The sequence below is a fragment of the Periplaneta americana genome, chromosome 1, assembly GCF_040183065.1.
Source record: "Periplaneta americana isolate PAMFEO1 chromosome 1, P.americana_PAMFEO1_priV1, whole genome shotgun sequence".
Taxonomy (NCBI): domain Eukaryota; kingdom Metazoa; phylum Arthropoda; class Insecta; order Blattodea; family Blattidae; genus Periplaneta; species Periplaneta americana.
Genome location: NC_091117.1, coordinates 190628281 through 190772459, shown reverse-complemented (window position 1 = coordinate 190772459; position 144179 = coordinate 190628281). Strand labels below are relative to the sequence as shown.

Here is a 144179-nt window from a genome sequence, read left to right as displayed (position 1 = left end):
GAGAGTCGGGTAGTATCGGACATCGGGTAATATCGGACAGTGCGTTTCTTTCATCTACTACCATATGATAGTACCTGAATGACATGGTTACGTTTCTCTAAGCGACATCACAGAAACGTAACCATGTCAATCAGGTACTATCATCGTGTGGTAGATGAAAGAAACTCACTGTCCGATATTACCCGATGTCCGATACTACCCGACTCTCCCCTACTTACCGGTAACGTGGAACGGTGAATTGAGCACCTATTTGGTAAAAACGTTCGTTACCATTATTTTTTATGTCTACGCGCATCTTCTGCAACATTATTATTGGAATAATAAATGAAGTTAAACTTTCCACACAGAAAGGAGAAGAAACTTAAAGAAAAAAGTAGAAAATTTAAATGGTAGGATTTAAAATATGTATATATGCTTAGAAATTACTACATTTAAAGGAGAAGAAAAAAATAGATGTAATAAAATGTATGACTTAATGACAATTATCACTTTACATTATTTTCATATAGGCCTATATTATTCGGAGGGAATAAGAGCTTTGGGGAGGCCGAGACATAGATGGGAGGATGGAATGGAATGGAATTTAATTGAGGGGGCACGGATAGCCAAGCACTGCGACCTATTGAGATCTATTGCGCTAACCCTCGATATGGAATGAGTTGCATGCCACAGACCCCCTACGCGCACAGTCCTAACCACATGACTCCCTTAACGATCGGTCTCTACAGCCGACAGAATCCATATACCATTTCTACTTCGGCAAATTCCCCCAAGGCCCCCCTGTCGGTCCGAGACGAAATAGATGGGAAGATAATATTAAACTGGATTTGAAGGAGGTGGGATATGATGATAGAGACTGGATTAATCTTTCTCAGGATAGGAACCGATGGCGGGCTTATATGAGGGCGGCAATGAATCTCCGGGTTCCTTAAAAGCCGTAAGTAAGTACAAATGTATTTTTTAAAGCATTTACTTCAATTTCTAGCGCATATTCCAATAGTTATTACTGTATAGTTGCATGTATATTTTCTGTTTCTTTTAGTGCATAAATTTCCGCGGTCTACTAATAACCTTAGTCCTCACGCATAACATTCTGCGAGTCACGCACTAACGACATGAAATCTCTAACAGCATAGACAAGAAAGCTGATGGCACCATGTTCAAAACTGTAACCCAGGTGAGATAAAATCTACCCTTCCCTTTGTACTTGAGATGGGCGTCATTAACACTTGGCATTTCACATTGTCTACCTTCGTGTCTGAGTGATTCAGCAACAATCATTCATAAATATAGACAGCTGTGATCGCTTTAACGTAAATTAAGTCCACTTTTTTTTCAGACTGCCGGATAGCATAGTCTCACAAAACCAGACACTTAGTAATTATGGTTCAGGCAAAAATTCAGAGTTAAATAATGGAAATCAATCTACGTGTTCACGAAGTGTTTCAACATTCATGTAGAACAATGGATGTATAATCCACTGAACACACGGCGTCTCTCTTTTAATCTTTCGTTGTGAATTAAATTACTGTATAATGACTGTGTGCAGGTTCTCTTCACCATTAGTAGGATATTCTTCCAATTGGGACATGTTTAAACTTGTTTAAACCGGCTGCAAAACATGAATATGTGACTCATTTTCCTATTACCCAGAACACCATCTGGCGAACCTGAGATCGCAGGAAAATTATAAATTCCATAGTGCAAGAATGACATTTCAGATGCGAAGATAACTAGAATTTAAAGAAAAAAAGTAAGAAAATGGCAACGAAGTGATAATGCAATCCACGTTTATGACCAGTAATCTCCTAAAGATGTTAAAGATTTAATTTGAAATGGAGACATCTGTAAAAACGAATAATAGCAAGGCAAGTACGTAATGTGTAGAGACAGTCAAAATTCGTGACTGCGAAATCGCGAAAAACCTAAAGACGAAATAAACATAGTTTAAAACATGGTCAATATAAAATATCATATAATTATACGTTTCAACTCGCGAAAAATCGCAAAAATCCTATGACTCGCGAATTTAACATATTTTCTGTCGTTATTCGCGAAAAGACGCAATTTTTCAGCAAGTAATACATACATTATCTAAATTTGGAAATTTTACCATTTCTTTTTCAAAAATGCACACAGTTAAAAATAGTCCTGGACTTTCAGTGCGAGAAGGTTTGCTGTCGTTACGTGAACATCACAGTGATTTTGTGGACGGAGCACTCCAAGCTATATAATAATAATAATAATAATAATAATAATAATAATAATAATAATAATAATAATAATAATAATAATAATAATGATTTATTTAATCTGGCAGAGTTAAGGCCATACGGCCTTCTCTAACACTCAACCAGGAGTAAAACTGCGTTACAAAAACACTACAAATTTACAAAGTACAGTACAATTTTACACACAAAACTGAATAAGATAATAATAATAAAATGTAGACAACAAGTAAGTAGAAATCAGACATAATATATAACATACAGAAAGAAAGAAAAAAGCATAATAAAATGTGAACAGCAGGTCAAAATAAATGAGACATACAAAGTATAAAAAATAAGACAATTATTTATGATGATGATGAGTAGAGCAAGCGAGTAGAGCAAAAAGTTAATATTACTAAATTCAATATTTTGAAATTAAAGGACGAGGAAGCTAAGCAAAATTATCAGGTCGAAATTTCGAATAGGTTTGCCACTTTAGAAAGTTCCGACGAAGTTGAGAAAGAATTAGATGTTAATAGCGTGTGGGAAAATATCAGAGATAGTATCAAAATTGCAGCTGAGCAGAGCATAGGTTATTATGAAACTAAGAAAAAGAAACCGTGGTTTGATGAAGATTGTTGCATGGTAGTAGAAAGAAGGAAACAGGCAAAATTGAAATTCTTACAGGATCCAGTTGAGGAGAAGAGAGATAATTATTTCAATGAAAGACGGGAAGCAAGTCGTACACTTAGGAATAAAAAGAGAGGTTACTTGAAGGAAAAACTGAATGAGGTAGAAACAAATAGTAAGAATAAAAACATTCGAGATTTATATAAGGGTATAAAGGAATTTAAGAACGGATATCAGCCAAGGGTAAACGTGATCAAGGATGAGAATGGTGACTTGCTTGCAGACTCTCCATCAATCCTAAACAGATGGAAAAACTATTTTGCGCAACTACTAAATGTACATAGGCCAAATAGAAATGATCGGGACGAAATTGAAATACAAACTGCTGAGCCATTTATACCCGAACCCACGCTTTCAGAAGTCGAAATTGCGATAGAAAATCTGAAAAAGTACAAGTCTCCAGGTATCGATCAAATTCCAGCAGAATTAATACAAGAGGGTGGGAGTGCATTATATAGCGAAATTTATAAACTTGTACTTGCTATTTGGGAAAAGGAAATTGTACCAGAACAATGGAAGGAGTCCATAATTGTACCTATTTTTAAAAGGGGGGACAAAACCAACTGTGGTTAATTTCGAGGAATATCACTTTTGTTGACATCGTACAAAATTTTGTCCAATATTCTTTTGAGAAGATTAACTCCGTACGTAGATGAAATTATTGGGGATCATCAGTGCGGTTTTCGGCGTAATAGATCGACTACTGATCAGATTTTTTGTATTCGACAGATAATGGAGAAAAAATGGGAGTATAAGGGTACAGTACATCAGTTATTCATAGATTTCAAAAAGGCTTATGACTCGGTTAAGAGGGAAGTATTATATGATATTCTTATTGAATTTGGTATTCCCAAGAAACTAGTTCGATTAATTAAAATGTGTCTCAGTGAAACATACAGCAGAGTCCGTATAGGTCAGTTTCTATCTGATGCTTTTCCAATTCACTGCGGGCTAAAGCAGGGAGATGCACTATCACCTTTACTTTTTAACTTCGCTCTAGAATATGCCATTAGGAAAGTTCAGGATAACAGGCAGGGTTTGGAATTGAACGGGTTACATCAGCTTCTTGTCTATGCGGATGACGTGAATATGTTAGGAGAAAATCCAGAAACGATTAGAGAAAACACGGAAATTTTACTTGAAGCAAGTAGAGCGATCGGTTTGGAAGTAAATCCCGAAAAGACAAAGTATATGATTATGTCTCGTGACCAGAATATTGTACGAAATGGAAATATAAAAATTGGAGATTTATCCTTCGAAGAGGTGGAAAAATTCAAATATCTTGGAGCAACAGTAACAAATATAAATGACACTCGGGAGGAAATTAAACGCAGAATAAATATGGGAAATGCCTGTTATTATTCGGTTGAGAAGCTCTTATCATCCAGTCTGCTGTCCAAAAATCTGAAAGTTAGAATTTATAAAACAGTTATATTACCGGTTCTTCTGTATGGTTGTGAAACTTGGACTCTCACTCTGAGAGAGGAACATAGGTTCAGGGTGTTTGAGAATAAGGTGCTAAGGAAAATATTTGGGGCTAAGCGGGATGAAGTTACAGGAGAATGGAGAAAGTTACACAACACAGAACTGCACGCATTGTATTCTTCACCTGACATAATTAGGAACATAAAATCGAGACGTTTGAGATGGGCAGGGCATGTAGCACGTATGGGCGAATCCAGAAATGCATATAGAGTGTTAGTTGGGAGACCGGAGGGAAAAAGACCTTTAGGGAGGCCGAGACGTAGATGGGAGGATAATATTAAAATGGATTTGAGGGAGGTGGGGTATGATGATAGAGACTGGATTAATCTTGCACAGGATAGGGACCGCTGGCGGGCTTATGTGAGGGCGGCAATGAACCTTCGGGTTCCTTAAAAGCCATTTGTAAGTAAGTAAGATGATGATAATAATTATTATTATTATAATGATAAAAATAAGAATAGTAATAATAATAATACTAATAATATTGGTAATAATAATAATAATAATAATAATAATAATAATAATAATAATAATAATAAAACTAATAGTAGAAATAAAATAGTGCAGTACAAAGCATGCAGTGAATACAATATTTTTAAGTACACACAGTATATTGGTTCCAGTTTCTAATGTTGACTGTGAACGGTTTTTTTTTCACAGTTCTCGTGTGTGCTAACAAATAGAAGAACAAACCGTACAATGACAAACTCAGTAATGTTGTCTGCATACAACTTTGACTGTTAAATGATGTTAATCATCTTAGAATTGTTGTCAACGTAAAACTTTGAATATATAATTTATAATTGTCAATTATCGTAAGCAACATAAGAATACAATAAAACAGGGTGAAAATTTCAGGTTTACTCAAGAAATTTTCGTTTTCACTCAAGAATTGTTATCCTTTTTAGCCAAGAATTTTAGCCCCATTTATTCAAGAATTTTGACTGTCTCTAGTAATGTGTTTGGTGATGGAAAGGTGAAGCTTTTAGTGAAGTGATGTGTTGGTGATGATAAGGTGATGGTTCTACTGAAGTGATGTGCTGATGGTAAAGTGATGGTTCTAGTGAGGTGATGCGCTATTGATGGTAAAAGTGATGGTTCTAATGGTATTGTTGATGGTACAGTGATCGTTCTATTGAAGTGATGTGTTGATTGTTTAGATCAGAAGATCTATTGGTTATGGTTCTATAGAGATGGTGTTAATGATGATAAGGTGATGATCCTAAAAAATGACGTGTTGATGATACGGTGATGGTTCAAGTGAGGTAATGTGTTGGTGATTATAAGGTAACAATTCTAGTGAAGTGATGTGACGGTGATGATAAGATGACCGTTCTAGTGAGGTTAAGTGTTTTTGATTAAATGGCGATGAATTTAGTGGGACGACGTGATGGAAAGGTGATAATTCTAATGATGTGTTATGATGATGATAAGATGATGGTTATAGTGAGGTGAAGTGTTGTTGATTATATGGCGATAAATTTAGTGGGACGACGTGATGGAAATGATAAGGTGATGGTTCTAGTGATGTGTTATGATGGTGATGATAAGATGGTATAGTGAGGTGAAGTGTTGATTATATGGTGATGAATTTAATGGGGTGATGTGATGGAAATGATAAGGTGATGGTTCTAGTGATGGTGATGATAAGGCCATCAGGCCTTCTCTTCCCCTCTACCAGGGGATTACAACTACGATATTAAGAATACAATTAAAATTATAATTACAATTAATATTAAATTTACAAATACAATAAAAATCGAAGTACTAAAAGATTAACTGATTAATAAAGGCTAAATAGTTTATTGTAAAAGTTAAGAGGAGAGAACATTTTTTATTAATTAAGTAAAAATTAAACCTACTCTACGCAGTAAGAAAATGCCTAATAAGTTTGTTTTTTTTTTTTCGACAGTCTCTGATATCACTGGGTAGGGTATTCCACAAGCACGAGAGCGAGATTGTGTATAATGATGAATACGATGATGACATGTGTTGGTAGGGCTAGTATGCGGCTTTTTTGCGTGCGTGTGAAGAGATTGTGATATGATAACAGGTAACTGAAACGGGAGACAATGTAGGTAAGTGTAGAGGTGTGAAGGACTTGGAAAAGGAGAAAAATGGGAATGAAAATATGTACGTTCGTTAAGCCGTAGCCAGTTTAGAGTTTGGAAGGATGAGATAATGTGGTCAGCGCGACGGATATCGCAGACGGAGCGAACACAAGAATTATGAACACGTTTTAATCTTTGCGATGGTTATTTATTTCATTTTAGTGGGTTATTTTACAACGCTTTATCAACATCTTCCGCTATTTAGCGTCTGAATGAGATGATCGTGATAATGCCGGTGAAATGAGTCCGGGTTCCAGCACCGATAGTTATCCAGCATTTTCTGATATTGGATTGAGGGAAAACCCCGGAAAAAACCTCAACCAGGTAACTTGCTCCACCGGGAATCGAACCCGGGCCACCTGGTTTCACGGCCAGACGCGCTAACCGTTACTTCACAGGTGTGGACAAGGTGATGGTTCTAGTGATGTGTTTTGATGGTGATGATAAGCTGATGGTTATAGTGAGGTGAAGTGTTGTTGATTATATGGTAATGAATTTAATGGGATAACGTGATGGAAATAAGGTGATGGTTCTAGTGATATGTTGTGACGGTGATGATAAGACGACGGTCATAGTGAGGTGTTGGGATTGTCGGCCTTAAGAATACCTACGAGTAACTGTGTCAGGTTCCATGCATGTCCGAGGACTTGACATCGGTGTCGAGAGTATGTGTACACAAGGCGAGGCATGTACCGACGCTCCTCCAGAAGAAGACACCGTACGATGTTGATTTACAGACACATAAAAGTCAAGTCCGTGTTTTACTACACCCAGCTAATGAAGCAACTTGAGCTCCCTTATAAGTAGCCCCATATTTTTCTTGCTGTTAAACTTGGCTTTGAAAAGAAAACAGACTCATAAAAGGATCATCCATATTGTGTTACTGAATATCTAAGTTCATCATGAAGTTTCTGGCTTTGAACTGATACCAACAAAATGTAGTACCAGTGTAACACTCACGAACGATGGTTCTGCTTGATTCTCTATTTATCAATTACTTATAACAGGCCCTGAAACAAAATGTTCAATCAATCAGTAAATCAATCAATCAACAAATCAATCAAAGGACATTATGGAGCATGTCGACTCCATATCGATTTCACAAAACGCTTCCACTCTGTTCTGTCTTTTGCTAGATCCTCCCAGTTGGTATTTCCCATTTGCATGCAATCCTTCTTAATTTCATCTTTTGTTGAAACGAAATAAAAGTATTCCGCTTAATCAAATATTACTTTCACCAAAAAAATTAACGCTTATTGATGTATGTATGTATTTATTTACACTGCAAGTGAGCAAGCACCCGGTGGTAGTGGCATACACAATATAAACAATACACAATAAAATTATAATACACAATACAATTACACAATATAAAATACAATTATTATATACACAATACAATTTAACACAATAATTACAATTAATAATAATAAACAATTAATAATGAAATTATAATGATGAAATAATTTGTAACAACCAGTTTTTAATTAGTTTTACAAATGACAATTGAGGGCTTTGCCGGAAGAAAGGCGGATAGACCTATACGCCCTTCTTCGGGTAAAGGTTTAAAATGTAGTGAATAATTATAGTAGCGAAATTTTGTTTTGATTGTACTGTACATACCTGCAGGACAGGGCTGCGTGCGTGTATAACATTTTATTCAGGTGCGTTTTAAAATCTTAGATTGCATGTATCTCAATTCGTCATATTGACGTATACGCCCTTTTTCCGGCAAACCCCTCAATTATGCCTATAACAAAACTTTTACTATAAATTTCTCTAAATAAGCATTTGCTCTCTCACGCTCACCTTACATCTAACTCCTCAATTCTTAATTCAAGAAAAACAAGAAACAATAAACTATTTCATTTCGACAATACATCACTTATAATATTTATTTTAGTGCCCTAAAATCGCGAAAAGTAACTGTGTGTCTTTCTCAGCATATTGCCTTTCCTCCTAAGGTAATGGATGCACATATTTTGAATTGAGCCTCTCCTAGATTAAATTATCTATGCAAAAACATGTAAACTAAACATAACAATTCGTACTAAAACTAACATAATACGCAGGAAAACATAGTACAGATCCAAATTAACGATATACACGAAATCGGACGTAACTATTGTTTTCTTGATATTCTGTCAGAAATAGTGTAAAATGAAAGCATATACAAATATTTGTAGTACAAATTCGTAAAGTTTGTCTTTTTGGTACTAGTCTAAAGCATTGGTTTTTCTGAGCTGACGCATGCGAGTTGCGAGGCCCGCTTCGCACAAATCCGGACTACACGAGAGAATTTGTGCGATGCGGGCCTCGCTCCTCGAAACTCGCATGCGTCGGCTTAGAAAAACAAGGCTTTAAGTTTGCAAAACGAGGCGAAAACTTTACAAATATGTATCATACAATGTTTTTTTCTACGATGGCATAAATTTACATTAAATAAATATTTCAAGTTGGAGTGGTTATAAGATCACGATTTCACGGCCTTCTAAACTCAGAACTATTAAGAAATACTCATGGAATTACAGCCTGTTTTATTTACGATAATGATTTCATGGCCGACAAGCCGGCTATACAGAGTGTTCGGGTGAGTGTGTGACAAACTTTGAGATGTGATAGGTGATATCAAATAGAACAACTTTTGCTTATAAACCAAATCCGCACCAGTACGATGTTACATACAGTTGAAAGCAGAGAGTTTTACCCATATAGTTTTGATTCATCCTTTTCCTGTATTAAATGCCTGCAACTTCAGCAACCTGTCCATCTTTGGTTGTGCAATACTAAGGGGTTTCAGTACTTTGTGTAGATATTATTTGCTAGTTGTTTCTTACACGTACCATTAGGTTACGCTAAGAGAATGCAATACGTATGCATCTTTGTGTAAACATTCATTCATTTGTCTACTGTACTACGTAGCTGTTAAACTTGCTGCTAGTTTTAAATATTCTCTTCTTTCTTTTTGTAAAAATGTACTGACATGTGATCATTTGTAATTTATGTAGTAGTACATTTTGTTATGTGAAAACATGTACGCACTTTAGTTGTAACTAAAGAGAAATGAAAAGAGTCACCTCAACAAAACAGTTATTTCCTCGTTCCACGCATCCCACCCTGCAAACGAGAAAAAACTAATTGAATAATAGTCATGAGTGAAACTGAATTTAAGGTTATGTAGTTTTGTACCGGAGCGCCGCAGGATATGGGTTTATAAGTAAAAGTTGTTGCATTTGACACCATATATCACACCTCAAAGTTTGTCACATACACACACACACACACCAGCAGTGGCGTAGCGTCAATGCAAGCTAAAAAGCTTAGCTTTCATAATAAACCTGCAGTTTACGGAGAAAATTATTTATTAATTTTAATAGAATTTATATTTATGCGTTAAATATTGTGATGCGGCAGCTCAGGATGATTTGTGATGCAGCAGTAAACAAGAAGCCTGCACACACCAGCTTCCAAGCAGACTGGTTTCTTCTGTGTAATCCACCCCGCAGATTTTCCATCCCTTTCTAACTAAACTACCCTAGTCTCAAGGCTCGCAAGAAGCTAGCTTTAACATTTAAAATAAGTAGTTTCCGAGTTATCCCTTTTCGTCAGGTGTGTTCAGTTGAAGTGTTAGTGTGCACTGTGGCTGATATAATAAATAATGAGCGAAATAACAGTTCCTGACACTAATTTACTTGAATTTTTTTAGGACAATTGTATTATCAAGACTGACTTACGAACAAAAGAGTGATTTAAAAAACAAATGACCGACTCCCTTGCTGTCAATGAAGGACACAACCAAAAGACAGACGCATACTTACGTAACGATACTAATATTGTGATTTCTCTAAGTATGACAGGGAGTGAGCTAATGTTATACGTATACGTGTATATTTGTTAAGAGATATGTGTGAACCGTGAAATCATATTTTACTACGTATCATTTGAGGTCATGCCTTATTGGTGTTACTTACGATGTTCCAACCAATCTTCGACTGCTGACTTGAAATTGACTACTATTTATTTTAAGACTGTATTTTTGTAATACGTTTTCTCATATTGCATGAAAGACAATTTGAGTTAGCTTCCCCTGCTCAAAATTTCATGCTACGCCACTGCACACCAGAACACCCTGTGCAATCAACAAAGCTGTTAGGAAAAGTTGAATCCTATATCTTGCTGCAATGAGTACCGGTATTACAGATGTAACTTCAGAATAATACGGGCTAAAATGTAAATATGAATGTTACATTTGTTACTTATTTGTGTTAACGTGTAATATTTACGACATGAAAGATCGATGTAATGCATTAATTTCTAACTGAATGAAATTTGTACATTGAATATTGCATTTTCTTTGGCAGTGCGTAAAATGAACAGCTGTGCGTAAAGTGATTACTAGACTTCGTTGAATTGCCACACGCAACATGCAATCAGGTTGCCGATGTACAGTAGTATAGAAGAGGTGAGCGACCTCCCGGTCTCGTAGTGTAAGCAGTTCATATTAAGAGTTGCGACCTGTCCAAATAGGTAGAGCAGCTACACCTAATGTATACCTACGTAAGTACTTGTTTTTTTTTTTTTTGCATTACTGTGGTTGGAATAATCAAAGCTTAACATTTGTTCAATGCAGACAAGAATTCAATCAAACATATTACAATGAGAGTGTTGCTGTTACAAACAATTGCCCCTGGAATACCCTTACCCCCGCAGCCAGTTTTGACCCGTTGGAAAACGCTGTTAATTATTATGCAAAATATTACGGCAAAATAATGGAGGTAATTGATGCATTGGATAGCACAGACAGTTCTGCTGTTCCAGCTGTAAAATCATTGCCTTCTGAACAGCTATTGGAAGATATTCTGTTCATTGATTCTAATTTTAAAATCGTATCCAAAAGCATCACCCTATTAGAATCGTCTAAACTACAACTCTCAGAAGCTCTTAATATAGTGTATAAAGTATCACAAACCGTTATCCAAAATAACAATTCACTAATTTAAGAAAAAGTGAAATGTAAGTTGAGAAACATTATTGCTAAAAATTCTGCCTATTCATAACTTCGTATTTCGTATTATAAATTATGTACTATCAGGTCACGACAAAACGACTGAAGTTGGTGTACTAAAAAGTAGTGACTTTGCGTTCTTCAAATATGCACCTATTACATCATGTGATGTTGAACGTACATTTTCTCAATATAAAAACTGTTTAAGTGACCATTGGAGGAGGTTCACTTTGCAGTCGCTCAAAATGTACGTAACTCTTCACTGCAATGCACATATTCAAGGATGATGTGAGTATATTACATTAAATTTTAAGAGTTGATATATCTCACTACAAAATAATTGTGTATTTACATGTTTAGACGTTTCCTACTTCAATGATCATTCATTATATTTCTTGAATGCAGGATACAGATTTTATTGTAACCGCAGTATACTGCTCAGTGTTTACATAAGAGGCATACTCCATCCGTTGCACGTCCCCTTCTCATACAGTCTGTACCGCGTGCGTAGTAAACCTTACGATTCTCATGGCAATTCCACGAAGTCTAGTGATTACTTATTGTTTTTACGCACTAGTGTTTTAAAGGTTCGCTTTACGTACTGATAACAGTGGATAAAATGCAACTTTACGTACTATCGTAGAAAAAGACTGTTATTATCATCCATACCGTACTCAAGCGCATGCATCATCAAGTAGCCGAATTCAGTAAACAATTTTGGCACTGCAGATCAAGGTTGCGTGCGTGCGTGTTGTGACTAGACGAGTTGGTGTTCAGCGTCGCTTTAGGACGCAATAGGGGCGTGAAGCTCCAGCATGAAAAAGCTTCTGGTTCTGGAAAAACAAACTGAGGACTACAGAAGTCTTTTATGTTTCATTTGGATATCTTTCACCTGGACATCCTATAAGCCTAATTATGTTATTTAGTTGTTGCTGTCGCATTTGCTACGGCTTTGAAGAATATCCAACTCATGACATTAATGTTACTCTTAGCAGAATACAGTTTTATGATATATTATCATCATGGGAAGCGAGAACTATTACACACAGTTGAGTTCAAATTGAACAAAGCAGTAACACAACAGGCTAATTAAAACATTTCTCACAACTTTGCTGAGGAAGTTCAAGTAATAAAACAACAGGTCCTAACTCTTCACATTCTTGTGATGGTTTTCTACCCAGTGTTGCCGCCTCGACCGACAAAACTATCGGAATCGAATTTAACTGAGGGGGGGGGCACGGATGACACAGCACTATGACCTATTGAGATCTATTGCGCTAACCCTAGATATGGAATGAGTTGCGTGCCACAGATCCCCTACGCGCACCGCCCTAACCACATGACTCCCTTAACGACCGGTCCCTACAGCCGACAGAAATCTATATAGGCCTACCATTCCTGTTTCGGCAACTTCCCCTTGTCGGTCCGAGGCGAAACTCCTCCCCCGAGTAGGTCCGCCTCGGGTGCTCGTTGCAGAAGCCATCCAACGTCGCTGAACTACATACCACGGAGGCCGGTCGAGAGAGTCAGCAGCTTCGGGAGGCCGTTTGTAGAGTGATCTGAAAAACCAGAAACGGGATGATGAGGAAAGGATAGGATGGTGGGAGAGGAAAGGGAGTGGCGAAAATGAGTGGGGTTCCAATCGCCTGATAAAGTTACCTGCTATTCATCCATAGGAGTGAAACAAACCTCACCCAGGCAACTCGTCCTCGCCAGGAATAAAACCCGGAGCTGCTGGGTTCGGAGTTAGACTCGCTAAGCCCTCAGACACAACGGTGGACATAAAACTATCGGACAAAACGATAATTGACTCTTTTACGATGTACGGAAACGTCCGTCAGATAATCCCTTATTACATGATAGTTGCGAAATTCAGAATATTCGTTTTTCCTTCCAATTTCTTGCAAACGAGGTAGCAATACTGGTTTTAGTCATTTCTTACAAAGACCATCCTACTGATGAAACTTCCTAATATGTGGGAAAGGAACAAACCAAAGAGCACAGAATAATTAGAATAATATTGCTGTAACAATTATCTTTGACCACACACTAGCGCGCACTATCGGATGCAATAGAAAACCTCAGTTATTCTATTAACTTTCGTAATGAAGTAATCACGAAACTATGACGTAGCTGTGTAACAGTTGTACTGTTATACACGACGTATGTAGTGATTATTAGTAAGAAATTTACACACGTCTTATAAATTCATTGTTTAAGTATAAGACAGTTAAACGTCTACAAAAAAAAATGTTTTTAAAAGTAAGACCACCAGTCATTTGTTTCTAACATTCATAAGACCTAAATCATACCAAAACACTGTGGGCCATATTCATAGACATTCTTAGCGCGGGCTTCCGGCGGATGATCAGCGAACTAACGTTTTTCGTATTCATAAACCAGTGTTAGCGATATGATATGAATCCTGTACAAGTAACCAGTCGATAGCCGAGGCTAGTTTAGCACGCTCGTAGCACGGGCTAGCGAAATGTCTATGCATAGCACCCAGTATTGCTATTCTATTCTAGTATAAAGTATGTTTGTTGTTAAGGAATATGTCCATTGTGCACCTTAAACTGGCACATTTCCAAACCACACCAGCCAACTACGCCAGGGACGTCAAAGCGCCTGCACTGCGTGCTCTCAAGAACGCGCACAACATTTCCTTACGAGCGAAGATTGTACTTTATCTAGCTGAAAAGTGAACCATGTTGGATTTGTATTGCTTGTACAGGGACATCATTTTATTTATACTCCAATTTTTATTGTACCTGAGTTTTTTAATGTACTTCACTCCCACCCCTTCAACCGTCTTCCACACAGATCCAAGACCGCATATACACTCATAGCAGCCACAGGACGTTCCAAAAATACGTTCGCATTTTCCAGTGACGAAAGAGCTTTCAATATTGAATCATTTTCGCACAGATACTGTCGTCCATTTGCCTACGTCGTATCCCGGTTTCCCCAACCAGCTTTTATTCGCCAGCTAGTGGCTGGGCTGTCTCAGCTCTTTTCTGAGAACATTAATTTCTGTTAGGAATTGGACGTTTACGTAATATTATACAACTGTTTAAAATAACTTAAATAAAAGGGCCTCGTTAAGTAATTAACTGTCACGTGATTTCCCTCCTTTCTACGGCCCTACGACATAACCACTTGGACGGACAGTAGATAGTATGTCTGAGTAATTTTATCTTTTCTGGCAGAAGTGAAGATTGAATTTACAGTACGTAAGGTACTCTTTTATAGAGTAGGTACAGAATTATTTCAACATGAGTTACTAGTACGAAGAACTGGTTTTTAAATTTTTTAATTGATTATTTAACGACGCTGTATCAACTACGAGGTTATTTAGCGTCGATGGAATTGGTGATAGCGAGATGATATTTGGCGAGATGAGACCGAGGATTACGAAGAACTGGTAATTGGAATTAAGTACAATATGCTATAGTGCGATAATATGCACATTAGAACTGAAGCCTGTATCGAAATGTGTTTAAATATCCATATTGTGATTATTTTTCAATTTAACTTCATTCTCTATAATGTACGCTAATGTGTTGTAGACAATATAATATACACTGCATAATGAATACGTCCACATGGACAGCTCAGTTCGTGAGTAAAAACACTCATTGTTAATACTATACTGTATTTTGATTAAACAAAAAATGAAAATTATTAAACTCAAAATCGCAATATTTCCTAGTTTACGTAAATGGATGAACTACTTTTCTTCCCTCCTATACCTAGTAAAGTGATTTGTTTGTATATTACGTCAGTATCATCGAACTCCAGTCGTGGAAGGGAATAGGAAACGGCGTTGATCCAGAGGTATAGGCAAATTAATATTAAAAATGTTAGTAAAAATAAAATGATGTCCCTGTAGTATGAGCACGTAATACAGGCGCTTTGACATCCCTAAACTACGCTAAAGTTCGTTGAGTTTCTAGATTACGAGCAGATAAACGCATTTGTACCTAGGCGATCAGGGAGTGCTATGGAATGATGATGGAGAGTATATGAGACACAATTATGTTGATTCTTTAGGTGGGGAAGTGACAGAACTCAAAAGAAAACCCAACTGCGATCACTATTTTTCAATACAAAATCCCTGAACTGACCGGGATTCGAACTGAAATATCCTGCGTGACAGACCGATGGTTTGCCCACTTTGTCACAACAGGAGTATAGTAAAGTGTTGGAGTAAATACTATTAAAGGTTATTGACATAAACAAGATTGTAATTATGTTACAACCAGGATCTGATGCAGCTGTAGAGGAATGATGACGTCAAATGATACCAGAGCAACATTTCAAGTCCAAGAAACAGCCTCAGGTCTCTCGATGCCCCTCCAAATGGATATCGACCACGGAGGACAATAATTATTATCTGCAAGCAATCAGCCGCAACGCTTATAATGCCTACCTACCCACCTACCTACCTACCTGACTGAAGACTTTTTATCACGAGTGTTAACATCTCATCCAGATATAAAAAGATTAACAGTTAGTGACCTTACTGACCTGCCCCCAGTCACACAAAAGACAATAAAAGTTCAAGTAAAGATATTAGTTAGTTCTTGCGCTGAATACTGGAGTTGATTAATTAGCTGTACTCACCAGTACTGCTTGTCTGGATGACAACTGGGCCACCTATAACAAAAATATAACAGTTATTCTGGGCTAGAGCCTGCTGAAGAAGTCGCGGTAACTTCAGACATAATATTACATCCGCTTCAGAGATATTGCCTGACAAGACAGACGTGCAGTTCAAGTAAAACCTAAACATTCCTGGAGAAAATATGTGACAGAGTAAAATATACACTATAAAACAGATACTATGTGAACAGTAATACCTTTAACGGTACGACGTTATACAGTGTGGACATCATCATTACTATACATCGAATGTTAGCAGATGCTTATTTTGTTTCAGTAGAAAAGGAATAGTTCAACACTTAATAATAATAATACTTACTTACTGGCTTTTAAGGAACCCGGAGGTTCATTGCCGCCCTCACATAAGCCCGCCATTGGTCTCTATCCTGAGCAAGATTAATCCAGTCTCTACCATCATATCCTACGTCCTTCAAATCCATTTTAATATTATCTTCCCATCTACGTCTCGGCCTCCCCAAAGGTCTTTTTCCCTCCGGCCTCCCAACTAACACTCTATATGCATTTCTGGATCCGCCCATACGTCCTACATGTCCTGCCCATCTCAAACGTCTGGATTTTATGGTCCTAATTATGTCAGGTGAAGTATACAATGCGTGCAGCTCTGTGTTGTGTAATTTTCTCCATTCTCCTGTAACTTCATCCCTCTTAGCCCCAAATATTTTCCTAAGAATCTTATTCTCAAACACCCTTAATCTCTGTTCCTCTCTCAAAGTGAGAGTCCAAGTTTCACAACCATACAGAACTACCGGTAATATAAGTTAACTGTTTTATAAATTCTAACTTTCAGATTTTTTGACAAAGACTAGATGACAAAAGCTTCTCAACCGAATAATAACACGCATTTCCCATATTTATTCTGCGTTTAATTTCCTCCCGAGTGTCATTTATGTTTGTTACTATTGCTCCAAGATATTTGAATTTTTCCACCTCTTCGAAGGATAAATCTCCAATTTTTATAGTTCCATTTCGTACCATATTCTGGTCACGAGACATAAGCATATACTTTGTCTTTTCGGGATTTACTTCCAACCTAATCGCTTTACTTGCTTCAACTAGAATTTCCGCGTTTCCCTTAATCGTTTGTGGATTTTCTCCTAACATATTCACGTCATCCGCATAGACAAGAAGCTGATGTAACCCGTTCAATTCCAAACCCTGCTTGTTATCCTGAACTTTCCTAATGGCATATTCTAGGGTTAAGTTAAAAAGTAAAGGTGATAGTGCATCGCATCTCCTTGCTTTAGCCCGCAGTGAATTGGAAAAGCATCAGATAGAAACTGGCCTATACGGACTCTGCTGTAAGTTTCACTAAGACACATTTTAATTAATCGAACTAGTTTCTTGGGAATACCAAATTCATTAAGAATATTATATAAAACTTCTCTCTTAACCGAGTCCTACGCCTTTTTGAAATCTATGAATAACTGATGTACTGTACCCTTATACTCCCATTATTTCTCCAATATCTGTCGAATACAAAAAATCTGATCAATAGTCGATCTATTACGCCTAAAACCGCACTGATGATCCCCAATAATTTCATCTACATATGGAGTTAATCTTCTCAAAAGGATATTCGACAAAATTTTGTACGACGTCAACAAAAGTGATATTCCTCGAAAGTTACTACAGTTAGTCTTGTCCCCCTTCTTAAAAATAGGTACGATTATGAACTCCTTCCATTGTTCTGGTACAATTAATAATTAATTAATTAATTAATAATGATAATAATAAATGACGTAATGCAGTCGAACGCTTTTCTTAAATCACACAGCGTAACAGATGCATAACTCTTATTCTCGAAAGCCATGATACTTTTGACAAGATACTCTATTGTTTTAACAGCTGACCTTCCTTTCTGAAAACCAAACTTGTTACTTTACAACGCTTTATCAACTGCTGCTGATGGTTATGTAGCGTCTGAATAAAATGAAGCGAATGCCAGCGAAATGAGTCCAGGGTCCAGTGCCGAAAGTTACCCAGCATTTGCTCTTAATGGGCTAAGGAAAAAGTGCATAAAAAACTCAATCAGGTAACTTGTCCCAACCAGGATTTGAACCCGCGCCCGCTCATTTCTCAGTCAGACATGCTACCCGTTACTCCACAGCGGTGGACGTGAAATAATAATATAATGAAGAAAAAATTTAGTACTTGTTTATACATCAAGGATTCTAAAAATAGCATTAATAAAGAAGCATAGTGGTTGGTATTTCTAACGCCTAACAATATATTTTCTCAAAATTAGTGCTTATTTTAACTTTTCAGTCTTTATCAATGCTTACTTCTAACATACATAACTATTTATCTATATATATTAGGCGGTAAGATCCTGGAGCCGACCATACACCCTCATTCTAATGTCAAGATCATAAAAAACATTAACTCTACCTCCATATCCCCCACGCGCTTTAGAGTCTAAAGGGAGATGCCTTTACCTTCACCTGTGTATATTCACTGCTACGAACATGTTGAGTAACAGAACCAAACCTGATTACTTACAAATAGGTTTTAAAAAACCCAGAGGTTCATTGCAGCCCTCACATAAGCCCGCCATCGATCCCTATTCTGTGCAAGATTAATCTAGTCCCTACCATCATATTCCACCTCTCTCAAATCTAATTTAATATTATCCTTTCATCTACGCCTTAGCCTCTCCAAAGGTCTTTTCCCAAAATCAGATTATTATAGACTATTACACTCTTACTACGTCATACTACTTTTGACCAATAAAACGGTACGAAAGGACGTATTTCAATCAATCATGGCTGCTTATCGCACAATTTTATCGCGTCCCTAGCATTTGTTTAATTTTATCGCGTCCCTAGCATTTGTTTCTTTGTTTGCCAACATTTGAAACTGCGCTGGTCTGGACGTCAAAAATATATATAAAATTACAAACCACTCCAGTCGATGCACAGCAGTTTCAAATATGACTCGCATTGGCATTCAAGAACTAGAATTAATAAAAATCACTGATCATACCTATGCATCTTCTGAAATCCGATTTACAAATAAATGAAGAGCACCATTCGGAAATCCTGAAAAGTTGAATACACCATGTAGGCCTAAATCAACGAGTTCCACTTCTATTACGCACACGTCCAATATAACATCAATTGAACCACCGACCACATTCAAATTTGAAAATTGTACATTCAATAATTATTCCTTTTAAAATTATTCATTCGGAAATTATGAATAAGTTGAATACACCATGTAGGCCTAAATCAACGAGTTCCACTTCTATTACGCACACGTCCAATATAACATCAATTGAACCACCAACCACATTCAAATTTGAAAATTGTACATTCAATAATTATTCCTTTTAAAATTATTCATGTTTATTTTTTATGTCATCGTCGTTAATTAAAACTTTTCTAACACTTGTGTATATTAGTTAGGTTATGTTATAGTTTCTGCTATATGATATTATGGATGGTCATGTATCAGAGATTGTTTAATATTACGATTTATTGAAAATCATCTGTCAAGTGACGTTGATTACTGGGATTCGGATAATTGAAGTGGAGTGTTGCATTTTAATAAAAATTAAACTGAATCAACAAAGCCTTCTTGACTAGTAACATTGCCATCGTGTATAATAGATCGAGAACTTCTCGACGAGAAGGCATTGCTCACTACTGCCATCTAGCATGCATCTAGCGTAATATTTGTAATGTTGAGATGGTACAATAATACATTTGAAGACAGTTGTATTTTCGTAAGTCATTGTAAGTTATTGTATTGGAGTACTTCGTTATTTCTAATCTTTATATACTTTCTTCTAATCGTGTAATAGTCAATTCAATCCCACTCGAGTTTTGATTTTCTCTAGATAAATCAAAACGTCTAGTGAGATTACTGTTGAATAAACACCGACAATAAAATCATTATTGAATGTGCATAATAAATTAAGTACAAAAAAAAATAGTTCGAAAAACACCAGCAGTGAAAACAGAATAACAATAATACTCAAGTTAATACACCAACCGTTACATTAAAAACTATTGGACATCAATGATATTAAAGTTATGAAATTCAGATTTCGCAAAAGTGGAATTTGATTCATACATAATTCCTCAAGATGAAATAAATCTTAATATATTCAGATACTCAAGTAACAGAGTGAAAGTGAAATAACCCTTCAGATTGAAAGGGACGATAAGGTACACTTAAATGAATAGAAAATCTTTATTACGTCTTGTGATTAAATACACGGTTAATTAGAAAATTAAGTTTGACGTTGCAGCAGTCCAGCAACATCGCCGCTAACACACACTATTCGTGATATAGATGTAAGAGGTCAACGAACTCTGTGTCTCGGTAGGTGAGCTGCTCTCTGTCTCCTCTACGTTGCCACTTGCTCGCATCATGCAGTGGCTTGAAATGAGAGATTTTTTAAAATTAAATTTACACGAAAAGCGTGTTCGCTATTGAAATACGCCAGAGGGATAAATTATGCTTTATTAGATTTCTTATTGGTATGAACAAAAATTGTACGTGACCTTGACCCGCCAGTTCGAAATGTGCTAAGTAGCCTATAGTTTATACCTGCTCAATATCAGTAGTTGGGTCCTTGCCACATCGTTCGTTGCACAAAACAGTGAAGAGCGTAGATTTGTGTTCACTAAACTTGTAGTTCAATGTGGCCAAACACTGGGTTCTAGTTATCACTAATTCCATCGCCGCTAGGGGACCGTGTAGTTGATACAGTGTTGTTAAGTAAGGAAATTAATGCATCGCTATTGTATATTTTCCTATTTTCTACAATGCCAGTGCGCATTATCACTTGCTTCGTAACGCTAAATTCGCTCAAAATTAAATCTTACAAATGATGGTCGATGACTTGCAGTTGTTGTGGTGACCCAGTCTGGACAATTCCATGTTTTCTTCTGGAATTAACACCTTCAATAAGTGACAGGATACCTATTCATTCGATAAGGTTTTCCCTTCTTTTGGGTCATCACACAACAAGCTGACCAAGAAACCTCCAAACTGGATTCTTGCTCACGGCGTTAGTGTGTGCACATTTTATTATTATCTCCTACACAACAACGTGAATGATTCAGTCAGTAGCCACAAGCAGTTTTACTTCAAGGAAAATAAATAAAGTCACTTGTAGGCACAACGAAAAAGTGCAAGTATTAACTCATATGCAAATATGAACTCGGAGACGTGAAATAGAGGGTAAATTAATATTATGGTCTTTTCCGGAAAACGCCTCTGCAAACAATGAACTAGTGGAGCAATTTATGAACACATTTCATTGCTTATGTTGTAGTTATCTTGTAAAAAAATGATACAACGTTTGTAGAAATACAAGAAGATGTAAACTTATTCAAAGTATTAAAATCCTTCAGTAAAGAAAAACACTACATTTAATATTTAGATACCTATAGCATGTTATTCAGTAACTGAACAACTGATTAGATGAATAATACAAGTGCACACAGATTTAAAAATCTCAATAAAGGAAAAAACAACAAACTAAAGAAGTAACAATAACTGATTCGATCACTCTTTAAGTCCATTTCTTCTAGATATTGTACTGCATCATATAATTCAAGAATTACCACAACATTTGGAGTATAAATGAGAAACCAAATTTCATATAATTTGCAGACGATGCAGTTATTCTTTCAGGAATAGAAGATAGCTTGCAAATGTTACTATGCCGATATTACGATATAGATACAAAGCAGAAAAATTGTAATTTCCATATTGTCATCGGGTGAACATGTTATTTTTAATAAGAAAGAAGCCAACTTTAGGAAGTGACGTGCCCATCAAATTGCGGCGAACATGTTATTTTTAATAAGAGAGGAGCCAACTTTAGGAAGTGACGTGCCCATCAAATTGCGGCGAACATGTTATTTTTAACAAGAAAGAAGCCAACTTTAGGAAGTGACGTGCCCATCAAATCGCGGCGAACATGTTATTTTTAATAAGAAAGAAGCCAACTTTAGGAAGTGACGTGCCCATCAAATCGCGGCGAACATGTTATTTTTAATAAGAAAGAAGCCAACTTTAGGAAGTGACGTGCCCATCAAATTGCGGCGAACATGTTATTTTTAATAAGAAAGAAGCCAACTTTAGGAAGTGAAGTGCCCATCAAATTGCGGCGAACATGTTATTTTTAACAAGAAAGAAGCCAACTTTAGGAAGTGACGTGCCCATCAAATTGCGGCGAACATGTTATTTTTAATAAGAAAGAAGCCAACTTTAGGAAGTGACGTGCCCATCAAATTGCGGCGAACATGTTATTTTTAACAAGAAAGAAGCCAACTTTAGGAAGTGACGTGCCCATCAAATTGCGGCGAACATGTTATTTTTAATAAGAAAGAAGCCAACTTTAGGAAGTGAAGTGCCCATCAAATTGCGGCGAACATGTTATTTTTAACAAGAAAGAAGCCAACTTTAGGAAGTGACGTGCCCATCAAATTGCGGCGAACATGTTATTTTTAATAAGAAAGAAGCCAACTTTAGGAAGTGGCCCATCAAATTGCGGCGAACATGTTATTTTTAACAAGAAAGAAGCCAACTTTAGGAAGTGACGTGCCCATCAAATTGCGGCGAACATGTTATTTTTAATAAGAAAGAAGCCAACTTTAGGAAGTGACGTGCCCATCAAATTGCGGCGAACATGTTATTTTTAACAAGAAAGAAGCCAACTTTAGGAAGTGACGTGCCCATCAAATTGCGGCGAACATGTTATTTTTAATAAGAAAGAAGCCAACTTTAGGAAGTGAAGTGCCCATCAAATTGCGGCGAACATGTTATTTTTAACAAGAAAGAAGCCAACTTTAGGAAGTGACGTGCCCATCAAATTGCGGCGAACATGTTATTTTTAACAAGAAAGAAGCCAACTTTAGGAAGTGACGTGCCCATCAAATTGCGGCGAACATGTTATTTTTAACAAGAAAGAAGCCAACTTTAGGAAGTGACGTGCCCATCAAATTGCGATGAACCGATAGAGCATTCCCACATCTCGCATAGATGAAAAAATTAAGTACCATTTCTGTACTTCTTTACTTTACTCTTCTGTATGGCGATTTGCTCAAATGTTTATCACTGTAATTGGCCCACTCAAGCGGCCTACATGCGAGGACAGTCCCCGGAGAGTGGCCATCTCTTCAAGAACTAATAGTTAGAAATCAATATTTATTGTAAAAATAAGTAGGGCTAACCACTGTCCACCACCTTGGAATAACGGTTAGCACGTCTGACCGTAAAACAAGCGGGTTCGGATTAAAATACTGGTTGGGGCAAGTTGCTTGGTTGAGGTTTTTCCCGAGGTTTTCCCTCAACCAATCGAAGCAGAATTACTGGGTAACTTTCGGCGTTGGACCTCGGATTCATTTCGCTATCATAATAATATTATACGACTCCTCTTTCATCATAAACTCCGTTTCTTTCCTAGGTTTCGGGCTTGCTCCGATGTAGAGTAGACTGCGGCCGCCACCGAACTTGGATCCCGTGAATATGTGATCATTCGTTGTTGGTGGTAGCGCTATGCACCGTAGACTCTCCATTGGGCTTATGGTAACTCGTGGGATCGGAACTGAGGGACCGCGGTGATGCCTATGTGGAAAAGTAAAGGTTTTATGTAGGCTGTAGGGGAGTTCGGAGGCGGCGCGTAGGGGGATCTCTAGGGCGGGGGACCTTAGGGCATGAACACCATTCCATTCCGGTTAGTACAATTGGCCCATCCAAGCGGCCTGCATGCGAGGACAGTCCCAGTCCTTGCCCCCCCCCGAATGGAGAATAATAGGTGGATAAGGCTACATACTGGTCATTGCTGTTCCACGCTATAACTCATTATTTTGTAGTAATCAATTTACTATTTAATGTGACGTATGTCTTATTGTTTCTCTACATATACAGTCAACTCCGGATATAGTGAACCTCTGCGGACCAGAATATTTCGTTCACTATATCCGAGGTTCACTAAATCCGAAGTGTCTCTCCCCTAATCTTAAATGACAGTAATGAATGAAATTGTGAACAAGAAAATAAAATACTATACAATAATTAACATATTTCGTTTTTGTGGAATGGATTACACTGTATACTGTTACTCATAGTTGATTTACTTAAACTATGTTGTTAACCCAATTCCGCTTGCGAAACACCAGGTTCAATGTTACTCATAATATTCGCCTTATCTTCCAAAGAAAACACTTTACGCTTCGACATTTTTACACAGTAAACTGATCAGGTATAAATGACAAACGCTCTTATGGTGTGATTGCGTATCAGCCTTGGAATTTCCCGGGTCACTCAATGGGGGTTGATCGGTTGATGGAGTTTCAAATCCATCGGAAGCTTACCTTCATTTATGCTCTGAACATAATATCCGGGCCCCTTTTTTAATAAAAGCAGGCAATTTCATTTTCCGTTGTTTCGATATTATCCGTCATATTGAAAATGTTTCTGAGAACAGATTGGCAACCTTCTGACAGTGGAGTGAGGCAAGGTCGTCACGCGTTGTCTGGATTTACACTTGACTAAAGGAGTAAGAAACTTAGAATGTTGTTCTCAACACATTCATTCAATTTATACAAGAATGACTGACTTCAAATAAGAATTTGTCAGAATACAACTCTTGTAACTTCAATGTTTAAAGTTTACTATAACCGAAGTGAGGGTTTACTATAAACGGAAATATTAATGTACTTTATAATGTATGCGGGTCGGGACCAACGATTTAGGTTCACTATAGTCGAATGTTCACTATAACCGAGTTTACTAAATTCAGAGTTGACTATATTAACTTAAAAATAAAATATGCGGACTGCATATTTGTAAATCTTGATTAGAAGAGAAGAGCAAAGATTCCCATTTCTTCCATTTTGTGGTGAAAATTGTTATTAATATGAGGAGCAAACTTTAAAAACCTACCACGTCCATTTTCAGAAAATGCTACAACTATATGCCTCTGTGATGAAAAAAAAATTTTTATATTGAAATTTTATAAGAATCTGTAGTGAAAAAATAATCTTTAATATTTCACCAGAGAAAATATTTTGTTTATTGCAGAGATGTGCGTTCTTGGCATCCGAAGAGTATTTTCTGAAAACGGAAATGTCAAGTTTTGAAAATTGCTCCTCACATATTGTTTTATAATTTATTAAGAAAAAAAAAACCGAGTTCGAGAATCCCTTATATTTCAGCCAGAACCCGGACCCGCGCAGACCTATGATGCGAGCCTGAGCTCACAGTGCGCGGTGTAATTCAAGGAGTTCCGCTGCTGCTACAACAACATGCACTTGTAAGTGGCATGAAATAGGTCGCAGCAGTCCGCCAGATTGCCTTCGTGTCTCATTATCGCTGCAAACAACCGAGTAGATTCCCACGCAACTTACATTGCGGTTGTCATGGAAACACTCATTGTGGTTATTAACAAAGCTTAAACAGAGCGATAGTAAAACTCTTCTGCCTAGTGAATTATAAGTTCTTGTTGACAAATGTTGAATTGCTTGGGCGTGGAGCAACATGCGGGTTTGTATTATGAAGCTAGCAGATGGATGATTGACATCGTCATTATCCGGGAAGTCCAACTTGCTACCGTCTAGTGGGCCTACAAATTTAGTCTCTCGTTGTATTAAGTATGAGAACTGGAATATGTTATTTATTTATTCACGTATTTATTTATTTATTTATTTATTTATTTATTCACGTAATTATTATTCACGTATTTATTTACTCACGTATTTACTTACTTATTTACGTATTTATTTATTCACGTATATATTTATTTATTTACGTATTTATTTATTTATTTACGTATTTTTATTCACATATTTATTTATTTACGTATTTATTTATTCACATATTTATTTACTTATTCACGTATTTTTTTCATTTTTTTCACTTATTCACACATTTATTTACTTATTCACGTATTTATTTTGTATTTACTTATTCACGTATTTATTTTTTATTTACTTATTCACGTATTTATTTTTTATTTATTTATTCACGTATTTATTTCCTATTTATTTATTCACGTGTTTATATTTTATTTATTTATTTACATATTTATTTACTTATTCACGTATTTATTTATTTATTTATTTATTCATTCATTCATTGATTCATTTATTTATTTATATGAAAGTACACAGGCATTATTGTCCACAAAAGCACCTTCTTAACATTTTTATTTTGCAATACAAAAGAGGAAAATATTTAATAATGTAAAACAAATTTATATTCGCAGCAGAGTATTAACATATACAATGGGCAAACTGAATAATCTGAATATACTGTATATAATGAGAGAGAGAGAGAGAAGTAGTTTCTTAATTAATCAAATTTGCATAAATGTGTTTCTTAAGTATATCATCTGTTCCTGAAAATAAATCAAAATCATTGAGATTATTTAACTTATTATAATGGGACAACATTCTGATTAGGTGAATTTTCATGACTGATTTTCTTTGATCTAAGAATATGGAAAAGTACTTTTTTACTTGACTTCTGAAGAAAAGGTTTTGTTTGTGAGTATTCTCCCGAGAAAAAAATTGCGCATACTGATCTCCAAAGTTGGAGGGATTTCATATTAAACATTGATCTTAGCTGCAATGTTGGTGTCTGAATAGGAAAAGAGTTTTTAAACGATTTAAAATACATAGCCTATATCCTAAAAATTTATTCTGAATAATTTCAATTACATGTTGTTGGTCTTCATGCATTGGATCATGACTACATTTTTTTTTTTTGGTGTGAAAATTTTTTTCTACTATCTCATCTGATTGCAAATCATGTGGCAACGTTTATTGTGAGCTAGGCACTAGAAATGACTAGATGTCAAACGACGTCAAAGATCCGGACTATTTAAGCCTTGGTTTTTCTGAACCGACGCATGCGACGTGCGAGTTCCGCCTCGCACAAATCCGGACTACACGAGAGATAGTGAGTGGTTTCTATGGCTGCGAGGTGCGCAGACCTCGTATCTCGCAGTTATAGAAACCACTCACTATCTCTCGTGTAGTCCGGATTTGTGCGAGGCGGACCTCGCACCTCGCACGTCGCATGCGTCGGTTCAGAAAAATTAAGGCTTTAGCCTTCACGTTGGGGGTAGATGTCTCGCGACGGCCATAAATTTTTGTGTTATTTTTAATTTGGTGTAAATTTGTGTTTGAGTAATTAGTTTCGTGATTTGGAAGCTTCATTTGATAAAATGACTTCGTTCATGTCGAGAAAGTGGCTCAGAATAAAAAAAAAAAACAGTGGAATTCATGACAGTTACTTCTACTGTTAGACGAGCAGTAAGTAATGACAGATAAAGGAAAGGAAGGAAGTGCATGTCGTATTGTAGGTATACAAGGACAGTTTTGTGTAAGTATGACCTCTACTTCACCAGCTGAGGTACAACCGGTGAACAGGATACACCATGTACTTCCACATAAGCGGTTTTGTTACGGAGTGCCTGTGTCCCTCATAACTATTCTGCAGAGTTGAGATTCTTAAGAGTTACATGAAAGAAACATAAATGGGGAGATATTACAGACAAAGGTACACTGAACGCTCACATCAGCCAGATCTTGCTTGTGATAGCTCACACTGAGTTCTCAGTATGTAACATTTGAAATCCATGTGAATTCTTAAGACAATCATTTAAATTTTTCCCCTAATATAAAATAATAATAATAATAATAATAATAATAATAATAATAATGGCTTTATTTAACCTGACAGAGTTAAGGCCGTAAGGCCTTCTCTTACACTCAACCAGGATTAAAACTTGCTTACATAGTTGAACATACAACTGGATCGGATTTAAGTAATTACATACTGATACAATTTAGGTACATAATGAGATCAAAAGAGGTAGTTACATAAAATTTACCTCATGAAATAAAAATAAACATAGTGGAATACATATTAATGTTGTTAGAATCAAATACGAATCACATAAAAACAGAAGCCGATAATTCTATAAAAATGTACACAGTAAAAATAAAAATAAGCACATTAGTATACATATTAGTATTAGAAGGATTCACATAATTAACCAGAAACCGATAACTGAATAAAATAGACACAATAAAAAAATAGATTAATAATAAAAAAACACAGTGGGATACATACTGGTGTTAAGTGATATACAAACACGATTTGCATGATTAAACAATAAAAATAAGAAACAACAAAAAAAAAAAATACAGTGGAACACATTACATTAAATATTTGCAACGCGTTAGGTCTGGCAAATCATCAAAAGATATTTTTCTAATTTGCATTTAAAAGAAATTAAAGTTCGGCAGCCCTTGACTTCAGGCGGCAGAGAATTCTAGTGACGAGAAGTAGCAACAATGAAAGATGAAGAATAAAGAGATGTTGTGTGGAGTGGTATTTCTAGCGTGTTATCATATTGTGAACGAGTATTTAAGTTATGATAGCGAGAAAGACTGTGGAATCGGACAGATAAGTAAGAGGGAGTAGGCCTATGGCAACAAGGACAACGAAGCAAATACATTGTACAGAAATACATTATATATATATATATATATATATATATATATATATATAAAATATTGTTAATACAAAATAAATAGATTTATTTAATTGGCATGCATAAACACTTGAGTGAAATGTGTGCATAGAGGGAAATGTTTTCTCGGTCCCTTAAAGCTTTAAGGTATTTAGACAGGGCATGAAGAACGTAATACATGAATAGTGAACTCCATTTTATAACAGCTGAGACTAATAGAGGGTAGATAGAGATCTGATTTTTGCCTAGAATTAAAATTATCTTTGTTCTATATGGCTGTGAAACTTGGATTCTCACTTTGAGAGAAGAACAAAGGTTAAGGATGTTGGAGAATAAGGTGCTTAGGAAACTATTTCGGGCTAAGAGGGATGAAGCCACAGTTACACAGATCTGCACGCATTGTATTCTTCACCTAACATAAATTAGGAACTATACATCTTGATTACACAACTTTTAACACTGTATCACTTCGGAATATGTATGATAAGATTTTCTTGTGTTAAATTCTAACGTACCTTGTCTACAGGTTTCGACCTATTTATGGGTCATCCTCAGAACTGGTCGTTGTTGGTCTTGGCGCCTCTTGTTCTGTTTCCTGTGAGGGTGCGTTCGTGTGGTATAATGCAGAATCAGAGAGTTACAAAGAACACATCACAGCCATAACAAAATTACAAAACACCTCCACATATGCAGAACACATCACAAATGCTAACCACACCCACAGAGACATCAACACAGACATGGAAATACTACACATCCAACCAAAAAGCCAGAAACTAAACATACTGGAACAATATGAAATATACAGACACACGAAAAACACACCCCAACGAAATTCTCAACACACAACTCAATTTCAAAACACACACATTCTTTGACTCTACACTATACCACACGAACGCACCCTCACAGGAAACAGAACAAGAGGCGCCAAGACCAACAACGATCAGTTCTGAGGATGACCCATAAATAGGCCGAAACATGTAAACAAGGTACGTTAGAATTTAACACAAGAAAGTCTTATCATACATATTCCGAAATAATTAGGAACATTAAATCTAGACGTTTGAGATGGGCGGGGCATTTAACACGAATGGGCTACATATTTTCAAGTCAATGTTTATAACATAGACGAAAGGTACTTTATGTTAACATTAGGGCCTATATTTATAACTCAGACGAAATGTTCTTACGTTTACAAAATTTTTAACCATCCCAATATTTTTAGTCCTAAGCCTGTTAAATGCGAAGCAAGAGCCGATACCACCAGTCTTCAGTGTTGAAGCAGGAGCCGAAACGATCGACCTTCGATGTTACTGCGGAACCAAAACGACCTCACCCATTCATTCAATCATTCATAGTGGCGGAGTTAAGGCTATAAGAGCTCCTCTTACACTCTATGAAGTCATAAAATACATAACAGTGAAATTAAAAAAAATGATTCTCATAGTATTATCTGACATTTGGCGTACAGTTGGAGGAAATCTCGGAAAATACAATTAGATACGAAATGTATAATTAGATATTAGCTTAAGAAGATTTCGAACCCACGCTCAAAGCAGTCCTGGATCATGAGTTCACGGTATAAATTAATTAATTTAATTTGGCATGAGATACAATGAGAACGCGCGTCCTTGTAAAAAAATTTGGAGCTGAGGGGATGAATGACGCAGAGCATAATCCCCACCACGACTGAACGGAGAGAGCAGAGTTGTCGAAGATACTGAAACCCTGGGCAGAGCAAGGGGCGAAAGGAGGCGCCACTATCCTCGCTAGACAAGGGAAATGTTAAATGTTATGTTTTATTTAACGACGCTAGCAACTGCAGAGGTTATATCAGCGTCGCCGGATGTGCCGGAATTTTGTCCCGCAGGAGTTCTTTTACATGCCAGTAAATCTACTGACATAAGCCTGTCGCATTTAAGCACACTTAAATGCTATCGACCTGGCCCGGGATCGAACCCGCAACCTTGGGCATAGAAGGCCAGCGCTATATCAACTCGCCAACCAGGTCAACACTCTAGACAAGGGATCTGAGCCTTGAAATGGGATAGTGACGATCGAGGAAGTTCGCCCGAAGTGTCTAAGATGACATGAGAAGGCTAAAAGCTCCGATTTGTTAAGGCTCTAATTAGAAAAATGATTAAATTTATATCGGGGAGCCTGTAGTTCCGTGGCCTATCCATTAAATTTTTTTTTTTTTTTTTTTTGGATGATAGTGATTTACGTAGTGGTGGAATGACAACAGAGAAAGCGAGATTATCCCTACAAAATTTATCAGCATTTTCTTCCACAATACTCTTCACTTGTAACAGCCAGAGTCTCAATGCAGATTACCTGTGTGGAGATTTAATGCAATGCAATATCGATTAACGGTGTTTTAATAGAACAACTGAAGTATGATGTCTGACCTCCTTCTAAAGAGTCAGTGATTTCAAGTCAGAGACCCCGGTAACTTCTACATCGTAAAAACAATCGCCTTGTAAATTGTCTGTCATGTCGTAAGAAATGTCACGTCGCACACATGCGATTTTCAATGATGACACGTGCATTCAACGAGTAAACACTGTTATTACCTTATTACTGCACTCGAAATGCCTTTAGCGTGTCGTCTGTGTGTCTAGCATGCGTTTTGGGAATGAAGGTGATCCTTCATCAAGCTATAGATTAGATTAAATGACACGATGACGACGGACAGCGGTACCGAAAGTACTAGATGTGTTTATACAAAATCTTACTGCCGCTTTCTTTGTACCTCTGTTTATACGGGCACATCAACAATGGCGGCTTCAGAGCTTTCAAATTGGGGGAGGACAGTGCGCTGAGGTGGACGTACAAAAAAATAGGGAGACAATGCAAGTGAAAAAAGCACATTACATATATGAGGATTATCTGTAGTGTTTCTCTAGTATCCATTGTAGATCATTATTTTCCAAGCTTGGTGTATTAACATTGACGTCCTTATATGCCTTGAGCTGCATTATTTATTTATATTAAAAATAATTTGTCTAAATACATTTTTGGCTCTAATTTACATAATTATCCAACACGAAACTTTTCAAATATTTATCTTAATAAAAATAAATTCAACATTACTCAAAATAGTTTTGAAACAGTATCAGTCAAGTTTTTAATAATTTACCTATTAATGTAAGGGAATTACCCATCAATGATTTTAAACGCAAGCTCAAGACATATTTGATTTTAAACCCTCTGTATAGTCTTGATGAATTTTGTAATATTAATTTTTTATATTTTTATTTTTCTTACTAGCCGTACCCGTGCGCTCCGCTGCACCCGTTAGAAATAAATATAAAGTAATTACATAATTAAAATAGGACATTTGATCCAGGGAACATTCGTGTTTGATAGAAGGATAAATCGTTTAATATGTTACTTAATTTAAATTGCATCCAAATAATTAAAATGCGATCATTTTGGTCCAGAGACACTCATTTGGTGCAATGACTATTCCTTTAACATGTTTCTTAATTTTTATTACATGCAACCATAGTTTAATGAAGATTGACATCATTTAGATTTAATGTGTATATTTTATTTTACTTGTTATAGGTTTCCATTGAATTATGGTAATAATTAATTTTAACCCTTGTTTTCTACGTATTCAGTAAATGGCGCTTGGGCCACTATGGTTCTGAACCCTTCAAATAACTTAAATTAGCCTATATTACATATTATATTATATTATATTATATTATATTATATTATATTATATTATATTATATTATATTATATTATATTGTATTGCATTGCATTGCATTGCATTGCATTGCATTACATTACATTACATTACATTACATTACATTACATTACATTACATTATATTATATTATATTATATTATATTATATTATATTATATTATATTATATTATATTATATTATATTATATTATATTATATATCAGAAGTTACTGTAATAACATTATAGTATTATGTCCATCTAGAGAAACTACACTTTCCAATGGTGAAATAATAATTAATTATACAAATCGGTTAATTTAGCTTCCGATATTACTTCATACAAACACAGAAACTTTCTCTGTAGGCTATCTTTCATAGCTTTCGATTGTTGCTGTCCAAGGCCCCTTATAGACGAAGTCATTTGTTTTTTAATTCATTACACGGCCTTAGATGGCAGTTATTTTAATTTTAAAACTCATTTATCTCATTAAATATCAGTCCTATCAAAATTTTGCATAGAATAAAACTTATCGGACACTATTTTTAAAGAAATTTGGTTATTTAATATTGTTCATAAAAATTACTAATAAGGGAGATATTCCGATTTATTTAATTCAAGCCCCCTTATAAACCCCGTTTTAAATAAAATATTTTGAATGCCATATAGTCTAGCCTAAATTCTAAGTCACAACGAACTTAATTTTTATTCCAATTTTCATATAAATCGGTTCAGCCATTATCGCGTGAAAATGTAACAAACATACAGACAGACAGACAGACATACAAACAAAAATTTCAAAAAAGCGATTTTCGGTTTCAGGGTGGTTAATTATATATGTTAGGACCAATTATTTTTGGAAAATCGAAAATTACCAGAAAAATTTCGGCTACAGATTTATTATTAGTATAGATTGACGTTGCTATGCATTGTTTGTAATGTCTTCAGCATTAATAAAGTGTCTGTCTGTCTGTCTGTCTATCCATCTATATATCCATCTATATATCCATCCATCCATCCACCCACCCACCCACCCACCCACCCATCTATCTATTTATAAATAAATATTCGCACGAAGATATGACAGTTTCAATCATATTGTGCTATTGTAGGTCTGCACCACCAAACGACCTATAGTATCGTGTATATTACTGTTTTTGTCTCAAAGACTAACCCCTGCAATTAATGATATTACAGTTCACTCTGTATACCCAACATGGTGGTCGATATAGCAAAATCATATTCCAAAGAAGTATTTTCCGTAAGAACTAGTGTTCTAGTGAACTTCGAAGCAAGGAATGACTAGCGCCTAGCGTGACTATGTGACCAAGACTTTACGTAGGGGAATACCTAATCACCAGGCGATAAGCAAACCTCCATCGGTGTGGCCATAGCCTTACAGAGTTCCGCCTGCAATTCTGTTCTAGATTAACCTCAGCAGACTTGTTTATTCTGTTTGCCATGGTTATTTTTTTTCCATCATTCAAAAATCCCTATACCCTATTGAAAGTATAGAAACTTTTGACTGGAAAACATCTAACATATTCTAGCTTACTTGTCCTTCTAGAGTTCCTGAATGCTTGTCAGCTAAGTCACAGCGGCGTTGCCATAAAAAAATTCCAGAGGAATTATTTTGTTTTTCTGTGAGAAGCGTTGACTGAGAAGTGACTGTTCAGTCTGTAACAATTCTGGGGCCTGTTTCTCAAAACTCACGGACTAGTAATACTAGTCTGTACAGTAGTAATATTAGTTTATTTTACAAGTCTGTGTTTCTAGAAACTACAAGGGTAAAGTAGTAGTTACCAGTTCACAGACTAGTAATAGTCTATTGGTCGATTTCACCAGTTCATAAGTGATTCTGTTTCTCAAAATGCTAATCTAGTTTATTACACTAGTATTCAACAGGAATATCCCTACAAGACTCTAAAGACCGATGATTTCTATATTATCAGCTACCAGTGACAACCTTTCTCAGATAAAACAAAATATTGTAGTTATTTTCTTTTAATATCTGGTTTGGTGATTCCGATTGAAGTGATGAAGAAGTTGTGAGAAGAGCTAAAACTATATCGAGAAAGAACAATTATTATTCCTTTACGGGAGCATTGTTTAAATATAATGAACGGTTTAGGTAAAGTACTGAAAAGCTTGAAGAGTTGTTAAATATAGTGGGACCTGCCATAACAAGACAAAAAAACAGAAGTCTTGCATTACCAGAAAAGCTTCAAATACAAATTGATCTACAAATCGGGATGTTGATTATTTTCCAATGCCATTCTAGTCTTTCTGTCCTAGACCAGCAACACTTGCAGAATTTTTTCTTAATAATCTAATACCAATTCATCAACTGCAGTAATTTTTACTGGCCTTCCTCCTCCACTGCCAGTTCTTCTGGCATTGTCAACTTTAGCCTACGAATTAAATATAAAACGACAATAATTTATGAATATCAAATATAAAACTGAAAAAAAAAATTAGCGAATTTTTCATCAAGGCATAAGTGGCATTCATGTTCATACTACGATACTGTGAACTTGAATTGGTACTTATCAAAATTGCTTTCTTAATGTTGAGCCAGTAAGTGTCCCTAACGTATGCATAATCTTTGTTCTGCGGTATCAGTTCTATAGCCTCACATATTACAACACTTTTTGTCCATTCGTTTACTTCATCATTTTTTGTTAACATGCTTGAAAAAGCACCGAATAATATCCTTTGATTCATTAATCATATTGAGTACGGTATAGTTAATTTGCTTTCAACTGATGGAATTTCAACCGAAAAGAGAAATCGAAACCAAAACACAAACAACTTAGCCTTCTAATATCAAATAACAACACCTACCAATGACTATAAACAAATGAACTCAATCAGCTAAACAGATCATGTGACTAGTGAAAAATTGTCACAAGTTACTAGACTGGTAAAATAGTTTGAGAAATAGAATCTACTGGAGCTGGTGAAATATACTCTGGTAACTAGTAACTGGTGAACTACTAAACTAGTATTTTTGAGAAACAGGCCCCAGGAATCAAAATTCTTTACTTTGAAATATTGGGGCTCATTTACATCTGAGGACAGCACGACAAAAATGTGCATATTAACGAGAACTCAAACCCATTTAAGTGGCACAGACTAAACCACGAAGTGTGTGTTCGTTCTCCCTACTGTCTTGAATACTGATCAGACAAACATGTGTGTTTGCTTAGCAGTTGTCACCCATTCCCGGAGATGTATGGAGGGGATACAACGAAATATGATTGAAATATGTAGATGTCAATGAAGTAGAGAATAAATAAAAAAAAATATGGGAAAACAGTAAAAGAAAGAAATAAAGACAGAAAGAGGTAAAAATGGAGACAATTAAATCAGTATCATCATTATCGGGTCTAAAGCCCAACATGAGCCTTGGTCTTCATAATTGTAGACCTCCATTCACTCCTGGAAGTTAAATAACTAAAGAAATGTATAAATTGGTAACGACAAAATAAAGAAAGATGTAAGTAATCGAAAAAAGATAAGGAAGATAAAAGAGGAAGAGAAAAATAAACAAGTGACGGAGAAAGCAGGAAAGAGATATAAACTAAAGGAAAGGACAGAAAGAGAAAAAATAAGAGACATGATTGAAAGAGAAGAACATAAGGAAAGAAAGAAAGAAAGAAAGAAAGAAAGAAAGAAAGAAAGAAAGAAAGAAAGAAAGAAAGAATAGATAGGCAGAAAAAATAAGGAAGAGAATGCAAATAAATAGGATTAATTACATTAAATATAATAATGAAGAAAATAACATTACGAGAAGAAAACGAAAAATTAGTCATGAAAAAAAATATATAATTTATAAACGACTAAGATATACAGAAGTGTTAAGAAAATGAACGAAAATGGAGAAGGAAATTCGTGCAAATCTAATACTTACTTACTTACTTACTGGTTTTTAAGGAACCCGGAGGTTCATTGCCGCCCTCACATAAGCCCGCCATTGGTCCCTATCCTGAGCAAGATTAATCCATTCTCTATCATCATATCTCACCTCCCTCAAATCCATTTTAATATTATCTTCCCATCTACGTCTCGGCCTCCCTAAAGGTCTTTTTCCCTCCGGCCTCCCAACTAACACTCTATATGCATTTCTGGATTCGCCCATACGTGCTACATGCCCTGCCCATCTCAAACGTCTGGATTTAATGTTCCTAATTACGTCAGGTGAAGAATACAATGCGTGCAGTTCTGTGTTGTGTAACTTTCTCCATTCTCCTGTAACTTCATCCCTCCTAGCCCCAAATATTTTCCTAAGCACCTTATTCTCAAACACCTCATAAAAGCTATCCTTTATATGGTCGTCTTTCTCTTCTGTAGGGGCATGAGCATTTATAACTACGATATCGCACCATCTACCCTTAAGTACTAAATACGATAACCTATCACTGATAAATTCGACCTTTTTTACTGCTGATTTTATTCTTTTATGAATAAAGAATCCTGTTCCTAATTGGTGATTATCGTTTCCTTCCCCATAATACAACAAATAATCTCCTATTTGTGTTATGCCGTCCCCATCTAACCTAACCTCCTTCACTCCCACGAAGTCTATTCTATATCTAGCTAGTTCTTTTGCTACTAATGTTACCCCTCCTGTTCTATATAGACTTGTGACATTCCAAGTACCAAATCTCAAAACCTTATTCCTTTGCTGTGGTCGTGCCAGAGACTCAGTCCCATTCCGAGGCTTATTTGAAGAATTCGTAACAAGCTGTTTTTTTACGGTGATCGGTTGTTAGCCCTTCGCCCAACCCCTAAGCTGGAGGACCACCTCTCATCGGCTGTCCGCGACTGCTTAGCAAATCTAATACAGAGTATAAAAATATAGCAGATACTTTTCATATACTGAGATGTTACTAAAAATGCTACTCATCTGTTATTACATTAGTGTGATTTACTTAAAAAAGTTAAATTTATTTATCTTAAACCAGACTAATACTAACTAATAATTCATCGCTATGGAGTACCAGCATGCCTGACTGTGAAACGAGCGGGCCCAGGTTCAAATCCTGGTTGGGACAAGTTATGTTTGAGGTTTTTCCGGGGTTTTCCTTCAACTCATTAAGAGCAAATGCTGCGTAACTTTCGACGCTGGTCCCTGGATTCATTTCGCTGGCATTATCACCTTCATCTCATTCAGACGCTAAATAACCTAAGATGTTGATAAAGCGTCATAAAATAACCTACTGAAATAAAAAAATAAAAAAAAATTATGCGGGCACCCAACTCTGATATAGCAATGTAGGCATGCTCACTGTTTTGTAGAATAAACTCTTGCTTTTAGTATAATTTTATTTTCCAGAGTTTTGTGTATGGTGCCGCAAATCATCTCAAATTTTGTTAATTTTGTCGTGTCTTCATCATTAGTATTAATAATTTAATTTCCAAGCAAATACACGATATAACGTTTTTTTTTTTTTTCAATATTATTTTAGGATGGAAGAGGAATTTTACTCCAAACGACAATTACTTTACATTTATCTTTCGTTATTTTAAAATCATACATTTCACATAATATATTTCCTTTAATTGCTGGAGAGAAACAAAACAAAGAGGGATTTTAGGAAGTAAGCAAATATCGCCTATTCATTTTAATATACATACCACCTGGCCACATTATTATAATCATTCACATTTTTACTATATTTTACATATTACTTCCTCATTTGAACTCTGGTTTCCTTTCTTAAGCATAATTCACATTACATATTTAATTTTTAAAGAATATTAAGTATAATTACAATTATAACAACGTTAATTCAAGAAATATTGAATAATAACCAACCACACCTCATTTTTACAGAAATTTCAGTATTTCGTACGACGCCCTTTGGCTTTAATTACAGTTCAATTCTCTTTGGCATGCTTACAATATGCTTCTGTATTATTTCCTGGATCCTCTCATTGTGATTCCAAACATGTGTCAGCTTTTCAATAAGTCGAACTCTGGTAGTAATAAATTCTTTTGTCATCTCTATTTTACGAGTTTCCAGACGTTCTCAACGGGATTCAAGTCCGGTGAGTTTCCTGGCCATGGCAGAAGTGGAATGTTTTTGGAAGCCAGAAACGTTTTGACCCTCCTAGCAGTGTGGCAAGGTGCACCATCTTGCAAAAGAAATATATTTCTCCCCAATTGGGAACCATTCGTTTAGCTGAAGGATAAGCCTGTTTTCCAATACCTGGATATATTGATCTTGTTTCATTGTTCCCTGAACAATGTAGAGTCGTCCTGAACCTTTGCCTGATATCACAGACCATATCATGACTGATAATGGGTGTTTAACTGTGTTAACCAGTCATCCAGGAGCAAAATGTTCTCCCTTTCGTCGACGAACAAACATTGCTTTGTCCATCAAACACTGAAAGGTTGATTCATCGGAGAAGCAAACCTGAAAATTGTCAAAGAAACTGATAAAAACTCTAAATTAAATACTGTATTTAATACTTAAAGACAAAATTTAGAGTTTTTATCAGTTTCTTTGACAATTTTCAGGTTTCTTTCTCCGATGAATCAACCTTTCATTTCCAAAATTAAACGTAGCCTAAATATTTTTGCACATTGTCCAATGCTCCTTAGCGCTCTTTGTAATCAAGGTGGCGTCATTGCGCAGAACCTCAAGAAACTCGTCCGGCATGTCTTCACCATTATTAGACCTATAATCCCATCATGAGCCTACCAGCTCTCTAACTTTATATAAGTTACCTTGGAAGTTCCCTCGAAATGCTAGGTATTACTACACACAACATGTGAATATTTTTGTACCTACGTATATGACATTTCTAGTCCGCTAAGTGTCTCTCGTGAATGTGTAATTACTTCGTCTACCGCGGGCACATCAGAGTTGTGTTACAACTATATCCATATATTTAGTTACATGAATAATAGCAAAGAGAGAAATTTTGGATTTAAGGAAGTCGACATTGGAGTGTACCGAGAAAACTTTCCAAGACGCAAAACTACATTTGAACTCAACATGTTGTGAACTTAGGAATGTCGACGCATTAGCTGTGAATGTTTAAAATTTGTTAATTTGTTGCAGTGCGATTATTGTCGAGAACTTTGAAAACACCAGTGGCGTTCATGACATAATAAGCCATATCCACTTTACAGGTAAAGAGGTTACATACACGGAAAACACTTGAGAGCAACTTAAGAGGCACTTGCAAACAACCTTCGATGACTCCGGCATATCCACTGCAGAAATGCAACGTAAATATTGTCTTATTATAAATTATTCATATTCTGTAAGGGCGACATGAAAAAAAATGAACTGCGTTTGAATAATAAATATGAAGGAACAATGCGTCAGTCATAACATTTATGAAAGAAACAAAGAATGCGCTTTTGAATATCTACGTACTAGGTATTAGAAATAATTGTGTACACAAATTTGGAGTAAAGAGGCAGGGAAATACGATTGTAATGCTTTCTAAACTCCAGCACTGAAAGGGGAAGATGTGTTCAGCACTATTTTCCGCCATTTTCACCATATTTAGTCGCACAAAATTCGGAGGCGAAATATAAAGAGGATTAATTACGTAACGAAAACAAAATATCGGGCATAAAATGGTCATAAATAACATAAGAAATTCAGGTACTGATCAAATTAATGTTTAATATTAAATAACTACACATACATACATACATACATACATACATACATACATACATACATACATACATACATACATACATACATACATACATACGTCCACACCTGTGGAGTAACGGTTAGCGCGTCTGGTCGCGAAACCAGATGCCCAGGTTCGATTCCCTGTTGGGGCAAGTTACCTGGTTGAGATTTTTCCGGGGTTTTCCCTCAACCCAATATGAACAAATGCTGGGTAACTTCCGGTGCTGGACTCCGGACTCATTTCACCGGCAATATCACCTTCAACTCAATCAGACGCTAAATAACTTATGTTGATTTTTCTTCTTCTTCTTCTTCTTTCCCTTAGTTTATCCTCTCCCTTTTAGGTTCTTATTACACGACCCACGCCACCCGAGCCTTACAGGGCCGCGACCTGTCGGGAGAGGAATTAACATATGGATCACATACACACAAGGACATGGAGGGCCTCCCCAGATGAGGGATCAGCTCTATGCCAGGGCCACCTCCGATACAACACAAACATTTAAGACATTACACACCATTCACTCACACATATGAAAGGATTAAGGGAAGCATCGCCGTCCATGGCCGGACTTTCAAGAGGTACAATCCTGGTATTTGCCTGGAAATAACTGAGGAAACCATGAAAAACCTCAGTTAGGATTGCCGGCCCCTAGGATCGAACCCTGGACCTCCCGAATGCAAGGTCAGCCCTCTACCACGCCGCTAGCCCGCTCGGTAAGATGTTGATACAGCGTCGTGAAATAACCAGAGGATGGTATTTTTGATGAAAGATGACTGAATTTTAAAAAAATCTTTAAAATACTCTGATATGTTTGGATCGTCATTTTTAAACTTCCTGCATTATGGATTTTTAAATCACTCGGCCACTTTTATTGTTGTCTCCGGTAAATTAGACTTTCACAATTTTTTTTTCTTTAAAATACCCTTTGATATGTGTGGAATGCATTGCATAACAGTTTGTGGGTATTTGTGCCCTTATCGGATGTTGAGACGTCATTTTTAAACTTCCTGCGCTATGGATTTTTAAATCACACGCCCGCTTTTATCGGTTTCCAGTAACTTCATTTTTTTTGCTATATTGCCAGACAAAATGGAAATAATTTCAGAACTATTAAAGATACATGCAAGAAATTTAGAAAACACATTCTTTAGCCTATTAGGACACTTTTCTCTGTAACAGAATTTTGTTAATTGATTTCATTTTAAAAATACGTCCGTTTTTTGCAAGAAAGGAAATCAGAAAATTGTTACTAAATTTTAATTGTTTATTTTAAAAACGTAGGGACTAACATCAAAATTCTGTTACAGACAGTTTGTAGAACATACTTTTGCAAATACATTGCAAAAACTGCTTGAATCTATCTGTAAAAACGGTTTAGATATATCAGTTTTAGTACAATCCTGCATTGGGTATATTTTTTTCAAATTTGGGCCCCCAAATAATGTTTTTTTTTTTCAAAATATTTTTATTTGGTTGAGTTGCCACAGCTATGAGCTCTCTACATACAAAAAATTAATAATTTACATCAAATAGGAAAAAAGTTTTAAAAAATACCATCCTCTCCCCTTAAAAAAAAGGTGTCAACAATAAAATTCTTTATTTTTACAGGCTCTCCAAGGAATTGCGTTCCGCCTCTGTTTCCAGGATTGTTTTTTCGGTACCCATTCAGTAACTTGCTCTTAATTGATCTTGTTGCAAAAATATTTAATAATAATCCATGTACAAGCTTTGAACAAACAGATTTCTTTATCATCACAAACACTTTCTTCGTACATTGGATAATGTTAAAATAATTATAGGGTACAATAACATGCACATGACAATCAAGTATCTGGCTTTCGCTCTTCAGCTTATGTAAAGCAGACGTGAGAAGAAGCAAATGTCCCCTACCCTGCGCCACAAAATGGAAGCATGTTAATCACACATTAGTTAATATACATATTAACGGTTTCCTCGAGTTTTCAGTTTCAAATCAATGCGGTATACACTGCTAAAAAAAATGTAGGTATGTGGCGCGGTGGTTTACCTTTGCAACGCTGCTAAGACGGTCAAGTGACTTGGTGAAGCGGGTGGGAGAGATAAAAGACGAAGACGTGGAGGGAGCGGGAGAGACAAGTCTCCGCAATACAAAAATAATCAGCATCCAGCGAGCAGGCCACAACGTCCCGCGAGCGGCTTCGCAACATGAAGTGATACTGTGGTGTCTGCGGCGGAAGGATCTACCTGACAGGACACGAGACAGCGACATTTCAATCTGCTATAACAGGTGCGTGACATATCGTGTGCTTGTGCGAGTTGGTTTATTCGACCGGTAATGATGTGAAGCATAAAGTTAAAGTTTATGCTGTTGCTAAGGTTTTCGTAGTATATACTACGATCTTTATGTATAAGAACTCATAGTAAATTCTTTCCCGCGTAGCAGAAAGTTGTTCTAGAAGTGTTTAGTTTATGCTAGAATTGGTGATATAAACTACTACTTGTATGCAAGAGAAGGACCGGTTTTGTGCAGAAACTTGTCCACGAACATTCCCTTAATACGTTGACGCAAAAAATCGATCTTCCTCTCGCTCAGTAGAATTGTAAAAAATTATCAAAAATAACTATCATAATATTATCACAATATTACCAACCTTTACCCTACGTACTTTGCATACTTCCACTCGGTAATGAGCTTTGGAATAATATTCTGGAGAAATTCCACAGATAGTAACAGTATATTCCTACTAAAAAAAAAGTAATTACAATAATAGTAGGTGCCAAATCTAGAGAATCGTGTAGGAATATTTAAAAAAAAAACTATAAATAATGTCCATATATTGTCAATATATTTTTTCACTAATAATCTTCTTCGTATGTAATCGTCAAAACTTTGTAACTAAATCAACAGTTCTTGGCATAAATACGCGTTAAAAATGACTTTCATACTCCACCAAAAAGTCTATCGTGCTATAGTGCATTATATGGCAGTAAATAGTACATTATGCAACGAGCCTATAATGATAGTAATTAAGACGCGAGCATGTTTGTTTATGAAACTCGCTTGCGCTCGTTTCGTAATTTTCATACGAGTGTCTTAATTACCATTATAGGGAAGTTTCATACGACCTTTTATGCTCGACCATATTTCTAACTTGAAATTATTCAGAAGTAGGCCTATTCATTTTATTCGCATCTGACTGAAGATCGGAAGTGACCTTGTGCATCGCTCGTATATTGTGAGATGTGCGCAGACGGGAAAGTATTGATTTTTTCCGAGGAACAATAATGTCATTGACGTTGATATAATCTAGAGAATAACATGAACTAATTTTGATATAACCTGGAAATTGATTTAGAGTTGAAAAACGAGGTGACAAATTGAATTTATTTGAATATTTACAATTAACGCTAATTATTATAGTAACAGAACATAACCTTCTGCGGCAGTATTGGATTTCCAGCCTCCGTGACGTTTCCCTCGTCTTTCCATTGCATATCCGAGAATAATCGAAAACCTGAACTTTAATGAATAGGTGTACTTTAATGGCATGCATTAAATTACTGCTACCAGGTGTATAATTACTACATTTCCGCATGGTCGAGCATAAAATGTTTAATAGTCTCCCTATGGATATAAAAAATGGAACTCAAAACATAAGATTATTTAGGGCCAAATTAAAGAAGTACCTAATTTCTCACGCCTTCTATTCTGCAGGTGAATTCATAAAATTCAACAACGCTTCATGAATATTTCTGTGTTGTATTAAGTATTTATACCAAAACTTAGTGTTGTACTAATAGACTATATTGTAAAACTCTTCTGTATATATTTCAACTAAACTGTGACTATAATGAAGACTTATAGTACTATTAAGATTTTTTTTCGTTTGACATGTCCCATATTCTAGCTGTGAAGCAATGTACGAATATAATAATAATAATAATAATAATAATAATAATAATAATAATAATAATAATAATAATAATAATAATAATGTTTTATTTTCGCTGGCAGAGTTAAGGCCATAAGGCCTTCACTTCCACTCAACCAGTCTTAATCAATTCAATACAATACATATTTAAATTACGAATATTTACAGTACACTTAAAAAGTTCTCCAGCAATATTCTTCACTTAAGTTTTAACGACTAGTAACTACATATTCATTTAAATTTAGATAAACCTAGTAACTTAATTTATGAGCTAATTTAATTCAATCAATTATAATTAATTTGAGATTTGAGATAGCTAGTAAAATGATGAAAATTAATTTAATATAAGCTTACTAGAACTATGTTACAGGGAGAAAAAACAATATATATATATATATATATATATATATATATATATATATACATAATATATGTATATATATAAATTTTTAGTAGGTTATTTTACGACGCTTTGTCAACATCTAAGGTTATTTAGCGTCTGAATGAGATGAAGGTGATAATGCCGGTAAAACGAGTCCGGGGTCCAGCACCGAAAGTTACCCAGCATTTACTCATATCGGGTTGAGGGAAAACCCCAGAAAAAACCTCAACCAGGTAACTTGCCCCGACCGGGAATCGAACCCGGGCCACCTGGTTTCGCGGCTAGACGTGCTAACCGTTACTCTACAGGTGTGGACTATATATATATATATATATATATATATATATATATATATATATATATTCTATAATGAGAATATTAATGTAATTGCCATTTGAGGTTTTGCAAATTTATTTAGAGAAATTAATGATAATAAGAATTGACAGATGTTAGTTTCATTATAAGTAACAAATATTAATCAGCAATTAATTTGTTAAGAATTTATGTAATTTTGACCTCAATGAAGTTATTGTCCAACAACCCCTTACATCACTCGGTAGCGAGTTCCAATTTCTAGCAACTGAAACTGTATAAGATGAAGAATATAAAGATGTCTTGTGGTAGGGTATAATGAGTAAATTGTTATGATGAGATCTTGTACTTAGCTGATGATATGCGGATAAATTTTTAAAACGAGAAGCCAAATAGATTGGGGTAGCTGTGCGCAGAATTTGAAATAAGAGAACAAGAGAATGCAGGGCTCGTCGATCTCTTAGCCTTAGCCAAGACAGAGTTTGGAAAGACGGGGAAACATGATCATACTTACGAATATTACAAATATAACGGACGCACGCATTATGCACACGTTGTAGCCTGCTGCTCAAATTTGCATTTAGGTTACTTAATATAATATCGCAGTAGTCGAAGTGTGGCATCACGAGTGTTTGCACAAGGATTAATTTTAATTTATCAGGAAGAAAGTGTTATCATGGAATGTAAATAAATACAATACAATACAGAACGTAACGCCCACAATAGTTTTTAGTACTTCAATTAAGCTGTTGGAAGATAGAACGATATTTAAAAAAAATACTAAACAGTTACGTAAGTGCTTCTTCATTTAAAAATATAGGCCTACATGACTTGCCTCATTTAGTATGTGGTAAAAATATTACTTTTCTTTATTTACCACAAAGCTACCGAAAAATTGAGCCACACGTGAATAATAAATTCTCCCCCACAGTTTTTTGTGAAGACAGAACTCTGAAATCTAAAATTTTGCAAATAATGCTACACCTGGCACTTATATATACAACAAACATTTTATAACTGTGTAACCATACTACAGTATAAAAGAAACCATTGACATCTGCCCACAAATCTTTTCCTTTTGTTTTTCAATAGGTTATTATACGACGCTTTATCAATTGTTGTTATCTAGCGTTTGAATGATATGGTGATAATGCTAGCGAAATAAGTACGGGGTCCAATGCAAGTTACCCAGCATTTGCTCTTAATGGGTTGTAGGAAACTCCCGGAATAAACCTCAACAAGGTAACTTATCCCAACCAGAACTTGAATCCGGCCCCGCTCGTTTCACGGTTAGGCTTGCTGACCGTTACTCCACAGAGGTGGACCCACAGATCTTACAGACGTTAATACTGTACCAACATTTCTATTTCATTTTATTGTTTCAGTACTTGCAAAAATTGCTCCTTATGTATTTTATTTTATTGTTCATGTTGTTTAATGTATACAGCATTTTTGTTCTTCTATCTCCACTTCATTTCTTTTTCTTTTAATTATATTTTAATTACTGAAGAATATATTGTTCTGTTCAGTTCTGAATCTAAATGAAGTTTTCATGTTCACAATAAAAATAAAATTATCCCTGTTCTATTAATTTTATCAGTCATCTCGAAACAGCTTAATAAATATAGCATATTAAAACAAATAAAGCAATAACTTTAGTCGTAATAAAATACCGACACATTTTCTTCCCTTACTACCATGTTTATTTTAAAGCTTCAGAACTCTAAACTTGTGTCCACGTCTTATCAACTTGTGTCGAGAGTAGGATGATAGGATGATATCCGATTAAATCAAAGCAAGCAGAGCGCTTATATGTGTAGCTCTTTAGTGGCCATTATATCATTTAGCCAAAATTTGTTAGCTACCCGTGCGTTTGCCTCCTGATCCGGATCTGCGTTTGGACATGGGTTCGATCCCGGCATGAGCTAACTACCTGGTTGGGTTTTTTTCTAAGTTTTCTCCAACTGTAAGGAAATGTCAGGTAATCTCATGGTGAATCCTTAGTCTCATGTCGTCAAATACCATCTCGTTATCAACAACTCCATCGACGCTAAAAAGTCAGTAGTTGATACAGCGTCCCTAAATAACTAACTAAAAATATATTATTACGATGTACCGAAGTACATATGATATTTCCGAGCAGAAGTTCTGCGTCATCATATGTTGAAGGATGAGTGGAACGGAAAAAAAATTCTCTCCGGCACCGGGATTTGAACCCGGGTTTTCAGCTCTACGTGCTGACGCTCTATCCACTATGATGACGCAGAATTTCTGCACGGAAATATCATACGTACTTAGGTACATCGTAATAATATATGATTACGCGTAAATAATCACTTAATGATTTAAGACGGCGCGCCGCGGCGCTTATTTCGTCGGATCTCGGCCACTTAGTCACTCATAATGAGTGCACCTCTGCACATGTGTGGACATAGTGCCACTGTCATATCTATGACATTGCATGAGAGTTGGTCACTAGAGGGAACCCACGTGGTGGAACTTAAACTGAGAGGATTCAATCCGCCATCGGGATGGGAATCCGGTGTGGCTTAGTGGATAGAGCGTCACCATGTAGAGCTGAAACCCGGGTTCAAATCCCGGTGCCGGAGAGAATTTCTCTCCGTTCCACTCATTCTTCTTAACTAAAAAATATTGTTTATAGTTAGTTACTCATGCAAGGATCACTTTCAAAATCAATATTTAAAAACATAAAAATTGACAGGGAATTGAGTGAAAAATACTTTAATAACCTTTGCATATATAGCTAATATTGTATTTAGGTTAGATAAGGATAGGTTTCGGGATTAAAAATGCTATTGTAGACAAGATTAGTATACATTATCCAGTAATTAAATGGCGCAAGACCGATCGTGTGGAATGACACATGAAAGAATATACAATTTGATAAAGAATGCATGTGAGGTCAAAACCTGTTGGTGCCTTGTTTCATTTCATTTCTAACCATTCCGTTGAAGGAACTTCAAAGAATAATTTTTAATGGAAAAAGCCGAAAATGGAGATGAAGGAATACTGTTAGCATTGTAAAACCTCGAAACACATTGAATAGAGCATGGAGAGAGAGGACCGCGTTGAAAACCATGAGGCACGAAGTTCATTTTACACTGTCATTTTTTACTTGGTTATTTAACGACGTTTATCAACTATTTAATTATTTATCGTCGATGGAATTGGTGATAGCGAGATGGTACTTGGCGAGATGAGGCTGAGGATTCGCCATAGATTACCTTACATTCGCCTTACGGTTGAGGAAAACCTCGAAAAAAAAAAACCAACCAGGTAATCAACCCAAGCGGAAATCGAATCAACGTCCGAGCACAACTCCGGATACTTCTATTCCCATGGTGCTACGAGTGACGTTAGAGTAAACGTTTCATGTCAAAACGTTACAATTTTTTTTTCTGTTTGTAGCTCGAATATAGACGTTTCACTTCGACATTAATCTGCAGCTTTTTAGAATACGAAGTCCAACGTAAGGGTAACATGCCTTACTTAAAATGTCTGAAGTTCCTGGAGGTGTAGTTAGATGGATAGCTTTCTATGACTGTGGCCCGAGATCAAATCTCGACTAGTCGAACAGAAATTTTGGTGAACAAAGGTGATACTAGAACAGATATTCATGACCAGAGACCAGAACTTTGGCAGAATGCCTTTTTAAATGTGTTAAATCTATCTTCACTTTGAAAGTAAATCTGTACGAATTATACTTTGTGATTGAAACGTCACAGTTTGCCCTTTTCTGTCTTTTTTAATATAAATGCCTAATTTACAAAATAAATGCTTTTTTTGCCTTTATTTGATTATTTATCTATTATTTATTAATTTATTATTAAAAATTGACTATAGGTATATCTAAATTTATTTATATAACCGCTACAATGAAAGTGACTTCACCGAATGTATAATATTGTCTTTCAGTCAGTTCATATTCTCTTTGCAACAATGAGTGCTGCCGTGCAAAAATGTATAACAGTAAGCGTTTTAATTATCGCTTGTGTTTATATGACAAGCGCAACAATGAGTGCGGGTCTAACGTTATTTTTCTTTCAGTTTTCATTGCGACGTTGTTGTAGCAAGTTAAATATTTCATATCGCAACATATCAGTACAAACAAACACAAAAATTCACTTTCCAAGGCTACTGGGAAGAGGATTTCTTTGCTTCCAACAGTAATTGAAACATCGAGTCGAAAATCTCAATTTGCATTCGACTTATGTAAAGCTTTTCTTGCTGCCGAAATCCCTTTGTGGAAAGAGCAAGGTTGTGGGTCTAGTGCAAGGTTTTTGTAATTGCCTTTTATTGGGTATTTTAGCTATTTATAATGCATTTTTGCCTGCCTGTTTTAGCTATTTATGATGCCTTTTTGCCTGCCTATTTTAATGATTCATAATGCCTAAACTTCCGGTCTCTGTTCATGACCAAAGAAAATATTTTAGTAACAAATGTCCATTTTCTATAGTTTAAAGGAGCAGAGAAAGTTTTTTATGCCGTACAATTTTATCGTACATTTTTCCTCCATAGTAAGATAAATATAAATATTTTTACTATTACTCCTAAAGAAGAAGCCAGTGAATAATAAAATGGTTGGATGATGAAATTAATGTAGTCCATTTAAAAATTATAGCAAATAAATATTCAGGTCTGTCTTAAGACAAGGGGTCCCCGAAAGATTAAGTGAGACAGTTCTACACCATGAAACCGTCCTTGTTCACAAGCTTTAATTAATTGAGGAGCATTGTTTCAAAACGTGTTTTCTCCATTCTACATTACACACATTCTTATGAGGCTGCAGCATACTACATCGGACGAATCTATGAGAGCAGATTTCAAATCTGCAACGATAACGTAACAAATAGAATTTTCTCCTATCTTAATACAGGGACATCATTTTATTTTTACTTCAATTTATTGTACCTCAGTTTTTTAATGTACTTCACTTGCACCCCTTCTACTAGAAACCTCACCCGTCCTCCACATAGAACCAAGGCCTCATATGCAGTCAAAGTCGTCTTACGGTCATAGTAAACAGTACTGAGTGAGTGAGTATCTCCTTTTCATACCTTGTATGCCTGATATTTTGAAATTATCTGATTTGACGCTTTTAGAGTAATTTGCCTGTAGGTGACAGCAGCTTCGACGGAATATACTCTTTGCCAACGATCATAATTCTATTTGCTTACAAAGGAATATTAAATTCACATTTTGTGCGGTCTTTTTATGTATTTTGATAATATTTATAGTTCCCTTGGCTTTCATGTAGTTAACTGTTAAATAATTTTATATTATTAAATTTTATCATAAGCATGCTGTAATAATAGTACATTATGCAACGAGCCTATAATGATAGTAATTAAGACGCAAGCATGTTTGTTTATGAAACGAGAGCAAGCGAGTTTCATAATTTTCATACAAGTATCTTAATTACCATTATAGGCAAGTTTCATACGACTTTTTATGCTCGACCATATTTCTAACTTGAAATTATTCAGAAGTATCATTTTATTTGTATGTGACTCAAGATCGGGAGTAACCTTTTGCATAGCTCGTGAGAGATGTGCGCAGACGCGAAAGTATTGATTTTTTCCGAAGAACAATAATGTCATTGACCTTGATGTAGAGAATAACATGAACTAATTTTGGTGTAACCTGGAAATTGATTTAGAATTGAAAAACGAGATGACAAATTGAATTTATTTGAACATTATTTAGAATTAACGCTAATTATTATAGTAACAGAACATAACCTTCTGCGACAGTATTGGATTTCCAACCTCCGTGATGTTTCCCTCGTTATCTTTCGATTGCATATCCGAGAATAATCGAAAACCTGAACTTTAATGAATAGGTGTACTTTAATGACATGCATTAAAGTACTGCTACCAAGTATATAATTACTATATTTCGGCATGGTCGAGCAGAAAATATATATTGATATAATTTTAAGTATAATAATAGGCCTAAGACTAAATCTAAGTGGGGTAGATATTTTCTATCCTCTTTAATAATTATAGTTCCCTTGACTTTCATATGTAGCTAACTGTAAAATCATTATTATCAAGTTTTATCACAATTATTTTGTAATATTAATATATGAGCTTAAATCTGTACTGTAATTTATAATATAATAACTTTACAGGTCTAGTCCTAAATCTAAGTACATAGTTTCTGTCCTCTTTTCTCGAACAATATCCTCCTTTTTGAAGCTCTGTGTCCTCTTTTCTAAACTGGTCACCCTAACCATGCTGCAGTCAACTTGTGTAATCGGTCCCCAACATTACAAGCCTACTAATCACACTTCAGATGCATAGAAACATTTATTGTTATTCCTCTGACACATATCGCAAAGTGAGGTATAGGCCTACTGCCTGATATCTGCCCCCGGAAGTTGTGAAAAAAATCTGGTAAATCTTATCATACAATCATCATCTCATGCTCTGTTCTGTACCATTTGATGGGAAGTTGTCACCTAACAGTTCGAAGCTGGACAAGGAATAGTGTTTAGTTCGGAATATGTTAGTTCTTAGTAATGTAATATGTAAGGAAGCGAGGATGCGGAATCAAAGCAGAGTTTGTGGTAGATGTGGCCCACATTCTTGAGGTTACAGTCGACCATAGCAGGACTTTATGATGCGAAACTGTTGACTTTTTGTATCTCAAACAAACTGCAATCAATTCCTAGTCGTGCATAGACAGCTGCATCCGACTGCCGCAGGCGGTGTGAAAAGCGATTAAGGCACACCATCTGTGAGACGCGAAGTCTGCGCTCCATAATTGATGACTGTCTACCAACAAGTCGGAAGTCGAAATTAGGAGGAATAAATCGGCTGAGTCAAGGTTTTCTCAGGGTACATTGTACTAACATTACTGTACTTACTCTTTGCTGTATACCAGACATATAGTCCAGGCCAGCTTACTTCATACTCTAAGAGTGAAACCTAACCATTTTTCCCCCATTACTACAGAGTGATTTATATAGAACTGACACATTTCTTTCATTAATTGTTTCAAAACGAATTGTGCTAGCGACAACTTATTACACCTAAAATGTAGAGGAATTTTGGGAGATTATTTACCTCTATAGCAAATGTTGAAAATGTCCTCCATCCTGCATAAGGCACAACTCAACACGTCGTTCCATGTTACTGGCCACTCGTTGGAGGACTCTGTTGTCAATAGCTTGAATCTCCTGTGTGATGTTGTGCTTCAGATCGTCCAATGTCTTTTAAGTAACCCCATAGAAAGAAGTCCGGCGTTGTCAAATCCGGAGATCTCGGTGGCCACAGGTTCCTGGCAATTATTCGGTCGTCAAAGAAACTTGCAATTAGTTCCATGGATTCATTTGATGCATGGCATGTAGCGCCATCTTGCTGAAAATATCCTTGACTCAGCTCTACATCGTCCAGTTGCTCAACAAACTCAAAGTAATGATTTTTTGGGTGACTGTTCCAGTCGTGCTCTTACGTCAACAACAACCGTGGAAAGCCTAGATGAACGATGCTTGCCCTTTTCACTCACCAGAGATCAAGTTGTTTCCAATTTGTTTACCAGTCCCAGTATTGTGTTTCTTTTGGGAGGATTGCGAACACCAACTTCTCTCTGGTATGCCCTTTGAGTAGCTGTAATTGAATTCGTAATCCAGTATTGCTTCACAAGGAAGAGTCGTTGATTTAATGTGTACTGCATTTTCACGTTGACACAAAATGTCGAAAACAGCTGCCAACAATAGGAATAAAACATAAACATCTGCGCATCTAGAGATGCCAACAATAGGAATAAAACATAAACATCTGCGCATCTAATGACAAGGAATCGAAACTCCAGAACATTCTGCTTAATTTGGTGCTAAAATTGGGTCATTGAATGAATTTCCAACGGAATAATTAAAGAAAGAAATGTGTCAGTTCTATATAAATCACTCTGTACATATGCTAGTGATTATGGTGGTCTTCTAGTTTGCAGGTTGAATTTTCTTTTGCCAGCTTCGTTTCGAATTTCGATACTGACAAATACTACAAATAGTACCTAGTAATTTTGTAACTGCTATGTTGGCAGCTGAGACAAACGTTGTCGGTACTAGAGTTTCCTGACATTAAAATTGTACTGGATTTCTAAGTCGGTTATTGGAAGCTAGTGAAATTTTAACATAGTAAATTAAGTAATATCAGTATTAATATTAATACTTAATAGTTATCTTATGTGTTCCGTTGTGGTTACAAGTCAAGACTATTAGTCAGGTAAGTGTAAATAAATACAACATACTTGAGTGCGATAATCAGAGATCGGAAGTTTAGGTTTTATGAATCATTAAAATAGGCACGCAAAAGTACATTATAAGTAGGTAAAATAGGCAGGCAAAAAGGCATTATAAATAGCTAAAATACGCAATAAAAGGCAATTACAAAAACCTTGCACTAGACCCACAACCCTGCTCTTTCCACAAAGGGATTTCGGCAGCAAGAAAAGCTTTACAGAAGTCCAATGCAAATTGAGATTTTCGACTCGATGTTGCAATAAAATTATTGTTGGAAGCAAAGAAATCTTCTTCCCAGTAGCCTTGGAAAGTGCATTTTTGTGTTTGGTTGTACTGATTTGTTGCGATATGAAATATTTAGCTAGCTACAACAATGTGGCAATGAAAACTGAAAGAAAAATAACAGTTAAAAATAACGTTAGACCCGGACTCATTGTTGCCTTGTCAAATAAACACAAGCGATAATTAAAACGCTTACTGTTATATATTTTTGCATCGCTGTACTCATTGTTGCATAGAGAATATGAACTGACTGAAAGACAATAATATACATTGGGTGAAGTCACTTTCATTGTAGCGGTTATAGAAATAAATTAAAATATACCTGTAGGCAATTTGTAATAATGAAATAATAAATAATAGATAAATAATCAAATAAAGGCAAGAAAAGCATTTATTTTGTAAATTAGGCATTTATATTAATAAAAGCAGAAAAGGACAATATAAAACTGTAATGTTTCAATCACAAAGTATAATTCGTACAGATTAACTTCCAAAATGAAGATACTGTAGATTTAACACATTTAAAAAGGCATTCTGCCAAAGTTCCGGTCTCTGGTGATAATGCATATGGGTAATCGATAGAAATACCATTTTAATGAATTTAACATTTTAATGAATTTCTTTCGTGCTTAGATTTTTATTACAATAATGTCAAAAAGAGGAAAAAGCATCGCAGCGACTCCACCAAGAAAGCATAAAGAGTGTTGCAAGAATGGGGATAACTTCCCCTATTGGCGTTCTTTTCTTTCAGATTTAACCGAAAGAAGATAACGAAGAAGGAATTATGCTTACGGAGACAGCAATTATAACAGAATAGCAAAAGGATTAAAAGTAAATATTCTTAAGCATACATTTCATGGTGATATTCGGTTTTCAGAGTTAGTACTATTAATTTCATGTGGTCAAAAAAAAAAATACATTTTTAGGTTAGGTCTCGTGAATCAATTGTTTAGTCAAACCAATTAATTTCATATTGCCAGACAAAATACCTAACACGCTGATTCCTTTTTCGTATAGTTTGCTGTCAGAAAAGGACGTAATGCACTCTCCTGAGTGAAGAGGGTGATACTGTAGCTCTAATTTCCTACAGCTCTTTTAACAAGGCTTTTCTTCTCTTACAAGACGTTTCAGTGCATAACCGGAATCACCGGAAGTGAAGTTGACATGCGAACTTGTTGGCTATATTGGATCATCGTACGTTGACCCTAATATTCTTGTTCTTCAATTAATAGTGATTCTTCCAAGTAAGTTCTCTAGTATAATAGTACGAATATACTTCTGTCACATTAGATGCCATGCCATGTTACATGTTAAATGTCTCACTCCCAAATTCGTTTCTGAGAATCTTATCATCAGTGCGGCGTAGGCTAGTAGGTGGTTCAGTTGTTAAAGCAGCTGGCTACGAATTAGAAGGTTCCGGTTTCAATTCCGGGTGGCGGCGTCGGGGTCCTCTCAGCCTCCTCCTAAACTGAGATAGAGTGAGGATTGATCCCCAAAGCTCCATGAATGATTAGAACGAGATGTGGTCGGACACTCTTTTCATTATTCATGGCCCCTTATTTTTACACAGTGATAAATTGAAACACAGAATTATTTCTCTAATTTTTCCTTCAACTATGTTTTTAATGCATATAGAATATAGAATGCGCAAATATTGTACTTTTTTATAGCAGCATATACCCTTATTTTTCCATTTTTTAATTCTTCACATGTCAAAAACGTACAAAATTGCTTTTTAGAACTCCTGAATTCTCATCCTATTGTGCTATATGATTGTGCTCGCTCTCACATAGCTGCCCCCCTGTGGTTAATTTACTTCGCAGATGGAACTGGGAAATTCTGGAGCATCCTCCCCAGATATGAGCCCATATGATTATGACCTTTTCGTGAAAATTAAATTGCCACTTAGAGGAGTTCGCTTTAGAACCAGACGCAATTATAGCAGCAGTAGAGCAGTGTGTTCGAAGATTAGTACAACAAAACGCTGTGGATGGCATCCGTCGTCTCCCTGAGGCGTGGAGGCGGGATCTTCATGTTGGAGGAGATTACTTCTGAGCACTGCAACAATGTGACTGTTCCAAAAATGTTTTCTTTGTTGTTGATTCAAATGTTGCCAGTAATTATTGAAGGACCCATGTAATAGTCCATTTCAACCAGAGTCAAACTGAACAGAATTTATCTGAAATACATTACATAAACGTTCCATTTGTATCAATACTGTGTCACTCTATACAGGGTGTATCTCTATATGTGTCCAAAAATGTGGGAGCGTGTTCCTAACACCAAAACATAATAAAAAAAATTCATATGAACATGGGTCCGCAAACCCTTCGTTAGGAAGATATGAAAGGAATTTCTTGTAGTGACCCCTGATTATGTAATTCACCTCAAACTTGCATTTTCCCACTTTCTTCATTACAGTAAGTTGGTCATGACATTTGTTTCGTTTTGTCTGATTTCCTTTTGGTGTATTGGTGTAAAAATCTAAAATCCTTGGTGTATTCAACACCTGTACCTAACATCGATGTTCTGAGGGAGCGTATCCAAAATGAATTTGATCAAATCCGTAACACCCCAGGACATTTGCACAGAGTACGGCAAAGCATGAATGCAGGCTCAGGGCATGCATTGAAGCAGGAGGAGGTCACTTTGAGCAATTTTTGTAATTGTATGTTGTTAAATGTATCACATGTACCATTACCAATAAACTCATAACTTCCTAACAAAGGGTTTGCGGACCTATATTCATATGAACTTTTTGTTATGATTTGGTGTCAGGAATACACCCCCACATTTATGGACACATATATAGATACACGCTGTATATTTTTGCAAACATGTTAATTACAAATTTAATGAACGTTCACTTATATAAATTCGACTTGGATTTTTTATGCTAATGTGTCCATTTATGAGCACGAACACGTCTGTTAATTATAGCAAATAAAGAAATAAAATACTAAAGCAAACATAATATCAGGATATCTAAGAGATCTAATTTGGAAAAATAAATACATGAACATAGAAAGCAAGATCAGAATATATAAAACGTGTATAAGGCCAATATTAACATATGCAACTGAAACTCGAGCAGAAACAAAAAAACTGCAAAAATGATAACAGACATGAGGACATTACGAAGTATTGCTGGCGTTACATTATACGACAGGTAGACGAATGATGACATTAGGGAAAAATGTGGAGTGCAGGACGTAACAAACTGGATCAAGACCAGAAGAAAAGGATGGCGGGACCATGTATTAAGGATGACGGAAGACCGGCTCCCGAAAATCGCAATGAAAGGAACGTTGGACACCCCAAGACCTTTGGGACGACCCCCTAAACAGTGGAAGGAAAGTTGGACACCAACATCGAATTAAGACAGCAAAGTTGGAAAATACAGGATTTATCCTAAAACACGAGGAAGAAGAAGAAGAAAGAAATAAAAGATGCTCACAGAACGTCATTCTTCTTCTTATTATTATACCATGAGACTGAAGATATTGTCGAGGAGAAAATGAATTCCTTCGCAGGAAAATTGCCGCAATAGGAGACTGTCTTTTCAGTGACCGTCCTGTCGGTCTCTATCTTCTCGCGATCTGAAACGCACAATCGACGACACAACACCGGATCTAGGACCACTTTCGTGGACCACAAACGTCAATGCGTCACAATTCGTATCTTTTTTTATATAACACGCTCATGTAGGCCTACACCTTACCTGTGTAGTCCACAAAAACCGGAGCGCTGTTAGACCCCAAACTAGTTATCTCCATTGGCTAGCCTACATTTAATTATAACAGCATACAACAAAACAGAAACAAGTAGCATGACAGGACTTATGTATGCATCTTGTATTCTGCCAATCACATTCAATTATCGATCGATAAGAAGGTTCAATTTTCATTATTTCATATCTAATGATTAGGGAGCGGATTCTTACGTAAATAAATATTTTTATGCTCGACCATGCCGAAATGTAGTAATTATACACCTGGTAGCACTCAGTTCAGGTGTTCAGCCAATGACAAGTCAGCTTTGTACCGTTATATCGATTATTCTCGGATATGCAATCGAAAGACAATTAGCCAAAAGTCACGGAGGCTGGAAATCCAATACTGTCGCAGAAGGTTATATTCTCTTACTATAATAATTAGCGATAATTGTAAATAATATTCAAATAAATTTGTCATCTCGTTTTTCAATTCTAAATCAATTTCCAGGTTATATCAGAGTAATCTTCATCTTATTCTCTGCCAAGGTCAATGACATTCGGCCTCGGAAAAAATCAATACTTTCGCGTCTGCGCACATCTCACAATTCAGGTCAGTTCGCACATAATCATAAGAAGACCTAATTTTAAATAATTTCAAGCTAGAAATATGGTCGAGCATGATAAGTCTTATGAAACTTGCTTATAATGGTAATTAAGACGCTCGTATGAAAATTATGAAACTCGCTTGCGCTCGTTTCATAAACAATAAGTCCACACCTGTGGAGTAACGGTCAGCGCGTCTGGCCGCGAAACCAGGTGGCCCGGGTTCGAATCCCGGTCGGGGAAAGTTACCTGGTTGAGGTTTTTTCCGAGGTTTTCCCTCAACCCAATACGAGCAAATGCCGGGTAACTTTCGGTGCTGGACCCCAGACTCATTTCACCGGCATTACCACCTTCATATCATTCAGACGCTAAATAACCTAAGATGTTGATACAGCGTCGTAAAATAACCCAATAAAAAAACAAAAATAAACAATCATACTTGCGTCTTAATTACTACCATTATAGGCTCGTTGCATAATGTAATATTGTACGAACCTTGGAGCCCTGAATTGGTTTAAAATTCTGGACATACCTTTCTGAATATTTAAACCAAACTTTCATCATCATCATCATCATCATCATCATCATCATCCAAACAGACAAGGATTGGGCCTCCAGGTCACCACAGAAACAAAAGTAGAAAACGTAGACGCAGACTTTAAATAATTTTTTTTCGATACTGAATAACTGTAATTCAGCAAAATACGTGTAATTGTTTCCTGAAGCTGTCAATCTAGGTCACATGTTTTCACGATATAAGCAATCACTAGTTAAAGTCAGATTTGTATCACTTCGAAAATAAACTTTGCTTGTCTCTCAAGCAGAACAAAGAAAATCACAAAAAGACATTACAGATACTCGGATCGAATGCACGTGTTATTTTGCAGATGACCGTAATAAAACAGCGGTCTACTTATAGTTTACTGTAAACAGTAGTATGTCTACAGGTATTTATCAGGTGTTTATGTGGCGGAGTTTTCGTAACTGTTACAAAGAAATCAATTGCAGTTCTTAGGTTTATAAACTGTTTTGTATTTTCTGTGCGGTAGAAAACATAATTTTAAGGTGTTATTTGAACTTAAAGTGATTACTATTAAGTCAGATGATCAAAATATTGGTGAATGCCAGGTAATCTATGGCAAATCCTCGGCCTTATTTCGCCAAATACCATCTCGCTATCACCAATCTCAAAGACGCTAAATAACCTCGTAGTTGAAACAGTGTCGTTAAATAACCAACTAAAAAAATAACACAATCCAATTTCTAGCAATTGAAACTGAAGAATATAAAGATGTCTTGTGGTAGTGTATAATGAGTAAATTATTATGATGAGACCTAGTACTTAGCTGCTGATATGCGGATAAATTGCTCTTCTGAGGTTGTCTTGCCGTCCTTACGAGGGCAGCACTATTCATAATGCGACCGACTAATTCTTCCTTTGTGTTTACTTTGTTTTGTACACTTCGCCTTTCATCCAAACCCATAGACTCGATCACAACGCGATAACACGCTAGAAATTCCACTTTACACATCATCTCTGTATTCCTCATCTTTCACTGTTGTTACCTCTCGTCACTGGAAGTCTCTGCCGCCTGAAGTCAAGGGCTGCCGAACATTGAAATCTTTCAAATCCAAGTTAGAAAATTATCTTATGACGAGTTGCCAAACTAACTTACTATTATGACAAGTGTTGTATTGCATGTTTCCACGTATTCACATTTTTTTTTTTTTATGTTCTAGTGATATGTAACTTATTTTATATTTTTGTTTTCATATTTTCCGATAATGGTATATCTCTAATGTGATAAGTTGAGTTATATATAATCATAATTTTCCTTAGGCCTACTCTGTGTGCTTTAAAATATTGTATTCATTGTATGCTTTGTACTGCACTATTTTATTACTACTATTAGTATTATTATTACTATTATTATTATTATTATTATTATGATTATCATTACTATTTTTTATCATTATTACTATTATTATTATTATTATTATTATTATTATTATTATCATCATCATCAATAATTGTCTTATTTCTTTATACTTTGTATGCCTCATTTATTTTGACCTGCTGTTCACATTTTATTATGCTTTTTTCTTTCTTTCTGTATACAGTATTATATATTATGTCTGATTTCTTCTTACTTGTTGTTTACATTTTATTATTATTATTATTATCTTATTCAGTTTTGTGTGTAAAATTGTAGTGTACTTTGAAAATTTGTAGTGTTTTTGTAACGCAGTTTTTACTCCTGGTTGAGTGTTAGAGAAGGCCGTATGGCCTTAACTCTGCCAGGTTAAAAAAATCATTATTATTATTATTATTATTATTATTATTATTATTATTATTATAGACAAAAATCGACAAGAGTAAAGTCTGGGGAGCTCGGTGGCCAATGCCCGTAACTACCACGGCTGATCCATTGTTCGGGCATGTGAGATTTAGATTATACCTCACCTGACGAATAAAATATTCAGGGGATTCGTCATGCTAGAAGGACATGTCTATCCTTGTAGCCAAGAGAACTAGAAGCAGCTGTTTTTCTAAACACAGTATGAACAGTGCTGCCATAAGACGATCTTTGAAGAGCGATAAGTACTATTCCTTTGTACGTAGTCATATCTTTTCCTTTATGCCACATTCTGTAAGGCTTGTTATGCATAACATTCAAATAGCTGTAACTCCACATCAATTGGAAATAGGGCATATATTTTTATACACTTTTTACTCAGAATAGTTCGTACTACCACTGCCTGAAGTATTTACTATTCCTCATTAATCACTATGTATATTTATTGCTGTAATAGCACTTTATGCTTGACCATACCATACATTAAAAGAAGGCGTTTTAAGGCGAACAATATTGTGATCAGTGACAGTACCCAACCTTTGAAAGAATAACTCGCGAAATGAGAGCCTAATTGAGGTTTTTTCGAGGTTTTCCCCTGAACCCTTTAAGAGCAAATACTAGGTAACTTTCGGCGCTGGACCTTGGTCTCATTTCGTTGGAATTATCAACATTAAACTCACTATAGGTTTTGATTTATCCATAGAAAATCGAAACTAGAGTGGGATTTAATTGACTATTACACGTATAGAGAAAATATATAAAGATTAGAAGAAATAAAGTACTCTAATACAATAAAATATTAACTGACTTGCTAAAATTTTATTTCACTAATGTTAGCTTCACCAAAACATTTCAACGGAGCCGCCATTTTCATTTGACTGTCTATGCGGTAAACAAATGACGATCGCAAAGCATGTTTTATAATACCGTAAAGAATTTGCAGTTTGAAATGTTGGCAAACAAAGAAACAAATGGTAGGGAGGTGATAAAATAGAAGAAAGTATATAAAGATTAGAAGAAATAAAGTACTCCAATACAATAAAATAGATATTACTGTAAATGACTTACTGAATTCTATTTCACTAATGTTACCTTCACTAAAATGTTTGAACGGAGTCGCCATTTTCAGTCGACTATCTATGCGGGAAAAGCATGTTTTATAATACCGTAAAGAATGTGCAATTTGAAATGTTGGCAAACAAAGAAACAAATGGCAGGGAGGTGATAAAATAGAAGAAAGTATATAAAGATTAGAAGAAATAAAGTACTCCAATACAATAAAATAGATATTAAATGACTTACTAAATTCTATTTCACTAATGTTAGCTTCACTAAAATGTTTGAACGGAGTCGCCATTTTCAGTCGACTATCTATGCGGGAAAAGCATGTTTTATAATACCGTAAAGAATTTTCAGTTTGAAATGTTGGCAAACAAAGAAACAATTGCTAGGGAAGTGATAAAAACAAGGTGATAAAAATAAACAAATGCTAGGGAAGTGATAAAATTGTAGCAATAAGCAGCCATGATTGGTTGAAACACTTCCTTTCACACCGTTTTATTGGTCAAAAGTGGTATGACGTAGTAAAAGAGTAATAGTCCCCTTAATATTATTCATACCCTAGATTACCACAGCAGTTGATAAAGCGTCGTAAAATAACCCGCTAAAAAGAAGGAATAGCAGTGGTCCGGTTACTGATCCTGTAATCTTTGAGTTTACACAGTGCCTGCTCGAAAACTGGGTACGCAACGAACTATAGCGCAGTCAGCTGTTGTGTTTGGGAATGCCCTAGGTTGAGGATAGCTGGATCGTAGTGCCCCCCCCCTCCGGAAATTCCATTCCATTATTCCATAAACCTACTGACTCGTCTGCAGAGTAACTACCCAGTAATCTCTCTTGCTGATTCATAGCCTGGCATAAATTATACCCTTTAACTACAGACCGCAAACCAGTGAACATCCGTATTCATTGCTCTTCCTTCAAATGGTGTCCACCACTTACTTAATATGCATCTTCGAGCATCCAACGTCAGTTTTCTTCTCAGTTAACTGGCCGCCAAGTTATTTACATATTAAATTATTACCACGAGGCAGTTTCAGAGCACTCAACATCTCTTGCTCAACATCGTACACGTCAATTGGCAGCCAGCTCGCGAACGAAAGAGCTGGCAACCAGCTCGCGAACGAAGGAGCTGTCAACCGGCTCGTGAACGAACTGACTCTTTTGAACGACTCTCTCTTGGGAGCGCGAGCAGACGAGCTAGCTCGCGCCTAAGAGCCGGTTGGACCCATCACTAGTTCAGAGCCATAGTGGGCCAAGCGCCATTTATTATGATTTTTATTACTTGCTGTATGTTTCCATTGAATTATGGTAATAACTTCATTTTAAATCTTGTTTTCTATGTTTTAGTAAATGGCGCTTGGCCCACTATGGTTCTGAACCCTTCAATTTTGCTCGTTTTTGCTTCCTTTTAGAGATAAATATTATTTTGTATGAAACATTTAATAGGGTGTTTTGGGAAAGTCTTCAATTTAATTACCAATATGCTCTGTCAATTTAAGAGAGCAGTGTATTATGATAAATTATTGAAATAATTTTAGTTTTGTCCTTTAAATGAGCAGAAATTCGTTCTGAAAGGAATTTTAAAATATGTATGTATGTATGTATGTATGTATGTATATATGTATGTATGTATGTGGACTCCTCTTGTACTCGTTCATGTTTAGTTTAGGGCATATGACTTCGACCAGGGATGCTAAACATGCGCTTCTTATAGAGCGCAGACATTACCATCCCTACTTCCTCCACCTCCTGTACGCGACTCTGTTTTCATTCTGTTTAGTCAATTGTTACCAGAAGAACGTAAACATTCAGTGGCATGCAGTTTACAGAATATTTGAAAGTGGTACAGTAGGGATGTCTAAACGCCTGAATTACGTGCTCATACTACAAGCAATACAAATCCAACAAGGTTCATTTTTTCAGCAAAGTAAAGTATAATCACCACTCTTACGGAAATGTTGTGCAGGTTCTTGAAAGCACGCAGTGCAGGCGGTTTGACATCCCTAGTCTACAGTATCAAGATACAGTTCAGTAAAGAATAGGAACATGGTTATGTTGTTATTGTCTATTATGTACCGTTCAATATATATTATGTAATATAAGACGTTATTTCACTGCTACCCATGCTAAAGATTGGTGGGGGGGGGGGACAAAATTACAGGCATGCAATTACAGTATGTAAAATTGTTGTTATTTTTTTATTTTATGGAATTTTGTTTTTATTCGGGACATTTTAATTAATAAATGACAAAATGGTTAAGTGATTTATTCTCAACAGTTTCATAAAAGCATTAGGGAAAAGTGGTCGAGATTTATATACCAGTTATTGGCAATAGAAATGTATTTTAATATTAAAAATGTTGCAGGTCGTACATTTGCAATGTTTGGATAGACATATTGTTGTGAACAGTTTTTTAAATTAATCAGTGTAAATCAGCTACACCCTCTAAGTTAAATGATTGTCATGTGTTCATTTCAAAGTGTGTCATGACGTCACTGTTGTTGGGTCACCGATTTGAAGCGAGTTTCAGTTTATATGTTAGAGAAGTTGCCTATTATTTAAGGCGTTCTTCAATCTGAACTTGAGAACGTGTACGGTATAACTTGAACGTCGTAGCAACAGATGGCGGTCTGTACGGTCTGTGTGCTACCATAACCTCTTTCGAACTGTGTTTTGCGCCGGCAAGTCGTACGCAGGATATTTGTTATCATCGGTTGCGTACGGTAACATTCCACAACACAAATCAAATGCTCCGTGTCCATGTTGACCGTCGAAGTTAATGTCAACAAATACGTAAGTAATCGTCTTAACCCTCTCCCCATATCCCGACAGTACGTATTTCCAAACAGTTCACATTCCTGCCACTACCGGCGTTACCGTACGTATCGGCACGCACTCTTCAGAATGAACGCCGTACTTGCTAGCCAACTTCTCTGCCTCTTAGATTATACACCTGAGCTGCGGAAGTGTAGGAAGATTGAATTCTCTAGGCTCATCAGCTAGCCACATGACGGCATACAGCGAGCCAAGACACATTTTGAACTGAACACCCAGTATGGACTAAACACAATCCACCCGAATATTGCTACATTAGTGGGAAACAAGAGATGTCTGCGATCAGTTTATGACTAAAGAGGTTAATGTTCAATAGTTTCTGTGTGCACTTATCAATCTTATCCTAATTTATGTTTAGAGTGGTGATTTTTCTACAACATGAGTTTATGTACTACTCGCCACTGAAGCAAGTTTTTATTTGAGAGCGATGCATGGACGTCAATCGCGTCTAAAAGCTTTGGAGTGGAAGTTGACGTCATACTTTCCCCTTCAATTGAGTTTGGCATGCCTGACTTAGGCGTTTCTAAAGCGTCCAACAACTAATAACTTCAGCGTAAGAAATCGTTTCACCAAATCCTTTCATTTTTCTTATCAATGTTGGTCGAATATAGACGTTACACATCAAAATAAACAGTAAAGTTCACAAGCTATAGAGGCGCACCTGAGACAGTGAAGTAAATCTCGTCAATATTTGAATGGTGATGTGGTTAGCTTCATTCTGCGATCGCTTTTACTCCTTGATTTCATTAAAGTCTAGGCAAAGAATTGAAGTTTTTTGTTACTCTTAGTTTCACTCAACACCTGAAAAACAGAACGTTGATATTTAGGCTTCGTATTCCAACTACCTAAAGACTGAAGTTAAAGACACATTGGGTATACAGTACACCGAACACAGGTAATGCAACGGATAAAGATATAAACAAACAGGTCGTCGCTGCGTGTTAGTGGAGTACAGTCACGTTCCGACATTTTGAAGCTATAGGCTAATATTAAACACATGCTTGAGCCTTGATGTTCATTTTCGTCGTTACCTTTGCAGTGAATAATAATAACGTGCATTCGTAAGTTATGGAACTCGAACATAGGCCTATGCGGATGTCACTTGAAACGATTTTATATTGCAACAAATTCTTTCAATAGCACATGCCGTTGTTACTGCATGATGTAGTACAAGATATTCCTATTGTTTGATATTTTTTCGTGTTTCATTAGGATATTGCATATGTCGCTCATCACTGAAAACTCGAGTTAATACCTTCATAATTTTCAGATTTTGATGGTACTGGTTCTTTTGGATTACTTTCAACACACTTTCTGTGCCTTTTGGTATTGCAGTGTCTTCCAGTGCACTGTTTTTTGTCACTTTTACGTTTATTTTACACAATTTATATGTAATGTTGTCTATATTGACAGTGAAAATATTAGTTAAAATATTCTCAACTATGCCCTGCAATATTACAAGCTTAAGCGTCTTACCTAAGGCATTTTAACTCTGTAATAAACCTTCAATCAGCCACAAAGATGTAGTTATTTAAATAATACGACTAGTAAGATCAGTGACCGATAAGACTACTCACTAGGACTGCGTCTCGATTTTTACTTTCTAGAATCTAGAGGAAAAGGGAAGAGGATGCTTAATTCATTTGTATACGACCGTACTTGTACATGCGCTGTGACGTCACATATACTTCGAATCAGGCAACTTTATTCCAGTTTATAGGTAGCTGGAGCCTAGTGATATTCTTAAGATAAAATTAGTCTTTGTGTAACTCTACCTACATTCGTGGCATTTTAAAGAACACAAGAAGTATTTACATTAAGTATTTATTAAACATTCTGTCTTAAGACAAAATTATAACTACACCGCACAAAATGCTCCAATGATTTTCCAGTTCCTTGTTTCCTGTCAAGTCACGAAACAGCCAAGAGTTGTTAATTGTCACAGATCTCTCATATTGTAATAAAATTGCATGTTTCTTCCTCAGTAGGTTGTTCATGATGCCGGTTCTGGTCTGAATGAGGCGGCCAATTTCTGTAGACCGATTCACAGATGAATGCGAGTGAAACTGTCTATTAACGACTCGTTTGAACACCACGCAGATAAGACAACTAGTGCAAAAACTCTTGTAGTCTCTTAAAAGTTCAGAAGAATCAGTGTTGCCAACTAAGAATTCCATTTACCGCTGCACGAGCTTAAGGAAACCGCTAAACTGTAGTTGAAAAACTCCAGATTTTTCTTAACACATCACTTCCAAATTTCAAATACAAACTATACAGTTTTAGGAACTGGAGAATTTTATAAAAATGTACACTAAATTATGGAAAGTGTGTAGCACTTTGTAGGCTCTATGTTCTGTGCAAAATCGTGTGGACAATTAAATCTGAATATTTTGCATTTAATATACCTATCACCTTGCACCATTTACACCGAGCTTTCCAGCTATCACCGGCAACTTCTTCCACTCTATCCTTCAACACATGGTTTTTTTTTTTTTTTTTTTCCCCACATCTCTAAACTTTAGAACGTATGGAGTTTTACGAGGCATATTGCTTCAAAATTGAATGAAATAGCTCAAGAATATACTGGACACTTCGGAAACGATCACATTCACAATCACATCAGTCGGTTCATAATCTGATTTCACACTGAACTGGAGACGTGCCTGCCGAGTTTGATTTTAAATTTTAAGTATGTCTGTGCTACATAAACTATAATGCGGAATGATAAATTAAATAATATATCATAATATAAGTTATCATAAATGAAAATAATAATTCAGCTCATTATCTTCTCTTTATCATTAAATATATCAATTCATTTACAAAAACAATGCATACATGATTACACTAAGAGTTTAACGAATATGGCATAGGCCTACGTTACTTGTACAACAACAATGAATGAAGCAGAAAATGGACGTGATAGTATCAAATCGAGTTAACATAAAACTTTTATACTCGCACAATGAAACATTATGATAATACCATATTAAACTATGGGTTATGGTTAATATTGCTGTCTCAAGTACATGTAAAAACAATTATATCTTTACAGAAAAAAAATTTAAAATATTGTCTCCTTCTGCCGGAATCATAAAAAACTCCAAATAAATAGCTAGCCGCTGACGGTAAAATTCTGTAGCTGACCATAATCCTGAAAACACCAGATTTAGCTACAAAACCGCTGACTTGGCAACACTGAGAAGAATATTCTGTGTTGTCCATGAAGTCCGGTACTACTCGTTCAGATGTCCCTAGCTCGAAAGTAGATCTCTGCATTCTCATAGACTCAACCGACCAAAACTCACCATTCAGTCTTTGGTTGTAAAGAAGGCAGCCGGGTAATGATTCGCCCGGGCGAATGGAGTCGAGTATTTGTAACTACAGACCGCAATCATAGCCACTAGTCTTTGAAGTTAAGTGAGTACAGAGTTTGTGCAATGAGCCAAATGACTTGACGAAGAGTAATGGCGCGTGGTGCTGTACGATTAGTGCTGCTCATGATTAGGTTGTATTCGGAGCAGTTGTTTGCGCCGCACAGGTTGTACAGGGACATCATTTTATTTTTACTAAAATTTTTAATATTAACCTGGCTATACCTCTGGATCAACGCCGTTTGCTCCCCCTTCCACGACTGGAGTTCGATGATATTGGCGTAATATACAAACAAATCATTCACTAGGAATAGGAGGGAAGAAAAGTAGTTCATCCATTTACGTAAACTAGGAAATATCACGCTTTTGAGTTTGATAACTTTAATTAGGTTTTTGTTTAATCAAAATACAGTACAGTATTAACAATGAGTGTTTTTACTCACGAACTGAGCTGTCCATGTGGACGTATTCATTATGCAGTGTATATTATACAGCACATTAGCATACAATATAGAGAATGAAGTGAAATTGAAAAATAATCATAATATGGATATTTAAATACATTTTTGAAAATGGTGGCCGTTCATTTCAATACAGGCTTCAGTTCTAATGTGCATATTATTGCATTAGAGACTATTGTACCTAATTCCAAGTACCGTTTCGTCCTTCGTACTAGTAACTCATGTTGAAATAATTCTGTACCTACTCTATAAAAGAGTACCTTACGTACTGTAAATTCAATCTTCGCTTCTGCCCGATCCGAAAAGATAAAATTACTCACACATATTATCTACTGTTCGTCCAAGTGGTTATGTCGTAGGGTCGTAGAAAGGGAGGAAATCACGTGACAGTTAATTACTTAACGAGGTCCTTTTACTTAAGTTATTTTAAACAGTCGTATAATATTACGCAGACGTCCAATTCCGAACAGAAATTAATGTTCTCAGAAAAGACAGCCCAGCCACTAGCTGGCGAATAAAAGCTGATGGGGGAAACCGGGATACGACGTAGGCAAATGGACGACAGTACCTGTGCGAAAATGATTCAATATTGAAAGCTCTTTCGTCACTGGAAAACGCGAAAATATTTTGGAACATACTGTTTACTATGACCGTAAGGCTACTATGACTGTATATGCGGTCTTGGATCTGTGTAGAGGACGGTTGAACTTCATTAGTAGAAGGGGTGGGAGTGAAGTACATTCAAAAACTCAGGTACAATAAAAATTGAAGTAAAAATAAAATGATGTCCCTGTATATGTGCTATGTGCTGTAATGCAGATGTACACTTTCCGCTAAGCATTCCTTTATTCGTATCATGTAGTGGTTCGAATCCGAGTATTTTTTCAATAAGTGTGCAATTTTTTGTTTATTCTCTAATTTTTTTCACTTTTTTTTTCTCTTGAAGTACTACTTCAGCCGACAGATTTTTTTTCTACATTTCAAATTCATAGAATTTATGGAAGAGCGTGTTAGTTTCATATTATTGATAAAATTAATGTAATTAAAATCAATTATTGCGAAATCTACAGCAAAAGTAAAATTTTTCAGTAGCTAATTAAACAACTATAGTTCTCCTGGAAACATTTGTTTATTCACAAATGGTTACTGCCAATATTAGTCTAATCGATTGAGTTTAACGTAAAATATATTAAATGGAATTTCAGAATGGAACCGAAGAAACGTGTAGTATGAATGTGTTTAGGTACACTGTTTAAATAGTAATATACGTTACAAGAGCGGTATGTTGACGTTTTCATGGTCGAGGAAAAGATTGAAAAAGCGAAACGTAGTTGAGCTTTTTTAATTTCCGAGAACATGAAAACAAACATACCGCTCGTGTATCGTACATTATTTTGTGCGAAGATCGTTTATTACATACCTGAAAGACGAATTTCTAATTAGTTGCAATGAAATCTCCATCTTGGTTTCTGTTTAATGACGGCAACTTCGGAACACCAAAATATCTTTCTTCAACATTGTTGCTATAAAATGTTTTCTGTGTTTACTATACTCCAGCAGGCCGTGATATACGTCTGTCTTTTTTTTCCCCCAGTCTATAAATGCGAACTTAAAACAAACGGTAAGGTTATGTAATGATTTATTTTTCATTTTAATATTTTAACAATATTATTTATATAACATATTGCAGTAATAACATCGGCATCTGGAATCTTGTTGATTTTTTCACGGCTTCCTTAATGTTACTTTTATCAGGAATGCAATAAGTTTCGTGGAGTAGTAGACTTTACTTAATTTTTGCAAATATTTAAAAACAATAATTAACATTGCAATTTAGGTGAAATTGCAGTGGTAAGTTTCCAATTTATAATTATTACTATGTTAAACATCTCTAAAAATAATATGTTAAAAGCCTAAAGCAGTAAAATAAATGTCGCGCTTAAGCGGTAAGAAGAGGGAAATTGTTATGTGTGTTTCGTTGGGAATACTGAATGTGGTATTTCACACTTACCGCGTATTGGTTCTGTGCGGAAAACAAGCAAATACGCATGATCTCGCACAAAATAATTTATTCGCGATCTTTGTTACCTTTAACTATGGGAAAAAAAAAATATTATTATTATTTACCAGTTATCTGAAACATCAATCACTCAAAATTCATCTGACTGGTAGTGTTATATTAATTATATGGATTTATTCAAATATAATTGTATTTTTAGATCAGAGATTAATTTAGGATTTATAATTATGAATACGATTTTTGAACGCCATTGCAATGAAATACTTCAATTATAGTACTTGACAGGTGCGTAATAATGTTTTGGATATTTTGTGAAGAAAATACCCTACATAGGCCCGAGACTACCTTTAGATAAGTACCTTACGTAATATTTAAATCGTGCTGAAAAAGTATTGAAATGAATAAATGTAGTCAATTTTATGCGCTAATAATTTACCCATCGCAGCTATTCTTCTAGAGCAGTGGTCGCCAGCACTCGCTGAAATTGGTAACGAATAAGCAGCGCTTCATAATATGCCCCGTCGTGCAGCACGAAGAGGGAGACAGCATACCCGCCAACAGCCACGGATGCACCATAGTGCAGTCTCTTATCCGCGGGTAAGATACGCTAGCCCGACGGTGCACTTTGCTGATGACCACTTTTCTAGAGTTTTCACACTCTCAATCCATATTTTGGAATTTTACTACCTGTCTATTGATAACACAGCCGATTTCTCTCGAAGACAACACAGGACATGATATGGTTAGAGACAGATTTGTGCCAGAGGCAAATTACGAACTCAGCGGCCTTAGTTCTAACGATGAGCTAAACAGGCACCTTGATAGTGATGCACTGCATATTCACATCCTAGAAGCCGAATATCGTGTCTGTGATACGAAAGTAGGTTACGCAAACGCTGATCGTGAGCAGCGAAACTGCGGGGTCCTCTACGCGTTACGTCCTAGTTCCGTCGCAGTGATGACACATGGAGGTATCATGGATTACTGACTGACCTCCTAATTAGTGAGTGTTCAGCCGAAAAAACGCCGCCTCAGGAATTTTCTCCTAAATATCTTCTTAACTTGATACTAGATTTTACAAATGAAAAAAAAAACTAATATAAAAATGGATTTGAGGGAGGTGGGATATGATGCTAGAGATTGGAATGAACTTGCTCAGGATAGGAGCGGATGGCGGACTTATGTGAGGGCGAAAATGAACCTCCGGATTCCTTAAATGCCATTTGTAAGTAAGTAAGTACAACTCCTAATACCACCAGCAATTTACAGCTGATATTATGTGCTTATTTACCAGGGGCGAATGCTAGTCACAAAAGTTAGGCTTGCTCTTTTATTCACAGGGGAAGATGGGAAGATATAATAATTCATAATTAATAAAAATAATCAGACCCACATTGCCTAAATAACTTATTTTATAATTATGACATCATTATGAGTCATGGATCTTATTCGCTTAACAGATGTAGAAGTTCGATATAATATAACAAACATGGCCAACAAAACAGTTTATTTAGTTTTTTTTTCGACCCTGCCAACCAATGCATATTGTTGTATTGAGATGCACTGAACGACCGCACATATTCTCTATAATGTCTGTCTTCTGTTGAATAGTCCTTCGGGAAACTGGATTTAATAATAAGATTTCAATAACACACAATTCCGAACTCATTGCAATACTTCAAATTAATGTTTAAGAATTAATAATACATGCAGGAGCTAACACATGCATTCCGCTCATACAATTACATTGCACTCGCAAATCACAGCACATTCCCGCTGTCAATACTGGTCTGTGTAATGTTAAATAGTCGTTGGTGCAGCTCTCGGACCAGAGCTTCAAACAACACATAACAGAAGCATGTGCACCTAGGACGGACTAAGGAGGAAGGCACTTGCGCGCGCATCATATTCTCGCTATTTCTACGTCTTTCCTGTAGCTCCGAGAAACGAGCAAGCGTTGCGATATTTGCGGTTGCAACCTGCGGATGGTATTACGCCTATACAATGTTCCAAAAATCAAAATAAATTTTAATGTACGTAATCCCATTTTGAGAAATACACATTCTACGAAAATATTGAGCTTGCGCAGCAAGCCTAGCATGCCCTGAGAAATCGCCCCTATTATTTACAGCCTTCTCCAATTTAAGGGCGTAGGATATTCGAGGCAGTAAAGTACTTCATAACAACTCATTTTCTCCTCTTCTCTCACTTCGTTATTTACCGCATACTTTTGGTTCATGTTTGACATCAACTAAACTGACACACGGCGGTGCATCAGTAACATTGTGTTAACACCCTAGTGACACCTGAATGAACTAGGCATTAATCCGTCACGTAGATGGTCCAGGGATTTGTCATTAAATAATCGATAGTTACACTTTTAGTGGACAAGATCGTAGCTGAGATTTTCCTCGAGGTTCTCCCATTTCCGCATTATAGATCTTTGTTGTATAAAACTTGAAGTTTCTCTTTTCTTTCTGAATTTTAAATTCAGGTCAATTAACGTGGCATTAAAGGGATGACGTCGCAGTCAGATGGCACCTGAGAACGTAAATATTCAAATCACCTTTAAAATGACGACTTGTTCCACTCGATTTGCTGTGTACCTAACTCGTCCCATTAAGGTCGAAGCGGCACTCAGTGCTGTCCTCGTTTGTTGCAGCTTCAAAAGTCCGCCAAGAAACAGAAGGAATGTCGTTGCTCGTGATAAAACAGCTATTCCAGACATCCGGAGAAATAACCGCATAATTTATACACACGTACATTTTACTTTCTTATTAAGGACAATAAATTAGTGAAAGTGTTACCATGCTGCAAGTACGAGTAATTTAATTCGTTTTTAATACACGTTTTCAGCTACCCTGACAACGAAAATGTATGTTTTGTCTGTGTCTGACAGTATATGTGCAAATGGTCCTTCTAACAGGGTTTCTCAAACATTTTTGAAGTGGGGACCACTTTTTTAAGTCAGAATAGTTCCGCGGACCACCTTAAGGCTGGTTCACAATAAACCGGGAATGGAAACGGCAACGAGAACGAGAACGGAAATAATGTTAAAATAATTGTATTTAAATGTGAACGTTCACAATAGTTAATTGTGAATCGTCACATTTAAATACATTTATTTTAACAATATTTCCGTTCTCGTTCTCGTTGCCGTATCCGTTCCCGGTTTATTGTGAACCAGCCATAACTCTTCTTCCCTTCGAAAGCAAATTTAATTATTTTTGTAGCATATTTTAATATCAATATACTTATATTTTCAAAATAGAATTAATTAATTAAAATTAATTAAATTAAATTAATTTTATATTAGTATTAACTAATTAAGTAAATGTTAATACACGAAAATTTATTTTTGTTTCTTTAATAATTCAAGGCTATTAGAGTTAGGATAATCTTCAACTTATTAACTAAAAAAAATGAGATGAATTTTATTGGATTATTTTACGACGCTGTATCAACATCTACACTGTAGGTTATTTAGCGTCTGAATGAAATGAAGGTGATAATGCCGGTGAAATGAGTCCGGGGTTCAGCACCGAAAGTTACCCAGCATTTACTCCTATTGGGTTGAGGGAAAACCCCGGAAAAAACCTCAACCAAGTAATTTGCCCCGACCGGGATTCGAACCCGGGCCACCTGGTTTCGGGGCCAGACGCGCTGACCGTTACTCCACGGGTGTGGACATGAAATGGATGAGCCTGCCGATTCTTGCACAGCTGTTCTATATTTTGATGTATGCTTGTAACCTTAAGTCGGAGATTGTCACATACATCGAGTCGATTTCGGTAGCCTGCTTTGTTTTTATTAGAGTTAGCTATGAAAGCCCTTTCTCACACAAATACGTACAAAAACAAACTGAATTATAATCTCTAAAGCACCACTGTACAGTTCACTGTATTCTCTTTTCACTTGTGATTCAGTCCAGAAATTAACCATACCTTCCGCTTGGAATTTCATTTTAAGTCCGGCCTCATTCGATAGTTCAATTAACTGTTCTCTTTCACTCAATGAAAGTTTGTTAGTTTCAATATCGCAATGAAAGTGATCACGAACCCATGAAAATTCGTCATGTTTACTTGGAAAATAAGTTTCAAATTGTGACCTCGGAGTTATATTATTGATGTACGACGTACAGTACGTGCCCATTTCAATGTGCAGACTGGGTGTCGGCAAAACTATCAAGAAAGTCATAAATAAATAGAAAGGTTCGGTCCTCTGTTATGAATTTGGGGTTGTCCCTGGCTGGGTTACAGGGGCGGTGCCACATGTGCAGGAAAAAGATGGCGAGAAACACCACGTTCATAGTGCTTTAAATCCCTCCTTTGTTGTTGAGAGTACAGTGGGAAGTCAATAGACGTATAGGGTAATAAATTTTATAAAATGTCAGTACTGAGAGAAAAAGTGAAAGGCGATTGCAATGTGTCATTTCCAAACTCTGAGATTTTCAACTATAGAATGATACGCAATTCATTTGAATTTTACTTTTTCTTCTGCATTTTTTGAAGGACCACAAGGGCAGACCTCGAGGACCACAGATGGATTATAGTTTGAGAAACACTATTCTAAACCATTGTTTTTATTGCGTGTGTGCGAATAAACTCATCATAAAAGCCGACATACAAAATATAACAACTTTTGTGCGAGATCGTGCGTATTTCCTTGTTTTCCGCACAGAACCAATACGCGGTAAGTGTGAAATACCACATTCAGTATTTCCAACGTAACACACATAACAATTTCCTTCTTCTTACCGCTTAAGCGCGACATTCATTTTACTGCTTTAGGCTCTTAACATATTATTTTTAGAGACGTTCAATATAGTAATAATTATAAATTGGAAACTTACCACTGCAATTTCATCTAAATTGCACTGTTAATTATTGTTTTTAAATATTTGAAAAATTAAGTAAACTCTACAACTCCACTAAAGTTACTGCATTCGTGATGCAAGTAACATTAAGGAAGCCGTGAAAAAATCAACAAGATTCAAACTTGCCGATGTTATTACTGCAATATGTTATATAAATAATATTGTTAATATATTAAAATGAAAAATAAATCATTACATAACCATACCGTTTGTTTTAAGTTCGCATTTATAGACTGGGTGGAAAAAAAGACAGACGTATATCACGGCCTGCTGGAACATTTTAAAGCAACAATGTTGAAGATAGAAATTTTTGTTTTGCAAATTTGCGTCATTGAACGGAAACCCAGATGGAGATTTCATTGCAACTAATTAGAAATTCCTCTTTCAGGTATGTAATAAACGATCTTCGCACAAAATAATGTACGATACACGAGCGGTATGTTTGTTTTCATGTTCTCGGAAATTAAAAAAGCTCAACTACGTTTTGCTTTTTCAATCTTTTCCTCGACCATGAAAACGTCAACATACCGCTCTTGTAACGTATATTACAATTACTAGAATAAAGATGATGTTATTTTAAAGAATAACACAAAATTGTCATTTAGTCAACATCGCCTCAGACAAATAATTTGGATTCAGACTATTAATCGTCTACAGAAATAAGCCTTCAATCATAACTTCTTCAGAGAAATTTACGGGGTGTGAAGAAATCTACAAAAGGTCAATGAAAAAATTAACTTATCATTAATCTTTCCTAAGTAATTAAGAACTATGATATGAACTGGTGACTTTAATGACACTGATAGAAGAACTATACAAGTCAAAGAGACAATGTTGATAGCGCCCACGTTTACTATAGCACAAGCAAATTCTGTACTGGCACCAAACACTATTTCTGAGACTCATATGTTAAAATTACGAGCGATGGAAAAGAGAAGTATCAAATTAATCAAAAGAATAAAATTAGGACGATTAGCTGTAGCTACTTTAAATCCTACTAGAAGTAGGAATAGAAATATTTATGAATATCCTCATAAAATCCACCATCAGTTTAATACATACCATCATTTTATGTTAATAATATTTGCCAAGTATTTCCTGATTACTTCCTATTTTTCTGTTTTAACTGAATTGCTCTCTATCCTCTTCCATTCTCTCTCATACCTAGACTGTCTCCCTTCCATTCCTTGCTTTCCTATTAAATATTGCGTATTTCATTCCTTAAAAACTTGCATTATTTATTTATTTATTATTTTTTATCTTCACAATAGGTGGCCTCGAATTCACTTCAATTCTCCCATTATTAAAATCATCACTAGACATGGATGCGGGATGACTTAAGGAAAAGTGAAGTTGTTTTGCGGCACGTGCCGCGTCGTTCGTATTTTGTGTATCTGGCGAGTACAGCAGCGTACATAACGAATGAACCCCGGTCCACAGTGCAGCGCAATGTGTGCAGTTGTGTTATGCTGCTCAAGTACAGGGACATCATTTTATTTTTACTTCAATTTTTATTGTACCTGAATTTTTGAATGTACTTCACTCCCACCCCTTCTACTAAGGAAGTTACAACTCCACACAGAACCAAGACCGCAGATAGTAAGCAGTACTGAGTTACTGGGTATAGTACGTTCCAGAAATATGTTCGCGTTTTCCAGTGACGAAAGAGCTTTCAATATTGAATCATATTTTCGCACAGGTACTGTCCGTTTGCCTACGTCGCATCTCGATTTCCCCCACCTGCTTCTGCTCGCCCCTCTGTAAAAGCTGGGCTGTCTTAGCTCTTTTCTGAAAACATTAATTTCTCTTAGGAATTGGAAGTTTACGTAATATTATACAGCTGTTTAATTTAACTTAAATAAAAGGGCCTCGTTAAGTAATTAACTGTCACGTGATTTCCTCCCTTTCTACAATCCTGCGGCATAACCACTTGGATGTACAGTAGATAGCATGTCTGAGTAATTTTATATTTTCGGGTCGGGCAGAAGTGAAGATTGAATTTACTGTACGTAGAGTAGGTACAGAATTATTTCAACATGAGTTACTAGTACGAAGGACGAAACTGGCAATTGGAATTAGATGCAATAGTCTATAGTGCAATAATATGCACAAAAGAACTGAAGCCTGTATCGAAATGAAAGGCCACCATTTTCAAAATTGTGTTTAAATATTCACATTATGATTATTTTTCAATTTAACTTCTTTCTCTATATTGTATGCTAATGTGCTGTAGACAGTATAATATACACTGCATAATGAATACATTCGCATGGATAACTCCCTTCGTGAGTAAAAACACTTATTCTTAATACAGCACTGTACTTTGATTAAAGAAAAACCTAATGAAAATTATCAAACTCATAATCGCGATATTTTCTAGTTTACGTAAATGGATGAACTACTTTTCTTCCATCCTATACCTAGTAGAGTGATTTGTGTTTTACGCCAGTATCATCGAACTCCAGTCTTGGAGGGGGGAGCAAGCGGTGTGTCCGGTTCTCTTAAGGTATAGACAGGTTAATATTCAAAATGTTAGTAAAAATAAAATGACGTCCCTGTATTTAGTAGGAGCTGAATAGTGTAGTGCTGATCCATTCATAATGTCGAAGTCAAAACGTTAAATTCGCTCAGAGATATGAAATGCAATTAAGAAGTATGAGAGTGACATTTTATGTATTAACGAAGACAATATCGTGTGTAATGTATGTAAAATTGAAATAAAACCAGAATAATTCAGGCTATAGAGAAACATTGCAACAGTACATCGCACATGAAATGTGTTGAAATGAAATCTGAGGAATCATCATTATCATCATCATCATCATTTAGTTGTGCGGGTCTAAACGACACGTGCAACATGATGCTCAGTGCAAATATTCCTCTAAAAAAATTTAGTGATCCCCATTTTAGAGTGTTTCTTCAGAAATTCTCTCGATACAAAAACTGTTTAAGCGATAGGCGAAGAGGATACAGCTTCGACAACTTACGAGAATATATCGTCGTTTACTGCAACGCTGGTAATTGCATCAATGTTGACGAGGATTGAACTTGCAAGATATGTGCTACAGCACTACAGTACGTTATTTTCCTTTTCCTTCTGACTGTATGGAGATACAGTAGCATGTTGACGTCATCTATTTACGTTTAAAATCTGTTGAGCCAATGGTCTGAATGAATGCACCTACATTCAACGAATTTGCTCAACAACGACTATACTTACTTACTGCTTTTAAGGAACCCGGAGGTTCATTGCCGCCCTCACATAAGCCCGCCATCGGTCCCCATCCTGAGCAAGATTAATCCAGTCCTTACCATCATATCCCACCTCCCTCAAATCCATTTTAATATTATCCTCCCATCTACGTCTCGATCTCCCCAAAGGTCTTATTCCCTCCAGCCTCCCAAATAACATTCTATATGCATTTCTGGATTCACCCATACGTGCTACATGCCCTGCCCATCTAAAAACGTCTGGATTTAATGTTCCTAATTATGTCAGGTGAAGAATAAAATGCGTGCAATTCTGCGCTGTGTAACTTTCTCCATTCTCCTGTAACTTCAACCCTCTTGGCCCCAAATATTTTCCTAAGAACCTTATTCTCAAACACCCCTAATCTTTGTTCCTCTCTCAAAGTGAGAGTCCAAGTTTTACAACCATACAAAACAACCGGTAACATAACTGTTTTATAAATTCTAACTTTAATATTTTGTGACAACAGACTAAATGACAAAAGCTTCTCAACTGAATAATAACGGGCATTTCCCATATTAAATGAAATAAAATGCATTGAAACATTTTGAATTTTTTTTCATGGACATTCAGTATTGAACATATTCCTGACTGGATATGTTTGTCCATGGACATTTTGCACTGGACATTTTTGCATTTGGACACCCTTTCCTCTGGACGTTTTGGATTGGACATTTTAACCTGGAAGCATAGATTCTAGTAATCACCTTGATGGTGGTAATAATAATAATAATAATAATTATTATTATTATTATTATTATTATTATTATTATTATTATTATTATTATTATTATTATTATTATATTTTATTGTTATGATGACTATTTATTTCGCGTAGTTGCATTGCGAATGAGATTATTCTCAAGGTCTGCCTGAATGTAACTTCGTTAATACTTTCTGGAACGACCACTTTTAAAGACGAGAACGGGGAAGGGGTAGAAAGTTGACCGTCCCAGTTGAAGGCGCAGGCGGAATGGGGAAAACCGTGATAAATTGCAACGCGTACTCAGGCTCCAGATAGCGCAAATTTCCTTCATGAACGAAACCAAGTCTTGTATAGCGGAGGAACCTCCACCCTCAGGTCATCGGTTAAGTAGGAACCGGTCCTGCTTGCCACCTTGTAAACCAGGTTTACATCCTACTACTTAAATGCAAAGCATTAATCATTACTACGAATCAGTAATTCCTACTGTCCTTAACCAAACATTGACACAATCTGTGATTCGCAAGTATAAAGTATAGCCCACTTTCTAATTATAATCTAGAATATTCCAGTTAACGAAATGAGTCCATTAAAGGGCCAATTGTAAAACTTTAATCATTTATTTTGCACTGATCGATTTTAGAAAAAAATATTTACATTAAATTTAAAATACATAGATCAATAGCATTTAACTGTATCGTCATAACTTCATATTCTGAATATTGTGTCCTTAACCCTTTGAGTGCGAATCACGAGTGCATCGTGATTTTATACATCTTGATTACACAACTTTTAACACTAGGGGAGAGTCTGGTAGTATCGGACATCGGGTAGTATCGGACAGTGCGTTTCTTTCATCTACCTCCATATGGTAGTACCTTAATGACATGGTTACGTTTCTCTATGCGACATCACAGAAACGTAACCATGTCAATCAGGTACTATCATCGTGTGGTAGATGAAAGAAACTCACTGTCCGATATTACCCGATGTCCGATACTACCCGACTCTCCCCTATATCACTTCGGAATATGTATGATAAGACTTTCCTGTGTTAAACTTCAACGTACCTCGTTTACATGTTTCGACCTATTTATGGGTCATCTTCAGAACTGGTAGTTGTTGGTCTTGGCGCCTCTTGTTCTGTTTCCTGTGAGGGTGCGTTCGTGTGGTATAGTGTAGAGTCAAAGAGTCACATCCAACCAAAAAGCCAGAAACTAAACACACTAGAACAGTATGAAATATACACACACGAAAACACACCCCAACGAAATTCTCAACATACAACTCAACTTCAAAACACACACACTCTTTGACCCTACACAATACTACACGAACGCACCCTCACAGGAAACAGAACAAGAGGCGCCAAGACCAACAGCGACCAGTTCTGAAGATGACCCATAAATAGGTCGAAACATGTAAACGAGGTACGTTGAAGTTTAACACAGGAAAGTCTTATCATACATATTCCGAAGTGATTTTATAATTTTTCCTGAAGTGCTAATCGTAGTGTAGTTTCCAGACGGCAAAGACCACTGTTGTGTTGTGCTATGAGCATAGAGGAAGGTTCAGTGGAGCGGTTCACTTGTGTGAATTTACTTGGCATTTTTTACGTAAGACTACACAAAGGGGGTCGACTCTAAGAGGGTTAAGGTGGCCTCCATTTCGCGGCACACATTCTTCAAGTATAGATAATATGTTTCCCATTACATAATGCAACTTGTCCACAGGAACTTCGGAAACTTCATAATGAATTTGTTTCTTTGACTTCTTCGATGTGAGGATGGCTCACTAAATATTTTATTCTTCAAATACCCCCACAAGGAGGAGACTCATGCTTTGAGATCTGGCGATCTTGCAGGCCATGAAATATCCCCATATCTAGTTTATAAACAAACGTTTTACTGCAATAATTGATTGTCTAGCAGTGTGAGTGGTCCCCTTATCCTGTTGAAACCAAGTGTCTGGACTGATATCAGGTTTCTAAGTTATCCGAGGAGACAAAAATTCTTCAATCAGTGGAACGTATCGTTCTGTTTTATGGTAACAGAATTCCCATTATCGTCTTCAAATAATAAGGACCGATTATTCCAAAGGACGCTATTGTACAGTATACGGTGATTTTGGCACTATGCAATGGTTCCTGATACATTTCACGAGAGGTGGTTACTACTCAGAAATGAAAATTTTATTTAGGCCTATTAATATATCCAGATAAGTGGAAATATGCTTTGTCGTTCAGTAGCATATTATGAATATCAACTTCGTTAACGTTCAAGAGATCCAAGCGTAGGCGACAAAAGTCATACATTGTTCCTTTATCACAGCCACAATTGTTACGATAATCATGTATATAAGAATTCTAGATTAAGGAAGCGGGAGGGAATGGTGACCACTTAAAGAGAAACCTATATTGCAGACATAAATCAAAGAATTTTTTTAAGTGCAGAAAATGTACATACGTCCAATATATTATTATAAATGTTTAATTTATTCTTAAATATTGGTTCTGAAAATAATTTTCAGCTGGACAAACTAAATACTTAAGACACTATACTGAACAGCATTGCCCACAGAGGTGGGGAATTGCGATCACAATATATAAGACAATAGAAGAGTTCGGGGCAGAAGAAGATATCAGATGACTGACTGTCTTTGATCTAAGATCTTTCCTGTTTCATTTTTTCACTTTCTATTAAGTATGAAAAATTCTACAAGAACTCGTCAGAAGCGGGTGTGGGTACAAGTATTGCAAAATAATAAACCAGTATTTGTGAGTAGGAGTAATATGCGTTACAAGAGCGGTATGTTGAAGTTTTCATGTTCGAGGAAAAGTTTGAAAAAGCGAAACGTAGTTAAGCTTTTTTAATTTCCGAGAATTGAAAGAAAACATACCGCTCGTGTATCGTACATTATTTTGTGCGAAGATCGTTTATTACCTACCTGAAAGAGGAATTTCTAATTAGTTGCAATGAAATCTCCATCTTGGTTTCTGTTCAATGACGGAAAATTTGCAAAACAAAAATTTCTATCTTCAACATTGTTGCTTTAAAATGTTTTCTGTGTTTACTATACTCCAGCAGGCCGTGATATACGTCTGTCTCCCCCCCCCCCAGTCTATAAATGCGAACTTAAAACAAACGGTAAGGTTATGTAATGATTTATTTTTCATTTTAATATTTTAACAATATTATTTATATAACATATTGCAGTAATGACATCGGCAAGTTTGAATCTTGTTGATTTTTTCACGGCTTCCTTAATGTTACTTGCATCACGAATGCAGTAACTTTAGTGGAGTTGTAGAGTTTACTTAATTTTGCAAATATTTAAAAACAATAATTAACAGTGCAATTTAGATGAAATTGCAGTGGTAAGTTTCCAATTTATAATTATTACTATATTGAACGTCTCTAAAAATAATATGTTAAAAGCCTAAAGCAGTAAAATCAATATGTCACTTAAGCGGTAAGAAGAGGGAAATTGTTATGTGTGTTAGGTTGGGAATACTGAATGTGGAATTTTAGACTTTGCGCGGATTGGTTTTATGCGGAAACCAAGCAAATACGCACGATCTGGCACAAAAATGTTTGTATTTTACCCTTGTCGGATAAATCGGCTCTTAGATAGGCCTACTAATTATAAACAAAACCAAACAGTTTAGAAGAAACCGGTATACATAGACAGCGTATCAAAAGCCTCTTTTCGTTATGCTATTTGTAAAAAAAAACTTATATTTTCATCATAATCTTGAAATTGATTATTCGCAGTATGACAATTCTTTACCTTTATGCTTCATATAGTGAGAAAGTAAAAGGTAACCACTTTTGAGCACAAAGAACGCAGAAGTTGAGGAAGGATGTAAGTGGATGGATCTTTCAAAACACACGTTAGTGTTCTTGTAAAAGAAAAGAGTTATATCATCTCACAACAATAACTCTAGAGGTTTTATGCTCGCTCAGAAAAGCGATATTCGTCACACTAGAATGTTTGCTTTGTGGGAAGGCGATCTTCAAGAGATGACTTGCAAAACGGGTGGCTATGTGCAGCTAGCTCGTGCTGTGCTACATTGAACACAGATATTGATGTGCCACTTAACCCGGTTGTATTCCGTTCTATGGGCTTGAACTTTATGTATTGCTTAAGGAAGACATTATTACTCTCTTTTTCCTTTTCCCACTCCTTCCTTTAGCTTATGACTCTTCTTTACATTCTTCTGCTTCTTACTCTTCTTATCTTCTTTTTCAACCCCTTGTTCTTACTTTTTCTGTCTCTCGTTGTACGTTAAACTAAAGATATCCCAGTAGCAGCATCCTAATGGGAAAAGGGAAAATCTCGCTTCATTTCACTTAATTCACCAGTATGTGGGTGTAAAATCCTTGTCTCGTGCCTATCCAATTAAGAGATTTGATATGAAAACATCTTAAATTATGCGACTGCCATGGGGAAAATCTTTGACGCATGCAACAGAAATCCGTTGTAGTGTTTTGTATTGTATTTATTAACAATCCATGGCATTCTTGCATTGCTTTACAGCTAGAATATGAAACAAGTCAAAAACTTAATACTATTATAAAGTCTTAATTTATAGTCACAGTCTAGATGAAATATATACAGACGAGATTTACAATATAGTCTACTAGTACAACACATAGTTTTAGTATCAATTTCATGAAGTGTTATTGAATGTCATGAATTCACCTACAGAATAGAAGGCGTGAGAAATTAGGTACTTCTTTAATTTGGCCCTAAATAATCTTATGTTTTGAGTTTCATTTTTTATATCGATAGGGAGGCTATTAAAAATTTTTACTGCCATATAACATACCCCTTTTTGATAGCATGATAGACTTGCCGATGGAGTATTAAAGTCATTTTTTGACGTGTATTTATGCTATGAAGTGTTGAATTAGTTACAAAGTTTTCAAGATTACATACGAGGAAGATTATTAATGAAAAGATATACTGATAAGCCATGGGTATTATTTGTAGTTTTTCGAAAATAGTCCTACACGATTCCCTACTATTATTCTAATTAGGCTACTCTTTTTTTTTTTGTAATAGAAATATACTGTTACTATCTGTGGAATTTCCCCAGAATATTATTCCAAAACTCATTACTGAGTGGAAGTGTGAAAAGTATATTGTTTTTAAGATATTGATATTTACTATCTTTTGCATAGATCTAATAGCAAAACATGCTGAATTTAGTTTCCGGGTAATTTCTTTAATATGATTTTTCCAATTTAACACATTATCGATTTTTAAGCCAAGAAATTTGGTTGTTGTTGTTTCTAATAGGGATTTATTGTTCATTATTGCGCTAGAAATTTGCGAGGTTGAATTTGGACAGGATTTAAATTCAATTATATTAGTTTTGTTACAATTTAATACCTACCAATTTATTGACTGAGAACCAGTCACATATTTTGAAGAGAAGATTGGCGTTGCGAACTGTGTAGCGAACATCAACCATAGAAAATTAAGTTCCTTCAAATTGAATACCGAAAATCTGAGTGAGATAAGTGACCAACAGGCTTGGAGTTCACACAATCACACCCTCTCAGCCCCAAATTTCATTGCAAGTAGCTACCTAGTTACAGTTAGATTTTCTGGAAAACAGTATTTTCATATCACTCCGATGCTAGATAACCAAAGAAGTTCAACAAAGTGTGTAAAATAACAAATTAAAAAAATTAATGCTAGTCATATTATAATATATGAAATGTTAGTAATAGATAAGCAAAACAAAACTATTACATACACACACATACCATACACACATAGTTACATAAATAACGACCACTCATATAAATTGAGGGAAAGAAGACAGAGGACGGACACTGGAAAGTTTTCTTTTCTCAATCGTACTATTAGGGACTGAAATGCTTTACCTGCAGACTTACTATAGGCTTTACCAATAACCAAAAGTGTATTTAAAAATAGGCTTAAGGACTTCACTAATAGACGGTAGTTTATTATTATACCTACTACTTAAAGGGTGTAATTGATGTTTTGTTATTTGAAGTGTTGTATCAGTGAAGAAGTGTGTTGTGTAAGTGAAGTGTGTTTATGTCAGTGAAGTTCTATAGTTTATAGTGGTAGTACAAAGTGTTTGAACAGCGAAATGTTTTGAAGTGTTAGTGAAATCAGGATAGTATCAGTGAAAGGTGTCGCAGTTCCAGTGCAGTGAGTGAGTTGACAGCGAAATGAGTGTAGTGCTGAAAGGTGCTTGTGCATGTATGCACATATCATATTCGTGGGTTTTAGTTCGAACTTAGGGTTAAGATACAAATTAGATTTACTTTAAACATTATTTTAAATGATCGTGCTTCATTTAATTTGGGATGCTCATTATTATTATTATTACTATTACTATTATTATTATTATTATTATTACTACTATTATTAATTGCATTTTTATTAATTGTCATTATTGAGTGTAATTAGTTACCACTGCACTGGGTATTTAACCATTTGCAGTGTGAATAAATACATACACACATACATATGTATGGCGTAAGTAATTGAAAATGAATCTCACATTATCATAGTTCCATATTTTTCGGCATGGAATATCTACATTACCTAGGCCTGAACCTACTTATCTTCTTCTTTCTTCTGTTAATACTTCACGGTAGAATTCAGAGCAACAATATACACGAGGAAGAAAAATTGATATTGAAATCAAACCTTTTGTGCGAGCGCGCGCGCGCGTGTGTGTGTGTGTGTGTGTGTGTGTGTGTGTGTGTGTGTGTGTGTGTGTGTGTGTGTGTATAATTGTAGATTCTGAAGTGAAATACGATTTATAATGTTAATCTAGGCAGTACTTCATATGATTTAAAATATATATATAGGGAAGTAAACTTTGCTAGTGATTTCGTGAATAATTGAATTGGAGATTGGATAGATGAATATTAAAAACCAAACACTTTAAAAATAATAATAAACCTGCAGTCTTTATGATTAAGAGCGAAAGCTTAAGAGAATGGAATGGAATTTCGGGAAGGGGCACTATGACCCAGCACTGCGACTTTTCAAAATGTTCTTACGGGAAGCTTTTCCATAAAATATAATCTCCCACGAATCTTTTTAACTTACATAATAATTGAATAGCCGCCCAGTACAAGGTTGTAACCCTCATTTCTCGTAAGTTTACTTTTTCGTTAATGATGCGCTATGTGTAATGCTTGCACTCATATTAAAATCAGCACACATATTTGACTGTCAACCTTGCTCCAAACAATTTAAAAGTATGTACAGTACAATGTGTTTTTCGCCATTTTTCAAGAAGTTCGTATTTGCTGGTTACAACCTTGTTCTGGGCGGCTATTCAATTGTGGAGACAGAAGAGAAAGAAGATGGGGGGAAAATAGGTGAATTAAAAGGGGGCAAGATACGAAACCAGACTTCGGACCTACGTTTTAAGAGAACTGGGTTAAACATGACACTGACTTTGCTTGTATATAATTAAGCACAATCGTTTAATCACTGAAATTACCTCGATCAAATGTTTATGACAGCAGCTGGTTTCTGTCCAAAGTGACCACGCCTCGGGTCATAAGAATTGCTGTGCCCTTTTTGTGTGTCTTCCATTAACCGCATTTCAGTGAAACTAGTTCATTGACTTGCTATCTTGCGATGGGCAAAATGGATCCAGAAAAAAAAAAGTTCATGTATACTGTGTATATTTACAATTTCCAAAATTATTGAACAACACAGAGTGCACAACATGGCTTTAAAGGCATTCGATATTGTTAGGAGATCGAAATTATGGAAAACTCTGAAGAAACATTGCACCCCTCAACATTATTACATTCTTCTTCTGGCCTGAGAAAAGTGACTTGCAACGTTATTCTAGGAAGTTCTTCAATGCATTGTATGTATATGTATATACATATAAATACGCCTATATAATATAATATATTGTTGTAATTACATTCTTTAATGATCTATTAAAGCTACTTTAATAGCGTTAATATAATATTGTTCCCAAGAAACTAGTTCGATTAATTAAAGTGTGTCTCAGTGAAACGTACAGCAGAGTCCGTATAGGTCAGTTTCTATCAGAACCGTTTCAAAATCATTGTGGGCTATAGCAAGGAGATACACTATCACCTTCACTTTTTAACTTTGCTCTAGAGTATGCCAGTAGGAAAGTTCAGGATAACAGAGAGAGTTTGGAATTGAACGTGTTACATCAGCTACTTATCTTTGCTGATGACGTGAATATGTTAGGAGAAAATTCACAAACGATCAGGGAAAATACGGGAATTTTACTTGAACCAAGTAAAGAGATAGATTTGGAAGTAAATCCCGAAAAGACAAAGTAGAACTATATGATTATGTATCGTGACGAGAATATTGTACGAAATGGAAATATAAAAATTGGAAATTTATCCTTTTTAGACGTGGAAAAATTCAAATACCTGGGAGCAACAGTAACAAATATAAATAATAATCGGGAGGAAATTAAACACAGAATAAATATGGGAAATGTCTATTATTATTCGGTTGAGAAACTTTTATAATCCAGTCTGCTGTCAAAAAATCTTAAAGTTACTCGTAGAATTTATAAAACAGTTCTAGTACCGGTTGTTCTTTATGGTTGTGTAACTTGGACTCTCACTTTGAGAGAAGAACTTAGCTTGAGTGTGTTTGAGAATAAGGTGCTTATGAAAATATTGGGGCTAAGAGGGATGAAGTTACAGGAGAATGGAGAAAGTTACACAACACAGAACTGCACGCATTGCATTCTTCACCTGACATAATTAGGAACATTAAATCCAGACGTTTGAAATGGGCAGGGCATGTAGCACGTATGGGCGAATCCAGAAATGCATATAGAGTGTTAGCTGGGAGGCCGGAGGGAAAAAGACCTTTGGGGAGGCCGAGACGTGCTCAGGATAGGGACAAATGGCGGGCTTATGTGAGAGCGGCAATGAACCTCCGGGTTCCTTGAAAGTCAGTAAGTAAGTAAGTAAGTAATGGAATATTGTAGGAGTGTCAAAACCGGTTTATGAGGAGAGTAACCGCTTTTACCTAAAGAAGTATTTTGAATTGATGAATGGAAAAAGAAAATATGACCAATTCTATAGATGCAAACTGCATTTATAATGGAAGTGTGTCACTTAAAATCAAATTTTACAGTCTAACGTGATGTAAAAGAAGGAAATCTTTTCATGACTTAACATAGCGCAGGAAATAATTTTCAATGAAAATTTTGCTGAACAAACATAACGCTCGGTTGTTCCTCCGATAGCTCACTCCTGTAACACGGCTTTAACATATCTTGAAGTCTGGCTCGATCCCCGGCCTTGAATGAAGTGGTACTTGGGCTGGGAACGTTCGCAGGATGAGGGTTCTTCCATTTTACCCCCAAATATACAATTTAATTCTTTGCGTTTCAAGTTTGCCCATAATTTAATGTATCAAATGTACCGAAACTCGGATACTGGTGACTTTGGATACAATATCGGCAATGGCTTGAGGAACGGCAAGCACTCATTGCCTGTTCGAGGTTCTTGGTCAGGTCTCAACTCCAGTCCATCTTAAATCAGAATCACCCTCCCTTATTTTCCACACAACGATTTGTGCTGACGGAGCTGAATCCAGTTCTGCCAGCCTGGAATATAGCGTCCGGAACTTTGAGGGCAACGGCACACACACTTACAAAACGAGACCCCAAGCCAGATCTCCCTCTCTTCCGCATTCTATTTTAGCTGACGGAGCTGAACTCGGTCTCTGGCAACCCGGAATACATCAGGAAAGTGCCAAACAACTATTGCCTGTTGGAACACATCCCCAGGTCATTTTTTTTTGCCAGAATTGCCCCGATCTCCTACCTCAAGGTGAACTACATAAGGATTATTGATCACATTAAGGATCCTACCCTTCATTCCTACACATTACGAAACTGCGCGTTTGGTTGACGGAGTTAATCAGGGCCATCTGTCTGGCCCGGCATCCAGAGCGACGGATGTTTCCATCAGCACGTGATCAAGCAAATTCAGTTTGAGAATAGCAAACTTGCCCCACCCCAAACTACTCTCTAAGTCAGAAGCACGTACCTATATTACTCTTGATTAAAATACCACATTATGTTCTCAGGAGTGATCGGGTCATGTTTTATTACATTTACTACATGGCTAGTCTTAATAGTGAGAAAGGGTTAAGAGAAATGAACAAGTGACAGCATAAAATTAGTACTAACATTTGAACGTTGGGACAGTAAATGAATATAAGGGAAAGATAGGAGAAAACGTCAAAGAACAAATAGGACAAATAATTCAATATGATAATTTATTGAGAAAAATTGAAATTGAGATTTTAATGAATAGTAGTTAGAGGAAAAAAGGGGTTTGAAAGGAGTTATTAAATATATTAGGATTAATGAACAAATAGAGAATAGCAAATGAAATGTAGGAGAAATACTGAAGGGGAGATTGACCAAGTAACAAAAAAGGTACGTAGTGTAATTGGGAGTATTTGTGTAGACGTGTACTTACTTACTTACTGCCTTTTAAGGAACCGGAGGTTCATTGCCGCCCTCACATAAGCCCGCCATTGGTCCCTATCCTGAGCAAGATTAATCCAGTCTCTATCATCATATCCCACCTCCCTCAAATCCATTTTAATATTACTTATTTTTAGGTTTCGTAACAAGCTGTTTTTACAGTGATGGGTTGTTAGCCCTTCGCCCAACCCCCAAGCTGAAGGACCACCACTTATCGGCTGTCCACTACTGCTTATTCAATATATTCGCAGCTACCCTCCATATTTGTGTAGACGTGTACTGCAAATAATGTCTTATTGTAATAATATGTTAATGGTGGCACCGGATACAGAAATGTGAGGTACGCCATTACATGTAAAGAAGTGCTGTGACGAAATATATCATATCATATGGCTAGTCTCAAATTGAGATAATTCTTTCTGTATCAGATTTTGCGTGGTTTCCCTAAAACTCTAAGACAAATGTCGAGATGGCACCTAAAAGAAATGGACCATAGATATAATACTTTCAGTAATTTTTTCGGCATTTTCGAAAATAAAGCGTTTATAAAGCTCTCGCGGGTCGCCTTGGGTACTTCTGGACGAAATTACTCCTACATCACTCGTTTAGTTTAAAGGCTCGGTTCCCATGTATAGGAAGGATAGTGACGTACGCTTCTTGCAACCCGCTTTCCCAGCTAACATCTTAGGTCCTACTGTTCAGCCATGTTCCGAATGGTACTCTGCGACACTACGCCCGATTATGTGTGGTAGAGCCCGATCGCAAAGCCGTGGCACCAACCTGCGCGAGCCTCTTTCTGAGGCTTCGGAGTGGGGGGGGGGGGTTCCTGTGTGTGCGGGCGACTGCTTACTCATAGAGCGTACAGTTCAAACACCCCCCAGCAAGATTCTTGGGCGAGTCCGTGTAAGTGGATGCCAATTCGTCCTTTGCGCAGATGCCACGAGTTTGTGATCGGCCTCTGGCTATTAGATTATGCCCATTATTGGTTTTTTCCTTCAAAACTACCTACCTTCCTTCAATTGGACGGCGAAAAACGGAGTGAGACAAGTGGCCAACAGGCTTGGAGCTCACATAGATTCTTCACACAGCCCAAAATTCCCTTATAAGAAAACACTCGCATAGGCCTATATATACAGGAAGTGAAATGGCCTTACAGATTTTCAGAGCAAAAAGCTCATGTTATATGCAACAAAACTATATCATCATATTGCTGGAAAGTTCATAGTTTATTTTCAGAAAAAAATGTTTATTCCCAAATGTTTAACTATATCTTATCGGGTAACTACTGCGAGTAGGATCGTGATTTTTGTCCATAACAATAAGAAATCTAATAAAGAATACTTTATCCCTCCGGCATATTTCAATAGCATACACGGTTTTCGTGAAAATTTAATTAAAAAAAAAACATAAATTCAAGCCATTACACGAAACGAGCGAGTGACGTCTTGACAGCTTGGCAGCTTACATACGGAGAGTAACCGAGTTCGCTGACCTCTTACATTTGTATACTAGTAGTGTGTATTAGCGACGACGTTGTCGGACTGTTGAAACTTTAAACTTAATTTTCTAATTAACCATGCATTTAATCACAAAACGTAATATAGGTTTTCTATTCATTCACGTGTACCCTATCGTCCCTTTCAATCTGCAAGGTATTTCACTTTCACTCTGTGTATATATAGGCCTAATCCTTATCAATGTTGTTTTAGGAAAAGCAGCGGAATACATTCTGTTAATTTTGTTATACCATAAGATAAAATGAAAACATTTCAAAATGAATCACAAATTACATTTATGGGCCTATTATAGAGAATACAGAACTTAGAAGAAAAATTATATGAAACATTTACTAATAATGAGTGCAAATAGAATCCGTATATAAAAGTTTAATTAATACCCACCCAAAGGAAAAAGACGGCTATGAAGTCTGTTGAAACGTATGACGATTTTATTTTATGTCCTGAAATGGAGCACCTGGTATATAATCTTGAAATATTATTATTATTATTATTATTATTATTATTATTATTATTATTATTATGAAATATCAGAATTGTCTCATTCGTTTTTTAAAAACTTTTGAATTCAGAATATTTTTTTACTTAGTTATTTAACGACGATGTATCAACTACTAGATTATTTAGCATCGATGGAATTGGTGACAGCGAAATGGTATTTGGAGAGATAAAGCCGAGGATTCGCCATAGATTACCTGACATTCACTTTACGGTTGGGGAAAACCTGAGAAAAGACCCAACCATGTAAACAGACTAAGCGGGAATCGAACCCACGCCCGAGCGCAACTCACCGGACAAACCTTAAGCGTACTATATTTTTAAAATTGAACGGTTGGATGGAAAAGAGGCCTCAGGTCACTCAGACCCTTTTTGTGTAAAATGTTTTTTCGGAGTCCTTAGGGTTTGAAATTCGTGCCTTAGAAATTTCATGAACGTAACATTAATATTGCCAGTGTTAGAGCTGTGTGAATAAATGTTGATAAATGTGGAGACATCAGCTGTCAAACCTCCAAACACATTGTGGCCGTGTCAAACGTGTAACGTGTCACTAGTTGTGTTTAAGACGTTCTACCAAAAGTCTCGAAGCAACTGTCATACAAATGGAAGGTTAAAGTTAAGTGATACTGTTCCTGTTGCACCCAAGAAAAAATTCAAAGTTGATAAGATACGAGATGTCAGAAGTCTTTATGAGTTTTTGAAAGAAGATGAAGTAGCTGGTTTGAATAACAGTTTAAGAACACCACTGAGGAACCAGGAGCACGGCAAGAACTTCAGGAACAAGATGAAAACTTATCAGTTGAAGCAAGTGACTATGAGGACATTGTAGACAGTTTCTTAAGTGATGTGATTGAGATATGTTTAATCAGAATTTTTTTGAAATATTAAGTTCCTTTCTATTATATTATACTTTCATTAAATTATGAGAAAAAGCATATAATTTTCTGTGCATAGGCAGTCTAATAATAAAATAATAAACTGAGTTTATATTGAGTTCCTTTGTATTCTGTTGTATTTTCATTAAATTATGCAAAAAAGCACATAATTTTCTATCCATAATAATACATAATAAATTGAGTTTATATTTTATTTTCTGTTTTTAAGAAAAAGGGCCTGAGAGAGCCAATTTTCAAGCACCAATAACTTTTAAATCAATCAGCTGAACACAGATTTTCTTCTAAAATATTATTTAAACGTTGCAAATTCTTTTACCAAAAGCATAGAGTGTTATTTTGTACAGTAAAGAGAAAGGGACCAGTACTTTAAAATGTTTAAAGGACTTTTTCTCAAAACGCCACTTTCTCACTGAGGCCCTTTTTCCATCCAACCGTTCAATTATGTTATTAATCACATAATGACAAAAAAACTGAGATAATCTAAATAGATAAATAAGGTTTAAAAATTTAAAGAAAAGTATGTTTTGAATGCCTTACAGCTTGAAATGTAGTAGGATCTATTGAATTTATGACAAATCGACAATTAGAATATTATAGAAAATAGAATTTTATATTATCTTATAGGCCGCTGGCTCGAATTCAGAATGAATAATAAACAGGTAGTCCATGTACATCTGGTTCTGTTTGTTATCATTACTTATCTCTACTAACTTACCAATGTTCTCGCAATTAGTTTCAAGTAAATATCTTTAAAATGAAAGATGATCGGCTTTTGCATGAATGCGCACATAAGATAAACATAATCCTTTTGTTTACAGGCGAGAATCATGGCGACTGCGCAGAGCTTGGTGGATGCCCTGCCGAGGTACGGCGTGATGCTGGCGTTGGTACTGGTGCTGGCGACATCCGGACAGGGCAGCACGCCGGTCCCAGCGTCCTTACAGAGTCGAGAACACAAGACGCCTGCGTGGTGGCCCTTGTTGCAGTGCGTATTGCTGGCAGACTTCAACAAGTGTCTGCAGGACCGCACCCTGCGCGCCTTCGTCGGACTAGGTACAACTAACAGTGTCAGCTCTAATTCTTTAATTGCCCCTAGATTTCCTTTTTAAGCAGTACTTGTTCAAGCTACCAATTTAATTTATACATGAACCCTTAGTTTTTCGGGCGAGGTCGAGTTGCGCTGGAAATAGGGATTCGTACCTGCAAAATAACCTAATTGCGCTTATAAATAAGTCGTCATTCTTGATACCAAAAAAGTGGTTACTGGCTGCCGTGTATCTGTCCGTCCGCCTTTGTACAGATCTAAGAGTCAATTTATCCAGAACTGGTTCTAAAAAAGAACGCACTGGCTATGTTTAGTATTCACATGGAAGTGATTGCACACATTCCAACATCCAATTAGATAGTGATTAATTTGTTTGCTTCCCACAATAATCTACGAGCGCAGTTACTGTATAAATGAGACAACTTTGAAACCATTTCATTACCAGCATGAATTGCAATGATACATGCTTCATATAAGTGATACCGCCGATAAAAATGTGACGATAGGATTTAAAGTATGGGTCTACAATAATAATAATAATAATAATAATAATAATAATAATAATAATAATAATAATAATAATAATAATAATAATAGACCTTTAATAATAACAATAATAATAATAATATACCTCTAATAATAATAATAATAATAATAATAATAATAATAATAATAGACCTCTAATAATAATAATAATAATAATACTTACTTACTGGCTTTTAAGGAACCCGGAGGTTCATTTCCGCCCTCACATTAGCCCGCCATCTGTCCCTATCTTGTGCAAGATTAATCCAGCCTCTATCACCATATCCCATCTCGCTCAAATCGATTTTAATATTATCCTCCCATCTACGTCTCGGCCTCCCCAACGGTCTTTTTCCCTCCGGCCTCCCAACTAACACTCTATATGTATTTCTGGATTCGCCCATACGTGCTTCATGCCCTGCCCATCTCAAACGTCTGGATTTTACGTTCCTAATTATGTCAGGTGAAGAATACAATGCGTGAAGTGCTGCGTTGTGTAACTTTCTCCATTCTCCTGTAACTTCATCCCTCTTATCCCCAAATATTTTCCTAAGAACCTTAATAGTAATAATAATAATAAAAAATAATAATAATAATAATAATAAGCCTAGTAGTAATAATAATATTAACAGTAGCAGTAGTAGTAGTAGTAATAGTAGTAGTAGTAGTAGTAGTAGTAGTAGTAGTAGTAGTAGTAGTACCTAATACTAATAATAATATTAATAATAATAATAGTAGTAGTAATAATAATAGTAATAATAATAACTAATAATAATAATAATAATAGCAGTAATACTAATAATAATAATAATAATAATAATAATAATAATAATAATAATAATAATAATAATAAGAACGTATTAATGGCCCAGATTAGCCCCACCGCTGACTAGAGTCACTAGCCGCTTCTGATCTTCTCGAATATTTCAGATAGAATTTCAGAACTGCGAAATTTCCTTATGATCATTTTCGGAATTATTGTTGTTAATGGCATTTCTAATGTATGTTTTTTTCGATATCTATTAAAATGTTCACACTGCGGAGTAGATTTCAGATCGATTGTTCACATTATTCAGGGAAATTGAATAAAAGACTTCTGCTATAGAGCTCTATGCAAATATGTCTCCTTGCCTGCACGTCATCTGTTCTTTTGCGTTGACTTTTATCTACTGCAATATGATAGAGGACAATTACAAACTTAAAAGCAAACATTTTCATGAGAGCAGATAAAAAAAGTTATTTTTTTTCTTTCACCATGTTAATAATGTCAAAACAAGCGCTTATACAAATTTTGGCCACTCGAACGCAATTACGAGGGCTGTGAAAAATAAGTTTCCCTGGGGCCGTTAACAGAAAGAAAACACAATATCATTGAAAGATTTAATTGAACAGATACAGCAATTGCTGAGCGGCTGCCCGGAACGTGGCGAATCACAAGGTTCCCACGGCCGACTGTGAAGAATGCGCACCATCTGGAGATGTTCCCCTCTCCCCTTTTGGCAGCTATTAGGTTACTTCCATGTTCGGCTTTCCCCTTCAAAATTCTGTAGAGTTCCTTCAGTGGAACGCCGAAACTCGGAGTGAGATAAGTGGCCAACAGGCTTGGAGCTCGCATATTCAGATTTCTCAGCCCAAAACTCCCTTGCAAGGACGCGTTTCGCGTATCTTTTAATGTTTTCTACCCCATACAGTCTTTCTGTCCGTCTGTCCATGCACTGCTATAAAGATTTGTCTTGCGAGATAGCTGTTTGATATAAGCGGACTAGGAATGGAGCTGGTTCGAGTCCTCATCGAGGAATAATTTTCTCATGAAATTTCGCACAGTGTATGGGACCGGACAGATACCCACCAGCATCGTGATGAACTTGGGAAGCTACCGTGAGCCACAAAGAAATCCGGATTCGTAACCGAGCTATAACGACTGGGTAGGGGTGGAAGAAGTTCGGACAAGGACTACAGAGAGAGAAAGAAAGGATGAAATAATGAAACAAGAGAGAGTGATGAAAGAATTCGACTTTGTCTAAATAACCGACGTCCAGCGCCTTATATTCTCTAAACGCTGGTTCACAATAAACCGGGAACGAGAACCAGAATGAAAACGAGAAGCAGAGGACGTGAATATGAAAATTTTTGATTCACAATAAACCGAGAGCGTAGACGACTATGCATATCGATATGTATGTCAATAACGATATGTAAAGTCGATATTACGCATTCTGATGTTATTTGTGTATAATTGACCAATGGCGTTCTCTCATGAGTACAAGGCAGCCACGAAATTTCAACTGAAACATTTCATTAGGTACGATACTATAAATATGCCCATGCATCTTTATTATCACAACCTGTTTTAAGTCTACCATAACGTAAAATAATTAGAGAAGAAACATTTGTAATAGAACAAAAATGAACACAACAGTAGTTATTGAATTGAAGCATGAATATGTAGTGTGTAATACAACCAATACAGTAATAAAATATGATTCACTTACGATCGGTGTTCAAAGATGCAGCTATTAAAAGCAACGTATTCTCCTTCATTTTCTCATCTTTATACGAGGCTCGCCGCTTATCGTAAACGTGAGGATTTTCCTCAACACTCAATATTAGAATCTCATCAAATAAAACTTGCTCCATGATGCACAGTAAAGAAGAAAATAATGCATAGGTTATGTCACGGTCTTCTTGCTACAAAATTTACGACGACAAAATAGCTTTTAGATGGCAATAAAATGAATCTAGTGGGCTGTGTTCGGAAACGTGAACGCCAAAGCTGAAACTTGGCCAACTCTCCGTTCCCGATCCCGGGCTCCGACAAGCTTTTCGTTAATTGTGAATGCTCACATTTAAATTTACATATTTTAACAATTTTACCGTTTTCGTTTTCGTTCCGATTCTCGTTTCCGGTTTATTGTGAACTAGCCTTAATTTTCTTCTTTGACTCTTTCTGTCTTCCATTAGGCCTCTCCCTTTAATAAAATTCTCTCCCTCATTATCTTTTTCTCTTCTTCTTGTCACTCTTTCTTTCTCTCGGGCTCATATTATTGTCTCATTTATCTTTCTTAGTTTGTTCTCTCTTCAATCCCATCTCTTCGTCCCTTTTTTCACTATTTCCTGCTTTTTTCTGAGATGATAAACAGTGCTGCCTGGCGGCAGGGGGCAGCATTCTCCAAGTAGTCCGCACTATAACGGGATCGCCGCGCTGTGTGCCGCTGCCCCCTTTCTGGGCCAAGGAGAAAGTCGGGGTCGCCCATTGCACTGACCTACACAAGGAAGAAGACCCAACACCTTTTATGCACTTCAATTCTCATATAAGCGGTGGGATGTAACTTCAACACGTTTTTGGTCGCTGGCCGCTATTCGAAAGTAAAATATTGCGCAGAGAGACTTCTGTTTCATTTCTTAATTATAATGGCAAACAGGACAGAATAATTAATTTAATTTCGTGAGAGTTCATATCATGACCTGCTAAGTATATTATTACGAAAATAATACCTATAAATATTTACTACGAGCTACATATTGCTCGTATTCTACTTAGATCTATATTTGAAGCTTAAGACGAATAAGTACCTACTTATTTAAGAAGACCATCCCATACACTATGGTCCGCAAACCCCCTATTTATTTCATTATATTTGTTGGTAATTATCAATGCAGTTTATCTATTTTCTTTTACAATATCAAGTTTTATTTTTCTTCCTTCAGTAACTTTTTACATGTATCATTACTATTAATATTGCACCAATAACTACTGCATGTGTAATAATAATAATAATAATAATAATAATAATAATAATAATAATAATAATAATAATAATAACAAATAACTTATTTTGCATATAATAGGAGTCATAATCTTTTGTTATTTCTTATATAAATGCAATGCAGTTTGGGGATACGATGATAAAAAAAGTACAATAGTGGCAAAAAACCTTGTAAAATTCATGTTCTGGGAATAATAAGTTAATCAAGTAGCAAAATACCGCTGCAATCGAAAAGTATTGGGACTAAATTTGAATAAGGAACAAAAAAAAGTTTCCTTCCCAGGTAGGATTCGAACCACGAAAGTCTTACTTACCAGTCTATCGTGCTCTGGAGTGAACAAGGCTCTGAAATCAGCTACAAGGGTCGGTCCGGTTTTTTTTTTTTTTTGCCACTACTGTACGTTAGTAAGAAAGATTGAATTCTGCTATACACTACAGGCCAGGTTAAACCCTAAATTATGTCATTAATTTCAATGAGTTATTCTTTGAGATATTTCAAACAAAAAATTTTAATACAATTTTGCTAGTTTTCCCTTCCTTTTCGAAATAAAAATTATTTTACTGTATATGAAATATTTCATAGCGTGTTTTGGGAACGCCATTAATTAATAATTGTACTCGTAGCTAAACATGCATAGCACTGTTCATTAATATTTTGCATATCTGTGATCAAAAACAGATTTCATCTTATTAAACTGTAAATGAAAACTGTGATTCTCAATTAGATTTCAGTTTATCGATTAAAAAATTTCATACAATTTTTTAAAAAGTGTATTTTCTTACTGTAGGTATTTAAATTATGAATAAGTGTATTATAATATTTTACTCTAATTTTGAAATAATTCTGCTTTATTTTATTGACATGTGTTACTAATATTAACTGCAATATTATATTATAGCATTTATTATGTATCCTTCTTTCTTTCGTATGTGTTTGTTGTTTTGTTTTTTCACTATTATGTAGTTTATATATAAATTATATCAATGTAAGCCGCCTATAATTTGAAGCTTTCTTCTGTACGTGGTGAAGTTTAAATACAATAAAATAATATACTTCATACAGTGTGACAATACTCACAATTCTACCTTCAATCACAGATCTTTGATAAAAATATATTTTATCATATTCTTTATGAAAGAACTTTGATAGTGTATTACCAGCCTAAGACATTGTCATTTATTTCCCAATAGTTAATTCAGTTTACGGGATATGATCCACCTGAAAATACATCCATCGATGTGAAAATATCACACTTACAAAATGTCAGTGTAATATTGTTATGTTCTTTGATATGAAAACAACATTTACATTCTTCAAGGCGTATTGGTTTTTATTTATTACTAGCTTAAATTACCCGGCGTTGCCCGGGTTTTAAATTTTGGTCTATTTCTAAATAAACTGTCTGTTAAACTTACCGGAGACCTCGGCAAGAGAACTATATAAAACCAAAACGAACCATATTTACTTATGTTTTCTCCTCCCTAGTGACGAATATTAAAGAAAGTGCCACTAATATCCAAAGAAACTGACTAATCGAAATAATTCCATCTCACCTATGAATAGAGTTTTAACAACATTAAGACCTTATGCTACAGGGATATTTAAGATATTTAACATTGTGATTGATGATAATATTTATCGTACCACGGCATTATGCATTATTAAGCCTTTCTGCCCACGATATATTTAATTTCCTTCAAGGCCAAACTACAATCTGTAACGGATAGATTCTATCAAATACATGGATTTCAGGGTGTTTTGCAGTAACGGAGACTATACTCATCAGAATTCACTCTCCTAGAGAAGGCAATGTAGAACACTACCACAACAGAAAATCATATTTTTCTATAAACGGCCAAGTCATTAGTGACCATAACTTATTAATAAGAGACGGGTTAACAGTAACAGTAAAATAGGCTCTATATTATTATTGCAATATTATAATATTGTAATATTATCACAAATATTACTATAACTTATAATAATTGCTTAAAATCGAATGGCTATAATAGCAATACGTGGGATAAAAACATCATCTTCTTTCGTTTTTCCAGTTAATATTGCCACTCATATTACGTTTCGCATGCGTTTTTGACACAAATTCTTGTTAGTGCATAATTTTGGTGAGTCAATATTTCGCAATAGCAGGTCTACTATGGCTATTCAATATTAAGTAAATTATGTGGTAGCAATCCTTGTAGTTTGAAAGAATTCTATAATTAAACTGGATAAAACAGTCTGTTCACTATCTACAAAACTGCATCGATGAATTCATAATACGGTCCTGGACTGCGTAAAGATATGAATTATCTAGTTTTAGCCTTCATGATGTGTAACAACAATGTAATTTAATTTCGTGTTAAAATTTCCAAGGCCTCGTGAAAGTCTATGTTGAATACAACAGACAATAATAAAGAACAATTGACTGTAGAAGATTTTGCATTGTAATAGTATACATGAATATTTGATCTATTTATCTTTATTCTTTATACATTTAATTAATTTAACTTCCATTTGCACAATTTTAATGTAGCCTATGTTCTTCTCCTGGCTATGAAGGTTAAATGTGCAAACTTTGGCACATATCGGTCAAAGCGTGTAGATTTGTATAGAGAATATACACACCCACATACATACATATAGTACATACACATATACATACATACATACATACATACATACATACATACATACATACATACATACATACATACATACATACATACATACATACATACATACATACATACATACATACATACATACCCACATTCAATTTTATATATTAAGATACCGACTCAATATGAAAATTATGTTCGACAGGAAAGAATGACGAGTTGCGGATCGATCCTGTGAAGGGCACCGTGAAGCTGCCTGGGGAGCGTGAAGAAGGCATCTATGACATGCTGGGGGACATCGTGAGCGACGGCATCTCGAGACTGTTCCAGGACGACGATGACGAAGACGAGGACACGAAGAGGAGCGGCAAGCAAGAGGTGGAGGAGGACGAGGAGGACGACGAGGACGGGGTGCACGCGCTGGAGTCCGCAGAACACGGTGACGACAACAGACTTAGTGGGAAGGTGTCAGTAGATGGGAATGTACAGAGAAGTGTAGAAACAGGTAACATGGTGATAGTAGCACTGCACTTGGTCGCATTATTGGCTCAACCTAAGATTAATCTTAAAGTAGGAATGTTCACAGTATAAACAAATTAGTGGAGACGGAGTCTGCTTTAACATAGTGTGATTGGTTGGACGGTATACGCACTTTGAGGAATTGCTGACATTTGGACGATACCACACTGTCGATGGAACCTGTAAGCAATGCCCAAACGTCGCAGAAATAATTTCTCGAGACACGCTTGAAAACCCGGATATCTTGAAAGCTCGTACGTATTGGCACGAAAATTTGATCATATGCCATCAAGCAACTAACGGTCGGCAAAAATTGAACTAAATTTTAACTATACAGCAGTTAAAGAACAGCAGTGGAGGTTCAGTGCTAGTGCGCTGGGCTTGGGTTCAAACTCCGGTCGATCAATTATGGGTTTATACGTCTAAATTGTATTGGGCAAGACAGTAGTCCAAGCGCAGTCCAGGGATTTTTTCAGGTTACTCAGATTCCCTTATGATATTACAACAATTATCCATAATCATCATCATCTATTACGAGTCGGGCTGGTTGGTGCAGTTGGTATAGCGCTGGCCTTCTATGCCCGAAGTTGCGGGTTCGATCCCGGGTTAGGTCGATGGCATTTAAGTGTGTTTAAGGGGAGGCAGAGGTGAAATTTTCGAAAAAAACTGAAGAAAAAATGAAAATTTGGTTTTTTCCATTTTTATTATCTTTATTTTCATATTCCGATGTTAATTTTTTATTTTGTGCTCTTAAAAGTATGAAATTAAAACCAAGATAACTGTATTACTATATTATTCCCATAATAAACAAATACTTATCATTATTTATATACATTCTCTGAACATATAAATAAAAAGAAATATTGAAAATTTCTTACAATATGGTGCATACGATCATACGATATAAAGTTTTATAAAATTATTGTATTTACAGAACTATTGTACTTAGAAAGTTGAAACTTGGTATGTCCATTACTAATAACATACTTAGTATCCATGATCAATTTCAAACAAATCGGATAAATTTTGTGGATTTTGAAATATTCACCTCTGCCTCCCCTTAAATGTGATAGGCCCATGTAAGTAGATTTACTGGCATGTAAAAGAACTCCTGCGAGACAAAATTCCGGCATACAGGCGACGCTGATATAACCTCAGCAGTTGCGAGCGTTGTTAAATAAAACATGACATTTTTTTTCTATTACGAGTGTAATGTAGACTCACCGCCTGTGGTGCACTCTGGATAGTCTGTGACGAACTAAATGGCCTACGTTTCTCAGCACTAGCGACATCTAGAGTCCACGCTGCCATTAAAACAGAAAGTCTTTAAGATTTAAAGTACCAGTACTTTTATTGATAGCAACGAAAAAACGGAAAACGATAAGTAAACAGCAACTTTGTGAAAAATCAGACTACTATGATTCGTTATGAGATCCTGATGGGAATCAAGAGTATTAAACTAGATAGCAGGCTACAAAAAGCACATCAATGTGCAATGAAATACATTCGTGTTCTATAAAATAAAATAAGTTCATAAAGGAAATCGATTAAAGAAATGAAACTGCGTCGGAAAGAGTGGGTGAAGAAAGAATGATGCTGAAACTGATCAGGAAGAGAAAAAGGAATTGGTTGAGCCAATGTCCGAGAAGAATCTGTATACTGAAGGATGTATTGGAAGAAATGGTGAACGGGAGAAGAGTTCGGAGCAGAATAAGTTATAAGGTGATAAACGACATTAAGATATATGAATTACATGCGGAGACTAATAGGAAGGCAGAAAATAGGAAAGATTGGAGAATGCCAGATTTGCAGTGAAAGACTTGCACTTGGGCAGAACACTATGAACAAATTAATATAATTAAATTATAAATTATATTATTTTCATTCACCAACATAGGCTGGTATACGAGCTTAGGTGATTCCGGAGGAAGATTCCAGCCAAATTATTGCTTCCTCTATGAAATATTCACGATTATTCACCGACTGGAGTCAGGGAAGCTCAGTTGGTATGTTCCCAAAACAGTTCAACAAGACTCTCTGGTGCACTGGAGAGTCCAGTTGGCGAAGCCTGCTAGCGCAGAAGATAATTTGTAATATCTGGTGACCTCTAGACAGCTGCGTCAGCTATTTCTCCATTATTCCTGGAGCTAAAAATTCACCCTTAAGCAAATCACTGACCTCATTTTTCCGCAAGGGGTCGTGCACACAGAGTTCCAACTATAGTCTCAGTGTAATTATAAGGACTTATGATCCACATATTATATCAATATTGCCAAAACAATATTGTAATTAAATAAGTTAAGAATCTCACTTGGAGTAGCTCACCTACTGCGATATTATACTCGTATTGTAGCATTCCCTACATGCATCTGGTCTTTATCCCTACGGAATTCATGAGATATTCTCATTCTTAATAATTTTTATGCTCGACCATGCCGAAATGTAGTAATTATACATCTGGTAGCAGTCTTTAATGCATGTCATTGAAGTACACCTACTCATTAAAGTACAGGTGTTTTCAGCCAATGACAACTCAGCTTACAGGTGTTCAGCCAATGACAAGTCAGCTTTGTACCGTTATAAAACCGCAAATATCGATTATTCTCGGATATGCAATCGAAAGAGAATTAGCGAAAAGTCACGGAGGCTGGAAATCCAATACTGTCGCAGAAGGTTATGTTCTGTTACTATAATAATTAGCGTTAATTGTAAATAATATTCAAATAAATTCAATTTGTCATCTCGTTTTTCAATGTCGAATTCAATAATCAAGGTTATACCAAGAACAAGGTCACTTCCGATCTTGTCAGATACAAATAAAATGTATACATCTGAATAATTTCAAGTTAGAAATATGGTCGAGCATAAAAAGGCGTATGAAACTCGCCTATAATGGTAATTAAGAAGCTCGTATGAAAATTATGAAACTCGCTTGCGCTCGTTTCATAAACATCCATACTCGCTTCTTAATTACTATCATTATAGGCTCGTTGCATAATGTACTAATAACTAATCTATATACTCAAATTAGACTACTCGTTAATACACAATAAAATTAATCAATACATTCAATCGATAATATAAAGCAAATCAACAGAAAGGAGCGTATAAAATTCCGTTCTACTTCTTTTAACAAACAAATTAGTCAACGAGACTTTAAAAAACATGCATCTCAACGTTTTAACAAAGACTGAACTGAACAACTGCAGACGGACAGTAAATTGCGTTCCATATCAAAAGTATTTAAACAAAAGAGATCTCAGCTTTTTTAAGTGTCAATGAAGTATACAACAAAACTAGGAATTTTAATTCATAAAAATATAACACAAGACAGTGTTTTCTTTCATGTTTCCTTCGTTACAACAATTCCAATTTCCTCTATTTACTCTAAGTAGTTTGTAGCTAGAATAACAGATTTTTAACGAGCCTAGTAGTACTCTTAAGCTTAAACTTAGGAAGCCAAAAATGCGACCACTTTGTATATACACATTAGTAAATTAAGTAGTTAAATACTATTCGTAGAATTATTGGTGGCTGTGCAGTCAAGTAGTGTTGATGCATGTTGCCAGTTTATCAGTTGGTGATTTGGTTAAAATGTAGATATAGGCTACTATTAACTTTATTGTAGATTGTTTAGTGGTAGCTTTTATACAATTCTTGTACTGTACATAAACCATAACTCTCTTTATAATATTAATCATCCGATACAAACGCAGTTCAAATTAACGAAACAAGTAAAAATAACGGGATGACAACTTCACCAACACTTTGCATAACTATGTGTAAAGATAAAGAATTGGTTCTCACACTAAGGCTCATAGAAGAGCTCCCATTCTTTCCAGTAGTAAAAGAATATAGTAAGCACCACGCTTCAGTCATCCTCTTACCCCAGTGAAGATACTCAATTTTACGAGAGGCCTTTCACACTAGGACCTAGAAAGTTAAAAGCAAAACAATTTGCGTAATTGATTCAATACTGTGTGTTTTCATATACAGTAATTTGATCGAAACGTATATGAGACGTTTTTGTTTACATTCTCCTCTCGCAAGTCTTGCGGAGTTGACTGCGCACTCCCACTGATGAGCAATGACCTCAAGGACCGTTGCAGCGTTGCAACACGTTACATTTCGTATTCTCAAAACTATTGGACATATCAAAAAACTTATTAGACAAAACTTGTTCGCATTGACTTGATCTATTATCTCTGTGAATTAATGTAATAGGTTCCCTTCCACTCTGTATACAGAGTGTCCCATTTATCTTGTGTATCTATTACAACTTTTTTGTTTGGATAGATATTGGAATTTTTGTTTTTAAGCGTTACTTTAGAACGAGGGGCTAACATGAGTGTGGAGATTTGGTGCATGTAACTATATTATGGTACAAGATACACGTGACGTCATAAATTTTTCAAATAGCACTACATACTTTTAATCATGTTACATTGATTACACACATTAAGACGAGTTCAAAAATGTATCACAATGTCACATTCCTAATCAATGACAACAACAAAACGAAACAAAAACGTACTTCCATGTGATAATGTTATGCTTTGAGAATCACAGAAGATGTTCCAAATGTGACCATTCACATTAATTCACATTCGAAGGCGTTCCCGAAAGACCGTATGACTGCCCGGCATGTTGCTGGCTGAATGGACACAAGCCTGTCGTCTGGTGTTGTCAGAATGTTCTGGTACACACTGTCCTTTACAGTTCCCCAAAAAAAGAAATCGAGTGGCGACGGTCCGGAGAACGTGCAGGCCACCGCACGTGGATTGTGGCGTAGAGAGTTGTTGTGGTTTGTTTACATCTTAAGACAGCAAACACACAACATACGACGTGTACGGACGTCAGTCGTCTTTCGTTTTGTGCAAGTTAATGCACAAGATGAATGGGGTACCACAACAAACGGCAGATTCTGATGACATTCATTTTGCATTTTGTTGCATTGATTGGGAAGGTGATATTGTGATGCATTTTTGAACTCATCTTAATGTGTGTAATCAATGTAACATGATTAAAGTATGTAGTGCTATTTGAAAAATTGATGACGTCACGTATATCTTGTACCATAATGTAGTTACATGCACCAAATCTCTACACTCATATTAGCCCTCCGTTCTAACTTAACTATCAAAAACAAAAATTCCAATATCTATCCAAATAAAAAAGTTATAATAGGTGCACAAGATAAACGGAACACCCTGTATAAACATATATCGATCACTGTTTCAGTTGAACATGTCATTTCCTTAAAAATGTGCATTAATATTTCAAACTGAACGGCTCATTCAGAAATCTAGCGATAGTTCAGATAATAATAATAATAATAATAATAATAATAATAATAATAACAATAATAATAATAATAGTTTTATTTTCCCTGGCAGAGTTAAGGCCATCAGGCCTTCTCTTCCACTCAACCAGGATCAAATGACATACAGAAAAATACATACCGGTATACAAACATTAAATTAAAAATAATAAACATAATTAAGTAAATATATAAGCAGATATGTAATAATAATAGAAAAAACGTTCCTCATAGCTACTTTGTCCATTATCAATCTCAAAACCTATCTGGTATCGAATATCTGTGTTGTTAAATGAACACGCATCTCGTACGCTCAACTTTTTTTCTTTAGGTCGAGGAAAGAAGAAGAAAAAGGAGAGGAGAAGATTTATTCGAAGAATGATAATAAAATTCGTGCTGACAGTTTTACTTATAAAACTGAAGTTTGCAAAACTCATGTACATGTTCGGTAAGTTCCTCCAGTTCAAGATGGTGATGATGATAACCATTAACACCATCATAAACGTAATGCGCTTCATAAAGGAATGGAGGAAGAAGGACGACAAGAAGGTCCACTACTCGTTCGAGCAGGCCCATCACCAGCACCTTTACGACGAGGCGCACCATGTGGATCACCCGTGGATGGAGGACACGGACCACAAAGGCGGCTGGTTCGACGGGATAATATCCCGGTCCAACAACGCGCAGGACATCGCGTACCGTGCGCAGAAGCCGGACAGTCACTACTACACACAGAACCCTGCACAGCCAACGGGCTACCACACTATACAGCCCAGCCAGAAGGCGGCGTACCAAGCACAGAGATCCAATTCCAGGCGGTCTCTATAAGTGCAATGCATAACACTGTCTTTGGCTGAGGAGTGTGATGATACTTGTGCACTACTCGCCTGACTTGGTGTCAGAGGGAAGATAATTGAACTCAAATATTTCAACTCTATTTTAACACAGATCAAAGAAAGAAAATATTACATAATTTTACGTATATGTCATATGTACGTACATGCACCTATAGTCATTATTATCAACATTTTCATCATCATCATCATCATAATTACCATCACCATTATCATCATGTAGCTTTCATGGAACACTAGTTATTCTAGTTAATCAGTTTCGGTTCCACATTAGAACTCAGGTAGTTTCTTTTCATTGGTCTTCCTTGGTTTTTTTTCCTGCTTTTATTGTTGGTACTTTAGCAGTTTTTAAGGTCTGTTTCTTTGTAATTCGATCCTTATGAGGAGTAGATTTAATTTTAGAAAGAGCATTGTTATTTTTGCCATATAATTCTCTTCTACTCTTTGCTTACTTCTCTTGTTACTACGAGTACAAATCAGCTAAGATGCTGCAAAGTTTTATTAATTTCTACATCTTTCATATGTAGACTAATTATATTTGTTTTTTTTTTCTTCTAAAAATGTTATCGAATTCAATTTCTCATTTCTCTTCTGTTATTCTTTGCAATTTTATAGCCTATAGGGAACTCTCTCACTCTTTCTTTCTCTCTATATATATGTATTTTATTTCGCTTCATTTAGACATCAAGTAATGTGAAATTAACACTCTGAAAAAGTATCTGAATGTTTAGTTCAATATTGAAGTTTCAATCTGAACGATAATTAAAGTTTCAATCTGAACGATAATTAAAGTTCCAAAACCGGCCATAAAATATCAAATCTCAATTCTGTTATTACAAACGTAGACCAAAATAAATTATATCTAAATGTCTCAAAATAATCTACAACAAATGAAATTCAATAGAGATTAATTTTCAGAAGTAAACCAGATTATTTGATGTCGCTCATTGATCTCTCGAAATCCTGTCTCAAATTTGATAGTCCAAAACGTAACATCAAAGTGTCCTTGTTTAGCTTTCAAAAACTATTTTTATATGTTAGAAAACAGTTTTAAACACATAGTTAATCTCATAAAGAATACCAATATTTCATATTTCACAGTTATCAATTATCATATATCTGATTTCTTACAATCTATTCGGAGAACATAATATCCATGAAGTTATTTTATAAGTGGGCCTACCAGAGATAAAATTATCTATAAGTTACCATAGCAACTCTTTTAAAGATAAGACATTAATTCCTCAGCCAAAGACAGTGTAACTCAATAACTACAGTTTCCTATAATGTAATTTATTTTTATTTATAGTGTTTTCTAAAGAAGATATTTATATACAACATCTTACTGTGTAAGTATGATCTTTACAGATTTCTTTTTGCTTCTAGTAGTATTTTAGTACTGATATAAAAGAAACTGAACCTTTCCATGCGCTTTTAATTGTAGTTGCTTAGAGATTACATGCTTATGCTAATAAGTAGAATAACACTAATTTTAAATAATGGCAGACGACTTTTCGTAATAAAATAAAACAATATTCAAAAAGTCCTCTGCTGTTATTTAAATATAGGCTAGTAGGAATTGCTGTAAAACTGCTTTCAAGTCTTATTTTTCATACTTATTATTTGATCACCTAAACCTGTACAAAGTTAAGTAACGTGTACGAGAATGATTATAAACTAAGAGTAAATGTTTTCTGATATCACAGTGCTTGGTGAAATTAACACGGCGTTTGGAGGCATCTTTTGGAAAATTATTTACATCTTATAACAGACAGTGACACAAGCATGTTACAAGAAATAACTTTAACATGATGACCATCTCCCTCGAAGATTTCACCACAGAAATACAAAGCGATGTTGTAGTCAAGTGAAATAGAGGAAGGTTCACAGAAAAATCTTGCAGCAGTATTGGGAGAAATGCCCTGGGGGATGAACTTAATGGTTATGCTTCACTCCCTTTGTATGATACATGGGCATGATGTTGAAATTATTTTCCGAAGAACTTACTTGTGTTATCATCGGTTGCACAATGTGAAAACCTTTCCTACAAACATCTCCACATGTTACATACCAGGCTGTGTTCAGGCTTCAAAACTAAGTACATAAAATTTATCATTACTTTTTAATCACTCTCGTACTTCAAGATATCAATTTCGTTCGTAGTAAATTGTGATGCAAGCATGAATGCAATTAGCTATAAAGTTACCTGTTTAATCTGAAAGAATGTGTGAAACATTACCAGTATGTTCCAACTTTATATGGTCATGAGAGCCGTTTTATATAATTTATTTTTATTTAGTTGTGATGTGAGACTTCATTTCGCCAATACGAGGTTGTTTGAGTGTGTGAAATATCAAGTGTTAATATTTAATCAAATGCACAAATATTTCACTGTAAATAATTAAATTATTATTTATTGTATAAATATAATATAGATATATCCCTTTTCCTTTCCCTTTATTTAACACAACCTGTATGCATTTCTTTAACACCTGCAATATAACTATAGCAGCTTAGTAGATTAGCTTGTGTATATATACATGCCACACTATTTTTCTAAGAGCACAATAATGTAGAGCTATCTCCTTGATTGAATGTTATTGTTTAAATACCGCTCTCTCCAACAGTCAAACGATAGGGGAGAGTCGGGTAATATCGGACATCGGGTAATATCGGACAGTGAGTTTATTTCATCTACCACACGATGATAGTACCTGATTGACATGGTTACGTTTCTGTGATGTCGCATAGAGAAACGTAGCCATGTCATTCAGGTACCGTCAACCGGGTATGCTTTACACAAGGGGGGGGGGGTAACTTTACACATTTCTAGAAAAATGGTGTATAACAGCTTTAATAATGGCACACACTTCAGTCTACCACACATATGTGCTGTTGTCACATAGAATCAGTTACACGGAGTTGCTACACATTGTCTGTAATGTGCTGCCTTCTAAACATTTTCTAGAAATGTGTAAAGTTACCCCCCTTGTGTAAAGTATGCCCGGTTGACGGTACTACCATATGGTGGTAGATGAAAGGAACGCACTGTCCGATATTACCCGATGTCCGATACTACCCGACTCTCCCCTAAGTGTACTTTTATTAAACTTTAATTCAAATCAATACGGAAGAATCCTAACGAAATATTTTATATTCAATCTGCCATTTTTCTTTCTTACTCTCTTACCGTAAGTATGTGCAGCGTTTATAGATGTGTCGACATAGTAAATTATAGAATACCCGAAATATGCGTAGTAGTAGTAGTAGTAGTAGTAGTAGTAGTAGTAGTAGTAGTAGTAGTAGTAGTAGTAGTAGTAGTACCAGCACTATAGGTATCCTACAAGCAAAACTCAGCTCAAACTCCTCTCGCCGCGCATGCTATACCCCTCTTACCCTCCTGCAGTAGGCTGGTTCTTTAATAAGCGGCTACTGGTATAGCTATAACGGCTACGGTTGCGGACATGTGCACTCAAAGAGCAGCTGTAACAATAACCAATTAAGTGAATATAACATTACAAGATGTCAACATCGTCTCTTTCTAAGTCACAATCGGTATCTATCTTCACTGAAACTGTCCTCATTCTTAAATTTTAAATATTTAAATGAAATGAAATTAATATTTAACATAAAACGCTATGTGACTCCCTGACTCTGTAGCAATAACACGTGTTCAGTTCAGCACACGAAGATAATACGTGCGCATGCGCATAGTGTCGGCGATGTGATTGGAGACGGGGAGCATGCTGGGAAAGGGAGCATACGTCATCTGCGCGAGACAGTCACGCCCGCTGGTTTCTGCGCACTGGATGCCTATGAGCGTATTCCGAATCTCACCGGTGAGCAATCCGATGGCATCACGGTGTTCCGAATTCCACCGATGACGTCATTGACGCTCCACCGGTGTCGCACCGGTGCCATCAACTTGCAGAGGTGGTGGCAGTCTCCATCAGCCGCCATCAGTGAATCTGATTGGTTCTTGTATAGGGCGGGAATTACCAGACGAATGATATCGTGCACTGTTGTGTCATGGCGGTGTGTTCTGCTTTAGTTCTGCTGTATTGTTTGTAATGAGCACAACGTAAAAACAATATGTTAATGGCTTATGAGCGAACATGTCAACGGACCAGTTATTACTACCGGTTCAAGAAGTAAGTTGTTTATGATCTCTTTCATTTGAACGAGATGGCAGTACGGAAATTTCGCAACATTTTGCTAGCGTAGCACAGATAACCACTTACACAGTCGCCATGACAGCATCGATTCTTCCAGCAGTTTTGTTCCTTATTTTCGTTGCAACGTGACGCTGTATAGCAGTAGCAACAGTTGTTAGTAGTACTTTATTTAAGGACGTTTTCAACAATAAAGATTATGAAGTGTCGAAATTGAACGTGGGAGAGAAATATGAGATACTATAATTCTACGACACGAGACAGGCAACGATATTGAGGATTGTCGCCCTTGAAATCCGTTGCCCTCGGGATTCGAGCCCAGCGGCCAGCATAATAACCACGAAACCACAAGGACAACTTGCACAGTATTCCATCCTGAGCGAGAGCAATGGTTTCTTGAAGGGCGATCAGGAAATCATTGACTTCCTTTGTAAGGAAAATAAAGCCAAGTGTGCCGTGTAGTAGATCTAATACATGTTAACGAAATAATATATCCTAAATGAGAGCTCTAGGCAAAATATACCGGAAAAATTGTTTGTCACCCCTCTGTACGGCTAGATGTATAGTCCGTCTCAGGTATCTGTGGAGTAGAAAGACGAAATAAGATATCTACGCAAGTGGTATGAAGGAGGGCTAGGGCCAATGACTGCTCTGGGGCAGGTATTGCTTAAATAAAGCGAGCAATCGCTTGCAGGAGGGGATAATTTCTATCTGAACTCTACCTTCTACCACGAGCATCTTACCCCTTAGCGGACTCGAGCTGATGCTGCCCGCAATACACTCCGGCACAGAAAGACTCCGCCAACATATGCGCGAAATTACTCCACAGATTCCTGGGACGGTCCATAGGCTATCTACAGGTCAGTGCCTCGTTGACGCTGTAGATATCGCTGCTCGTCATAGGACGTCTGATGAGACAGTAGAAACCTCTAATAGACAAGGAATAGTACATTATGCAACGAGCCTATAATGATAGTAATTAAGATGCAAGTATGTTTGTTTATGAAACGAGCGCAAGCGAGTTTCATAATTTTCATACTAGCGTCTTAATTACCATTATAGGCAAGTTTCATACGACTTTTTATGCTCGACCATATTTCTAACTTGAAATTATTCAGAAGTATTCATTTTATTCGCATCTGACTGAAGAGGGGCAGTGGCCTTGTGCATAGCTCTTAAATTGTGAGATGTGCGCAGACGCGAAAGTATTGATTTTTTCCGAGGAACAATAATGTCATTGACGTTGATATAATCTAGAGAATAACATGAACTAATTTTGATATAACCTGGAAATTGATTTAGAATTGAAAAACGAGATGACAAATTGAATTTATTTGAATATTATTTACAATTAACGCTAATTATTATAGTAACAGAACATAACCTTCTGCGACAGTATTGGATTTCCAGCCTCCGTGACGTTTCCCTCGTTGTCTTTCGATTGCATATCCGAGAATAATCGAAAAGCTGAAATTTAATGACACTCATTAAAGGACTGCTACCAGGTGTATAGTTACTACGTACATTTCGGCATGGTCAAGCATAAGGAAATTTATGTAACCGAGCGAGTTGGCTCAGACGGTAGCGTTTGAGACTCGTATTCGGGAGGTCCCGGGTTCAAATCCCGTGGCCGACCAATCTGACTGAGGTTTTTCATGGTTTCCCTCAGTCGCAGGGGGCAAATTCTGCATAGGAGATTTGCGTGTCATGATTCTTCACGGCCTCAATCACCAATATCATAATCATTAATCAACAATCTATGATCAGTTACATGAACACAAGCCATCTACAAAACACAATAGAAAGAGGAACTCAACAATAGTAACAACAGCTTATTGGTATAACCACAGAACATAAAGACGCGATATGACCACAGATATTAAAGTGTGTAAAAATTAAATATGCAGAAAATGAAGCAACCGTAATTATCAAAAAGACTGAAACGTTCCAGCGCAAAACTAAGTTTCTAGCTATGGTTTTGTTATCAGACTTCCACATCTCTCTGAAAGAAAAGCTGTCCCATTAGAGATCCTAAAAAGGTCCTTAAGATGGCAGGATATTAAGTTGCCCACGTCACAAGACGATCGGTACTGAGTAGCAGTCCTAAGTTCTTGTTCTCTCTAGCCCAAGAAAATAACCAGCTGCTACTCGTTTCCGCTATAGACTAGCGGTCTTACTAATAAACCGTGTATAGTTTTTATACCAGACTTATGCAGAGTTGGGACAAAAAACGTTACTAATAAACCATGCATAATCGATGGATGTATAAACAGTCTGTAACTATACATGAGAGTTGCTTTGCAGAAGTTATATACATAGTCCCGCGCCGTGGCGTCGCGGTCTAAGGCATTTTGCCTAGGACTCGCGTTACGGAATGCGCGCTGGTTCGAGTCCTCATGGGGGAAGACATTTTCTCATGAAATTTCGGCCAGTGTATTGACCGGTGCCCACCCAGCATCGTGATGCACTTGGGGAGCTACGCTAGGTAGCGAAATCCGGTTGCGAATACCAGCTATAACGGCTGGGGGGATCATCGTGCTAACCACACGATACCTTCATTCTGGTTGGATGATCGTCCACCTCTGCTTCGGCATGTGGGTGTGAGGCCAGCAACCGGCTGGTCGGTCTAGGCCCTTCATGGGCTGTAGCGCCACGGATTATTATTATTAGTTATATACACAAGTCGAAACTCCTTGTTTAAGCGTGATATATGGAGAAAAATGGCCGCACCTCTAACAGATGTTCGTATCGATTGTCATTTTGTGATGATGGTTGCCTTGTAACCACAGAAGAACAAACCAAGCAGCACAGAATAATTAGCACCCTTTGGCCAAAAGATAGCGTGGTAATCGATCAGGGCAAGTTGTATTATCGATACTAGAGCACACTATCGGATGCAGTACAGAACCTCAGATATTCTATTACGTTTCGTAATGAAGTAATGACGAAACTACGACGTAGCTGTGTAACAGTTATACTGTTATACACAACATATATGGCGATTATTAGTAAGGACTCTGCACACGACTTATAAACGAGCTATTCATTGTGTAAGTATAAGGCAGTTAAACGTCTGTATAAGAGTTTTTATTAGTAAGACCGTAGGTAAACTCCAGCAACATAGTGCGACAGGAAGGGTTATATCAATCCTGGGCATGAAAGGGAAGGGAAAAAAAAGGAGATACCCCGCCCATGTCTTTTTCACTTACTCCGCTTTAGAAACATACACACAGTCAGCCAGTATGCATCAGTGGTAGACTTTAGCGACCAGCGAGAGCCGAAAGCTATGATGTCTGCCTTTTACATTCCGTCTCTCAGCAATGCTTGCCTACCTGTGTATTCGTATCTGACGTGGTAGGTGGAGTGGGGAGTTAAGGGGTAGTCTGTAGAGTTAATAACGCTCAGATAAATTGAGAAAATCCATAACCGGATCGATAACTGAATCCCCAACCTTCCGACTTGCAGCGCAACTCCCTAACCTCGACATTATCGAATAGCCTACTCCACAACATTAATCATATTATGTCTGTGTTTCTGAAGTACAGGGACATCATTTTATTTTTACTAACATTTTTAATATTAACCTGTCTATACCTTTAGAGAACCGGAAACACCGCTTGCTCCCCCCTCCAAGACTGGAGTTCGATGATACTGGCGTAAAACACAAATCACTCTACTAGGTATAGGATGGAAGAAAAGTAGTTCATCCATTTACGTAAACTAGGAAATATCGCGATTTTGAGTTTGATAATTTTCATTAGGTTTTTCTTTAATCAAAGTACAGTACTGTATTAAGAATAAGTGTTTTTACTCACGAAGTGAGTTATCCATGCGGACGTATTCATTATGCAGTGTATACTGTCTACAGCACATTAGCGTACAATATAGAGAAAGAAGTTAAATTGAAAAATAATCATAATATGAATCTTTAAACACAATTTCGAAAATGGTGGCCGTTCATTTCGTTACAGGCTTCAGTTCCTTTGTGCATATTATCGCACTATAGACTATTGCATCTCATTCCAATTGCCAGTTTCGTCCTTCGTACTAGTAACTCATGTTAAAATAATTCTGTATCTACTCTACGTACTGTGAATTCAATCTTCACTTCTGCCCGACCCGAAAATATAAAATTACTCAGACATGCTATCTACTGTCCGTCCAAGTGGTTATGCCGCAGGATTGTAGAAAGGGAGGAAATCACGTGACAGTTAATTACTTAAGTTAAATTGAACAGCTGTATAATATTACGTAAACTTCCAATTCCTAAGAGAAATTAATGTTTTCAGAAAAGAGCTAAGACAGCTCAGCTTTTACAGAGGGGCGAGCAGAAGCAGGTGGGGGAAATCGGGATGCGACGTAGGGAAACGGACAGTACCTCTGCGAAAATATGATTCAATATTGAAAACTCTTTCGTCACTGGAAAACGCGAACATATTTCTGGAACGTACTATACTCAGTAACTCAGTACTGCTTACTATCTGCGGTCTTGGTTCTGTGTGAAGTTGGAACTTCCTTAGTAGAAGGGGTGGGAGTGAAGTACATTCAAAAACTCAGGTACAATAAAAATTGAAGTAAAAATAAAATGATGTCCCTGTAGAATTTTTGCAGAAAAATCATCTACAATAAAAGTCCTTTCTAAAATAAAACGGTTTGAAAGTTTTCTCTGCATACATGTGTTGTGAGTTCCTTTAAACTTTCAGATAAAAGGGACCTAAACATATACAAGGTGCGGTAAAACTATTTTTACACAATTTTTTAAGTGTAAAATAGTATCAAAATAGCTTACACATATTTTAAGGTAAGAAAGAAATCATGGATCCGAAACGCGTAATTACAACGCAATAGGCATAAATTTCATAACATCGATTGCTGTTTATTGTAACAGTCTGTCTTATTCCATTATTGTGCACACCTGTGGAGTAACGGTTAGCTCGTCTGGTCGAGAAACCAGGCGGCCCGAGTTCGATTCCCGGTCGGGGTAAGATACCCGGTTGAGGTTTTTCCGAGGCTTTCCCTCAACCCAATATGAGCAAATGCCGGGTAACTTTCGGTGCTGGACCCCGGACTCATTTTACCGGTATTGTCATCTTCATCTCATTCAGAAGCTAAATTACCTAAGATGTTGATAAAGCGTCGTAAAATAACCTACTAAAAATAATGGTGGAATTAAGGTAATTGAGGTTCGTTTTCCGATCAAAGTCATGAGTAGGCACTTTCCAACAATGTGGCCTCCGCGATCTCCAGATTTCAATCCGGCCGATTTTCGGTTGTGGGGTTACCTTAAAGAACAAGTTTTCCTGACACATCCAACAACCCTACTGCAACTGAAAGATACCATCTCGGAAGAAATTGCCAATATTCCAAGACATCTGCAAAATGCTGTGACCCCGTTCTTTACCCAACACTGTGATGTTTTTGTTTTTTCCCTATCTCAAATATTATAATATTTATAGAGATTTAATGTTTGAAATGACTTCTGAAATAGTACCCTATATTTAAAAGAGAAACAATTATTATTAGCAAGTCTGGGAAAGATTATATTAAATATTGTTGTCTCAGTTCTCTGAACCGTACAGATATTAGTGATAATGGGTACTAGTCGTTTACTTTCTACATGTCGATGATGATCCATAGACACAAGTTATAGCATCAACTGTTTTCTGCTGTGGCTGAGTGATCTAAATCTTCGGCATATCACGCAGGCGTTCCAGGTTCAAGTCTGGGTGATGTGTAGGGTTTTTCATTGGAAAATCTATAGTGATACTTTTGTCGGAAAAGGTCGCAGTTGACTGTTTTCTCGGAGTTCTTCCGTTTCCCTGTATCATCATTAGCATAATTTCGTCCTATGTCTATTCGATTATCATTTCATAACTCTTCCCGATCGCCGGCTAGAGACACATGGAGATAAAATAGGGCAGAGTGGAGTTATTTGCTCGAAACCTAGATACTCAGTGAAACCTAGTGAATCAGTCGGTGTGGGTTGAGAATGCAACTAGTTGAAAAGTAAGTATATACAGTCACGAAGCTTGAGTTGTTCAGGTTGCTAGGAACAATAGACTGTGCGGGTACTATTTCGCATTGTCTGTAATGAGGCGATAATAGCGATCCTAGTGGTTAGCAACTATCTTTGGATGCATATTCATTACATATTGAGCTTCGTGACTGTATATGCTAGACTGTGCTATAACTACGTGTCTGGAATCTGTAGACTGCAGAGCAGCGGTGGCGAAAATATAATCGTGCGCCGAGCCACTGTGTAACCTGCAACGTGCATAGCACCTATGGAGGGAGGCGGACACCCGAAGGGGAAGTGAAGCAACTGTTTCACTTATTAACGGATTTTCATTTTCCTTACGTCAAGCACTTAAATATAATTTTATACAGTACAAGGCTACAAACTAATGTTTAGTACGTATAACGAAGAAAGAAATGAACAATAAATGAACAATATCACAACCTAAAATTAACTGTCTTCAGAAGGTCTCTGCGACAAAGTTTCAAAATCAGGAATTATGTCACTTACTGCCAGTCGTAGTTGATCACGAAGGTATTTGTCTGTCACTCGTGATCTAAATTTGGTTTTTACTATTGTAATTGTTGAAAATAATTTTTCACAAACGTAAGTTGTAGCGAACATGGCTTCAACAGAGCAAGCGAAAGAACGAAGCTTCGGATATTTATTTTTTGGCAAAGATTTGAAAGTTCAACATTTGTCAAGTCCTTACATCTAGCTTTCACTTGACATCACATAGTAAATCAGTGAGTTCAAATTGAAGAGCTAACCGCATTATTCGTACATCTGCTGAAAAAGGGTCGACGTACAGACATGATGATGATGATGATAACACAACATTTTAATGTTTCATGAGTAACATGTAGTATAATGCCGTTTCATGTTATAAACCGTTTTCCTCGTAATACTTGTGAACAAATCATACATTTAATATTCTCATCATATTGACAGCAAAAAAATGCGTCCTCCCATCCTACTTGGAACTTTCGTACATGGTTTCGAGAGAGACATATGCCACTCGCAGGTCAGAGACAAATACAAATGGAACGGAGTTTGACTCCAGTGAGTGAGAGGGTGAGGGTTGGCGGAGGTTAGAAGCAAGCGAAATGCACAGCTATCACTGCGAGCCACAATGTCTCGCGAGTCACGTTCTCGCCACGGCTGCTGTAGAGGAAAGGGGATGAAACAAGTCATCTGCGCAAGTGGTGAATAGAGGGGGCTGGGCCAATGACCGCTTTGGGGAAAAGGCATTGCTTGAAGGGGGCAAGTGACTGCAAGAGGGGATTATTTCTATCTGAGCTCAGATGCCACACTACCTATCTCCTTCTGCCGCGTGCATTTTACCTCTTAGTCCCTATTTACACTTGCTATTTGTCGCGCAACATCAAGCGCTTTCTGTCCGCTATATGTAGCATCACCGTTTACACTTGGCAGATTTCTCGTCCACAAGTCGACGCAAGTTGTCGAGCAACGTCCTATATCAAGCGCTTTCTGTCGGATAAATGTAGTATCACCGTTACCTCTTGGCAGATTTCTCGTCTGCTACTCGAGGCAAGTTGTTGAGCTCGAGCAACATGTAAGTGATATGGTGAGCCCTTTAAATGAACAGAATGGATTAGATCAATATAAAAGCAGCTGTTTTAGCTTCTACAGCTTCAAGTGTTTTGTTAGCTTGCATTAATGTGTAGCAAAAAAAAAAAAAAACAACAACAACAAAACAAAACAAAAAACAAAGAGAGACTGGGAAAGGAAATGAATATCCAGAAGGCAGGAGAAAGGGTTATTTCATGTTCTCAGTAAATATTTCAAACTGGAACAAAATTGTTCAATAGATATTTATTGTATTAAAATGAATTGTAAGTTTAATTTTGTTTCTTGCTTATTGACTCCTGATATTATTTATTTTTGTTTTGATGTCGGAGGGAATAGTATTGGGACGAACAGAACCCAAATTTTTACAAATAAACTTCAGTGCATTTCCCCTCCGAATCCTATTGTGATAGTCCTTACTTATGATGTCATAAAAGTATGGAAATTCCTCGTAAAGCTTGATTAATTTCATTACTTGGTTTTTGTTCCACTCTGACATGATGCTACAAAGCGCGCGGGAAGAGAGAAACAGCTGAAAGTTGTCTGCTACTGCTTTTTCCGAACCATGTTCGGGCCCTGTCGCGTGAATTCGGCTAGCCCACCTACGGAAATGTCGCACAGAAATAGAAACAGCTTCTACCCAGCAGATGTCGAAAGGGAAGGAACGAAATCCGTACTGCGCATGCGCCCGCACTAAAAATCGCATGACATTAAGCTAGTGTAAATAGGGACTTAGCGGCCGCGACACACTTTCGCACTGCTAGGCTCCCCCATTCGCTTCTCTCCGTCTCCACCCAAATGCGCCGACTAACTCTACAGATTCCAGACTCGGAATATAGCTCGCAATGCTGGTTCTTAGTGACTTTCCTAGTATACATAAACTAGTAAATACTGTATACATAAAGTATGGAATTATGCGAACAGCTAGCTCAGGTTGCTTTGTGCAGACTTGACATGTACAAGCTCATGTTCCTTATGTCTCAGTCACCAGTCGCCACCTGTCATCAAAGTGATTCTTTAAGTGAACGCATTATAAGAATTACACAGTTTAAACATTATTTCAATTACAATACAGATAGTTTCAGTGGGGAATAGTGGAGCCTAAGTGTTGTAAAGTTCATTCCAGATGTCCTGGGAGAGAGAGTCACAGACATTACGTGACCTTCAACTGAATGTCGCCACGCCATTGGCCGTCAAGCGGGAGATAAGAGTAGAGCATGATTCACTGTAACTCGCTTGTCTTTCCAGCGGTTGTGTTTCGACGCTGTTATAGACTGAGTAAAATAAATGTTCACTATTATTGTTATTTTAACAACAACGTGTACAAGTGTCATTGATTTGCGTTAGGCATTGAACTGCAATATTGCGAAGTACAGATTAGTTTTATATAGTTTTATATAGTGTGTTGTGCATAACTGAATGTAGAGTGCTGACATGAATGACGATTCTCAACCAGGGTGTTCTGGACATTCGCCAGTCAAGAAGCACAAGCGGGGGGGAGGGTTTCATACGAGAGAAAAAATACAGGTTATAAATGTGTATAAGACTCTTGTGAAAGATAACCCTGAAGTATCTCTTACAGACGTAGTTTCAAAACTTTGGAAGTAGGGAAGAGCAGTGTGTATAGAATATTAAATGAATATCGATCTACGGGCCAAGTCAAGTCTCCAAAAAAAAAAAAAAAAAAAAAAAAAAAAAAAAAAAAAAAAAAAACTATATTAAATACAACCGATGATTTTACAAAGGCTGCGATAAGGAGTACATTATTGTCCATCTATCTGATGGTGCCGCAGTTCAGTTTCGAACCTTGGTCCCTCTATTATATTATTTTACTCTATATTAATATTCCAGACAATGTTCATTAATAATTTCGCAAAGTGAGTTTGGCAGCTTGTGAACCGCGCTTTTTGTCTCTGCCTCTGTTTACTTGCATTCCCAACACATCTGGAATAGAGTATAGTATGTTGTAATTTAAGCAAAATAGTTCATATAAATCTATGCTCTATTGCCAATGGATACGAACATACAGCTATTTGAGTATGACGTTTAAAAACTATTATAAAAGGTATTATTTTTTTATTATATTTTAAACCGGCCAGAGACCATTTTTCTCAAGTTTTCCTTTTTGTTTTCTTTTTTCTTAAACTACTACTATGAAACACAACACCCATGCTGAGGCGGGACTCGAACCCACAACCCTTCGGACGAAGCGATAGAGACATTCCGTCCTTCTACCGCTTGCGCCACCCAGGCCGGCCTATTTAACGATAAATCCAATAGTAGGCTATTGTTTATTTAAGGACAGAATACAAATAATTCATTGTTTCTAGGTTTGTTTATTTTACGACTCTTTATCAATTATGATCTCTATTTAGCGTCTGAGTGAAATGAAGGTAATAATGTTATCAAAATGGATCCAGAATCCAACGCCGAAAGTCAGCAAGCATTTGCTCTTAATGCGTTGATGGAAAACACGGTAAAAAAAACTTCAACTAGGTAACTTGTAACAAATAGAATTTGAATCTGGTCCCACTTGTTTCACAGTCAGACATGCTAACCTTACTCTCCAGCGGTGGACAATTCATAATTAGAGATGTTGTTGTTTAGTGAACTGTCCGAAGACAGGTCTGAACCTCATAAGAGATACCAACATGGCACCACTGATGAGCAAATAGGCCAGGAAATAATGGATTAGGTAGATCAGTTCCTTCCCCCTCCACTGCATACATCGTTGATTAGCTACATACGAGGGGGATCCAGGAAATAACGACCGTTTTGTTGTAATAATTAAAAAAATATATATTTATTTGAAAAAACAAAGTCTGTTACATAACTGAAGCTTCCTTTACTTCTCTACATAATCACCACCTACATTTAAACATTCGTCGTATCTGTTCACTAGCTTTAGAATTCCCGTTTTATACTCCTCTGCCGCCAGTTCATTAAGCCAGGTGTTCACTGTCTTCTTCAACTCTTCACTTCCAAAACGCGTACCACCCAGAAAGTCTTTCAGCTTAGTGAAAAGGTGAAAATCGCTAGGAGCAAGATCTGGACTATAGGGCGGATGATCAAAGATTTCCCAACCGAATTGATCCAGCAATTCTCGAGTTGAAGCAGCAGTATGCGGGCGGGTACAGATTTTGTGGTAGCCAAGATGTTGCGACACAATTTCACCAAGCAAAGAACGAGAAATGTCAGGAAAGGCACTATGCAATTCGTCGAGTGATGTGCGCCTGTCTTGCAAGATTCTGTCGTTCACTTTAGTCATCAGGTCTTCTGTGATGAGTGATGGGCGTCCGGGTCGAGTTTCATCGTGGACATTTGTTCGCCCATTGTTGAACATTTCGCACCATTTTCTCACATTTCTTTCATTCATTACAGTATCACCATACATTCTTTCAATTGCCGGTAAATTTCTGCAGGTTTCAAATGTCGGGCATTCAAAAATCGAATCACACTCCTCACCTCACAGTCGGCGGGATTATCAATCACGTCGTTCATTTTGAAGTAACACAAAATGCACAATGGCGACTTGTTGCAACCAGTACTCACAACATTATGAGAACACATGTTAAGGAAGCCAGTTGACCTTCAAACAAGGAAGGGGAGTCAGCTGCGCGGCGGGTATGCGCGAACGGTCGTTATTTCCTGGATCGTATTACACTAGTCAGACTTCAGATGTATACAAACAATTGTTCTTCCTCTGACACATAGCGCCAAGTGAGATGTACTGCCTCATAATAGATGTACATATCAGCCAGAACCTCAGTCAGAGGTATTAGAGATATTGAAGGACGATAAATGCACTGTTGTTTGTAATAAGCTTTCAAAACGAATATAAGTGACAAGATATAGTAATATTATAATGATGTACCGAAGTGGATATGATATTTCCGCACAGGAATTCTGCGTATTCAAGATTTTTGCTCAAACGCAAAATGATAAAAGTACCTGCATCTATACTGTCGAGTTCTTTTTTTAAATGAATCTAGTTAAGTATTACTACAATATTGTTTAACTATTAATATAAACGAGAGAGGTCAACATTAATTTGTACAACATAGGAATAGAATCAGAGATGTCGCAGCTAACGCTTCACGCTCAACTACCCTTATTGGGCAAGTTATCTCTACAAACTATTTCCTCCGCTGAAATCTGATCTCCAGCTTTCCCTTCTTTTATCATTTTTCAAATAAATGTCAAGCAATTTCTCTTCGCACTTCAGAGAACATTATTTAGATACAAGCTCGCTATTAAGAACTCCCTCTGTATGAGATATACACACCTGAGGTATCTGAGAATATTAACAGAACATCTTCAGAACCAATTTCATAAAATATGCAGCAAGTTTCAAAATGGATTAAATTAAAACAGTTCTTGAGAAAAAAAATCCTGGTTATTCTGCACTTTCTGGTACAGTATTAGAAATGTTTTACAAGGCCGCAAAAATGTAAGCTATATCAAATCACGATGTGCAATATTTTAAACTGACATCAGTTATTACATGTGACGTTTCGATAGGCTATAAGTAAATATTACTTGGCAGAAAGGAGAAGATATATTTTAAAAACTGTATCTCATTGTAGGAACATTAAATCCAGACGTTTGAGATGGGCAGGGCATGTAGCACATATGGGCGAATCCAGAAATGCATATAGAGTGTTAGTTGGGAGGCCAGAGGGGAAAAGACCTTTGGGGAGGCCGAGACGTAGATGGGAATATAATATTAAAATGAATTTGAGGGAGGTGGGATATGATGATAGAGACTGGATTAATCTTGCTCAGGATAGGGACCAATGGCGGGCTTATGTGAGGGCGGCAATGAACCTCCGGGTTCCTTAAAAGCCAGTAAGTAAGTAGTAAGTATCTCATTGTATGTTGCAGCACATCAGATGATAAATATGAAAACTCTAACAAGGGAACGTCAACACTGGAAGGTTGGATAGGACCTTCAAATTTTGTGCACTGAAAGATCGCATTTATAACAAATTTTCTGAGAAAAAACAATAGGAAACGACTTCTAAGATAGTTAAATAAATTTGGAATATTAGTAATAGTTTGGTAGTTTGGAAGTCTTGATGCTGTCGCTGGAAGAAGCTAAGCTCTGTGTAGTACTGTAGATAGATGGATTTATTGAGCAATATTATACAGGGACATCATTTTATTTTTACTAACATTTTTAATATCAACTTGCCTATACCTTTGGATCAACGCCGTTTGCTACCCCCTTCCACGACTGGAGTTCGATGATACTGGCGTAATATACAAACAAATCACTTTACTAGGTATAGGAGGGAAGAAAAGTAGTTCATCCCTTTACGTAAACTAGGAAATATTGCGCTTTTGAGTTTGATCATTTTCATTACGGTTTTATTTAATCAAAGTACAGTACAGTATTAACAATGAGTGTTTTTACTTACAAATTGAGCTGTCCATGTGGACGTATTCAATATGCAGTGTATATTATACTGTCTACAGCACATTAGCGTACAATATAGAGAATTAAGTTAAATTGAAAAATAATCATAATATGAATATTTAAACACATTTTTTTAAAATAGTGGCCGTTCATTTCCATACAGGCTTCAGTTCTTTTGTGCATATTATTGCACTATAGACTATTGTAACTAATTCCAATTGCCAGTTTCGTTCTTCGTACTAGTAACTCATGTTGAAATAATTCTGTACCTGCTCTATAAAAGATTATCTTACGTACTGTAAATTCAATCTTCACTTCTACCAGATCCGAAAAGATAAAATTACTCAGACATGCTATCTACTGTCCGTCCAAATGGTTATGTCGTAGGGTCGTAGAAAGGGGGGGGAAATCACGTGACAGTTAATTACTTAACGAGGCCCTTTTATTTAAAATAACTTAAACAGTTGTATAATATTACGTAGACGTCCAATTCCTAACAGAAATTAATGTTCTCAGAAAAGAGCTAAGACATCCCAGCCACTAGCTAGCGAATAAAAGCTGGTGGGGGAAACCGGTATACGACGTAGGCAAATGGACGACAGTACCTGTGCGAAAATGATTCAATATTGAAAGCTCTTTCGTCACTGGAAAACGCGAACATATTTTTGGAACGTACTGTTCACTATGACCGTAAGGCTACTATGACTGTATATGCTGTCTTGGATCTGTGTGGAGGACGGTTGAACTTCATTAGTAGAAGGGGTGGGAGTGAAGTACATTCAAAAACTCAGGTACAATAAAAATTGAAGTAAAAATAAAATGATGTCCCTGTACATACAGATGTACTATATTATCAGAATTTTCTCTTAAATCCAATGCACGGGTCTTTTGACCGTACGTGCTGAAGCTCTGTGTAGTACCTGTGTCGCGAGGCAATGGCGGGTAAGTACGGAGCCTGACAACATAACAGTGTACTGTAGCTATAGAGCTATAGGTTTAATTTGAGAGAAACTGAATACCATACTAGTCTAATTGAAGAGCTGATAGGCCTATACAAATTAAAGTTAAATCCACTTTTACTGTTTTTAGAAAAGCTCAAAAAACTATTACATAGTAACTATGCATCACCCATTTTTGTAACTTTTAGGTAAATGCAAACACATTTACATGAGTTTATAATGAAAGTATTGTACTTCAAATTGCATTTTCTTGCAAGATAATGAAATAAATAAATTGGATTTAAATAATTATGAACAGAACAAAGGAAATAAACTGTTTTAAATTGAATTGTACTGTACCCTCACTTCACTGAACACAAATTTTATATAGCTCATCTCTTCATTCAAATGAAATAACATATTGAGATGAGTCTAAACAAAATCTCGATGAAAATGTTGTCCTGTTATGTAGAATGCAGCTGATTGTTACCTATTACGTTTGGGATTGGAAGCTCGCCTTTTTTTGCTGCTGGTGTTACTTTAACGTGAAGCAAGATAACCTATGTTTATCTTGATCTGTTTTACTTATATTTTCAAATAATCCTTCACGAAATCTTAGAATGTCAGTCTGATCCAGCCTTGAACACTGAAAAACAGATTTTTTTTTTTTTTTTCCAAGACCATGTGTAGCCTACATAGTTGTTTCCACATAACGTGCTACCATATGGATAAGAGTAACGGCTCCTCTTCATAGTAGCTTGTTTTGAAACTCCTCGCTTAAGTTTATGTGATCCTTTATTTACTTCTCCAACTGTCACAGTGTCATCTTCAATGATATTATTGCTTTGATTATCAATATGCACATTAACATGATCAGCCATATTTACATACTAAAGCAGGCCTGCACAAACAGCGCTCAACGAGCGCGCGCTCCTTCAGAGCGGGAGGGCGGTGTTTACCGCTCGCCGAAACGGAGAGGAAGATACGTCAGAATGACATACCCATAGACTTGCTATAGGTAGAGGAGAGGGAAACGACCACTCAGCTATCTAGTGAGTGCAGTGTGTAGGCCTATTCTCAGTAACTGTTTCACGTTGCTTACCTACTGCTACAGTACAGTATGGAGGAATCTAAAAGACAGAACATAACATTTAACATTTAACGATTTACAGCTCGAACTTATTGATCTTCAATGTGACCTATGGACTAAAGATCGTTTGAATAATACTACTAGTCTGGTTGAGTTTTACAAGATTAAACATTAGCAATAATATCCACGACTACACAGGCTGGCTGTGAAAATGATTGCTACGTTTGGCTCAACATTTATATTTATGAGCAACTGTTTTCTACAGGGTGTTTCAAAAATACGGGGCATAATTTCAGGTATGTATTTCCCACATGTAGACAATCAAAATAGTTTATTACAACATGTGTCCGGAAATGCTTTATTTCCGAGTTATGGCCTTCACAACATTCAAATTCACCGGAACGTTTTTCTTTCCGCAGGTCGTTGCAGTCAAAGGAGACATTAAGAGGGCACTCTGACAGTTCATTCCGAGGCGAAGGTTACATTCAGTGTTGTGTAGGCGTTAGACTGTGCGACATGTATTCAAATCAAGAGCTGGCAGAGATACACTTCATGAACGGTAAGGCGGACGGCAATGCTGCGCTGGCTCGTCGTTTGTACCAGAAGAGGTACCCACAGCGACAATGTCCAGATCGGAAGACATTTGTACGTCTCCATTACCTTCTGTGCGAGTATGGAAAATTTAACTCTCCTGCTTTGGGAAGGGGACGACCAAGATCTACAACTCCAGAAGTACAGGAGGAGATCCTGGAGGCTGCGAACATGACTCCTTCTATCAGCACACGAAGGGTAGCGTTGCAAGTCAATGTTCCTCATACGACTGTCTGGAGACTGTAGAAAGAGTATCAATTGTATCCTTATCATTTGCAACGTGTACAGGTCCTGTCACCAGCAGATTACCCTGCACGAGTTAGGTTCTGTCAGTGGTTCTTGCAGCAGTGTGGTGTAAATTCGAACTTTCCTGCCTTAGTATTATTTACAGATGAAGCACAGTTCACACGAGATGGCATAACAAATTTCCACAATCAGCATGTATGGGCGTATGAAAACCTACGTGCAACTGTTCCATCTCATCACCAGGTGCGGTTCTCCCTCAACATGTGGGCCGGTATCATTGGTGATCGATTAGTTGGACCCCATGTACTTGTAAACAGACTTACGGGGCAGGTGTACACAAACTTCCCGGAAAACACCATACCTCATGTTTTAGGAGACACTCCACTGATGAATCGTCAACACATTCACTTCTTGCATGATGGCGCTCCTGCACACTTCAGTCGTACGGCTCGCCGGTACTTGGGTCGAAGGTTTGCTGATCGATGGATAGGTAGAGGTGGCTCAATTGCTTGGCCTCCACGCTCACCTGATCTGAACCCTCTCGATTTCTACTTGTGGGGCCATTTAAAATCATTGGTTTATTCGTCTCCGGTGCCTGATTTGGAATCCCTTCGGAATCGAATTGTGGCATGTTCTGAGGACATACGCAATACTCCTGGAGTTTGGGATCGTGTTCGCAGGTCAATGAATCATCGATGTGAGGTCTGTATTCAAGCAGGAGGTGGACATTTTGAACATCTTCTGTAATGACAACGACCTGCGGAAAGAAAAACGTTCCGGTGAATTTCAGTGTTGTGAAGGCAATAACTCGGAAATGAAGCATTTCCGGAGACATGTTGTAATGAACTATTTTGATTGTCTACATGTGGGAAATACATACCTGAAATTATGCCCCGTATTTTTTAAACACTCTGTATAATCAACTTTAATAAAGGCAGACATCGAACATCTGTAACTGATGTTTCATTACGATCAGTAGGCTACTGTTCCTTTCAGCTGCCAACAGCATAAAAACCTCGTTTTCATGTACTGATAAATAAAAATGTGACAAAATGATATTGTACATTTAAGTAGCTATAAAATTTCTATTACTTCTGTAAAATAAATATTTCTTTATTAATTAATAATAGTCCAAGATAGTTTTGCAAACACTGAATGGGAATTCATTTCATAAGCACTCTTACTAGTACTTCCTTTTGTGTTTATTTTGTACGAGATCACCCCTTCTTCCAGTCCACCCTTATACAGAGCGCAGCTAATATCCGCATTCCGCTCATGAACTGTGAGCCGGCTCGGAGAGCGCAAACCTTGTGCAGGCCTGTACTAAAGAATGTTCAGACTAATAAACTTGACCTGCGAGAGTAACTTCAATTAATAAAATAGTTCATTTAAATATTCACTCAATTACTAAATATTTAACTCATATAACAGTATGAATAAAATAATCATAATAAGCGCACGTACAAGCTCCAAAAACATTTAAAATTACTTACAACGTGAAATCCCAATCTTAAAAACTCTAGTTGATACCTGCGCAGTAAGCATGCGCTCCACAGGCTTGAACCTGATTGGAGAAGGAATTAATTTGTTTTGAATCAAACGGAAGGAAGGATTTAAAGAGGTATGGCCAAAACACACATCTTGAATACGCCGCGGAACTGTGAAATTAACCTCTTTCGGGAAATATAGTTTACCACGTGGTGGAATTCGTTTCTAAGAAGTTGATGACATATTCAGCTCAAAACAAGTTAAAAGTGGATTTAACTTGATTTGTATAATAGCTCTTCAATTTTTCGCGTGATTGAATCTTTCACCATATACGCGAGAAATTACTAACTTGAGTTAAATTATGTTAATCAATTAAAGAAAACATCAAGTTACTATTGGAAATACTGTTTACTTATTAGCTATTTCTTTTTGCGTTTCAAAGAGAGAGGGTTACATCGATGCATAATTCCTGAAATAAAAGCAAGTTATCAATTTGCCTAGTTAGTAACAATAGAAAATTTACGTTGTACTCATACAGTATTTTAAATACAGGGACATCATTTTATTTTTACTTCAATTTTTATTGTACCTGAGTTTTTGAATGTACTTCACTCCCACCCCTTCAACCGTAATCCACACAGATCCAAGACCGCATATATAGTCATAGTAGCCACAGTACGTTCCAAAAATATGTTCGCATTTTCCAGTAACGAAAGAGCTTTCAATATTGAATCATTTTCGCACAGGTACTGTCGTCCGTTTGCCTACGTCGCATCCTGGTTTCCCCATCTGCTTCTGTTCGCCCCTGTGTAACGTCTAGTAGCTGGGTTGTCTTAGCTCTTTTCTGAAAACATTAATTTCTGTTAGGAATTGGACGTCTACGTAATATTATACAACTGTTTAAAATAACTTAAATAAAAGGGCCTCGTTAAGTAATTAACTGTCACGTGATTTCCCTCCTTTCTACGACCCTACGACATAACCACTTGGACGGACAGTAGATGTATGTCTGAGTAATTTTATCTTTTCGGGCAGAAGTGAAGATTGAATTTACAGTACGTAAGGTACTCTTTTATAGAGTAGGTACAGAATTATTTCAACATGAGATACTAGTACGAAGAACTGGTAATTGGAATTAAGTACAATATGCTATAGTGCGATAATATGCACATTAGAACTGAAGCCTGTATCGAAATGTGTTTAAATATCCATATTATGATTATTTTTCAATTTAACTTCATTCTCTATATTGTACGCTAATGTGCTGTAGACAGTATAATATACACTGCATAATGAATACGTCCACATGGACAGCACAGTTCGTGAGCAAAAACACGCACTGTTAATACTGTACTGTATTTTGATTAAACAAAAACCTAATGAAAATGATTAAACTCAAAAGCGCAATATTTCCTAATTTACATAAATGGATGAACTACTTTTCTTCCCTCCTATAGCTAGTAAAGTGATTTGTTTGTATATTACGTCAGTATCATAGAACTCCAGTCGTGGAAGGGGATAGCAAACGGCGTTGTTCCAGAGGTAGAGGCAAGTTAATATTAAAAATGTTAGTAAAAATAAAATGATGTCCCTGTAATTTTGAAGTTTGAAGATAACTTCACATAGCTAAATGTATTGAAAATTACATAGCCAGGAAGAGAAAGATGGCATGAATAAATGTAAGGAAGTCATCTACCTAATAGGGTTTGAAATATATCGTGCTCTAAAGCCTTTTAATAGAACATTATTTCTCAAAAGAGTAATGATTAAAATAACTTAAATAACTCGTTCATAAGAAGTTTTTAATTTTGAAAAACTACGAATTTCTCGACCAAGTATCGAAAGAAGAATTTAGAAAATTCCTGATTATATTCTAGAGGAAGGTTAAAAAATAAGCAAGAAATTTCGTATATTATTCACTGGCTCTTGATGACAACAGTGACATTACTGATACAGCAAAGCTTGAGATTTTTATCGGCGGGATTGATCAAGATGTTAGTACAGGAACCACCACTGGTTGTAGTTTTCATGCCAAGTACCTTTCCTCCGTCTCCTTACTTCATAGGCTGTCTGTCGCATGTAATCACTGCAGCTCGAGTTTTGGTCACCGCTACTTTAGATTTCAGACGACATAATAAATAGAAAACACGAGATAATCTACTACACACATAATTAACATCCACCTATGAATAATGAACTTGATGATAGACAAATAACCTTTTAAAATGTATAAAAGGCTTAAACTGAAAGGTGCATAAGCAAAAAAGTCAGTATTTAATGGAATGCTGTGATATTTAACTAAATTACTGCATGGTTTATAATTCTGAAAGAATAGTTTCATGATGTCAGCAACTGCGAGAGTCGGGAGAGGGCTGGCTACAAGACTGATTGCAATGTAACTAACGTGACAGTTTCTTTTTTTTGTTACAGGCCGAACAAAAAAGAAAATCAAGAAGCTGGTACACCTGATCAAATTCATCGTGGTGATTGTGCTGATCGCACTCAAGATCGTGTTCCTGCTCTACATATTTGGGAAAGTGCTAGAGTTCAAGATGTTATTGCTGGTTGCCACCAACACGCTCATCAACATCGTGCACCTGTTCCTAGAATGGAAGAAGGGCAAGGATGACCACAGCAAGATCGTGCACTATGAAGAGGCGCACCACGAGCACATCCATGAGAACTCGCACTACGACGACAAGGGGTGGCTGGGGGGCGTCTGGGGGCGCAGCGACCTGGACGGGGGGCGTGCACTCTCGGACCCCCACGACCTGGCATATGCCGCACATCGTCCATCCACCCGCTCTCGCTGAGCTTCTTAACCCAGATATTCGTAAAGAAGGGATAACTTCGACACACTAAATCTCTACAGGCATCTATTAACAGAGTTCTCCATGACACATTTTCGAGTATTTGACTGTTACTCCCGAAATGCTTTGAGATGTAACTGTAAGTAAACACACTGAGTTAAATTCAGTGTGAAATATTCAACAACTTAATTTCTAAATAAGACAACAGAGGGACAAACTCAGAAAGTTCCCAACAGTAAACTCATCAGACGCCAAAATCGTGAGATCACAAATTAAGTGTGGGATTAACAAGCCTCTACATTTCATCCAGAGGTCTGGCATGTTATTAAGAGCCACGGTAAAGATGACAAAACATTAAACTTAGGGATAATAGGACACTGCCATCTGTGGACAAGTATCTAGAAGCATTTGCAATAATTTATCAAGTGAAGATAAAAACTCCTTACTAAACAGAACTTAACAGCTCACCCTTTGGATCCTAATATCGTCATACTCAGAAATGACCGGAAAATGTAAACAGATCACTTGCGCACCAACCTATTGTTTCAGACAGAACACGCCAGCGGTTACGCTGATAAGTAAATACGGCAAACCCAGTGGCGAACATTATACCTAGTAAGGTTTTTCTTGTCTCAGTAGCAATAAAACCAAGTCCCTTCAAATGAGGGCGGAGATTATAGGAGGGTTGTAAATTTTCAGGATTCCTTTCAAAATCTTGTTATTGTACAGGCTGCCGGAACTCAGTTTCTTGAAAGACAAGCTCAGTGACGGAACTACACAGTACGAAGAGAGATATTTTGTTATTTTATTTTGCGCTACAGAATGTATCAACTAGTCCCTTCCGCCACTGGATGGATGGACGGCATCGCTCCACTCCCCAATCCCCATAACACTACAGACGAGGTAAGACATCTCCTTTCTCTCTCTTTTCACAGTGAGACAAGATACATCACACAGCCTTTAGGAAAGAAGCTAGTCTTTGTGTATTACTTCGTCAAAGACTAACTCCTTTCCTACTATCCGCCACTGGATCTGCCCTCTTTACTTATGAGTAGAGGGCAGATCTATGTGCGTTGTCCCTCAAGGTTAGTATGCATGGACTATGTTGCTACTGCTCGCGTCCCGTCTAACCTGTTTCGTTTTCTAACAGCACACAGATTCGGCCTCTGCTTACGAGCATAGCCGTGGTCGTGTTATGTCTAAAACAGTAAGCTTGGAGCGCAAGTGATCTAATTACATTTTCCGGTCATTTCTGAGCATGAGGGTAATATGACGTTTTTGTCTTCGTGTGCAGGAAATTATTTTAATACAATACATACGAAATACGTCCAATTTAACTGGGAACTACATTTCCTTCACGGCAGATTTCATATAGTAATCATATGCGGGGTATTCCATGACTAAATGCGAGAAATATATTCCTCCTTATTCTTCACATGTATGAAATTTTAAGAGATTCATTGAGAAATACCAAGATACATGGATGCTGTTGTCCGTATTTTCTGTGAAGTTTATTACACATATCTCATATTTCAACGATTCATTGGTTCAATAAGGCAATACGACTTTCAATATTCTTATGAACGCCTAATCTCTACAGTTACGACGTAAAATTTTCAAGAAAATTAAATACGTACATATGGTGAGAGACAAAGGTATTACATCAAAAAAATTATTAAAAAAAAATTACACTGTTTTGTATTGAATCGCTCGTGATAAGACGTTTATTATCAATAATAATAATAATAATAATAATAATAATAATAATAATAATAATAATAATAATAATAATAATAATAATAATAATAATCATCATCATCATCTACTTTATTATAGGACATTCTACGGTGCTGTAGTTTTCCTCAACCAAAAATAATAATAATAATAATAATAATAATAATAATAATAATAATAATAATAATAAAATACAGTATAACGTACGGTAATACAGTAACAATAATTTAAAACAGGAAATACTTTGTAAACGTGAATAGTTCAGAATATTCTAACTACTTTTTAATCATGTTAAAGCTTTCAGTTACACTTACTCCGTATTCATATTTACACTACGCATCTAGTAAAATATAGTTTCTAGGAGTCTGCAGTTAATATAAATGTTATAATGAAAAGGGTTCCTAGTTAAAATGGACACAAGATGTTACATATTCTATATACGCCTGTTAATAGTCATTTTCATTTAATTTAACTAATTTATTTTAATATTAATTAACTGTTCGTAAAAGAGAGTATGTAACATATTTAATTACTGCAAATAACTTCTTTTCCTAGTTTCTTGTTCCTTGTTAGTGATGTTTAAGAGGCCAAATATCCGTAGACATCCCGTGCCTAATGTTCGCAGTGTACATTAGGCACACATGCTTAGCGATTTTAAAAATTATTTCCCAACTAAGGTAATCTATACACAGAAAAATAAGAAAAATATTTATTATGTGTGTTTTTTATGATATAGCGAAGGCCTCAAGATTTTTGCTCAATCACAAAATGATAAAAAGTACCTGCATCTATACTGTCTTCGAGTTTATTAAAAAAATTAATCTAGTTAAGTATTATTATATAGAATATGATATAAATATTAATATAAACAGGAGAGGGTAATATCAAATTGTGCAACAAAAGAACATAATCAGAGATGTCGTGCTTCAAGCTCAACTACTCTTATTGAGCAAGTTAACGTTACAAACTATTTCCCCGGCTGAAATCTGATGCCCAACTTTCCCCTCTTCCATCATTTACCAAATAAATGCAGGGGACAGAAACGATTTCTTACCTAATCACTTCCGAGTGTTTTTCAAATAAATCGTCAATATAAGTATTTCTATCACTACTGAATATATAACTTAACTCTACCGTAAATTTCGTGAGCGTGAGTTCCTTCAGTCCTTGTAAGCACATTACATTAGACATTTGTCGTTAATTTTCCATTACACACTTTTACAGTAAATCACCATTTTTGCTCCTGTTGATTTTGGTAATACTGTTAGTATTTGTAGTCGTCCCTTTTTGACTCACGATTGGTACCTATCGTGTTAGCTACTCAGAACTGTTTACGTCGTTCTACAGCACATCGCTGCTCGCAAGTAGGCTGACATGGTTATGTCGAGGTACACATTGTGTCTCTTGTACGTCCGCAGGGATGTAAACATCCTCATCGTCAATATCGCAGGGTTGTAACTTTTAATCTTTAAAGAGTGTTCCTTGCACCTTTACATTTTTTTTCATTTCCCAAATATTTTTAGGCGAAAATAATGGGGAAAGAAATGGGGGTTAGAGAAAAACAGATCTGGAAAGAATTGTTACGAGAAGCGTATACAAAAAAAAAAAATAAAATAAAATGAAAATAATAATGTGCTTTAAATTGTTGTGCAATTTGAATGTACCGACAAGAGAATCAAATACACATTAAAAAAATAATAATAACAGAGTGTGCAATAGTCAATCTACTGTACAACTCGTCATAAGTCGCATAGCGATGGAAAACTGTATATATGTAGTCAATCTGTTAACTGTACATAAAGTCATATAATGGCTCATAGTTATTTTATAAAATTTTGTATAATGTTATTTATTTATTTATATATTTATTTACTAATTTATTTTATTTTTTACTTGCTTTAAGCATTCTGGGTGTTATAAATTTTAACACAAATCGATAAACAATTTGAACTTGCATGATACTTGTTAATGTAACACCGATTGTTTTAAAAATATAAAATAAATCAATACCAAGTTTTATACCTACTGTTCGTTATAAATAAATTATCAGGAAGACAGATATAATTCTGCAATTACAGCTACATTTCACAGAATTGCGGGGAATGGTAAGTATGTACTTAAAAATAGCAATAAAGGGAAATACATATGTTGCCAATAATGAACAAAGATACAGACACACTGCATGGAGTGTTGCAATGGCAGCAGTTCACGTTTTGTAATAATTTTATTGCAACTGAATCATCATATTACCTGCCTCATTTCTGAGCTTCAAAATTAAAACCTTGGTGTCTTTCGAAATCTTCATAAAACACTAACGAAATAAAATACATTCCATTAGAATTCCTATGTCACTTTGAGTAGGCCTAAATATTTATATTTCTTTACATTTATTACAAAATTCCAGATATATAGCTTCATTCCATAATAATAACTATTCCTCTTTATTATTATTAAATATAAATTTACTAACATATTTGTTATTGCTAGAATGAATTTTTGCTCATTAAAATAAATACCACCAAATTATTTTATGAAATAATATCTCTATTGCAGTATTCATTTCACCGTATATTTTTACCTATTTTCCTTTAACATACTCGAAAAAAAAAACTGTACACACTTTACATTGCACAGACTTTACAGGATGTGTTAAGAATCGAACTCTAAAATTCGCTGATTAACTTTACAACTTCTTTACTGTGTTAACTTTTTAGGTAATTACTTGGCTTTGGACAATGAAGGACAACACTTCGAAACTAGTCACCAGGTGATTTCCTAAAAGTTAACTCAGTAAAGAAATTGTAAAGTTAATCAATGACTATAAAAGTGTTAAAAGTGTATAAAGAACAATGAAGATCTAAAATTCGATTGATGACAGTAAATTTCTTAATTGGTTATTTAACGACAATGTATCAATTGAAGAACTATGAGATTATCTGACATTCACCATACAATAGATGATCTCGGAGAAGACTCAAATAAGTAATCAGCCCGAACGGAAATCTAACCCGTGCTGTTGATGGGCAAGTAAAGGCATTACCGTATGAGCCACACCGGTGGATAACAATGAACTTAACTGACAAGCAAACATTCTGATGTGGGCAGATAAAAAAGTTAATTTTTTTCTTTCACCATGTTAATAATGTCAAAAGAATTGCTTATATAAATTTTTGCCACTCGACCGCAGTTACGAGGCCGTCCAGAAAGTGATTTTCCCTGGGGCCATTTACAGAAAAAAGCACAATTGCATGGAAATATTTATTGAAACAGTTACAGAAACAATTGTTGTGCTATTTGTCAACATATTCCACACTGGAACTGAGACATTTGTCATACAATGGGATCAATAATTTTTCTATCCTTGTGGTCGACCTGGTTGGCAAGTTGGTATAGCGCTGGCCTTCTATGCCCAAGGTTGCGGGTTCGATTCCGGGCCAGGTCGATGGCATTTAAGTGTGCTTAAATGCGACAGGCTCATGTCAGTAGATTTACTGGCATGTAAAAGAGCTCCTGCGGGACAAAATTCCGGCACACCGGCGACGCTGATATAACCTCTGCAGTTGCGAGCGTCGTTAAATAAAACATAACATTTAACATTTCTATCCTTGTGTCGTAGAAGTCAGCCGCCTGGGATCGGAGCCAGCGTTTGACAGCACCTCTTTGTCGATCTCATGATATGACAGATGTCTCAATTCCGGTGGGGAATATGTTGAAAACTTGCTCAACAATTGCTGTGTCTATTCCAATAAATTTTTCCAATGAAGTTGTGTTTTCTTTCTGTTAATGACCTCTGGGGAAACTTATTTTTACGGCCCTCATAATTGCGGTCGAGTAGCCAAAATGTGTATAAACACTACTTTTGATATTATTAACATGGTGAAAGAAAAAATTTTAACATTTTTATCTGCCCCCATTAGAATGTTAGCTTGTGAGCTACAGCATAACGCAGTTCGTAGTAACAGATGTTTGTGGGATCCTACTTGCAACGAATAAGAAACGGGCAACTAAAATGCAACAGTTTTCTAGAATCCTAATGAGAAAGAGCTTGAAAATTTAAAGTCTAAAATTTTGCGAGAATTTAACAACTTCAAACACGAAAAGTGTATTTTCATTAAGGGACTAAATTTATACATCAAAATTAACTGTTGTGCTTCGTTAAGGATGTTTTTAATTGATTATTTTACGACGCTTTATCAACTGCTATGGTTATCCAGCGTCTGAATTATATGAAAGTTACACAGTAATTCCTATTAATAGGTTGAGGGAAAATCCTGGAATAAAACCTCAACAAGATAACTTCTTCCTATCAAGATTTGAACCTGGACCCGCTCGTTTCAAGGTCAGGCATGCTAACCGTTACTCCACAGCAGTGGACTTAAAGATGTTAACAACCCACTAGCCAGCACATCAAGGTAGGTAATACATGTTTTGTTAGAAAAAGTGTAATGGGTCTTAGATTAGAGTGTACCGTAGGAATTACTTTAAGCAACAGTTTTATTATTCTAACACTGTCAGTAATTTAAGTGAGACAAATTTTCACTGTCTTTCATTGATACTTTCTATGCTGCTTCATCTTTATAAAAAAAACTATGTTCAATTCCTTTTCTAGTCAATATTATTATAACTATGAGTATGTGAACAAGTATAGATAACATAAACTCCATACGACTAAAAAAAAGCAACAGGGGGATTCAGATAATGCCAATTATTGCCTGAAAATTCTTTGTGGCTGTCTTTGAAGAATTGTCAGAGTCAATAGCAAATCTAGAAGGGAAAATTCCAGAAGTTTTTAAACACATTTAACAGTCTACTTTACAGTAGGTTCCAAGTTCCTCATTCGCAAAAACGCGAATAACAAAGGCAAGTAGATATTATTTAACAGGCCATGCACAGCATAAAATTGGTAATAAAAGTGGCGGCCACAGTATGAAATGTCCTATTCATACGGGCAGCTTCTGTATTTTTCACAGCTGATACATTTGTGAGTCCCGCGCCGTGGCGTCGTGGTCTAAGGCATCCTGCCTAGAACTCTCGTTACGAAATGCGCATTGGTTCGAGTCCTCATGGGGAAGAAATTTTCTCATGAAATTTCGGCCAGTGTATGGCACCGGTGCCCACCCAGCATCGTGATGCACTTGGGGAGCTACGATAGGTAGCGAAAATCCGGTTTCGCAAACCAGCTATAAAGGCTGAGGGGGGGCCATCGTACTAACCACACGATACCTCCATTCTGGTAGGATGATCGTCCACCTCTGTTTCGGCATGTGGGCATGAGGCCAGCAGCCGGCTGCTGGTCAGTCTTGGCACTTCATAGGCTGTAGCGCCAAGGATTTTTACATTTGTAACATACGAAAAAATTACTAACTCACTTTCTATGTAGTTTTAAAGAAGAAAGTCTTCACCTCTATTTGTCTTTACATTAATTGAATTCAACAACTCTTGGACCTCTCATCTTGTTTTAGAAAATACGACTTTTCTACAGCATGCAACAATGAAACTTCCAGTTGTATTTTTCCAAGTTCTACAGTGAGATAATCTGTGACAGGTTAGGTTAGGTTAGGTTAGGTTAGGTTAGGTTAGGTTAGGTGACGCAGAATTTCTGCACGCAAATATCATATGTGCTTCGGTACATCATAATAATATAGGTTAGGTTAGAGGTTAGAGCATTTCTATAGCACACGACACTGAAACTTCCAAATTAATTTTTGTATGTTCCACGGTGAGGAAATCTGTGACACGTTAGGTTAGGCTTTTCGTATGCCTTGCATATACGAATCTGTGACAGGTTAGGTTAGGTTAGGCTTTTGATATGTCTTGTATATACGAACTTGTAACAGGTTAGGTTCGCTTAGTTTAGGCTTTTGGTATGCCTTGCATAAGTCTTCACCTCTATTTGTCTTTACATTAACTGAATTCAACAATTCTTGGACCTCTCATCTTGTTTTAGAAAATACGACTTTTATACAGCACGCAACAATGGAACTTCCAGTTGTATTTTTCCAAGTTCTACAGTGAGATAATCTGTGACAGGTTAGGTTAGGTTAGGTTAGGTTAGGTTAGGTTAGGTTAGGTTAGGTTAGGTGACGCAGAATTTCTGCACGCAAATATCATATGTGCTTCGGTACATCATAATAATATAGGTTAGGTTAGAGGTTAGAGCATTTCTATAGCACACGACACTGAAACTTCCAAATTAATTTTTGTATGTTCTACGGTGAGGAAATCTGTGACACGTTAGGTTAGGCTTTTCGTATGCCTTGCATATACGAATCTGTGACAGGTTAGGTTAGGTTAGGTTAGGCTTTTGATATGTCTTGTATACACGAACTTGTAACAGGTTAGGTTCGCTTAGTTTAGGCTTTTGGTATGCCTTGCATAAACTAAATGGAGTGAGATATGCACTTCGCGTTCGTTTTAAGTGTTCCACCTCTTTATTTCATGTTTTATATTATCACACCAATCAATTATTTCCCATTTTTACCTATTTTATAATATGTTTTCAAGTCAAATGACATGCTATATGAATTCTTCACATTCAAAACTACCTTCTATCTGAAATTTAGACCTTTTTTCCATTTTTTTCGTCAAAACGCCTTCAGTGTCGCGTTTTATAGAAAACCCGGTAAAATGCGGTATGTACACTTGATCTGACAAAATAGAAGTCTATATTTCGCCTAATAAGTTTAGAATCGTCTGAAGTCAACTCATGTTAGTTTTCTTGATTGACTGTTTAAACATGAATGGTTTTTTGAGGTTTTTCAGGTATGTTTTGTAATGCTTTTCTTTTGCAAGTAATAATGCTTATTTCTTCCCGTTTTGAATTTTCCTCCGCAATGCTCGTAAGATTAAGAGTAAAATCACACTTACCAAAGTCGCATATTCTTCCGTTATCCTCATTGTGTAAACCTTCGCTCTGCAACCACAATGAACATATCGCCACGTAGGATATACTTGTTACTTTTAACATACAACTTCAAATTACTGATCACTAAAAGCTGTTTACTTCTTTCACTGTAAATCAAATGCACTGAAGTCACGAATCAGGGTAGAACAGGCTAACAACACGGACAACATAAACTTGACCTTCCACTTTATTCTTGTTTTCGATGCGCGTCTACAGATAGAGCACAGCAGACTAACGACATTGACTAGGGGATGAACTTGAGCATACACGTTAAGATGTGCGCATGGGTACCAACCCCAAAACTTACCGTAGGTAGTTCTGTGGCAATTTAATCCTGTAGATTCAAAATCCCCTGTTGATTATTCCTCAAACATCACATTAATCTTTAACAGGAGCCATTCTTTCACTAATGTGCATGCTTCTACATAATTCATGTAAATTGTAACTGTGACCACTATTTTGTTATCACTTTACTATTGTTTATTGGTTATAAAATATGTATTTTGATGCCAAGTATAACCCTAATATACCTCAGGGTGAAATAGGGTTTATTAAATTGGATAATAAAAAAAATCCCCTATATCCACTTTCGCAAATTAAAGGATTTTGACAGTAACTAGTGGCAAATAGAGGAAATTTTCAACCTAACAGTGACTTTTAACAAACCTTTTGCTTTAAATTCAGTGCCCTTTTAATTATAACTATATAAATCATTCTTATCAAGTAATATGTGGGCATTCACACCTGTGGAGTAACGGTCAGCGCGTCTGGCCGCGAAACCAGGTGGCCCGGGTTCGAATCCCGGTCGGGGCAAGTTACCTGGTTGAGGTTTTTTCCGGGGTTTTCCCTCAACCCAATACAATAGGAGCAAATGCTGGGTAACTTTCGGTGCTGGACTCCGGACTCATTTCACCGGCATTATCACCTTCATATCATTCAGACGCTAAATAACCTAGATGTTGATACAGCATCGTAAAATAACCCAATAAAATAAAAATATGTGGGCATAACTAAATTATGAACAAAATGGTCTTTAGAGGGTTTTGACTCTAGAGGATTCAATTAACATACCGGTATTCCGATTTTATTAATATCTTTACCTACTCGGTTTTAGTGGTAATTCTCTAATCCCGTCAGCTCCATCATCGGGAAAAAAATAGAAAGGGGAATCTAGTGGATCCTTTACCAAAAGTTATTGTCCAGTCTAGGCCTTTGTTTGTCTATTTAAGTATTTGGACTATTTATAATCTTTATATATTAGATAATTTAGTCTTTGTGCATAATTTCTCAGCGAATTTTGATTCATGATATGACGTACACCATTATAATACCGGGCTGAAATCAAATGTTAATATGCTTATTTTAGATTAAACAAAACCCACAACAGCTACTAGTATCTTGAATCGAAATTTTATAATAATATCCTGAAAATTTAAAACAGTTAAATTCATTCATATGTAGCACTACAGCCCATAAAGGGCCTGGGCTTCCTCAAGTAACTGAAACCATTCGTCTCTGTCTTGCGCCCGTAAAACAGTTAAATTGTAAAGCTTATAGAACTAGAGTATATAAATCGCTGGTAAAGTATTCCTTTTATTCAAATGATGAATTTTTAAATTTTAATTCATGTGATATTATAGTCCCGACGCTGTTATTTCCGGCGTGACTCCGCCACTTTGCTTACGTCTTAGAAAGTGAAGGCTCTATAAAATCTAGGTAGGTAGTATCATTCGCCATTTTTGTTCTTACGTTGCCGAGCTACCATACGAGGAATCTATTTGCAACACCGTTAAACATTATCATGTCGTAACTCCTATGATAACAAATCAAACGCAATGTAATACAGCAAATAATTGAGCGGCAAATAACGTCTTCGTGTGCTTTCTGTGAACGCCAACGAAAGAGCTAAAATGGCGGGCGATTATATTAAGTATTTATCGAGCCTTAAGAAATTAATCAGCGAATCACAAGACGCACACGTTTAAATGTAGCCGACCTGCAACGCGATTGGCTGCCGGAAATTAGAGCGACGGGACTATAATATATAATTTATTTTAAAAAATATACTATAATTATACTGTTCTTTTACGAGGTTAAGTCAAAAAGTAACCTTAATATATTAATAACAAATCAGACTCGCATAGTAGATAGTAGTACTACACATATAACATTTATATAACAGGAACACTTGCATTGAGCGTAGTTGAAAAGTGATGAAGTGTTTGCAGTCTTATTGTACATATTCAATTAATAAAACGATTATTAGTGTTACTTTTTGACTCTCCCTCGTAATATTGACCTTTTCGATCGCATGCATAATGCCTGAAGGGAAATAAATGCTGCCACTGTTACTGCCTACTACTAAAAAAAATCACCACGCATGATGAAAAAGATGATTGTCGCGGTAATGCCAATAAGAGTGATGACTATGATTTTATGACGCTTTATCAACTACAATGGTTATCGAGTGTCTGAATGGAATGAGCGTGGTAATACCAACGAAATGAGTCCAGGGTCCAGCGCCGAAAGTTACCCAGCATTTGCTCTTAATGTGCTGTGGAAAAACCCCGGAAAAACCTCAACCAGGTAACTTTACCAACCAGGATTTAGCCCCGGTCCCGCTCGTTTTACGGTCAGGTATGCTAACCGTTATTCCACAGTGGAGGACAGAACTATGATGATCATGATGATTATAATGATGGTAGTGGTAATAGTGATGGTGGTAGTGGTGATTATTTTGGTAATGATTATGGTGACGCTCGGATGATGATGATGATGATGATGATGATGATGATGATGATGATGAAAACATCTCTATACACCAGTAGCTCCTTTCAATGTTTATTAAGACTTGATTTCCGATCTTCGACATGCTAAAACAGTTCCATTCGGTGGGCATCTTTACGGCCCAATTTTACGATCGCCAGTTATAAATTTACGATTACATTTACTAAGACTTTACCAATAGTGTTTCACAATAGACGGTTAGAAGTCATGTCTCGGTAAAATATCGCCTAACTGGAAGTTATCTTTACCGTAACGTATCTTCCAGTGAAGTCCTAACCGGTGATATTTTGAGGTTACGTGCTGATGAAAGAAATCATGTGGTTTCTTTGAAAGTGTTACCGGTATTGTTGATGAACAGTCCAAGATACACGTACGAAGATCTAAAACATTAAAAACAAGAACAAATTATTACGGAAGTTTGGACAATCAAGAAATTTTAACTCGTAAGTACTATGGACAGTTATTGTCACGTAACTGCTATGGAGGAGTCTATGAGATCTGTTTATTTTATACATTTGAAGAGTCCATTGCAAGAATGATGAATGTTATTTGGAATGCATTTTTCAGGAGAAGCAATTGAAAGTTTGAAATGCTTAGCGCTCAAAGCTTAACTGTGATTTTCCAATCATTACTGGACAATGACTATCAGTGTTAATGCCATATAACTCTCTATGTACATTATATATGTCTTAAGCTATGCATTGATAGTCTTAGTTCATTTTCGACAAGAAAGTGACATCCATCATTCTTGCAGTGGACTCTTCATTTATAAAATAAGAATTTATTATACACAACATCTGCAGCATACTGTCCATTGATACAAGACTAGAGAATATTATAATATATAAATTTAAGTCGTTTGGAAAATTTAAGTAGTCTAAAACAGTTACAAACAATAGAAATAATAAAAAAAAATGCAGTAATGACTTGCTGCTTTTCCCAACGTTTTCATTTAAAATTTATTAAACAATTATCATGTTTTTAAATTGTTAAAGTAATAAGAATTCAAAATATAATGCTAATATTTACTACATTTCAACATATCAGTGGAATAGTTTGTTCAATTATTGTTCAATTTTCTGGAACGGAAAAGATTTACTATATAAAAAAACATGCTTTTCACTTTTCAGTTTTTTTTAATTAAAGAACACAATACTTTTTATAACATTGCACTCCATAGATCATTCAATCTTCGTGCAAACACACAAATTTTCCTGTAGCACTCCCAGCAAATAGGAACTACACATCGAGAGCATGGATATTTGTTTTTTCTCTTCAAACGTGGAAGTCTCATTTCCTAGAAAGTCCTGCTTTTCCGCCTTGTTTACACGTAGAGATGACAGTTATACCACACAACAGTCCAAAAAATTAAAAGAAATAACGAAAATGTGAAACACACGCACTCAATTACTATAGTACGTCTGTGAGATCGCTTCAAGCAAACTGAACTGATTATCGCTACCGAAAAAATTGAGATAACCCGCATGACCTTCCCGAGATGCAGATCTCGTCCGAATTGAAAGGTAGACAAAGCAACGGAGCGTTCTAGCAGACGGCCCATAGTACTTCCGGGTTAAGCCATTCAGCATGGCAAAACCTTCAGTATGTTTGCTTCGTGGCATTATTCATGAAGAAATTTCCCGGAAAGGTAATTTTTGTGGAACAACTGGATAATGGTAGAGCAACGCCGACTACGCTGGCCACTAGTTACCAGGCCGTACCGAGCCGTGTGAAACAAAAGACAATCGAAATGGTGGTAGTAAAATTCGCGACTATATTCTTTAATAATTTCATTTATTTTTATTTATTTATTTATTTAACTAGCTATCTAGCTAGTGA

At 36.3% G+C, this 144179-nt stretch overlaps 1 protein-coding gene across 3 annotated transcripts; it reads left to right on the top strand.

Moving 5' to 3' along the window:
• The first annotated feature begins 42181 nt into the window (after positions 1-42181).
• On the top strand, positions 42182-134674 carry LOC138705806 (uncharacterized). 3 transcript variants are annotated; one of them, XM_069834474.1, is made up of 4 exons: positions 42182-42329; positions 92725-92959; positions 100068-100301; positions 130536-134674. In XM_069834474.1, the coding sequence occupies exons 2-4, from the start codon at positions 92734-92736 to the stop codon at positions 130916-130918; spliced, it is 843 nt and encodes a 280-aa protein (XP_069690575.1). In that variant the 5' UTR covers positions 42182-42329; positions 92725-92733; the 3' UTR covers positions 130919-134674. The 3 variants fall into 3 exon arrangements, with proteins under 3 accessions (XP_069690575.1, XP_069690572.1, XP_069690566.1); XM_069834471.1 differs by having other exon boundaries at positions 100068-100367; XM_069834465.1 differs by lacking the exon at positions 130536-134674 and adding an exon at positions 106033-108955 and having other exon boundaries at positions 100068-100367.
• Positions 134675-144179: the final 9505 nt, after the last annotated feature.

Bases quoted from the DNA above. Each gene is read 5' to 3' on its own strand.
- LOC138705806 (XM_069834465.1), top strand. From the start codon at position 92,734: ATGGCGACTGCGCAGAGCTTGGTGGATGCCCTGCCGAGGTACGGCGTG. The intron at 92,960-100,067 runs GTACAACTAACA...TATGTTCGACAG, and splicing joins GCGCGCCTTCGTCGGACTAG to GAAAGAATGACGAGTTGCGG. The intron at 100,368-106,032 runs GTAACATGGTGA...TTTTTTCTTTAG, and splicing joins ACAGAGAAGTGTAGAAACAG to GTCGAGGAAAGAAGAAGAAA.